This window comes from Pezoporus wallicus, unplaced genomic scaffold (genome assembly GCF_028554395.1).
Source record: "Pezoporus wallicus isolate ANWC-B61680 ecotype Strahan unplaced genomic scaffold, APGP_CSIRO_Pwel_v1 contig_2439, whole genome shotgun sequence".
In the NCBI taxonomy this organism is placed as follows: Eukaryota; Metazoa; Chordata; class Aves; order Psittaciformes; family Psittacidae; genus Pezoporus; species Pezoporus wallicus.
This window is the reverse complement of record NW_026638501.1, coordinates 1,417,148-1,561,326: the sequence shown is the minus strand read 5'-3', so window position 1 is coordinate 1,561,326 and position 144,179 is coordinate 1,417,148. Positions and strand designations below refer to the sequence as shown.

Below are 144,179 nucleotides of genomic sequence, written 5' to 3'. Positions count from 1 at the left end.
CTAGCCCATTTTTATATTTCTTATGGATCAAGAGCTGGACCTGACACCAAAATTGCTGACTCAAGATTTTTGACTACATGCATTGTTACATTACCTTGTATCCTGACTCTTATCCTCAATTTCTTGTCTACTTCTTCGCCTGTTCATACAAGTGGAGTACGTACCAGTGATGTCAAGTTTTATTGAGTGATAGATAGGTGTGGTACACTGGATACTATTTGTATTAAAGCAGCTATAAAGCTGAGAAAACTGCCTGCTTTAGACAGCTAATGATAAGATCTCATATGAAAAAATCAAAGGAGGTGATAGGTCTACGGGTCTGCAATTCTTATCCATCTCATGATTAACATATTGAGAAAAAGAACAACATGATCTCTTTGATAGAAACCCATGTTGAGACTAGGATGCCTCTTAATTCTTCTTTCAGACAGCTGTGTTCTTCCCAAAGACCCATATAATGCATAGGGTCTTCCAAACTTAGTTTAGAGCTGAGCCATGAGAGTGTAGATTGTGGATTTGCTAAAGCCCTTAGAAATACTGGCTTGATTGTGGTATTTCACAGGCAAGTCATGGGACATCTAAGAATGCATCCTCTGTCTTGGCTGCTCATCTCATGCCTCCTAAGGCTGGGAGTGAATAGGCACCTAACAGCTGAACCCTTCTGGCAGCAGGGACTCTCTTCTCACAAGCTGTCAGAGCTACAGAGCAAATAGATGTTGTGGTGCAACCTATGGGACAGGAGGACATAATTAAAACCGGTTCTGTAGTGGAGGGATTTCCTTTTCATAATAAGTATCAGAAAGTTGCTTGGTAGACACCTCTTGTGCCCACTTTATTTAACAAATTGCATGGGATGGTGTAGGAAGGCACTTTGTACTCCATGATAGTCAAGGCATTGGGCTGAGGAAACAGGCTGGCAGGGAAAGACTCTTCTTATCTCAGCAGCTCAGACATCTGTCAGTCAAAAGTAGCTTCAGATCACACAAGCTGCAAAAGTGTCCTTCACCAACAGCTCTGTCCCAAGTCAGGAAAAGACAAAGCTTATCTACAGTGGTGACTATGGGAACAAAGGCTAAAAAAATAAAATTAAAAAAAAAATATTTTCTCCTGGAGGCACATCCTTACATTTCTCATCCTAGAGGCACATCCTCCTTTTATGTGGAGCATGAATATGTTAGTACAGAGGAAGAACTCACTTCAATAGCTGGCTCTGCTGTGCAGCAAAAGGCCATGGCTGCATAGGTGTGAGCAGCCAGCCCAGAAGGGGAATTGCACATCAGCTTTGGAAGCTAATAAGGGCATGACCTTCTCACCTAAGAAAAGAAAGATTTCCCAGGGGATGTTGTTCCCTGCTGGCTGTTTTATGTTTTTCTAGTCACAGGCTGCAGTTCTGGCCCTCCTTTGCAATCAGTAGCACTTGCATTGTCACCCTGGCACCAACTGTGGGATGGAACAGGTCTGGCTGGACATGGAGCTCTGGGTGAATGATCAGGAAATACTTTGAAGGTAAAGAGGTCAAGAAAAAAAAATAGTTACTGCAAAGGGAACATAGGACTTCTAGAAGATTGGCAAAGAGAATTCTTGATGGTGGTAGGGAGGAGAGGCATGATGAACCTTGTGTGTCTGAATGCTTTATATATCTTAGAGTTTAGGCCATCGGGAGCAATGCAGGTAGGCTTTAGGACATCTGGGCAATTTTTCCACTCCTGATACAATATATTACTGTTTTGAGTTTTGAAGGTTCAAGCGCTGAACTAGCTTGTAGGATGAAGTTGGCTGGAGAAAAGTTGGTGAAACTGATGTACTCATTTTGATGTCATCACAATCCAAATACTTCCTGAAAGTGAGCTGATTTCTGTTCTGCTACTTTGAAAGGAGTGTGTGAGGAAAACCTTGAGCTTGAGACTCCTTTTTTGTTTGTTTGGGTTTTTGTTTTTTTTTTTTATATATATCATCATTTTGAAGTTATAATGCAATGTATAAATGCAGTCTAAATTATTTCATAGCACAATGTCAGATGAGTTCAAAGCAATGTTTTTTTCTCTAAGAATGTTGTTTAATTTTGCTTCTTAATGAATTCAGAATTAAAAATCTTAAAGCTGTTAATGAACCCAAATGTTCATCGTTTTTTGGAAGGTTCTTTCTAGGTAGTCTACTTTTGGCTGTGGTAGAATTGCTCTGTAACACAGACACTGTCTTCTCCTATCCTGAATCCTTTCTGGTTAGGGTGAAATCCCTTCAGGAAATAACTTTTTCCTGTGTAAACTGTGAAAAAGAAAGGAATAGTAATTGTCATCAGGTTTTCCAGGGTCTACTACAGTACTAATTCAGGCCACATTATCTTGTAGCAGGCATTAACAACGACTGTATATATAATAAGCTTGACACGTTTGAGTTCTAACAACCTGAAACTCCAGGGATTCAAGCCAAGGTCATTAAAGCAGTGGGAGAAAATGTTAGCAAGTAATTTTCAATGGCATTGACATATTTACACCTTTTGATTTGAATCACTTCCTGTTTTCCCAGTAATTTAGTCTGGATCTTCTGGCGGGCTGCGTGGATGTAAGTAGGAAGTAGTATGGTTTCCTTAGAGTCACACTGATGCTTTAGCTGTGTCTTTGCAGTACTTAGCTCCCTCTGTGTGTGTGTGTATGTACACATATATATACACATGCATATTTATATATTTGTGTGTGTATATATATATATATAGGGTAAAGCTTGTATTTTCCCATAAGCAAAGTATTGTGAAACATAAGCCCAGGTTTTAGTGCCTAAATCTCTTTAAGTGTTTTACACCCTGGATGCTAAGGCAGGTTGTGGGGCTTAAATAATTCTACTGTCTGGACATGTATATTCGTCTGTTTAGCCTAACAGGTTTTGAAGCTGCTGTCCAATTTCAGTTATATTTGGAAAAGAAGCAGAGGTGTCAAAGGGACTGCTTTCCCACGAATTTTTAAGTATCAGTGGCTCAGAGAATAGCCACAGTCAAGAAGAGCTAACCCTCTATTACACACTTGGAAAACATGCAGGAGAGAGACTTGTGAACCCGATTTACTAGTTCTGATGGCTTGTTCAAATTATTTGTTTAAACCTTAAATATACTTAATTTATACAGAGTGCAGCATGTCGGTCTGTTATACAAATGCACATTGTTCACTGAAATCTTTCCAGAAATTAATTGTGCTCCCCTTTGTTAAAAACATAACCTCAGCTCCATCTGGTGGCTCTGTAGATTAATAAGACAAAACTGCTGAACTATATCTTGTCTATAATTTTGCTTGTTGTCTAGTGAAAAAAATAAGTATAGCACCAGACATACAGACATGTGTCAACTCCCTTAAGACAGATATGATGTATGTAAGAGAAGACATCTTTTGATTCCTGTTTTTTGGGGGTTCCCATTTTCTGGCCTTTATGTCTTTAGAGATCAGGTTTTTTCCTCAATCATCACAGCTAAAAAACTATTTTAAAAATTTTTATATATATATATATATATATACACACACAGAGACATATATATATGTATAAAGTTTCCCTCAACTTCACCCATATATCTATTTAGAGGAGTAGATAAAGCTGTGTGAGGAAGACTAAATATTGTATTGCCTTCCTCATTTATAACACTCAATACATAACCCCTGAAACAAAGCTTCAAGCCAGCTCTAAACCAGAAATACTCATTGACTGTCCCATGCAGTTAATTCTTCACTAATAACATGTTTTGCTAGAAGTTCAGTACTAACTGCGAGTATATTCTTGCTTCATTGCTTTTTATCTGCTTATATTAAGAAGGTTTTTGGCATAGCTTTTCTATTATGCAAGCTGTTTTGTAGTCAGAAATTATTTTTATTCCAAGCAGGATAACAAAAAGAATTCTGAACTGAATTTTTCATCAAAAATTAGTGTTAGATCTGGCAGTTTTTGTTTTGATTTTGATCACGTTTTTAAAAAACAAAAAAAATAGGTCAAAAAAAACAACATGTCAGACAGTGGCTGACATGTTTTCATGGCTACATGTTTTCAGCAAAATAAATGATGCAAATGGATGAAGCAATTTTTTGGTGATAAAGAAAATGACTTGCAGCAGTGGATTGTAGAAGTGACCTATGCTGCCTCTCTGTCTTTGGGTGAACATGAGGGCCTGGAAGTAGGACAGTAAGAATCAGTATAGCTTTGTGTAAGGTCAGCTGAAAACTAGTTTCTTTGTTGTTTTCCTATTGTGAAATGATACAACAGCACTACTGAAACTTTAAGCTAGTTCATATCATTTAATTGCATTGTAAATTGAAAAATTTGTTTAAAAATATTAAAATTTAACAGCTTTATTTCCCTCTGTCTGCACCTGCCTTCTGAATCTGACTTACATTCTATTAAAGTTTGGATACATTCAAAAAAATGTATTTCATTAATTTTAATAATGTAGTGACACATATAATTCTTCACCCCAGTTTGGCAGTTATCAGAGATGCTGGCTTGCAGATCTTGTTTTGTGTATTGTATGTGGTCATGAACTTGGAAAACCATTGCACATAAGGTGTTGATCAGAGTAGGAAATTGTAGACTAGTGTGATGGGAGGAAAGTCAAACCATTTCTTCAGCAGATACCTGCTAAGAGAAGAAGCGAAGCTGAAGGTTTTGGTATTGAAACAGTGAACCAGGACTGGAATACATGTATTCCTTGCACCTTCTTAGTCCTTTTGGCCATGCTGTCTCTGCTTTATAGCAACACCATCAATGCTGTTAGTGCTACAAGCAGAGAGCAAACCTGAACCTACACAGAGGAAGAGAAAGGAAGACTAGGCCAAGGCATTGCAAAGTGCAACAAATACATCCAGGTGGAACAAACTTCTGAGTCAAAAGTCAGTACAAAACAAAGAAGTCTTGCAGGCAGTTTTTGTTCTTAATACATTCAGGTTTTCTATAGAGGTATCTTCACAGAAGTTTATGGTCTCCATGTGCTCCTGTCTTATGTCACACCCATTGTTAGTCATTTGGGAGTGGAAGAGTTGCATATTCTCTCCTTTTTATACTTTGCACGTTCCTATTTCTAGTATGGTGAAGAGTTTTATATAGCCACAAAGAGTTTTATATGTCTTAGTGACATTTAGCCTTCATATTCTCCTCTACTTCTGTTTCCTAATGAACAAGCTGTAGGCTGCATATTTGCATACATTAATGTTTTGTCACTTCAAACTAGAGGCAGAAGACTATTCCAGGCAGAAATACCATCTTGTTCCTGTCAGAAGGCTTAATACAGGAGAACATAAAACCCACAGCATTTAGAATCTTTTAACCAATTATTTGCACAGGGTGTTTTCATCCTTCAGCTGTTTATAACAGGTTTTAAGATCTCAAATGAGAGCAGTTTTTTGGTGCATAAAGCATGAATTTGTTAATAATTAAAGACACCCTTTATCCCTAAGCTGTGTACATTTGTGGTAGACAGAGGCTGGGGAATGACCATCCCTCTCTCCAGGACCTGGTGTCAAAATCACCAGATGTGCCCAAGGTTCCACAGTATGGCTCTGTCAGAAGGCAAATATAAAGTCAGCTGCCAAAAAAAAGAGCACACATAAATTTAGTAAATTACTTAAGACTGAGGCTAAAATAACATTACTGCTAAGCAATTTACTTTGCAAAAGAAGGAAGTGGCACCTTTTGCCTGGTAGTTGCAAACTGTATGCTCCAAATAAGGGAGATATGCTGAAGGGTTAAGCAAAGCCCGTGTGACAAAACCATATCCCTATTTCTGCCACCTGTACCCATAAATTGGATGCTGAATGCATGTTTGAATGATGGCCTCTCAAGACAGTATTTTCCCAAGAACAAACAAAATCATGTTGGGGAGCAGAGCTGTTCAGTATTTTCTATTCCACTTATGAAATACAGGTGAACATTATACATTATGAAATACAGTATGAAAGCAATCATACTTGTGTGCATCTCTGTTTGCATTCAGGTGCAATAGGGGATTACAGTATAACAGAACCAGGTATTGATCTGGGGAGCAAATACTTCTCAGGAAAGGCTGGAAGAATCCACAAAGAATCATCACAGCCTCGGGGGATCCCCTGGCTCTCCCCTATCTCTTTTGAAATTAGCAACTCCACTTCTGCTTCATTGTATAGGGATGCAATCCCTACATGTGCTTGTGTGCACCTCTTAAATATGACATTAAGGACCCTGCTTGCCTTGAAAAAGCCTTTGAGAGGGCAGCGACAGGTCGCTGCCCACCGGGCGCAGGGAGGAACAAGCAGGTCGTGTTGCTGGTGTCCCAGACTGCAGACCAATATGGTTGCCTCCAGAAAGAGAGCTTGCAGTAAGGTGACTACGGCAACTCAGACAGAGACCCCGTCCCAAACTGTGGCTGTTCAGGTCTCTGGGTGCAGGGAGTGCCAGAGCCTGCCGCTGCCGGCGGAGGGAGGACAGCATTCCACCTGCGTGAGGTGTGAGCAGGTAGAAGATCTGCTTAGCCTGGTGGCAAGACTTAAGGAGGAGGTTGAGACACTGAGGACCATCAGGGAGTGTGAAAGGGAGATCGACTGGTGGAGTAACTCCCTGGCGTGCCAGTCGGAACGGTTCCAGGGAGATACCCCCCAAAAGGGGAAGGACCCCCTGCCTTCTCACACAGAGGGGGATGGCCGGAGACAGCCCTTGCCCTGCAGCTGTTGCGCAGAGGTAGGGGACCAAAAAGACGATGAGGGTTGGAAGCGAGTTCCTGTTCGGCGTCATGGGAAACCCTCCCCCCTTCCTGCCCTGCTTCCCCAGGTGTCCCTCCGTAATATGTTCGAGGCCCTGGATCTTGAAGGAGAGGTAGGTGAGAATGTGGGGCAAGGCCAGCCTACAAGGCCACATAGGAAAAGGGGGTCGACTTTGCACCTCAAGACTGCCTCTGATAAGAAAGAAAGAAGGGTCATTGTAGTAGGCGATTCCCTTCTGAGAGGAACAGAGGGCCCGATATGCAGAGTTGACCCTCATCATAGGGAAGTGTGTAGTCTGCCTGGAGCAGGAATCAGGGATATCACCAGGGCACTCCCCAACCTGGTGCACCTGACAGACTACTACCCGCTGCTGGTCTTCCAGACAGGTGGGGAGGAAGCTGCTTCCCGCAGTCTGAGGGGGATGAAGAAAGACTACAGGGCCTTGGGGCGGATGGTGAAAGAGTCTGGGGCTCAAGTGATCTTCTCCTCACTCCTTCCATCTTCCACTGATGATGTGGGATGGAATGGGAAGATTCAGCCCATAAATGATTGGCTTCGAGACTGGTGCTGCAGGCAGGGCTTTGGATTCTTTGATAACAGCTGGTTTTATAGGGCACCAGTCTGGACAATGACAAGTGAGAAAGGTTTGTCTCAGAGAGGCAAAAGGATGCTGGGGCACGAATTAGCAGGCCTCATTTGGAGATCTTTAAACTAGATTCAAAGGGGGATGGGGTTGTTGCTGGGCTTGCCCCAGTGGGGCAGCGCTCCAGAATTGATGAAGACTGGGAGGCCTCCTATAAACCTAGGGTGAAATCGGTGTGCTCAGCTCGCTCCCTGAAATGTCTGTACACCGATGTGCGCAGCATGGGAAATAAGCAGGAGGAGTTGGAAACCTGTGTTAAGTCAGGAGATTATGATCTGGTGGCAATTACAGAGATGTGGTGGGACAGCTCACATGACTGGAATATAGTCATGGAGGGCTATGTCCTTTTCAGGAAAGACAGGCCAGCCAGGAGGGGTGGTGGGGTTGTTCTTTATGTACGGGAGCAACTACAATGCACCGAGTTCTGTCCAGGGACAGATGAAGAGCGAGTTGAGAGTCTGTGGGTGAGAATTAAGGGGCAGGCTGGCAAGGGGGATACTGTTGTGGGTGTCTGTTACAGACCACCGGATCAGGGTGAGGAAGTTGACGAGGCCTTCTACAGGCAGCTGAGAGCGGCCTCACAGTCACAGGCCGTGGTTGTCGTGGGGGATTTTAACTTCCCTGATGTTTGCTGGAAGGACCACTCGGCAACCCAGCCACAGTCCAGGAGGTTCCTCCAGTGTATGGATGATAACTTCCTCCTGCAAATGGTGGATGAGCCGACCAGGAGAGGAGCGCTGCTGGATCTCATCCTCACTAACAAGGAGGATCTGGTTGAAGCAGTAAGGGTTGAGGGCTGCCTTGGTTGCAGCGACCACGAGATGGTGGAATTCAGGATCTTGTGTGGTAGGACCAGTAGAATAGCAAGTAGAATTGCAACCCTGGACTTTAGCAGGGCAAACTTTGGCCTTTTCAAGCAATTGCTGGGGGAAATCCCATGGGCAAGGCTGCTTGAAGGTAAAGGGGCCCAAGATAGTTGGTTGGCATTCAAGGATTGCTTCTTCCGAGCTCAAGATCAGAACATCCTGACATGTAGGAAGTCAAGGAAGAGGGCTAGGAGACTTGCATGGCTAAATAGGGAATTGCTGGGTATGCTCAAGTGGAAGAGGAGAGTTTACAGGTCATGGAAGGAGGGGCTGGCCACTTGGGAGGAATATAAGGCTGCTGCTAGAGGATGTAGGAAGGCAGCTAGGAGGACTAAGGCATCCTTAGAATTAAACCTGGCAAGAAGGGTCAAGGACAGCAAAAAGAGCTTTTTCAAATACATGGCAGACAAAACTAACACCAGAGGCAATGTAGGCCCACTGATGAACGGGATGGGTGCCCTGGTGACAGAAGATACAGAGATGGCAGAGTTATTGAATGCCTTCTTTGTCTCTGCCTACTCTGCTGCAGGCAGTCCTGAAGAGCCCTGTACCCCTGAGACCTTAGATGAAGTCAGGTCGAAGGAGCGGTTTGCCTTAGTCGATGAGGAATGGGTTAGAGACCAGTTAAGCAATCTGGACATCCATAAATCCATGGGTCCAGATGGGATGCACCCGCGGGTGCTGAGGGAACTGGCGGAAGTCATTGCTAGACCACTCTCCATCATCTTTACCAAGTCTTGGGAAATGGGAGAGGTGCCTGAGGACTGGAGGAAAGCAAATGTCACTCCAGTCTTCAAAAAGGGCAAGAAGGAGGACCCGGGTAACTATAGACCGGTCAGCCTCACCTCCATCCCTGGGAAAGTGATGGAACACCTTATCCTTGGTGCCATCTTAAGGCATATCAAGGATAAGAGGGTTATGAGGGGCAGTCAACATGGCTTCACCAGGGGGAAATCATGTTTGACCAATCTCTTAGCCTTTTATGAGGAAATAACACGGTGGATGGATGATGGCAGAGCGGTGGATGTGGTCTACCTTGACTTCAGCAAAGCATTTGACACAGTCTCCCACAGCATCCTCACGGCTAAATTGAGGAAGTGTGGACTGGATGATCAGGCAGTGAGGTGGACTGCGAACTGGCTGAAGAAGAGAAGCCAGAGAGTTGTAGTCTATGAGGCTGAGTCTAGTTGGAGGCCTGTAACTAGTGGAGTGCCTCAAGGGTCAGTACTGGGACCGGTATTATTTAATATATTCATCAACGATTTAGATGAGGGAATTGAGTGTACTATCAGCAAGTTTGCTGATGACGCTAAGCTGGGAGGAGTGGCTGACACGCCAGAAGGCTGTGCTGCCATCCAGCGAGACCTGGACAGGCTGGAGAGTTGGGCAGGGAATAACTTGATGAAATATAACAAGGGAAAGTGTAGAGTCCTGCATCTGGGCAGGAACAACCCCAGGTTCCAGTATAGGTTGGGGAACGACCTGTTAGAGAGCAGTGTAGGGGAGAGGGACCTGGGGGTCCTAGTGGACGACAGGATGACCATGAGCCAACACTGTGCCCTTGTGGCTAAGAAGGCCAATGGCATCCTGGGGTGTATTAGAAGAGGGGTGGTTAGTAGGTCGAGAGAGGTCCTCCTTCCCCTCTACTCTGCCCTGGTGAGACCGCATCTGGAGTATTGTGTCCAGTTCTGGGCCCCTCAGTTCAAGAAGGACAGGGAGCTGCTGGAGAGAGTCCAGCGCAGGGCAACAAAGATGATTAAGGGAGTGGAGCATCTCCCTTATGAGGAAAGACTGAGGGAGCTGGGTCTCTATAGTTTGGAGGAGACTGAGGGGTGACCTTATAAGTGTCTATAAATTATATAAAGGGGGAGTGTCACGAGGATGGAGCCAGGCTCTACTCAGTGGCAAACAATGATAGGACAAGGGGTAATGGGTACAAACTGGAACACAAGAGGTTCCACTTAAACTTGAGAAGAAACTTCTTCTCAGTGAGGGTGACGGAACACTGGAACAGGCTGCCCAGGGAGGTTGTGGAGTCTCCTTCCCTGGAGATATTCAAAACTCGCCTGGACACATTCCTGTGTAACATTATCTAGGTGTTCCTGCTCCGGCAGGGGGATTGGACTAGATCTTTTGAGATCCCTTCCAATCTCTAGCATACTGTGATACTGTGATACTGTGACCCAGGCTGTATGTGTATGGAGGCAGGATTTACTGAGGGAGCATCTTGTGCTACCTCAAAAAAGGCACTGACTTACAAGCTTACAATCCCATGTTCCCATAAAGGCCGTGGAATGTCAAATCGTTAAGGCTAGAGTAAATCTAAAATATTTGATTTAGAAGGAAAGTGTTCTTGCTCTGCTGATCTGTAAGGGGCATGGAAAGGAGGATGACTTGACAGATAGATAAACACGTAGCATACATCTTTCAAATCCTCTTATAGCTAATCAGACACTTTTCAGTGGTAGCCTCTTTATTCTTAGGGATTTTTTTGTTATTTTGTTTGTGCAAGTAGACAAATGGGCATAAAAATCCAGAACTGCATGTTCACAGCAACACTGCCTGTCCACAGCATCACCAAGTCTGAGTCTGTTTTGTGGAGGGTGCAGTATTCTGTAGCACTCCTTTACAGCAACTCAGAGAATTATTAGCTACAGATCATGGGAGTTATGTGGCAGCAGAAGTAGTATCCACTTTCTTTTGGAGTAGTTGGCTAAAACATTTCTTTTTATCTTATTTTAACCAAAACGGGCAAAATCAAGCATAAAATTCACATATATATTCTCAAATCAATGTGTTTTTCTTAATTGGAAACTTTTACTGCGGTAACAGCTTTCGACATGCCTGAAGACAATTTTGACATGTTGCAATTTGGTCTGTGAAGTTTTAATGATTGTACGTGAGGCAACATTGATTTTCAGACTCATTTTGCTCCTTTACTGGTTTCTTAGTCACCTGTTATGGCATTTGAATCTACAGACATAAAAGGAAGTATAGCTCAATCTTACCGCAGTCATGGCATTGTCATTCCATCCGAGCTTCTCTCCTTTGATGTTAAAGCAGCTGGATACCAGGCTCCTGGCTTAAGCTCCTAAAGGTAACTGCTTAACACAGGCTGTGTGAATACCTCTTTTCTGCCCCTTGGCAACTCTTGTAAGGCTTACTTAAAATCAAGTGCTTGCTTAATTACAGCAGTTTTAGAGGAATCTTTAGTATGGGCTTGGTGGATTTCAGATTGGGAATATTTATGAATACCTTAACAGAAATATAGCGTAGTTCTATGTGGTTAGAGAGGAAGAAAAGAACAGTTGTAGTGGTAGTTTGTCTGTCTTGCTGGTGGTTCACTCTATGAATCTGCTTGATCTGCACCAGATCTGAGCAAGAAGGGTGACAGTGGGTGCAATGAAAACATTGGGAGTTCTCATTAGGGATGGCTAACTTTCCATCTGAACTGTGCATCTTCACTGAGTTCTGTTAGAAGCAAATGTCCAAGGACCTGCTCAAAATAAGTCATCACATTACAACAACTGTATTTCTCTGCTCTGTTGGGACTCCTGCACACTTCTTGGTCCATAGAAAAGTAAATTTTCAGGATCAGAGAAATACTAATTTGGGGACTGTCAGAAGGTAGACCATTTTTCGCAAAAGTGATAAATTCATGGTGCTTTGCCTAGCACTTTTTAAATTGAAATATCAGACACCATAGGTTTATAATTCGACCTTGGCTTCTGAAAATTTGGAAATGAAACTAAAGCAAGCTTTGGCTAAAGAAGATAGACCAGGCAGTCAAATTAATCTAAACTGAGCTTTTGAATAACTTGAATTTGTTCTGTGTTGGTTAAAAAGCTGAATTTTTACCATCCTCCTCTAGAACATGTTTTTATTCTTGGCAATGGTATTCATGGTATTGTCAATGATTGATCACTTTGTTTGTATGTGGTAGACCCATTCCTCTTCTCCTGATCTATCACACATACTGCTCTACCCAGAGATGCTTGCAAAGGCAAGACTTGGTGCCCAGTTACAACAGCAGAAACTCCTCCCCGGTGAGCTCTGATTAAAATCATGAAACAAAGCACTGCTTAATTTAAGGAAAGATAATACCCAAGGGTGATGTATTCCGTCACAGCTTAATTGAAATCAAATAGCATGCAAAAAGGAGAGACAGCAGACAAAAGGTTAAGTAGAGCACCTTGTCTCAAATGTTCAGCTGAGGATCAACTATTGATTGTGAAGCATAAGCCAAAAATCAAGTTTTATTGTGTGCCCTACAGTGATTTCTGTGTTCAAAATAAAATATGAACAGCAGGCACTTGTTTATTTCTGTACATTACTGAAGCATGTGAGACAAGAAAATAAAGAAGTCATGAAATATCATCAGTGTTTTCTTTTTGTTGATTACTGAGTTTCTTTAGCTGCAGGAAATACTGGGGAAAATGTATGGCTCCAACTTTTAGTTTAAAATTAATGTAGCTGTTAGGCTTTGGGATTATGAACAGCTGCTTGTCAAACAGCAATAAGAAGAAACCTTTACAAAAACCACATTATAAGTCTACCTTACCTGAATCAGGGAACTTTTACACAATAAGACAAGCTGATCGGTAAGAGTAATAATCTGCTTTAAAAGGGGAATGTAGGTGACAGTAAATAAGAACAACTGTTGAAACTGGTGGTGCAAGGCACATAATGAAGCTATTTCAAGGAGATTTGCAGTAAATAGAGCTTTTTCAATATCAAGATATTTACAAGTTCCCCTTACTTTTTGCTCCAGACTCCAAGAACAGTAATTCCCCTGTCTTAGATGGCACAGTAATATAGACAAGACTGATGAGAACTAGATTTCTGTTCTGTAACTAAATCATACCCACTTCTGCTCATAGTCCACTTCTGCTCAAAAATGTTTCCTGTGGAATTCTGTTCTCTTCCTTCAGAAGAGTTAAACAGTGGGGACAGAGGCTTTACAAATAAGACATTGGTTCATATCAGCTATCGGGATTGCCACCTCTTTTGCTCATAACTTTGTAAACTGCCATTGCAGTGCTGTTGTCTCTTCCATAGAGTGGTGCCTCACTTTGCCCCATTCAGAGTGAACTGGCCTTGCATAAGTTCTGTCTGCAGGGACTTGGGAGAAATCCTTTAAGAAAAACCCAAACAAACAAACAAACACCAATTCAAAACAAGAAAAAAACCACAAACCCCAAACATTTTTAAAAGGTTGCTTCTGATTTTATATTTCTGTTCCTAAGGTGTCTTTCATCTGATGACTAGTGTTTCACAGGCAATTAAGACCACCCTGTCTCTCACCTCTGTCTTATTTTATCTATAGCACTTTGGATGCCACAAAAAACTGGGTACTGAGCAGACACTGCAGAAAACCTTGTTGAGCTAGAAAATGGAGGGGTGCTTTGGCAATATCAGAGCTGGGTCTGGGGCCACAGCTAGCTTATGAGAAACAGAGTCTTAGGATGGCTAGCAGATGAATTCGACGAGTAGCACCACAGATAGGATCTGGGGTCCTTGAAAGTAGATCAGAACTGGGTGTCATGGTTTAAACCCAGCTGGCAACTTAAGTGCCAAACAGCTGCTTGCTCACCCACTCCTCCCCGACCCCCCTTTACCCCTCTAGACAGGCTGGGGAGGAGAATCAAAGGAATGTAAACTCCATGGGTTGAGATAAAAACAGTTAATTATTAAAGTACAATATACTACTACTTGTAACAATGATGGTAGAGGAAATAGCAAGGGGAGAGAATATAAAATTCAGAGAGGGAAGTGTAAAAATAAATAGTAGTGATGCACAATACAACTGCTCACCACCCACTGACCAGTACCCAGCCTGACCCAAGTAGTGATCTATCTCTTCCGGGTAACTCCCCTCAATTTATATACTGGGCATGACGTGCTGTGGTATGGAATACCCCTTTAGCTAGTTTGGGTCAGGTGTCCTGTCTCTGCTTTCTCTCGCCTTCCTATGCCCCTCCTCAGTGGCAGAGCATGAGACTGAAAAGTCCTTGATCAGGGTAAGAAACACTTAATAACTACTAAGACACTGGTGTGTTATCAGCGTTGTTTTCAGACTAAAGTCAAAACACAGCACTGCACCAACTACTGGGAAGAAAATTATCCCAGCCAGAGCCAGTACAATGTGAAATATAGTATCTCACAGGAGGTCTTCTGAGGATCTGGTAAGGGAGGCCAGTCAACCAGGACAAAAGCAAGTGATCATACTTCATCAAAAGGGTCATAGTCCACAAAGCCTTTTGGTTCTGGCCATTAGCTGTTTCTAATGGGAACAGTTTTGCTGAAAAAGTAACTATCCAATGTTAGCTATAAGCCTTCACAGATGTTTGTACATGCTTTCTATTTGCACTAAGGAATAACCAAAATTATAACACTGAAATCATTCATGGTAGGAAAATTGAATGAGCACCCTGTCTTTGTAAGATTGAATGAACAGATATGACCATGGCATTAACAAATACCTATCCAATTAATTGCCTTGTATGACTTTTTCAGACATCTATAACACCCACACCAGGGATGATTGTTTAAAGAGCTCTGCACTCAAAGGAACCAGATTTCTGAATTGCTTGTCACTCTTTGAGAGCTACCTATTCTCCTAGCATCATGAAGAGATATGCAGAGGGTGAGCTAACAGAGCATATTCTGACCCACTACAACAGATACTTATCTCAGCTTTCAGTAACTATATGTAAGTCTTCGAAGACGGTACTGAAATGGAAAAGGATATGAAGCCTGAGAAAATAATGGCCAAATTTGTTTAATATCCTTTACAACAGTGGTTATGTCACATAATTTTAAGCGAATCTTGATTGTTAGAGGCTGAACCTCTGTATTCAATACTGTAGATGTCTGAAGGAATCATGAAGAATTTGTCTAATTGGCATCATGCATGAAGGGTGCTGAAGCATTGGAAAGGCTAGATCTTCTGCACCAGTAATGATCTTATTGCTATAGTTACAGTTGTCTGATTTTCCTTCTCCCTGCAAGCTGACAGATCGCATTAAGAATATTTTTGAAAACCTAAAAGTCTCACCTAGGATCCAATTAGCTGAACAGCTGCTTTAAAAGCCAGCTCTGCTTATAGTCATGCCTAATCCTGCTTCATCTGTGGGTGAAGCCTTCACTGTTTGTAGAACAAAAACATCTACCCGCTCTTTAATGCCAGGTAATGCCACCCCAGGGAGCTCTTGAGCAGTTACTCTGTGGAGGCTTGGGGTATGCTGAGCCCTTAGAGGGCTATGGGGTAAAGCAGAAGTTTCTTATGTGTCTTCCTTCCTAGGAATTTAAGTATAATGTTTGTGAACCTGTTCAGATCAACAGCCTGGGTTACGTATGTACACCTGGGCAGAGACACTTTTTGGGATCAGGGTGAGTTGCCATTGACTCGTCTTGGCAAGCTTGCAATGCCTCTCCTCTCCGTCAGGTGAGAGCAGTGATTTCAGGTGCCTCTCAAATATGGGCAAATGGAGCCATCTTTCGTTCCCTGCCAGGAAGCTGTGCTTTACCTGAACTATGCAGGTGTATAATACAACAGGCTGTAGCAAGGCACCAGAGCAAAGGCACCTACCACTTTTAACTGAAAAGCCTGGACTATTCTGTAAATGAAAGAAAAAAATCCTCATTCCATGTTCCCATTGCTAACCCACTGACACTTTTAATGGCAAATCCCATTTCAACCCATTTTCTACCTCAAGTTTCTTTTTCAACTTTTTGCATTTCCAGCCCCTCTTGTCTCAAAGTAAGTAGTAAACAGGACGCCTGAGTAAGACAGGTGCCTAACAGGGGTTAAGAGGAATTTTCCCTTCCAAATTGCATTGCCTAAATTTCCTGGTCTGTATGGATGTGTGTGGTGGTTTGGGTGGTTTCAACATACTCTGTAATCCATTGGCTGGTTGTCTTCATGGAAAGTGTGAGCGTGTCATTTTGTGCTGTGCTCAGAAAATAGACTAATGGGCATTCTTGCGTATATTTTCTTCTTATTTTGCAATCTGACTTGATAAATTGAGTGGCTTCCATACAAACAAGTAGGCTAGCAGAATTCAGAGGAGGTGTTTCCCAATACCTTGCTTACTACAGTTACTGAGATGGGCAAAGGGTCTTTCGGTCAAGCACATCGTCTTTGTGTTCATCAGCTGCCTCCTTTTCCAGTCTCATTTAAGGTGAGTCTGAAATGTGTTCGATGTTTCAGGAGAAGCACCCATTTGAGTATTTTAATTGAGCTCAGGTAAGCAGAAGCAGCATCAGAATTAAAAATGTGGAAAGGGGGAAAAAACAACGGTTTGGGCCTGAGAGAAGCCTTGTTGCAAAGGGACAGAGGTTTGGTGAGAGGCAGGGCATGTTTTTTTTTCTGACAGTTTACTGCAACTCTTGGGGAGGGTGACAGTGAGCCTCTCTTTCTCTCACAGGGACAGAGCTTCCCCTCTGGGCCATAGCTCAAGCAGAGCTCTTAGGGGAAACCTTTCAGCATCTCATGGAAAATGTAGTGGACCCAGGAGCTTCTGATTTGGAGTGGAGGAGGCTCTGGCACCTCATGAGGAAAATACCTATGAGGACCCACAGCGGTATCTCCGTTTGTGGCACTTCACAGCTGTCAGCGTTCAACTTTCCATTAAAAAAAAAAAAAAAGAAACTGTTCTCAGTGAAAAATGTTCTCTTAAAGTGGTTGGGGTTTTGTTTGGGTTTTTTTTGGTGTTTTTTTTTTTTTTTTGTTTGTTTTTTTGCGGGTGCTCTCTTCTCCCCTTCGAGCTTTTGCCTACATCATTTGCACAGATAAACCCTATTATCCAACAATTTGGGAGGGATGAATTCTGTATCTGCCTGTCATGCTCCACACTAACTGCATTAGCTTCTCCTTGACCTTATGGATTAAGGGTTTGAACTGTCACCTGTAGGGATTTCATAGTGTCTGTTAATAAAAGTACACGTGTACTGAGGAGGGAGGGAACCAAGCACTCTCTTCTAGTTAGCTGAACGGCTGCTTTATATCTGTATTATCTGGGTGAAGTGACTATTTTCACCTTAAACCATGGCTTTTTTCTTCTTAGTTGTTGAGTGAATTGACTAAGATTGCATCAGGTGTGACTTAGAAGGCATTAGACCAATGAAATACAGTGACTTCTGCTGTATTATGCCATTTACAAGTTTTTTGAACAATGGATCAATAGTTATTAATGTTTTGCAATGAGAGATCAAGCTGTGCTCTTTGATATGGTTTTTAAGTTGAACCCTACTGATTTAACTGTGCATGCAGAGTATATGTCTGCAGTCGCATCTTCAATTTTAACTTATAACTGAGCTGTAGAAAATAACAACTCCATAGTGAGTAAATTGTAGAATACTTTATTTAATCTTGCCCAGCAAGCTAAAATAAACATGCATCCTTAAATGTATCAGTAATTCATGTAACATGTTAATTACTCAGTGTGCAGTCATTACATTTCCAGTACCACTCATTACTCCAACAGCTCTCAAGTGTTTCTGCAGCAACACTTGGCTTGTAGCAATAATGATACCATTTTGCAAGTTTCTGAAGATGTATTTTTTACTCTGACTTGCATTGATTGCATTTCATTTACCTTTTTGCCACTGCTATTGTTTATTACCAAGAGCTTATCAATTAACTCAGTCAAGATCCCAACAAAAACTACTCCTTCACTCACTAAAAATCAATAAGGAAACTCAATAACTCCTTCCAAAACCAAATAAAGAAGCAGCAAATTAAAGTGTTCACAGCAGATATGTGCACAGTGCTTTTGTTGAATAGTTTATCTGATGAAAAAATGCTGGGTTTTGTTAACTGTAGCTACTCACTGAATGCTTCCTGAATCTGCTAAAATTTTTTTTCTGCTTTGCCCTTTTGATTAAAATTACTGAAATAAAGGTGGCATTTTCAAAGAGAAAATATTTTACTTGTTTAAAAATCACATCTTGAGATAAAGTTTATGAAAATGTGAAAGACTGCCGTTTGTGGAAGTTAAAACTGTGCTAAACCCAAACTTCAATGTTGTGTGTGGGGATGGAAAGGGAGAATTTCAGTGCAAAGAAGCAACCTTATGCTGATCAGCTTAGATCAAAGCAGCCATTCTTTGTTTCTGCTTCCCGTGTGACTTTGTAGTTGTCATTTTGATATTGGTGGACATCCATTTCTCATGTTTAAAATGGAAGTCCATCTGGAGTATGATTTCTGGGACATGGACTGAAGCTCATTTGTTTTGTTTATGCTGAGGTTAATATAGCAGCCTTCGTAACAGAAAGCAATAAGAAATGACTATGCATTGTAGTTTGGGATGAAAAATTCAAGAGGAATATATCTGATGATGAGCTAACTAATTCTAATGCAGAAGCAGTAGGTGTTTTCAACAGAGTTAAAGCAGGACCAGCTTTCAAATGCCATTTAGATATGGCCAGTAATTTTTACTCTTTATACTACCATAGCAGATAAAGGCTACTGACTGAGCTAGGATCTGCTACATTGTGTGATGTTGTTCTGTTTGTGCACAAAGTGCAAGAAATTCCCATCCTAGAAGGTGTGCTAATGTAAGTAGATAAGACAAAAATACCAAGAGAAAGAAAATATTTTTTATTTTTGCTCAGTGGAGATAAGGGAAAAGTTAAGAGATACTTTCTGATTACCAATGGAGTTGCAAGCACAGCCCTGAGGCAGACACTAAGACCTTGGTTTCCGGTAGGATACTTTAATCTTATGATTATCCTACATGTGTACAGGAATCAGAACACAGAACATTGTGTTTCTCACATTTTTAAATAGTCCAGAGCTAGAGGCTATTTTTGCATAACAAAACTGCTTAAGGCTTGTCAACAATTAACAGTATGTGAGAAGGGAAAGCATATATTTTTTTAAAGCTGCTTCACTCTGATCAGATTAGGAAATACTGTCAAGGCAATTAAAGGAAAATGAAGAAGGATGAAACTGCTCTCAGAGTAATGGAGAAATAATTATCAGCGTGCTAGCTCATTGCATGTCATCCCTGCTGGATGCCAGAGGAGAAAGACCTATTTCCAAAATATTTTTGGGGCCCCATCCTAAATCATGTTCAGATTGTTCAGTTCCAATGCAATGTCAATGGAAACTAGAATCACCCAGCACCTCAGTGTTTGCGCTAAGCATTTTCCAGGATCAGCTCACCTGTCATTGACAAAAGCAGCTCATGTACTGGCAATGAGAACAACACAAAGGAGTTAAAAACACAACAAATGAAAAGAAAATGTGTTGAAAAATGTGGTAACTAAAGATGAGAGCATTTAACCATGATTTATTAACATAGTTGCTGCCATGTTTCCAGTGATTATTTGCTGTTTTGGAAAAATGTCTCCTTGAATGTGCTTGCACATTTGTATCTGTTTATCGTGGAAGATCACGAAACAGATCAGCAGCTAGGAGAATGCCAGCCTGCTGGAAAGTGTGTGCAGCTCCTGGGGAAAAGTTCTCTTGACATTGGTGATGAGGATGGAGGTTACTGTACTTTGAAACCTTGCCCTTCTGCTCACAAGCTAATCCTATAAAGGGGCATAGAAAATAAGAGTATGGAAGTGGCTGTCTTTGAAGGGCCCTAAATAAGACTAAATATGTTTAGTCAGTGTTGATAGGAAAAGTGTAGAGCTCAAGGGCTCATTGGGCTAGCTGTTGTACAAGCATAATTAAGAGATGGTCCCTTCCCATGGTGATCAGCATAGAGAAGGTAAAAACTGTGTAGTGAAATGACTTGTCCAGGGCCCCAGTGTCAGAGGCAAGAATGCATTTGGTGGTGAAATTTTGGTTTTACTGAAGTCAGTGGACCTTAGAATTCTATCTGCGCCTCAATCCAGTACCCAAGTCTCATACTGCCTTATACTAATGCAGATACCCAGTTAATGGCCCTGACTTCAATTTTAATGACAACTTTAGAAAGGTTTACATTTACTTTTATGGCCTTTGGTTTACAGACTCTTACAGCAGCCAAGGCCATGGCAGGAAAAGTTTAGTGAAATTCATTAAGCTGTTTTTCTCTTGCTTTGCTGCTGTTTAACAAAAGTAAATGTATTCTGAAGACCATGGCACAGCAGTCATATGCTCTGGCCCATGAGATGAGCACAGATATAGAACCATTTTGAAGGTCTCCCCTTCTTGGCCCAAAAAGATGATGGCAGCAGGAGTGCTTATGCTTTAACCCTCCTGCTATAAATGTACTTAGGCCCCTATAAGTAACAGCCAGGAGACAGGGACACACACACACAAACTTTATTAATCAACATTACTGGTGATCTGACTGGGAAGGTCTTTAGCAAGGTTTATTATTTTCCTCATCTTTGCCTTGAGCTGGTGAGATGGGTAATTAATTATAGTTTATCCGTTTGTCAGGATGATTAAAGCAGCTCGGCTGTGTAGCTTGACCTTCAGGTAACCAGAGTACTCTTTTCACTTAATGCTACCTCCTATTCCATGAGATTTGTGCGACCTTTGGCATGTAATATTTTTCTCCATGCTTGTATTCATTTAGTAGGATGATTTTTTTTTATTATTTTTTTTTTTACTGGGAAATATGTAGACTCATTCCTGTTTGAATTGGAAGAATTTCCGGAGCCCACAAGAAAATTCATATTGAAAATTGTGGGCTTTTCTTGTAGGTTAATCAACTTCTCTACACACCTACAACTCCTTTATTGAAACTAATATATAAAAATGTTCTGCCTTTTAGTACTTCATAATCTCTCTTTTACCAAGCTAAAGTTATTTCTTTTGCAATCCTGCTTCAAGAGGTTTCACTGAAAAGTGGCCTCTTGCCTATAGAGGATCCTGACAGAACCATCTTAAAAACCTAGCAGAGCGCTGGGAGAGTAGTGAGGTTTTTGTGACTGCAAGCCCCAACTGATGCTGGAAAGGGCATTCCTTCAGTTTTGCATGTCATCCTCTTTCTTAGTTTTATTGCTTCAGCGCAATAACGACTTACAGATTATCTTTGTCTTTACCATTCCTTGACTTTAAAAGTCTCTCAATTTCTTTCTCCTTCCAAATTATCTCTTTTGACTCGTCTAACTAGACAATGTCAGCAGATGCTCCAGTTTCTGTCTTTGGTAGGACTTTTGACCTAGGATCCTAAACCTAGCAAAACAGAACTGTCAGCATGATAGAGGACAGTAAACCTGAAGCTTGGCTGCCTTCCCTCTGATGCGCTCTTGAGAAGTGCCTGCTTTTTATTCCCTAGCAACTTTTTTTACAGTATCATTGTGTGTTAGTTCACTGCATTTCAAAGGAAAATGTTCTAATTTAAAATACAATAGCACCTGGTTTTGATACTGTAATTGCGTATTCATATTCATGGATTACTTCAGAAGAGTTCAATACTTGCCAAAGTAGCGAATTTGTGAGCAGAGATTCCATACATTATGAGATTGCCTTAAAATCCTGAGACTCCAGGATGTGTGCCTGTGTATTTCTCTTGGGTATTTCTTTAGCAGTTACATTTTCAAGCTTTCCACTGCCAGCTGAAGGGCAAGTCACTTATGAATAATAGAAAAGCTGAGAATTTCCTTCATGTTAGAGGGCTTCAGGAGCCACAACTTGAGCATGAAATGTCACTGGATTTGTAATGAAATCATAGAAGCTGGCAGGACTGAAAACTTACTGTCCTTTGCCTACTCCTTTAAAATTTGGACTAGTGTTCCTGGAAAACTAGATATCACTGTCCTTTAATACATTCGCCCTGTAGACTTGTGCTTCATTATTTTGCATTAAACATATGATTTGCAGCAGAGCAGACATATTTAATATTGATAAATAGATGAGTATTTAATATATACCATAGTCTTATAGATGTGCATTCACACCTTTTCTTGTTGTTTGACTGTTGCTACACATCTGCAATAAAACTGTAGTAAATACTTTGAGGAAACTTTTACATTATACTTTCAAAAACTGTTTTTCTTCAGATTGCAAACTTTTTTAATTTAAACCCAAACATATGCATTGTCCGCAGATTTCAAGAGGCAGCTGAATTAAAACCTTTTGGATGAGATTTTAATGAATGACTGTGTTCTCTCACTGAATCAGTGCAGGGACTAAATTTTTAATGACTCATTAACAAAGTTAATAGTTTTGAAAATCATTACAGTGTGATTCCATTATTTTGTTTCCTTTTGCAGTGTGACTAATGCTCCATGCATCATAGTAATGTTTTCTTTTGTTGCTTCCAGCAGAAGTTGTTTTGAGTCAGAGCTTCCTCTAGGAAATGTGTTATGAAAATGGCAATGTAGAAATATTCTGAGACATTCAGGAGTCCTTAATGGATTTAGGAAAACTACAGACCTACTCGAGGGTCAGACATCACAGCCCACATTGGTCCCTTGAGAAGCAGAATTACACCTAATATGATTTTCAAAAGTATTTTAGTGGCCTAACATCTTGATTTCAGTCTGAATTAGAGGCCAAATCTCCATAGGCGCTCTGTGTAAGCTGCCTAGCTTAGTTTTTCTTCCTTCACTGATAGAAATGTTTCAGATGTTCCTAGGTTTGCATTCATATGGCTGCTGACCAGCAGCCATTTGCCTGGCATGGGAGAGCTTTATACAATACTATATATCCTTTTCTGTCTACAGGCAGCACTTTCTACTAACTATTTTTATGCACAGACATATCTTTTATAGAAACCTTTTTGCTACAGCTGTTGCCATGAAAATTATTCTGTTGCATTCATTTCAGATTGACTACTTCTAGTGGATAAAAGAAAGTACCTAAAATTATTTGCTGCAATTTATCTCTTAGTCAAATGTCTGTAAAGTCCATTGCCCGCTGAGTGAAGAGTATTTATAATAAATGCTAGCTAACAAGCTTCTTCCTTGCTAACTGGAGCATTAAATTCATTGACAAATGTTGTCATGGGTTGGCTTGTGAGCAAATAAATGTAGTTCAGAGGTAAGGAGAAGAAATATGAGGCCACAGAAAGGGTCCTGGAGACATCTGAAAGCTTAGAGTGTAAGCCTTAGAGAAGGCTTTTATCCTGACAAAAACATTACAGGACAAAGTTTTATAAAGTGATTTACAGAAGAGACAGTATGGTTACCCAGCCCATACTGAAAAGTGTATAGGTGTTCAGAGACTCCAAAATATATTACTTTAAAACTAAAACAATGATTCCCATTGATTTGAGGTACTAAATTATATAAATACGACTAGTCTTATTTCTTGTGAAGATTGCCTCCCTTATGGGCTCATGGCCAGACTACTCAAGAAGTCTGTGGGTATCAGGAGCAGGTATTTATTATTTTGCAGACCACACCATATTTAAGCCTGCACCCAGGACACTCTGCAGCTTGGGCTGTATGTAAAATAACCATAAATAACCAGTTTCTTCTCCTGACCTTTAGATTACAAGATCTCTGGGGTCAAGAAACGTCCTAACCTGCAGCACATACCTCTGCTGAGGCCTTGACATGCTGCTATGGTGGTGGCATTATATTTGTGAAAGATGCTAAATTATCATTTCTTGTCAAAGAACTTTGTCTCTGCTTTACAATTTTCTGCTGTTCCTAACAGCCTTACTGCGGTGTTTTTTCTTGACCTATGTCATCATCTTCATATGTACCTGTGCCATCATGGGGACTGTCATCCCGGCAATCTTCATAGATGAGATTTCCTTCGTCTGCAGAAGGACCCTGCAATAGTTTCAGTCTTGCTGTTTTGCAGGGCCTAAAGCCTGCTGTCATAACAGTGAATTGGGTTACTAGCAGAAATGAATTTGAAGTTCTTTCATGGATAGGACTACAGGGAATAAAGGGTTTATGAAATGTGTAAATAGGAATTTGTAAGAAACACTACATCCACTTGCTTTTACCTACTGATAATAAAAATATATTTCTTTGGCTGCAGGCATATTATCTTGCTCGTCAGTAATACGTGATACTCTTAACCACTGTATTTAGACTTGCCATTCATTCTGTACATTTGCTTTCCTTTCAATGGAGGTACGGAGACAGTATCTTCTCAGGGTATATATGCGTGTAAAGCTCTTTTGTTCTAATGGAAGATACATGTGACTACCTTCATGCAAAAAGGAGCCAGCACCTGATGCTCCTTTATCTCTCTTCTCCCCACAAGAACAGGAGACTCCATTTATTTAACAAGGTGACTCTACTTAGAATATTTGCTTATGGACTGAGGGGAGGTAATCTTGCAGTCTGTTGCTGAGCAGGGCTCTGCGAGCCTGGTGCCATGCTTGAGATGGGCTGCAGACCTAGCTGGTCTCTGGGTACGACTTCTGGTTGCCCTGTCCAATTGCTGTGCTATCCTCAGCCACATAAGCCTCAGTGTGGTGGATAGCTGCACAGGCAGCATCTTCCACTGTTCTTTGTGCTTCTGGTTAGGCTTCAGGGGAGGGATGTGTGTGAAGGATACACAGAAACATGGAGTAATTGTTTAGAAGGCAGTTTTCAATGCATCAGGCTTGTAGCAGAGAAGTTGTGTGGACTGCATACAGAGTTGCGTGGACTGGGGTATGCAGTTTTCTCCACACCTTCCTGAGCAGGGTCTGAGCAAGCCCTACCTACCCAGGAATCACTTGCAGATCCCACAGTTTCAGTCATAACTGGGAAGGTGCCTGTGTCTCACTTACCCACTCTCACCCCTGCTCCTGATGCTCCCCAGCTCTGGATCCTTTTGACAGGGGCATCAATTTCCTCGAGTCTGTTGGTGGCATGTGTAGAACTCAGAGCTGGCCCTGTCTGTGACAGGGGCTGGGTGGTGCTTAGCACAACTGAATAGATCTTCAGGTAGTTTGATTTCAAATGAAGAATTTTACTTTTTTTTTTTATACTGGAAGTGTCCCCTGATCTTAAGGACTATAAAGGGATCCGTGGAAAAGAAATACCCATCTTGAAGGGTTAGGCAATGTTGAAGAATGTAGACAGGTAAGAGACGGAGCCCATATTTTTGGGAACCAGCCAGCAACCATCAGGCCTGATTGCTTCTGCAGGTGCACTGTAGTTTCTTAACGCAGTATTGCTGTATTATTGTAGTTGTTATACAAGTTATGCCCAACCTGTGCAAACAGTCATAAACTTTTGACTTGTGCATGCAAGTTTTGGTCAATACACTGAAAACGAGTATCAGTTGGAAGGAAGGCTATTTAGTATGTGCTGCATGTCACTGGGCATTTCAGTCAAGGGGAAATTCAGTGTGCTTTGTCTTCATAAGAAAGTGGTGAACTATGATGTGCACTAAAAAAATTTGTGCAGAGCTCTTAAAAATGGCAGTGCTTGAAAAATAAAATGGACTGTAATATAGGCACATTCAGCATTGCAGTATTTTTAAGACTAGTTATTGCTAATATATAGATTCTAATTGGTAATTCCCACTTTAAATTATCTTACATTTAATTACTGCAAATAGTTCCCTTGTTCTTTAAGCATAAATAAATTTATGTGAGCATGTGTTTAATAGCGTCTTTCATATTTTCCTTTTCACCAACACTGGAGTTTATTCTACTCAAGCTAGACACCTCCATATTTTGTGGTGATTTATTTATCTATCCTTTTTCTGAAAGTATCACAGTCAAGATAAATGGATTGGCATAAATTTGGTACTGGGGTGGTTAATGTGAAAGCCATTTCTGAACCATTAATTTGTTGTACATGGCATTTTATCTTTATTTAGGAAAAATTGCATTAATTGCAGATGCTAAGTATAGCTTAAGCAAATTTGATTTTCTTTGAAATATAATAAGCCTTGGAGAAAGGATTACCCCCAAAGGTAATGCCCTCACTTATAAATGCTCAATGTGTCAAAAATCTGTATTTTAAACCTACTCCTACTTTAGTTTGAGGTGTTTGTTTAAATAACACTGCGCTCCAGAAAAACTAATTCATGTTTTGTTTAAAAGAACAAAACTAACAAAAAAACCCAAACAAAACCAAAACTTAACACCACCGTCACTACTCAAAATGCATCTTTCTGAAATGTGTGTTGCTATTGCTATATGTTCTCAGCACCTCAGGGCACTGAATAATTTTATATTCAAATTCCCGTATAAGATTTTGTATACATCACTTCTGAGTGAAGATGTTTCATCCCCAGAGTTTTTGCTAACATTTCTTATCTAACAAATGCTGAAGGCTGTCCTTTAATGCTTTTTTCACTGATTTAAGTTACATATGTGATTTTATGGCTGTATAAAGGGGTAAAGGCTTGGCTTTGGTTTCATGCATCCTTCAATTTTACCAGCTGCAATTTCTGCTGAAAGCAGCAAAATTTCCAGCCAGTTAATGAGGGACAAATTTCAGTCCTGAGTGTGTCACTGAACAGTGGATGTCACAATGGCCAGCTATGTGCATCAAACATTGGAAAACTTTTGGGAGGGCGTGATTCTGGGTGATACAAACTGTAATACAGATGCACAGTCACTATTTGCAGTTTATCATCTGAACTTGCAGTGTAATAAAGCAGCAAAATGGTACTATCAATTACCATGAGCAGGGAAAGATGGTCAATAGTGTGATATTAATGAAATCAAGGTATAGATTTCCATTTGCAGCCACAGTACTACTGGTAGAGGAGTAACAACTGTGATGTCTCTAATGAACATTAGATCTTATGTGCTGTCTATTTAAACCCTAGTTTTGTAACCCAAATCAGTTCTTGGTAGCTATGAAGTTATCCAACAGCCCAAAGAGAAAGAGGTGACTTTAGCCCTTGATTAGATTAGAAATAGAACTTACAGAGTTGTTTGAAATAGCATGATTTATTCTGGCTTCAACCCTTAAATATTATTTTTTTCCTTCTTTATTGTACCTACAAAAAAATTTAAAACTTCAATATTTGGGGATTTATGTGCCCTGATTCTTGAAAGTGTTCATCTCCTGTCAGCAGCCAGGAGATGGGAGAAACTTGCCACATAACTGAAGACATACTGTCAAGCACAGTGCCGCAAGGACAGGCTTTTTTAAAAGCCCTGTTTTCCAGGAATCCCTATGGAGATCAACTTGTGCGTCCCAAACACTTTTGCAAATCAGATGTTGTCAGTGAGGTATCTTCTTGCAAATCTGAACTGTTGATAGTCATGTATATTAGGTTTCTGCAGAGTTTACTCATACTGACCTCCTGTGGACTTTGGCTGTTCAAAGAATGCACTGACTCCAGAAATATCTCAGTGTGTCCTACAGTCTGTCTGTCATGTGGCATCTCACGTCTTAGTAACAAATGAAATAATCCTTGAATTGAATAAAAAAGAAAAAATTGCAAAATGAGAGCTGGTGAGAAAGAAAACTGAATGCAGGGAGATAGAAACCAGCATGATAGTATTAATGGATTAATCTGTTCTATTATTCTTTGAAGTATGTGTCAACTTCTTTGCCTTTGATTTGTAGCAGATGGATCAGCATTACTTCCAGGAATAAAGTCATCGTCTTTTTGTTCTTTCTGCTTTCTTTCCTTTCCTGTTTAGGACACATAAATGATCTCTGAATTTCTTTATTTTTATTGCTCCAGTGTAAAAGCTTTTGAAAAAGCATACCTTTATCTTATATCTCTACACAGCAGCCTCTTCATTCCTGGGTAGGAAATACTGCAGGTTTGTTAGCCACACATATATAGCATTCTGAAAATACAACATTAGTTCAGATTTTGGCTCTGTTAAGGACTTCTGTGCAAATGGAGGGGGCAGCCCTTTCCTCTTTTTCTGCGTAGAAATGGCCTCATTCTCCCAGGTTTTATTTTCCTGACAAACTATAAATCTTACACAGCTAGGATTGCCTTTCTGCCTCTTTTGATGCGGTATTAGCTAATGTTTGGTGATTTGCAAGTGGTTTCCAATGGATGGGGAAAGTGTTGATATGTTTGAGACTGTGTTGCAGGAGCAGCAAGCCCGACTTTCCTTTCTCTCTGATCCTTTTGGTGTGCCAGCGAACAAGGAATGGTCACTAGGTGAAAATGAATGAGGAAAATAATGGAGATGAATAGAGAATGTGCGTGATGATGTGGGTCTATTATTTATTCCTAGATGAAAGATTTCAAACCCAAATAGATGATTCTTTTCTGACCTTCCTAGGTCAAAGCTCATAAATCTTACATGGAGCCCGTAGTTTTGGCATAGATACTGCCTCTCCTAAAAGGAGACACTGGATCCTCATTTAAGTACTTCAAATGGTGAAGAAGCCCATGTCACCCCTTAATTAGGTTGTGATGTTAATTATATTCTCTACTAAATAATAAATAATGGTAGGCAGTTCTCACCAGCATGCATTCAGCTCACCTTTCAGTCAAATAATCCCACTGTAGTGTTGCTGGTTACATGCAGAAAAACACAGTAATCAGCTATTTTCTCTACTGGTGTTTGACCAGGGACAGTAAGATAATTAGTTTCACTGAGACTGAGCTGCATTTTGTTGTTTCCATCATTCAGTAGTGATTGCTGTCTACCTTACCATATCAGTGTGAGATCTGGGGCAGGGGGTCAGTAGGTTGTGTGTGCATACCCCTTGGTTTATATTGCCTCAAAGAGTTTCTGCTTAGGATTTTCCTCAGTGTAAAAGAAGCAGAAGTTACCACAAAGCTGTATTGTTTCTGGGTGACATTTTCTTATTGGAGGGGCAATAGCGTAGATGTGAATTACTTGGAAAGAGGAAGATTGTGACAGTATGCTCAAGGGTTGTATATTAATGGAGTGAATGAGTGCACACACATGCATTTGCTGTACAAAACACAGTAGGCCTAAAGTTTATGCTTGTAAATTTATGCGTAATATACAGCAGGCTTGCCTGGGTAAGGAAATTCTGAGACTTTGTACAAGGAGCTCTTATGTGCGCTGATAGCTGGCTTTGGAGGAGCAACATCATCTCCTGGCTCACTCTCTGCAAGAAATTCCACATACTGCTTTATCTTGCATCGGAGCTGTGATACCACTGAGGCTATAAATGCAAGCATAAATAAGAAGGGTAGGTGGAGCAGCTCTGCATTCACTTGATGGTCTGTTTGCTACAATGTCTGGTATCAGGTCAGCATATGGGTAATCCTTTTCTCTTTCCACTACGTATTTGTATGTCCAAAGGCAGTCCTCATCAGAGGCCACATGATAGCCCTTCTCTGGTGAAAGATGAGTTCATTGTTGTCAGTCCCACTACATAAGCTCTGAAAGTGGAATTTCCTGGCAGTTTCTTCTAGGATCTGTGGGGACATCAGATGCCATGAATTAATGCATTCATATAGAAAAAAGACCAAATTATCAAAGGCAGCCAATGTTTTTATTTGTTTTTATATCATAACGTAACACTTAACCACAAATACAGTCTGGGGTATGGGCAGGCTCATTTAAACGTCCGTATGTGTGTCCCTTAAGGAGTCAAGTCAGCTGCATCTCAGGTAGACTCTTTGGTTCCAGCTCACATTCCAACAGTCTTCAAAACAGACTTATATGAAGTCCTGGGCCAAGAAAAATGGGAGACTTAAAAAAATTTAATTTCTAATTTGATCTGTCTTTTGGCATGTGTGGCTATAAGACATCATTTGTATTATTTTATATGCAGGCTGGTCAGAGAAATAATACATGTTTTACTGTCCTTCATGGAGCACCAGTTCAAGGTGCAGCACAAGACATGACAGCTTGGAGGGAAGGTGGGTCTCTGCAGCAGATGGGAATCAAGCTGTCATTTTGATTTCCCTATCCTGTGGCATCAACCCAAAGAGGAAAAGGGGCTGCTGCAGGCAAAGCCTGCAGAGCCAAGTGGCTGCTGAATCTTAATTCAGCAGCCCTTCTTAAAGGGCTAGAGGAGGGATCTCCTGGGACAGAGTGACACTGCATTGTACCTCCACACACTTTTTGAAGCGATTGAGTAATTCTCTGTGTGTGACTGAGGCCACTATACAATCTTGTTCATGATTTTTAACTGTAATGTAGTAGTATATTTGCACTGTATCCTAATGAAGCTATTTTAGGGCTATACTGTAAGAAGTGTGGTATAAGTTGGCTGCAGTTCTAGCATAGTAGCAGAACATAGGTGTTCACAAAACTTCTGCAAAGCAAAAAAGATAAAAATATGGAACCTTTTTAGAAATACATGGTTTGATCAGAAGATGATTAAATATGCATTTGAGAGTTTTCTTTCCCAATTTGCAAAGGCTGATGAGATCATTTCAGTGTGAATGGCTTTCAAACAGGCAACAAGATGAAAACAAAAGTCAGGTTTAGAAGAGATTTATGGTTTTAGAGGTAATTATAAGGAACGATACTAAGACAGAACACCTAACACAATGCAACTGAATTATCTCAACATACATATATTACAAATCCTGTCAAGAATAGTTAAGCTAACAAAAAATGGAAAAAATTCACATAGGATAAAAAATAGGAGGGTTCCTTAGTCATTAATCCAATTTTAAACATTAAAGACCTTATAAAATTAAGCCTAACATGAGAGGAGGACAGGAATGAGTAACCCATAAAGCATGAAAGTTGCAACATGGAATTTGAAGTCTTTGGTTTGGGGGCACAACCATGATCGTCAGAATTAACCTTTTCTACTCTTAACATAGCAGCAAACTCTTTACAATATTGTGTAAGTACTGTTATATTATTAGTGTCTTTAAAAAGTCACAACTTGTGGGTGAAAAATCAGTGTAAAATAAACCCCCTGAAAATAGTGATTAGTATTGGTAGTTATGTTTTTCTGCTGTATTTAATGCCCTTTGCTCTCCTGGAATCAGTCCATGGTAATACCATAAGCTCTCTCACCTACATCTTCTTCATAAAACATGCCTGGAGATGTGAAAACTCTTTTCTGCTATTCAGGTCAGGGCTGCATGTAGGCTAGGAGCTTGCGTCTCAGAAGGGGCAGCTGCCAGGATTGCTGAGTCAAGTTCCCAGCATCGTGAGATTGAGTCCTCTCTGCATGTTGTTTTATTTCTTCTGTAAATGAAAAGTCATGTTATTTGCCATTTCCTCCTGCATGTAGAGTACACTCAAGTAGTGCACCGTGTAGGTGCTTGGCTATAAATATTAATAGGCCAGAATACTTGACTCGGTGACCTAATATGGGCATTAACTCAACAGGTTCACTACTGATAGCGTTAAAACGTGCACTCCTTTAAAAGCTTGACCTTTTAATTGCACACCATTTTGCTGGCTAAATAATAACCTTTCAATGGGTAGAAGAGACTTGCAATGATCTAGATTTTAAAATTTCAAGTGGTGTCCTTCAGTGGCAGCTTTTCTTCTTATTCAGCTTAGCAGAACCTCACTTGCCCTAGCTGACAATGAAATCCTTTTGCCAAATGGGAGGACATGCTGGCTGGTGTGTCAAAGTGGCTAGAAGATCTGCAGACAAAAACCACTTAACATCAATGAGATACTTGGATTTATCAGAGGAGCATCACTGGGTAGCTGCAAAAAGCCTCACTTGAGTTGACAAGTTGGAAAAGGAGTTGTAAAAGATTGTGAAAGATTGGTTGGCTGTGTTATGCTTAATAATGTATATTTTGAATTTGGGAAGGTCACAATCTGATATGGGCTTCTAGTGATAGTTGCTAGAAATGTTACTGCTAAACCCTGAAAAACACACGGTGATCAACCAGATGTTGCACCTGGTCCCAACAAATACGTTGTAGCTCTCAAAATTCAACTAAACAGAGAAAATTGTCAGGCATGATCTGAAGATTTCTTGGCAAATGTTCATACTTTGAGCTAAAATGGGCATCATTTTCAAAAGGCCTCACCATCTACTAGCTCTCCCTGCTCAGATAGGAGTTGCAAAAAAAGTGGGCTCTCACTATCATAACCAGTTTGCTTACCCATGAACAAGGTAGTGGAGCCTTTTTTTTTCCAGCAGACTTCATATTCTACGTGTAAAAATAAAACCAAAGAAAAATGTGGCAAAATTAGGGTTTTTCACTGGAATACTGCAGTTTCATCAAAGCAGACATTTCATGGGAATGTTTACATTTTGATGTCGTCATCTTCAATGGGAAAGGGTGGAAGCAAATAGCTTGCCAATGTCACTTAAGTAATGTTGAGTCGCTTGTCTCAATGAGTTAAAACATTTAATTTTCATGCTATTTCATTTAATTCCATTGAGACTTCTGTATTGTAACATTCATTTTATGCTAAAAAGCTATTTTCTTGTATACTGCTCCAATGTTGATTTAAAACATCCTCTTCTTAAAAAAAAAAAAAATAGATTCAGCATTATTAAAACAGGCTTTTGGTATTCCACAGTTTTCAAGTTTCACAAGAAATCTCAACTGTTGTGCTATTTTACAATACAAATGCATTTCAAAATGTCAGAAGATCCCACTGAACAAAAGTATTTTCTTTTCAATTCTAGTTCATAAATTGTTTTTGGACTGTTACAAGTACTGACAGGATATATTATTACTTCTGCTGGGTGGTATTTCTTCATTATGTCTTCAACCTGAGTTCTGTCTAGAATTTGTTCAAGTAGTCATCATATTGGTCTTATATCACAAGCTCCTTCATTGCTTTAAAAAAAATAGAGCATAATTCATTGTACTGGTAACCATGACCTTACACTATATAAAGCAAATTGTCAGTGACTTTCCAAAAAAGACATTTTGTGCAATTTCTATTCAGGTTATGCTAGCATAGCACTTGCTGCTGCTTGGTTTTTTGTTGTTGCTTGTTTTTTGTTTTGTTTTTTTTTATATATTTTTATTTTTGTTTTTTGTTGTTGTTGTTCTTTTCCTCTCTGTTGGGCATGTTATTTCTAATCAGAAACAAAACCGCTATTCTCATTGATCAGCCGGGTGGGCTTTCCCTTTGTCTCTTATTGCTGAGGTTAGTTCCTTCCCTTGAAAAAGGGCTTGTTCTTATCATCGATCGAAATGAGTCCTTATGGTGCTTGGGGCAGATACAGTGAATGGGCTAGGTAAAAGCAAGTTTAGGCAGCATAGCCAACATCCATGGAGCTCAGTCTGGACTAACATCCAGGGCATCAGGATGTGTGCCTCTTTGAGTCTGTTCTGCAGCCTACAGTCAGCTTGAAGTCTTTACACACTATTGTCAGTAACAAAAGTAGCTTCTCTACAGTGACCTTGATAACACTTGCCCACAAAGTAAAAGGTCATTTTAATATCAGGATGACCTATTGTGACAGTGATTGTGATTTTATTGATTCTGGTCTGTAATTTATCCTACTCTGTATTGTTTGGAGTGGCATGTGGTCTTCATTCGCAGGCGGTATTTGCCCTGTCCCTGAGGACATGACTTTTAATATCAGTTTCTTCTATGGCAAAACTCTTGCCTTTGTGAATTACATTTTTTGTCTTGGATGAACCTAATCACATGTCTTTAGTTTCTCCTTATGAGGCAGGTGACCTACCTCCTGACCAGTAATAGTGTTTTTAATCTGAAAAACACTGCAACAGATGGACATGCAGTTCAGTGCTTTACATGATGTAGCTGTGCAGAAGCAACTGTATTAGGCAGATGTGCACTAAGTCAGAGTTGGTAGGCTGTAAGGACTGGTATGACTAAGGCTAGAACCATAAAAATAGAATTAATCGGTACTGCTCGCACATGACTTTGAGGGTGAGGTCTATATATTAACAGCTTCAGAAAGTTTGATATCTGTATTGCATTTTGAAATTTAGTCTTCATGCAGTATTTCTAACTGAAGATTTCTGTATTGATTTGGGTTTGTGGTAGACATGAGCATAGCCTTCCCTTCCCCCTCACTCCCCATGCTAGTGCTAAGAAGCAAACCTACATGAGGTGCGCTACAAGTGTGCTTTCTACCCTTATTCTTGCAGTCTTTGTAATCCATAAACACATTTTGACTTTGGGTAAGGTACATTTTGACAGTACCACAATTACCAAGAAAGGATGATCTGCCCTCCTGTATAATGTCTAGCTAAATACCTGAGCTGCTTTGGATAGTCCTTCACCTGTATTCCTGTTGTGAACTTATCCCTAGGACTGCATTATTGGATGGTAGGACATAGAAGAGGGAAGAAGAATGACTGCAAATGTAATTGTTATCCCTGTATAACAGGGAAATTGCAACCCTTATCTCTGCTGTCAAAAAACAGGTACCAGGGATGTTATGCTCTATATTATTGGGAAGTTGTTTTCCCATTTATTTAATGCCCTAAGAACTATTAAGACTGTAACAGTCCTCTGCATTCGAGAGGAAAACTGAAGGGAGATAACAGTGTTTTTCTTGTCTCCCCTGCTAACAAAACAAGCAAATAAAAGCTTGTATTAAGTCCACAGAATGCCATGTTCCTTACTCCTGAGGTTCTGCATAGGAGCAAACCAAGTGTGAAAAAAAGAAATAAAAACACAAACCCCCCAGAAATAGAATGATAAAATGAGCATTTCTAATGGTGGTATTAAGGGATCATTTGCTGTCACAATGACATTCCATCAGTGTGTCTGAAAAAGGTGAAGGCTTCCTTGGCCGTGCTGGTCCAGATCTTTCATGGCACATTTTCCCTTGCAGAGGGTCATGCCAGAGCTGGGGAGAGCCAGGACAAAGAAAATAAAAAGTACTATCCCCCTAATGATAATTTCCAAGGTTAAAAACCTGAGAAGTAGAATCAACAGCATGACTGTCATTTAGTGACACTGAAAATGTTTTGCTAAGTGTTCCAGTAAAGATGATACAGTAATGGTGTCACATTGTGCATTTATATGTCACAATGCTTTTTACAGTAGCTATAGACTTGCAGATACACTCCTTGATAATCCTGCAATTTTAGCATCAGGGAGTGATAGCCTCTCAGATATGAAAGCTGATGTAAGCGTCTTCTGCCTCTTTGATCTGCATGAGCTGATGCCTTGAAAATTAATGAGAATGCTATATGTGAAATCAAAATCAATCTACTGTGGATTTTTCCCTCTCTTTGCCTTTCCAGCAGAGCTGGCAGGGGGAGGGGGTGGGTGGGAGACATGCGTTATCAAATCTGAAGCATGGCAGAGTATAAAGGCTGTAATCTCATCTCAGGATTCTTATGGCTTTAATAAACTCTTCATGCTTCATTCTTGCAGTTTACTGCATCATAGGGACCCCTCTGCAAAATTGCAGCCATAAATTTTCCCTTCTGCTGGACAGATTTTACTCCCTTGCTTTGGTATATATGTCATCCTGCTTTCAACAGAGTCGACATGACAAAACTGATTAAATATTTGTATTCATATATAAAGAACTGCAATTTCTTAAATGGAGGGAAAGAAGGCAAAAGTATTATTGACTACAGTTCATGGGTACTTCTTGGTGCTTACAAACACACAAAGAAAAGCAAAATTCAACTCCTGTCAACTCTTGGAATGAAAATTCTTTGTCACTTGATCTAAGATGGGCAAAATATCTTTACTATCACTGGCATTTGGTAAAAGGTATTAGTCAATCATCCAAAAAACCATCATTGTCCTGCCATCTGCTCCCACATCTGCCTAAATCCTGATGGCACCCAAGAAACTGTCTGCCATTAGCAGTGATCCCTAAAGTCCTTTTTACTATGGGTGAGGTAAGTAGACCACGTTCTCCCCTAAGGTGTCTGTCTGACTGTGATTGCACATTATGTTTGGGGCTGGCAGCTCTAAATTGCAGTAATTGTTTGCGCACTTCTGCTGGAAGATTTTGTGTGGTGGAGCCTATTTAATCTGTATTCTTTGTCTCCAAGGCCCATGCATGGTCTCAGCTCACCCTGCTGCTAGCAGAGCTTTCTCCTGTGCTGCTTGTATGGCTCGCTGGGGCCAGCTTATGTGGTACAAGGCTGGTGGTAGCAATTGCTGTTGAAATGAGCACAGCAGTGGAGCTACCTGCCAGATGTGACATCTTTGTGTCGCTGCTGCTATCATGCAGGCTGAGCCAGTGATTTTAGCACTGCCTGCAGGGCCCATTCTAAGGAGGAGGCAAGCACTAAAGACCGTGGTTTCCTCAGCCAGGAGTGCCAGAGCAGGGATGTTTTCTCTGTTCTGCAAAGATGGGGTATCTGTGCTTGGGAGAAAAGTGTTTTCCAGCAGGGAAGGCATCCCCAGAGCTGTCAAGGGAGGGAAACTGCAGAATGCAATTACAGTCAATACTAATGGCAAATATTTCTGTGCCTATGACAGCGGTCTGGTACACTCAAGTGAGTTAGTATCAAATCAATAGTCAGAACTGTCCCACACGACATCCTTGTCTCTAAATTGGAGCAACATCAATTTGATGGATGGACCACTTGGTGGATAAAGAACTGGCTGGATGGCCACACACAAACAGTTGTGGTCAATGGCTCAATGTCCGGCTGGAGACCAGTAACGAGTGGTGTCCCTCAGGGATCGGTGTTGGGACTGGCCTTGTTCAACATCTTCATCGCTGACATGGACAGTGGGATTGAGTGCGCCCTCAGCAAGTTTGCTGATGACACCAAGCTGTGTGGTTCGGTTGATACCCTGGAGGGAAGGGATGCCATCCAGAGGGACCTTGACACACTTGTGAGGTGGGCTGATGCCAACCTCATGAAGTTTAACCATGAGAAGTGCAAGGTCCTACACCTGGGTCAGAGCAATCTCATGCACAGCTACAGGTTGGGCAGAGAAGAGGTTCAGAGCAGCCCTGCAGAGAACGACTTGGGGGTGCTGGTTGATGAGAGAATGAACATGAGCCGGCTTCAGTGCGCACTTGCAGCCCAGAAAGCCAACCGTATCCTGGGCTGCATCAAAAGGAGTGTGACCAGCAGGTCGAAGGAGGTGATCCTGCCCCTCTACTCTGCTCTCGTGAGACCTCACCTGGAGTATTGTGTGCAGTTCTGGTGTCCTCAACATAAAAAGGACATGGAACTGTTGGAACAAGTCCAGAGAAGGGCCATGAGGGTGATCAGGGGACTGGAGCACCTCCCGTATGAAGATAGGCTGAGAAAGTTGGGGCTGTTCAGCCTGGAGAAGAGAAGGCTGCGTGGAGACCTCCTAGCAGCCTTCCAGTATCTGAAGGGGGCCTATAGGGATGCTGGGGAGGGACTCTTCATTAGAGACTGTAGTGACAGGACAAGGGGTAACGGGTTAAAATTTAAACAGGGGAAATTTAGATTGGATATAAGGAGGAAATTCTTTCCTGTTAGGGTGGTGAGGCACTGGAATAGGTTGCCCAGGGAGGTTGTGAATGCTCCATCCCTGGTGGTGTTCAAGGCCAGGTTGGACGAGACCTTGGGTGATATGATTTAGTGGTAGGTGTCCCTGCCCATGGCAGTGGGGTTGGAACTAGATAATCTTAAGGTCCTTTCCAACCCTAATTATTCTATGATTCTATGATTCTATGAACTTGAAGAAAGCATCTCTAGGCAGTCCATGCGTGCATTTTGACTGTGGTCTACACTACATGGAAACTGTACTTACAGCTGGAAGTAAAGTTTGATGTGTTTGGTCTTCACTGCAAACTGTTTTGAGCAAAGTGTAATATCAGCATTGAAACGGGGTGACATTCGTAAAACCTTAGCTTTGTAACGTTTTGGCCACGAGGAAACACATTAACCCTAACCTTGCCTTTGGTGGTTTGAGGTGATCAGAGAAGTTGTTAAATGGACAAGGACATGAAGAGCTCTATCTTCCTAAAATTCTCAAGTGAGTTGTGGAAAAGGCAGAATATTTCTATTTTAAAAAAGCACTTAGCACTAAACCTTAGGATTTATAAGAGTTCTTCTTTTGTTTCAGGGGCTTGCGTTCAGATTAATCATGACGTAACATATTGAAGGCTTTTTTACTGATAATGAAAAATAAATTCAAATAACCCTGGTGCCTTGGTATAAATGTCACAAAGTTTGAAAATGCAAGTCTAGAGTATCAAAACTCAAAGGTCTTCAAATTAAGAACCGATTTTAAATTTGCAGCTATCATGCTGGTTTCAGCAGGGAGCAAGTCTAAAAGGATGCAGTGCATGAATTGAAAAAGCAGTTAAGATTTATGTGTCTGAATTACCACTGTCAAAAAAATCTTTTCCTTTTTTTAAAAAATGGCTCATATTAAGTCTGTAGATTCCTAAGGAAGGGAAGAAAAGTTACTAAGCCTTAAATATGAAGACAACCATGAGACAAACATTTCATAGTTAAGGAGGATTGTAAGATGGATGGGAAAAAGGATAGACAATCACTGGGAGTTTCTTCTGGCCTGATTTCTTGCTGTCCTACAAATCTGAGGACTGATTCTGATTATCTATACCCATGGTGGGACCACCACTGATGGGACCCAGTGGTGTGTGGCAGTGGAGGTACTGGTGCCTTGCTCTTTACATATGTACCTACTAGGAGCATTTCTACAGAGTGTTGCATCTCTGGTACATAGAATTTGCTGCTTCTTGGAATCCAGAATGCTTCCACAGCATGTACACTAACTGTATTAAAGGCCCTGAGATGTATATGCTGAAAAGACTTTGAGGATACTTTATAGTATCTCACTGATGTTTTGCCTAACAGGATGTAGCAAAAAAAGGTGATTAAAATATGGAAGGCCAGATTTTTATTCTCAATGGGTAGGAAAAAACAACCAACCAACCAAGTAAAATGAGGCTTTCCAAAATAGTTACGGGATTTAGAAAGACTGGTTTCAGGTTTCAACATTTGAAATTGTAGGAATCTTTAGAGTTTCATTCTAAGCTAATTGAATTAGAGGTTAAGATATGCATTCTTCTAGTAATCTGTACTTCCAGCCCTTTCCATCTGGATAGTACTGGTATTTCCAAGGAGACACTATGCTAAATATATGTAACCAAACTGTTCAGCACAACCTGCCACCAACATAGTTGCAGTGTTTTAGGGTAGATGTAGATTATAGCAGGAGCTTGGGCCACAAGCAGGTCAAAGAAGTATGCCTTCTACAAGACACCTTAGGGACCTCAAAGGAAGAAGCAACCACTGTAGTGTTTTTCTGCCAGTTTTAGCCAGACAAGGAGTATGCCCATTAACCTTCACATCACATTGCAAGGTCTATTTGCTCAAGACTTTCCTTGACAGAGAGAGGTTATATGCTGAGCTGATTTGACAATAAAGGCATCAATGTCAGTTCTGCATTCTTTTTATGAACTCATAAAGTTTTAAATTGAAATACATTTGTTCGGAGACTGAGATGGGTATACATCCATCAGAAAGGAAAATAAAATATCACACTATTTCTGATTCACCAGCAGCTGTACAGAGCATAAGACGCTGCTGTTTTATGTCAAGTGTGTTACTTAACCAAGTGGAATAGGGGAAACAAAAACTTTCACAGCCCTATCCTCCTCCTGTCCTGCTGTGTTGTTTGCTGCATTTCCAAGGCACTCTGTTCCTAGCCAAAACTTGCCTGAGCATTGGAAATTTTCAAAGACATTCAGGACAGTTTGTCACCCAGCAGCCATACAAAACCCTACCCATTTCAGGATCCAGATATGAGACTACCCAGTCAGATAAGATTATGTTTCTTGTAGGTTTATTCAGTCCTTGTAGTTGTACATACTGGAAGGTGAAACAGAAGAAGAGCAGGGCATCTGAACAAGGTGTAACTTGAACATCTCAAAAGCCAAAGGCAGGCTACAGGTTTGGTAGCAGTGTTTGAACTGTTCTCTGTCATTGTCATGCATTATCCCTGTCACTTGGCATTTGATAGCTTCCTGTCCATTATGCCTGCTCAACTGCCTAATCTGTTCTCATAACAAAGCTGCAAGAAACAGGTTAAGCTACATATTAATGTTTCAGTGCAACACTGCAATTTAATAACAATAAACAGAAGCTTTTATGAGGCTGTAAATGTCTCTTCCATTTATAAATATTGTACTATAACTGCAGGCTCTGGGGTTATCAGACAGTCAAACCTTTCATCAAAGCCAAATAGTTCCTAAAGTACCACTCTTAAAAACCTTTTGCAGGCATTAATGTTTCATTAGTTCTCTCAAACGAGTCTCCTTGGGAATCTGTATAGCAAGTAAAATCTAGCTCAAACCCATGGAAAAATTAACAGCATTTTTAATTCATTTGCTCAGCATTTACTCCACATGGCTTGTGGTGGTTCATAGCTGGTATTCCAAATGTACTCAATTTTAAAGGGTAGCAGTGAGATTAATTACATATATACAAATGCACACTCACTCTCCAGCCAGGTGTCTTTCTATATGTCCATTCAGCTCTCCATCTATCCCTTGCTTTTCCATGGAGAGGGGCTGTATCTACCCTGAATGCGTACGTACTGAACAGAGCATATCTCAAAGCCTGCTGAATCTTTGAGTATGCTTATACTACTATGCAGCACCCTGCAGGGATAGTTTATTTAATCTTGAAAAGTTTGCTGTTCAGTTAGTGCAATACAGCCCTGAAGTTTGGAAATCTGTCTGTAGGATATAACTCTTGCTGCTGCTAGCTCCAGATCGGTCTCGTTTTGCCCAGACTGGGGAATCTGCGTTGTGTGAGGTCAGCATGTGCACAGGCAGGCAGTCTGTATGTGCATTTCTACAGACCTGGTGCTTCCTGTCTCTGCTTGGCCAAGCCAAATTTCCAGAAGCTACAATGCAGTTGCATCCATGGCACAACAACCAAAAAAAGCACTATCCAGGTATTTAATTAATTCACAGATATTCGGATCAGCGGGGACACTGTGACTACCATAAGTACACATATTACCTAATGTACTACTCAAAACAAATTGTGCCAGCAACACACACAGCCTATGTACTCACCATATTCACTGGTCCTCGTTGGGTGTTTTTTACATCTAGCCTTGTAAAATATATATCCTCAGTTCCTGCTCACTGTTTAAATGTGAGTAATTGGCAGCCTGTTGTTACTGCACGTTGGCATAGAGCTTTATAATTGGTGTGAAAGAAATTGATTCGGCATCCCTACTGGCTTTGTTTTTTCCAGTTCGTATGTGGTCTTCCAAGCATTGTTCAGTTTTGTATAGCCTATCCAGTAGACATTTAATATAAAGTACAGCCAGAGTGCAAGCGGGAAAGATTGAACCTACATCTTTCATTTCACAAGTGACTGGTAGTTTATTCTCTGTGGGCAGGACTTTTTGGGACAGTCAAGGCCTGAACTGATCAGTAGATGTACTAGGTGAGCATTTGTGGCCTTATAAGGCCTCCTAGAAATAGAAGCAGAAGGAAATTCCTCTGTGATGTTAGGAGTTGGGATGGCAGGTACTAGAGGGAGAAGGGAGGTAGAGGAAGCCAGGAGCATGAAGGAGATACATCTCTGAGTTTCTGAAGGGCTGCAGGTGTGGAAATGGGCATGAGCTTGTGAAGTCCCATGATCTACACTGCTGCTCACATTATTTGTTTGAACAGTGTTGTAGTTCAAAGTACGGTGAACTGAGCTGTTCCTTGCTTGGTCACATCCAGCTCAGTGTGACTTTGACTCTCACAAGTCAGAGAACTTTGGATTTGAGGCTGAAAAAGCTGTTAGCATTGGGAAGAAGAGCAAGTCTGTGCTTGGCAATAAGCTTGAACATGGTTATACATGATGTCAGCATGTCTGTAGATTTCTTTGGAATGCTGGCATTCATCTCATTCATCTTGCATCTCTCTGCTATTAAACCAATTGCAAGTGTATTTATTGATAGTCACCTAAAAGCATTAGTAAACAGGGACTCAGCAACAAAATGGTCACATACCTAATGGGTCCCCCATGAAGCTTTTGTGGACTGATTAGTCTACATTATCTGTTCTTGTGGTCTAGAAACTAGCTTTGCTGGGGGAAAAAAATGGAATTAGTGGAGTGAAAAATAGCAATGGGAACAACAGAGGTGCATGGGGCAAGTGAGATTATGTGATGCCATTTTGATTAGAATTACTGATTTAGCACAGTTGACACAGGATTATGCATCCAGGAATGCACAGTATAGTTCCGCTGACTAGATGGTGTTGAATATCTCAGAAAATGGTGTCTCAGGATAGGAACTGAGCATCACAAGAGAGCAGAATATGAGTTGACAACTTCTGCAAAAACCTAGCTGTGCAAAATCATTATAACAGGCCCACAGGGATGCTTTCCTGAGCCATGTGCTTAAGGCATTTGTCCTGAAGTATCACATGGTTGTTTGCAGTGAGCAGAGGCCCAATTTGTGAATTCATTCCCCAAGTTTTCTTTCTTTCTTTTTCTCACATTTTATAAAATTGCTGTCTGTGGCAGTGACAAGGCAACATGTAAATACCTTGCAGAAGAGTTATTAATCATTAATGCAGACAGCTTGAAGGCATAAGCAAACAGCATTTGGCAGGAAAAACTTTTTAATGAGGATGGCATTAAGGAATTCAATTTAAAAACTGTGAAGGGATTCTTTGCACATGCCTCTGGCTTCTCAGCCTTCCAGTTCTTTCCCTGTCCACTAAAGATTTTTAAATAAGCTTTAAAAAGGCAATTTGGGGTTCGTTGATTTCACATGATGTCTTTGCCACAGCTTTTCAAAACCAGGAAATGCAGAAGTGACTTCAGTGTTAGGGGGAAGTGCAGCAATGATTTTTGATACTAGAAATCTTTAGAAAGGGCATCATGAAAATAATTGGCTGGAAAATGAAGCTGGCCAAAATCAGTTTATAAATAAAGTGGAAATGTTCAACAGAGAAGGAACAACTAACCCCAAGTTGGGGTGAATAATCCATCTCTTTCTGTGACATCTCTCTAAAGCAACTGCTAGTGCTCAGTCAGGAATTACGGGGTCAATGCAGAGGTTATTTGGTATTGATCTTTGGCCTGGCTTTATGTGGAGTAGTCTGTAAAATTACAATGCTCCTTGCAAATTTATTAAAATGGCTTAAAATTTATTAATTGCTCTGGAAATGCAGGTCATGGACTCTGAACTACAATAATAAAGCTTTAAGCCACTACTAATTATCTGAGAACTTTGTACAATGGGTGGTTCAATTACCCTGTGCACATATTTCCCAGCCAAAATGCAGTGAGGCCACACTAGCCATCTGTCCTTTCCTAAGTAAATGGGACTGCCATCGCTTCCCAGTTTAACACCATATTCCAACATCAACAATTAAATCTTATAAGTAAGGCATGTCTGTAAATTATTACAAGGATATTCAAATAAAATATTAATATTGGAATCAAAATATGCCAGACATGAGAAATGCAAGACATTAGAGAAAGCTATGGGGATGTGTCACTGTTCAGGGGAGCACCAGGGGGATGCTTTCTTATCTACATAGAAATTATGGCTGTGCTATTGTATCCCATAGCTCCTGATGAAGGAAGAGGTCATTGTTGTACACATTTTTTGACAGAATGAGGTCGTTGATGTTATCCCTTATTAGTTCAACAATGGCCATGACAGGTTCTTCATTGTCTTACCTTAGAAATGACAGTCTAATTTCCTATCCTGGCTGACTTTTTCTTTCTTAAAGGGAAATACACTTGCGAAACAGCAGCGGGAGCTAAGATCTGTGGATGCTGGGATTTTCTCTCTCTTCTTGTGAAAGGGTAGTGGGAATAAAAGGATTAAAAACTTGAGTTCTGCAGCAATAAGCACCCCTGTTTGTCTATAGTGATGCATGTGAAGGATGTAGTCTCTACGGCAGGAGAGCTGGTGGAAGAAATTCACAACCAAGTCAGATTTTTGCCCCTCAGAATGAGGCAGGACTGCTCGCTGCAAGGTTACACTGCAAAAAAGGTCATAGAAACAGACTGAGTTAAAAGCAGTGCCTTCTAGATAGAGGAGCGGGGCTTGGCAGCAAGGGGATGGCACAGAAGTGGCCGTCAGAAATGGATCTGCCCTCACTACCGTGCAGGGCCTCACAGGCTCGCAGTGGCTGGAGATGCTGCTTCTCCCATCTCTGCCAGAGATAATGTCCTTGCAGCAAGGCTTGCCAGTTGTTCTTATCCCATGGGAAGCAGGAGGATGGTGGCAAAACCCCAGGGGACAGCAGGCTGTGACAACTCACAGGACTGTGGTGAGGAGTACCCCACCTCCTCTGCCAAAATGCTCAGCTGGTTAAACTTGGTCTGACACAGCTGGGGCAGACCCCTGCTGAACAGACCCTGAACTGCTCCTTAAAGGAATGATTTAACGGGTTTGTCTGTGTGAGAAATTTCTTATATTTGTAAGCTATGGTTAAAACATTGCTGAGCTGAAATTGGAGCCTTATTATTTCAGAGAAGCTTAGCAATATTTCCACACAGCTTGATTCAAACTGGCACTTTTATACCAAAATGAGAGTTTAAGTTCAGGCTTTATTCATTTTCATAAATTTTAACGTCAGGTGGACACATTAGATCATCTGTTTTGCCCTCCACAGCATCTTAGCCCTGTGACCCAGTACAGAGCACAATAATGTGACTAAAGCTCCTCTTAACATTAATTTTCCATTGATGCACCACTCAGAGTAAGGGATTTGCACCCTTCACCTTGGGCATCTAACACATAAAGATTATATTTTTGCAATTCTCTTGTACACATTTAGTCTTTCAGTGCTGGAAGCACAGTTATAACCAGCTCAGTCAGTCAACATAAAAACCACTTAAACTCTCCTGGCATACACAAGGCTAGAGATGCAGGAGAAATTCAATGTCCTTGTCTTGTTTAGTAAGTCTGCAAGCTTGAAAGAGTTATTAAACATTCAGAAAGCAGAATGTGACACACTTTGAGAAAGTTAGTGGGAATTACCTTTTAAATTCCTGTTGAAGTCTCCTTGAAAAATGAGACTCGAGAAGAGAATTCTCATTTATGGTGCCTTACAGTAATTTGGATTGAATGAGAACTGGTTCTTTTCCTCTCCATTCATTTAGCCAGCAAATGGAAAATATTTTCCTTGAAAAACCTTTAGGGAGTACATGGGAATGAAGTCATTCTAACCAACCACTGCGATAAAGATGTAATATAAATGAGGTTCATTTATTTGTGGAACTTCTCTTGAATTTGACCTGAAATGCAATGAACTAGATCAGGGAGACAGTTATAGAAATAGCTAAATTATAGGGAATAAGGAGGAATGTAAAAGTTAGAGCTAGAGTTGACCTGTGTCCATACTTTGTATCATCCTTCTTCCTCCCCACCAGGTAGGGATAAATTTGGAGTTTGAATTGGATGTTGTTAATTATTCACCTAAATCAGCTCATGAGAACTAATAAAGCACTAAGACTTCATGAGGGCAAACTTCAGTCAGTTGAATGGCTGCTTTCCTGGGTGAAGTACCATGCTGCATTTCTGACACTGGTGTGCCATGTTCAGAGCATCTCAGGATTCAGTTAGTAAAACAAGGAGATTGTGAGACCCTCTGCAGTGTCTATGCTGGATGATGTCTAGCCTAGCCATCTGTGGGGCCCTTAAGGCTTTCTACGCACTCTGGACCTTCAAATGCCATCTCAGTGCAGATGCCTTGGCAGTGTACAATGTTTTCATACCACTTACAAAGCTCCTGGAAAAGCTGCTGATTCGAAAGAGGATGAAAGACCATGAAACGCCTTCTCTAGAAGCAAGTTTGTTATCCACCTTTGAGACAGAATCAGAACTTGTCTCTGCTGTGAAATGCAGAGCACTGAGATTAAGGGACTTGGGTACAGGACATGAGATGGAAATGGCATCAATCACCCAGCAGGGGCACGTAGGGATTCCCCAGAATGTAGCAAGAGATTTTTTTGAGGTGACACTGGCCAGTGTCTTCTCTCCTTCAGCAGGGCTCTGTTTGCTAGCCCAGCCACTGGCCAGGCCACACCGATCTCCCTGTAGTACCTAAGGGCTGGAGTTGTGGAAAGGAAGATATTGTTCATGCAGTGCAAATGGGAGCAGGGTGGACTCTGAGACAGCAGGTCTCATGCTGCAGGTTTTTTGAGGCATATTATAAGCAACATCATCTCTGTTTCTTTACCTGCAATAACTTCTTACTTTGAAACCCGTTAAGAGGCTAACTCAAGGAACTATAGTGATTGGTTCATGATCCAGTATCATGCACTCTGCAACGAAAATAATGATCCATCAATGGTTATTATACAATGATGTTTGTAGAAAGAAAGAAGGGGCAGTCTGAGATAGAGCAAAAAAGTAAACTGACAATCTAAAGTTATAACCACACACTAAAAGGCAAAATAATATTTTCCAAGGTTGTTATCAAGGAAAGTTAATAGAGCTTTAATGAATATTAATTTATCTCCATATAGATTGTTAACTTCTGTGCTTTTGCTGACATGGCGAGCAATCAGTATTTAAAAGTCTAGTATTTCTTTTGATTTGCTACAATTAATGTTTCATGGCATATATGTGAGTTTATAAAATAAAAATAATTAGAACTTGTCGTTCTTGTTTTTTTGTAAGGACTGAATGACAAACAGAGCCATAAAGCCATGTCACACTCAGAATCAGGATGCTGGTGTAAATACGGGCAGATGATGCTAATGACTCTGAGATATTTCTTCTTAATCTCCTCATATTTTGAATGGAAACATGGCTTTAAATGAAAATGCTTATTATTCAAATTAGATGGATGTTATTACTTAGCACATTAATCTTTTTTTTTTCCTCCAAATGTTCACTTTACAAATGTAATTATTTTTAATCATACTGGTTCCACTAAATTAGAGATTTGGTTTCCTTTTTCTACTAAATTCAAGGCCTTTGCATTTAGAAGCACATAATTTTTTTACAGATTATTTCCTGCCATTTTACTTCAAAAGCACCTAATAAAATTTCAGCAAATGTGATTAAGTAGCACAGAAATGTTGCCATGGTATTTTTCTTCCTTTCTGCATCAGAAAATAGTCGATTTCTCTGTTGCATGTTTGCAGCTTTACAAGAATGTGGGTGTGTAATTAATCTGATTCCTTAATGTGTGTATTGAAAATATATTTTCTTGCAGTTCAGTGACTGATAGTAAGCTACTGAGTATTTAACCCTGGCAGAAGATCACAACAGGGCCTGTAAGGCATTCAGATACTGCTTATAGTTTATTTTGAAGTCTCGCAAAGTACTTAGGAGGCCTTCTTGTCACCTCAAAGGCAAGCATGAATTCTATCCCATGCTTAAAAAAATAAATAAATCCCAAATCCTCAAACCTATAGGAGATTTTGAGGCCTGCTTTTCCCATGGCAGTTTGCAGTAGAAAAAGCAGCACAACATATTGTGTTATCTACTGCCATCTGGCAAAATTTCTTTGTCTGAACTTTTCACTGGCTTTATGAGGAACAACAATCAAACTCCACACTGAAGACTGTTCAGCCTCACAACAAGATCCAGTAATTTTCAGTACCGGCCCTCTGTTAGTGTATATAATTAATACAGACTTTGAGACATTAAGCAACAAATTCTGTAATTGGACGATATTTCATGTGCAGATTAGGAAGCAGCCATCTGCCACCTTCTCTGTGCATTACTGTGGTTTATTTTAGAAAGAGAAGAAAAATCCTAACATATTCCATGTTTTACAAAGACTAAAGATGTTCCCAAGAGTACCTGGCTTTGCCTTTGCTGGAAATGTAGTTCAGCTACAAGTGTAAATTCACGTTCTTTTCTGTGCACATTTTCTCCAGCAGTTTTGATAATGTGCCAAGGGATAGTACTTCTGTGAGTTTCTGGCTAACAAAAAGTATAAAAGTAAAAACAAAAAGATAAATAAAGCCACACAGCAGTCAATGTATAGCATATTATTTGTCTGGGACATGATGTTCTTTGTATTGGCATCCAATGCTCTAATCACAGTGTTGCATTCTGTGCTGCCACGCTCCATGTCTGATCTTGAATTTTACTATGGTTCCATGCATTAACTCCCCAACTGCACTTCAGTGATGCCTCCCCATCCAGTTTATATGAACTTTTTAGAAAATAAAATATCTACCTAACTTCTATTGTCCCTGACTCTGATGCTGGTTATATGACCAAGTCTGCCTCTCCACAATTTTTCTGCAAAAAGGATCATGAAGAAATGCGGATGAAGGAAAGTGATTAATTGCTGGGATTTTGTAATTTGGAATGAAGCAGAGATGTGCTGTGAGTATCTGTGTTAGTTAAAGGGACCACAGGTATTCTTAAACATGTAAAAGAGAACATCCATTCAAAAAGTATTCCATGAGAAAATACTGCTCATCTTATTGCATTAGGAATTTAATGCGCTTTGAAAAATAGTGTGAAAGTGTCCTGGGTTCAGCAGTAGCACTCATTTTTCTCCTTGGTAGCTGGTGCAGGGCTGTGTTTTGACTTTAGGCTTGGGAACAGAGCTGATGACGTTTTGGTTTGGCCAAGGACTTTGTGAGCCTCATGCTCCGTCCGGCTGCTCTTCACCGGCCTGGCCCTCGCCCTCGCCTCCGTCTTCGTGAGGCCGCGAGGAGCCGAGGGGGAGCGGCCCCGGGAGCCGGCGGCTGCTGAAGCGGCCCGGGAAAGCGGCCCCGGGGACCAAGCGGCGGCGGGAGCGGGGCCGGAGGCCGCGAGGGGACGGCTGCTGGTGGAGGAGGTCGGGGCGGTCGAGGAGAGGAAGAAGGCGGCTGCCGAGCAGCGGGAGAAGGCGGCGGAGGAGCCGAGCCCAGCCCCTTGGCGGCCGAGAGCATTCCCCGGAAGCCGCCCGCCGAGCCCCAGGAGGATGCAGGAGACCACGCAGCATTTCCCAGCAAGGCAGAGGAGGAAGAGCTGGACTCAGGAAAAGAGAAGCTGGCGGTGGGAGAGCCGGGAGGCACAGCAGCTACACCAGCCCCAGTGACAAGTACAGCAACATCAACTGAGAGTTCTGAAGGTTTTGAATGGCCTTTGGGTATCCCTGGGACCTGCCTGCTGATTGTGATGGGGATCAGCATGTTGGCACACACACAGACTGTGTTTTACCCACCACCATTTTGTCTGATCTCAAAAGTTAAGCAGAGTCAGGTTTGGGTCTTGTCTGGGGTTAGACAACAATATAGGGGGACCAAGAGATTTTCCCCAAGGCTGGACAGTCATGAGTGGCAGGGCATGTGGGACAGTATGGGCTAGTATCTAGTCCACTGGGCCCCTCCAGTGCTTTGGAAGCGTTGGAGATGGAAGGCAGCTGTATGGAGTCCCCAGCAGCAAGCTGCAGAAACTGCTGAAGGGGACAGTGAATTATTTTGAGCCTGGTGGGCCCATGGCACTTCAGGCCATCAGAGCAGAGATGCAACATAGAGATGGACTCGTGATCGAGGGGTGGACTTAGGAATGGATGCTATTGCCCAGGTGATTCATGAGTGCGAACACTGCACACAGTCTCTCCTGCTCTGAAAGACTGTTACAAGAGATGGAGCCTGGCATCATGGACCAGATGGACGCAGCAGCCTTATAGCTACTGGTCCATGCATTAAGATAAGAGTGATGGTATATTGAAAATGTGGGATCTGAGCATGACGTGAATGGTATGGAATGAGGGGTGGATAATGTCCTGGGTTCAGCAGTAGCAGTCATTTTTCTCCTTCTTGGTAGCTGGTGCAGTGCTGTGGGTTTGACTTTCAGCTCGGGAACAGAGCTGATAACACTGATGTTTTGGTTTGGCCAAGGACTTTGTGAGCCTCATGCTCTGCCAGGGAGGAGGGGAAGCTGGGAGGAAGCAGAGACAGGACACCTGACCCAAACTGACCAAAGAGGTATTCCATACCACAGCACGTCATGCCCACGACGTAACTGGGAGTTACCCAGAAGGGCTGGGACAGCGGGGTTGGAGGAGGTATGGGTCAGTGCTTGGTTGGGCTGGGGGGACGAGTTATCGGTCGGCTGGTGGTGAGGTGTTGTATTCTTTTCCCTTGTTATTTCCTTTATCATTGTTATTACTGGTGGTAGCAGTAGTGATTTGTGTTATACCTCAGTTACTAAACTGTTCTTATCTCAACCTGTGGGAGTTGCATTCTTTTCAGTTCTCCCCTCCATCCCTCCGGGAGTAGGGAGAGGGGAAGAAGGGGGGGAAGTGGCCTGACTGGGTTTAAACCGCAACAGAAAGACAGTTCACTTTCATTCATTGTACAGCAGGTTGCTGTTGTAGAGCATGGTGTTATAGCACTGATGATCTGTTGTTTCAAAGTCATTTCTGAAAACTGGCAAAACATCTATACCAGTTCTGTAAGCTGAGCAAACACCTGTTCAAAAAGAAGGATTGGGGGAAAAAGGCATTAAAAACGTTGATAGGAGAGAGGCCTATCGGTAGCTATTACTTGTAGTGGACCATATAAAACCTGTTGGATGCAAGTCTCTACCCTGCAAGAAAGTGGGAGGGAGTCTCAGAAGAATGGGTACTCTGCTTATGTCCTTCATTATGTTCTTCTGCAAGGGCCTCTTCCTGTCAAACGCAGAAGTAGGAACTCACTTTCTGGATGATTCAGTTGACCCACAAGGGCTGTGTATTTAATTCCTATGTTGCATTTTACAGGTTTTATGGCGATTATTGTCTTGGATCTCCATGTGAAGCTCAAAGGAGCTCTGTTTTACTGAGCTGTGCTTGTCTCAGTTCCATACGGTTTTGCAAAGTCCTACCTGAATTATTTCTTTTCTGCACTTCCCTTTACAGTGTCAAGCTAATTTTTCCTTTCTGCTGTATAGTAGGCATGGGGGACTCATCCCCTCCTTGAAGCTCTAAATATAAAACCCCTCAGGTGAATGACCACAGTCAGGGAAGCAGTTATTTTGCCAGTGGTATTGCACCTCACTGTAATGTTACAGACAAGGGCTCCATCAGTGGTGGAAGCTTAGCTTGGGTTCCTACGACTTTTTATGCCAGTGTTGACTTCTTGGAGGCTTACGCAGGTGACTCATCCCCATCTGTTCCTTGCGTCACAGGCTGCTAATATATCTCTCTTTATTAGCTTTTCCATCTTGGAAAGTTTTTAGGAATTTACTGTCTTTAAGATCCCTGCCTTCTTGTCAAATGCAGTGGAACTGAATGTCCTGGAAAGAATGAAGGCGTAGATGTATGCATACATACAGCATGATTACCTAGCCTTTGCTTCCTTAAGGAATCTAGGCAGAAAGTGTCCACTGCATTTTCCCCAGTCCCCATCAGTGCAAGGTGGTGAGTCTGTCTTTCTTAAAAGGCATTTCATTATGGTGCAGTTTTAAAAGAGAATGAATGATGTGAGGTCCATCTACTTGGTAGTAAATGGTCTGTGATTTTTCTTTTTTTCTTTTCTACCCCTCAGAATCCTTGACATATAACCTTTTGCTTACATAAAACTTTTTAGCTGTTCATTCATAGGTTTAACTATGCTGAAGACTATCCAGTGGAAAGAAATCTTATTATCTCTAGCTTAATATTTCATTATCTAGCACAATATGAGGATATTAGACTTGGATTGCTGGTGGTCTTTAGAGATTACAACATTTAATTTCTTATTCCCATCTTAATTTAATTTTTTTTTTTTTTTTTAAACTGGTCACTATTACCTCACATTTAAATTTTGTCTTTCAGGTTTTCAGGGTAAAAAGCTTAGGCGAGAAATATCTTATTTAGGTTTCCACTAAATTGCCCAGATTACTCTGGTGTTCATCCACTCATTTTATGTGCTAACAATATGTAGACAATAATGAACATGAATGTAGACAATAATGAACATGAAACAATTGCAATGGCCATTCACTATACATCAACATCACACATCTGACCAAAAAAAAAATCCCGTCAAGAACTTTATGATGACCTAATACACCTTTGCATATTACAAAGCCATTTATCTGTGGCAATGTCACCCAAAGTTACAAGAAAAAAATTACTGAAGTAGTTTTATGGGTCACAGTAAGGTATCTATTTGGAATGTGTTGTACACTCAAAAACACATATAAGTTTACCATAAATGAATCTTCAATCTCTGTGAATCTTTTTCTTCTCTTTTTACACATTATGAAATTGCCGTTTTTATGGACAGGCTTGATGTACAATATGGCTGAAGAACTGTATGAGTTAATTAAAGAATAGAAGGCTGTCCCTTCATCTGTATATTTCTGTTTGTGACATTAGCACCTCAGGACCACTGATTTGTACTGGGCAGACATCCAAGTAAATCATATACACTGCAGAAGGTGTGCTGTCATACTGTGCAGGAGTATGTGGTTTGGTCCAAAATCCAGAAGCTTTGTATCATCAAGGCAAGTATATCTGCTCTCCCAGGATGCCTTTACATTTTTTTGAAAGCCTCAATAACACCCAGACTGCAAAACAGAGTAGTTTCTGTAAATGGCAATCCCACCAAGAAAATGGACATGGAAAGTAGGGCAGGAGAGGCTTACTTAAATTCTGGCTGCTGCTATCACAGATAGCCATGCTGTCACAACCCAGTCAGGCATGCATCAGACTTTTTACCTTAAATCTCCTTGACGTTTGCTTTTTGTTGTTTTTTTTTTTCTATTTTTGCTTTTTCTATCCCCACTGGAAAGCTGTTCTAGGAAATCATGCCTCAAATAGCTTTTCAGCCAAAATTTATTCATGCCAATTAATGCTCATTTGTTCTCATGCCAACATTGTTCTTCAGCTTAAATTGCTCTTCTCGCTCCCTGATGCTTACCCCAATGTATTTATAGAGCTCAGTCAGATCTCTCTTGGCCTCTGCTTTGCTAAATTAAGAAAGACAAACACTCTTAGTTCAGTCTCAAGGGACAAATCTTTCGTTTCTTTGATCATCCTGCCCCCATGCCCTATTGGGTTTATATTTTTGCACAGAGCTGACAAGAACTGTCCCCTGAACTTCAGTCAAGGTCTCCCCAGGTTGTCTTATCTGTGAAATTATACTCTTCTCTCCTGGGAGGAGGGAATCAGGGTCACCAAAGTGGCCTATTTTTCATCAGCTTCCAGAAGTGAATGTTAGCACCCAAATACCCGACTCTGAACTTCACACTTGCCATGTATTTCCCAGTCTGTACCTTTCATTCCATACCACACCAGAGATAAGTAAAAGTCATATAGGCAGGGTACATCTTTAGTTTCAATATTTTTCCTTTTGAAACCTGGCTTCTCTGCATTAAATAAGAGTTTCTTCCTCTGTAACTAAGTGATGGTATTTTGCATAAGCACTTTTACTTTTCATCAAGAAAATATTATTCAGACAGCCAAAAGGAAGGCAATTGTAGCATACAATGTTCATTAGGAAAAGAACACCTAATATTTACATTTTAAAAGCATGAACTTGTTTAGCTTGCTCATCATTATCCAGTATGAACTAAAACATTTTCAGAATGTGTGCTTTCCAAAACAATTAAAAATATACTCTAATTGCTCTGATGTATAGAACATTATTTATTTTCCTACATGTTAGTCTCAGAGAAAAAGTAGCACAAAATTGCCAGGAACTATAACTCATTGCTACTTTTCCACATAACTTAGTCATATGCCTTAATTTTGAAGCCGACATCCAATAATGCAAGTTCACTTTTAGCAGCATCTTTAATAAATCATCCTGCTTCTGCACAGAAGCTGGGCCCTTTCTGTCATATTTTTTCACATAAATTATATTATATATGTAGATTTTTTTAATATCACATGGATCCTGTGTTTTCTCCTTCAGATCCTTTTGTTCTAAGAAAAGAGGAATAGTCTTTAGTTTCAGTTACAGACAGATACAATGTCTCTTTCCTGGGGGACATTGTTTTGTTGCAAACAGGCTAGAAAGCTAGAAGCAGTTAGAGAAATAAACATCGGGGATGGCAAAACACCAAGAGATTTCTAATGCCATGTGGGTTATAGGGCTTTAAAAGGTACATGTCTCTGTCATATTCCTTCCTACAACCCAATAGTATCTTCACAAATATGCTGTACAGCTATCATTCATCTCACATACTAGGCTTATAAACTCCTTCCCCTTTACAGCCTTCCTCATGTCCTCTGTTTGCTGTAATCAAAGTTAATCCATAAAAAAAGGCTCAAAAGATCAAACTGACCAAGCTCAATTAGTTCATTGATTAACTTCATAATTGAGCAAGAAGCCACAGAGCCAGACTTTTCTCATGTGAAGGGGATGGCACTCACAGTGACAAGGTAGAATCTGCTCAGTGTGCATTTCAACCCAATTGTATTTATACTGCAGCCTTTTATAGCTTAAAGCATTCATTCTTATTACCTGAGTCTTCATGCATTTTGATTTTATCTCACCCTGTTTGTAAGGCAGCTAGCCTCTCTATATCTCATCATATGTGGGCTCCAGTAAATGAGGATGCCAGCCCTGTCTCTTGGCACAAGCTGCTTAGGCCATGTAAATATAACTTAGCATGAGTGCAAACCATTTGGGAAAGAAACCTGTAGTTCCTTGTAACGCATTTCAGCATAGCAGAAGGAGGCTTTTGCATTCTAATGAATGTATACAATGATTAGAGGTGTATATCTTGCTTAACACCAGGTAAATAGGTGTAAGACCAAGTTTTCTCTCTTGCTGTGCTCTCTGAATTAGACAGATGTATGACAACTGTAGTCTGTACATGTGCTGTTGCTGTTACGCATTTTCTGCCCCAGAAATATTTTGGCTTTGGCTCTTTGGATTGTACACCGAGCCTGTCTGTTTCTGCCCAGATAGACACACCTGCTGAAGCACAGTCATGAAGCATATGCAATCTCTTTGTCACTGCATTTCTCCTCTGTTATCCTTTCTGGATGCTTTTGAAGACAAGATAATTGGTGAGGTGGGCCCTTCATGTGATGCAACACCACCGTAGCCTTGTGCTCTGCTCTGGACCAGGCTGCCCAGAGCTGTGCCCAAACCTCTTATGTGCTTCTGACCTTCTCCCTGACATAGTCTCTTTTCTATTTGTAATGTTTAGCAAGGAGGTAGTCTGGGTATAACACAGTAACACGTGTGTTTCTGTACTGAAATATCTGTATGTATAAAACACTATAGATGTTTGGAGGAGAAGACAGAGGAATACATTTTTAACGCTCTGCAAACAACTCAGATTGCTTTTCAGAAGTTTTCTCCTGCAATTGAATATTCAAAAAATGCTCTTATAATAAACATAAACCCATCTGTGATATTCACTAGCAGCTTGTTCCAGCTTTATGATGCTGGAGACAGAACTCTAATCTCAGCGGGTGCATTCTGACTGAAGAAATTGCCCTATAAAAGGTAATGGGTAATTAATATAATCGAAAATTCTTCAGCAATGGCTGGGATATAAGAATTTAGTTCACATTTCCTTTTGGGACCATGGAAATTAAGTTTTATACTTTCTGGCAAAAGGCTGATATTTCTATTCTGAGTACTTTTATCTCAAAGTGTACATGCAACAGCAAATAGTACATTTCCACAGTTTTGTACCATTCTTACTGGAATTCGATTTCTTCCTTTACTAGTTAAGGAAGGAATATCTGAAACACCCTCAAAGTCTAATGAGATGCTAATGTGCTAGAAAGAGCCCTTGAATGAGCTTAGTTTTAGTCAAAATACTGCAAGTGTGTTAATTCTGAGACCTTCAATGACAGTAAAAATACTCATTGACAAATGCTTCATTTTCTCTTAATAATACTTGCTTTAATGTTGCTGTAAATGACATCAACTTTGCTGTAATGATACAATGCTAGCAGTTAAAATCTACCATCAATGGTTATTTGTATTTTAAATTTCACATTTTCATTTGATCCCATATGCTTTTGACAACCCTGGATTGATTTAAACCCAGGTGATTACAGAACACTGAATTAAAGCTGAATGGTGGGTACATTACAGAGGTGAGGGAGCAGCTAGATTCTAGGCAGCACCTGAGCTAATGTCTCTCTTCTAATTGAGTGATAGGCAGGCAGTTTGCAGTGCCAGCAAGTATGGTTAAATCACATTGACTTTCAGTGTTAGACCAGTAGTTCTAATAGACTGGGTTCACAGTCTATGAATTGATATGAAAGACAAATACATTAAAAGCAAAGGTCATTTTTATCTTTTGCCTTTGGTAGCATACACTTAACTGCACAGAGTTTGTTTCCCCTCCAAGAAATTATTGTTCCTACAGTTTATCTCAAACGAGTTTGGTAATGAATATCTACAAAGGTTTTTCTTTCTACATCATTCTCCATAACTCATCATCCTCATACCTCATTGTACTATTTACTTCCCTTCATGCTCAGATAGGAGTAGTATTGTTTGCCTTTTTATTTTTGCTTACAGCATCCAGCGCAATGATCTTTGCTTCAGGTGATAATGTGGTAACTAATAAGCAACAACAGGTTCAACTATGAAAAACAGAAGGAGGCTACGAGCTCTCTGCAGGAATGGAGCACATGGTAGGAAATATCTAACATTGCTTCCTTTGGCAGGCAATAGAAAAAGAAATAGGTATCCTGGTGAAATTGCAGCACTATTCCCCTGCTGAGTTCACAAACTCTTTGCTAATGATAAAAGAATGGCCTTTTCACATGGCTGAATACTGTGGGCAGGGGAAGAGTTTTAGTACTGCTTTCTGTGTTAAGTGTCAGGTACTGGCGGCTGCAGAAGTCTTGGCCCATTGATTTCTTGGGGCTTGCCGTTTACTTGAGGTTAAGTATGTGCCTGTGTCTTGGCTCAGGATAGCAACCAGAAAGCTTTGAATGCTTCTGTAGTGCAGATTAGTAACAGTGCTGGTGGTACATAATAACTACCTTCAGCACAGTGGTAGCAATGACAGCACAGTAAAAACACTGCATGTTTACAGCTGAAGGTTTGTGTCTGATGATGAGGCAGGATGAAAGGAGCTGCATTTCAGGAAGGACTTCGGTGAAAGACAGCAACATCTTATGCTAAGAAATAAGAAAAGTATTTAGTCAGTAAATAGCAGTATCCTTTCAGTACTGATTGTGTCTGAGAGTCCCAACAGCTTTTTGGTAATGTCTGATCTGTGGTCTTATCTAGTATGGGGCTTCCCAACCCCATAACAGGCCACTGAGAGCCCTCTGGACCGTGCTGAACCCCACACCAAGTTAAACATGCAGGAGGAGGACATTCTCTTGAAAACCTGATCTGGTCAGGGGATCCACATGGATGTGCTTCCAATCCTGCTAGCACCCACAGGGTGGGATAAGAGAGAGATCTCTTACTCTGGGTTACAGCCATTTGATACACTGAATGTGATGGCCATGATTCACAACGCAGCACTCGCTCCCTAGGCTGCTGATTTACTAAGGTGCTTCTTTCCAGTCTTTAACTTAATGGTTTGTATTACTGGAGGGTGCATATGGAGGGAGCAACTTCTGTGTGCTTGGGCTTAACAAGCTGAGAACTCTGTATGTTTCTGCTGCAGCCAGAAGAGGCTGTATCATGCTGCTTGTTGCGGTGTTTTTAGAGAGTATAGAAACATGAGGACTGGGGAGAACAGATAGAAGGAGTCCAATGCTCAAGAGCAAGTAGGGCCAGAGACTCATGCACTTTGTACTTTAAGTTACTGGCACATTCCATGGAGCTGGCCAAAGTAATTTCTGTAATTATTTCTTGTTAGAAAATGCTCATTTGTTGACATCTGGAAATTTTGTAGGAAGACACTGAACAGCTGAATTCAGACAGAGCCCTGATTTATAATTATTTTTTAGTAGTTTTGTTTTACCCATAATAGTACTGCCTATTTGTATTAACTTGGAGAAGTCATTTTTAAATGCAACTGTCATGCTCCATATTGTAAATTGCAGTGATTTTACCCTGCTGCAAGGAATATATTCTGTTACTATGAAAACTAAGCTTTTTACTCCAACATTTTTGATATCCACAATGGTAAAATTTTGGTATGGTCATCTCATGGCTTCGCTATAGACCAGGTTCAAAATTATGTTCCACAATACATTTTGAGAGTGTAAAAAATTCATATTTCTTGGTTTAGGGAGGGTAGAATAGCAAGCAGGAGGAACACTAAAAGTCTGGACCTTCTTGCAAGCTGAAAATTCCATGGTTTGTTTCCCTCTAATACCAAGAGAGAAAAGGTTAATCTGAAAGTACACAGAAATTCACATTTACAAAATCTGGTCTCCACAACGCCATGAAATCCTTAATTTGTTTATTTCTCCCAGAAGAATATAAATCACTGTTGCATCCCCCAAATGTTTGTGAGTTTATCAAAAGGAGCATTTATTCAGCATTCATTCCAGTCTGTCATTAAATCCTCTGGATTATATGGCTGTTGTTGTCTTTTAAATTCCTGGTAAATATGATGCTGACAACCAGCTGTTCTTTTCAATGCATCATATAACCAAGCATCCTAGAGTAAATCATTAGTCCGCTTGCATTCACCTATTTTATGTCACTCAGGGAGATTACAGTGTCCATCTGCAACTGTGGGCAGCTTTTGTTTTGGAGGAAAGCACTATGGCATTATCGAGGGCAGGGGAACATGAGGGGCAGGCAGAACTTCTGGGATATTAGCTCACTCAGAGATAAGGCTTTCTTAGAGCCCAGTAGAGGGACACTTTGTTGTTTCTGGTGACTTTGGCCCTTCTTGCCCTAAGGTTGCTTTGGAGCTAAGGTGTTCAGCCCTCTGAAAACAAAGGAAAGCTCTCCCTTGCACTTGTAATTTACAGTAATTGGTTGTGAAGTGAAGCTTGGTTTGAGGGTAAAGCACTGTGAGCAACTCATTCCTAAAAAGGAGACTGGAGAGGAAGGTCCCCAGTGGGACCCTACGTCATGATTTCTAGTGTAAATATATATATTCAACATTTTCTGTAAATCAGGAATTGGAAGGAAAAAAAACCAAACCACAGTGATTTTGGATTGATTGAACTTTTTCTCTCCTTGCTTATGTTTAAATGCTTGGTATTTCAGCTGTTTGAAATGTAAGCAAGCTGATTGATTACTTGTATTCATTAGGAAAAAAAAAAAAAAAAAACAAAACAAAACCAAAACCCTAAATAAAAAAAGAATCCTAGCTGAGACACTACTTTCGAGGAACAGATGTCTTGTGTCTGTAGAGTATTTTGCAGAAACATAAAGGCATATAGTATATCCTCTGGGGATGAAGGAAATTGAGATGGAGAGAAAACATCGCAGGGAAATTCATTAGAAGCTTTAGAAGTAATATAAATACCAGCCATGATTTTTAGTGCCACAAACTTTCATTGGCTTCAAGTATCAAGTCCTACAGGGCTTGCCTGAGATTAAGGCTTGCCCTGAGTTTTCGCTTCTCCTCATCAGGACAGGAGCAGAATCCCCGTCTGCAGATATTTGTTGTGGCAGTGGATGTTTTTCATGCTTTCTCTATCAGCCTGCTTGGCTTAACCTTTTGACCATGTTTCAGCCTCTCTCTTAATGTGAGTGTTTTACTGACAATTGCAGTTAAAATGGCAGTCAGTTTAACCAGTCCTGTCTGCAGTTGCTTGTACTTCTTATGTATCATGACCTTGCTTGTGCCCTTAATTTCTGCTGGAGATGCTCATCTCCTTGCATTATAACCAATGAATCAATTTTATTTTCTCTGCTGAAGGTGTGTGCGGGAAACTAGTTAGCCCCACACTCCTTATCTCTGGTAAGAAAACTCCTACAGTTTTTCTCTCTTTGTAACAGTCTATTGATTGTGTATGTCAGCCGTACATTTGTGGGCACTGAAGGATTTGATTTTACTTCTCTTTGCTCAGTGATATCTAGAAAGTGACTGCTTGAAGGGCTACTGAGAAGTAGAGATCTTGTCAATATGTTTTATAATACGCTATTTTTATGTAATTACAACACAACCTTGTTAATAGAAGAGGCATTTTTCTTCCTTAGGTACTCTTTTTGGATGGTATATGCATCTGCATTCCAGAGGCCTCAGAACTGCAGTAAGCAACGTTGCTCCATATTGCCTGTTGTGCGTGCCTAGATTTAGTACTCTTATATAAACTGTTTGCCGGTAAATAAAAGTAGTAATGTGTCTAAGTGTTTGATGGCAATGGCTGTTGTGCTCACTTCTGTTGGTCTGGGCAGTCCTCTGCCATTGAGAGTAATTCAGATGTGTGCCATAATGAAGCACAGGCTGGGAAGGATCAGAGTTGCCTAAGGGATGAGAAAGGAACATCACTGACTTGCTCAGGGTCACAATGACTTCAGCACTTGAGGAGTGCTTATGCACTGAAAATGCTGGCCAGGGTCACCACCCTGAGCAAAGGGACTCTCAGAGGGAAAAGCAGTGGCCAAGGTGGGCTTTGGTCCATCAACACTGGAGCATGGCAGTCCATGGGGACTGTCATGACTTAACTGTCAGTGACTCCTGAACTCCCTCTATGAAGCTCATTCCCCTTGACACACTCTGACTGAGTGTTATGTCTGCCCTAAGGATTTTGTATTGCAGTTCATAAGGAAAATCTGACATCACTTCTCTGGTAGGAAAAGCTTTAATTTCCCTAAGAGAAAATAAAGACAAGTAACTATAATAACAGGGCATGCAGTAATTCCCTGTCAAATGCTTATAGTGTCTTTGGTGAGAATTATTCTGCAACTGGTATTTCCAGATCAAGTGCAAAAACGTTTCAGGTGCACCTTCCAGCAAATATTTGCATATCAAAATAGATTACCTGTTCATTTAATTTCAGATCCATAATCAAGATCAGCATTGCCTCTCTTAAATTGCACTGTCCTCTCCTGAGATAGATGTCCAAGGCACTAAGCCCCTGAGAAGATGTCAGCTCTCAGATTAGTACAGCCCTGTTTAATTTGTCTCTGTATCCTAATAAGCCCAATATCCATTTTCCTTTTACCTTCTAGGACCCTCTGAATAAGAAAACATTTCAAACATATGCAGGAGAATGTTGCAGCTTCTATTATTATAGAAGAATTAGACCTGTATTTTTGCAGAGAGGTCCCTGAATAGCTTCAGCCTGCAGGCGTTAGGAGCAAAGGAAACAAGGAGAGTCAGGTTGAAGTTAGGGCTCAGGTAGTGCCGAGTATTGCAATTCACTGCTTCAAGATTTAGCTTTATGCTCTGCAAGAGGATTAAGGTGGGATGTTTGATGAGTCTCTGAACATGGCATCATGCTTCACATGGCTCTTTGAAAAAAAAAAAAGGCAGCAAAATAATCACATATGTGTGGGCCAACAGGTTTGAGATTGGTCAACAGTGTACAAATAGATTCTTTGTCCTTATTGTTTTGAAAGCAACAGCTGGTTTTCCTGTGACACCACTGCATGCATCAAAGCTTTAATAGGTAAATAATCAAGAGTTAGAATGAAAGATGTCCAAGTCCAAAAGCAAAGCACCTTCTGCAAAGTAATGATGTAAACCAGAGGGTGGAAGAATACAGTGTTTGTATATGTGATAAGTATTCCCTGTTGGTTTAAGAATAGGTGCTTTGTTTTTCATTACATACCACACTGGAGATGTGTCATCTTTAATCCATTTCTGTCAAGCTCAGTTGTCAGAAAGAGTGAAATTGCTTTCCAAAAAGACATAGCTGCTAATCCCTAAAAACACACTGTGACCACATTCTTGTCTTTCCAGGTCTCTAATCAATGTTTCCTTCTGCAAAGTTGCCCTTGCACCTGGGAAACAGCCTCTTATTATTAATAGAAAAGATAAAAAGCACAATTTTTTTCTATTCTTGTTTTGAGGAGAGAAACACCTTTTTAGATATTTGTTTATTTTGTAACTTAGTGTCACGGTGTTTCACCAGTCAACTGAAAACTCATCAACTTTTCAGTATGAATAAGAGGAAAAGCCTGTTTGATGTAGTCTGCTTTCTTTTGAGCCTGCCCTATAGTGCTTTAAAATAGCCCCCAAATGGTGAAACTTGTAATTTTAAAACTCAAGTCTTCCTTACTGAGTTTTCAGAACAATAAATGGGATTGCTGGAAGAGCTATATTACTTTTTCACAGAATAATACTGTGTATTCAGAGGAAGCTGGCTAAAAATCAGATTTCTTTGAGAAAAGATACAAAGTTTGCTTTTTTAAATAAAGAATTCATTAGTATTATTGAATGCACTTACATTTCCTTTAACTATAAATGATTTCTTCTTACTTGGTTCTTCAGACTTCAAAGGCTTTCAAGGTTAGATAAAAGCAGGTATACATTAGAAACCTGAATATTGTGGAGGTGTTAATATGTGGTAGAGTTTTTTTAATCTAAGCGATCAGGACCCATTAGCCTCTCTTTTCCTTTGGTAAAGAGGTTTGTAGATTGACTATTACATTGCAAGAAAATTCAGTGTGGATTATTTCATTGACGCAGTGACTGATGCTCCTCAACTGGGCAACTGCTTGTCCAGTTGAGCAAGATGGGTATGGAAATGTTTTCTCAGATGCCCTCACAAGGCAGACCTGGGTGAGAGACAGTCTCTGGTGTGCTAGACGAATAAATAACTAGACACTGGGGCCATAACAGAGGCCCTGGGTAGCCTGGCTCTTGGTTCCAATACCTGCAGAAAGAGTTGTATGTTCGAATCACATATCACAGTATCACAGTATGTTAGAGATTGGAAGGGACCTCAAAAGATCTAGTCCAATCCCCCTGCCGGAGCAGGAACACCTAGATAATGTTACACAGGAATGTGTCCAGGCGAGTTTTGAATGTCTCCAGGGAAGGAGACTCCACAACCTCCCTGGGCAGCCTGTTCCAGTGTTCCGTCACCCTCACTGAGAAGAAGTTTCTTCTCAAGTTTAAATGGAACCTCTTGTGTTCCAGTTTGTACCCATAACCCCTTGTCCTATCATTGTTTGCCACTGAGTAGAGCCTGGCTTCATCCTTGTGACACTCCCCCTTTATATATTTATATACACTAATAAGGTCACCCCTCAGTCTCCTCTTCTCTAAACTATAGAGACCCAGCTCCCTCAGTCTTTCCTCATAAGGGAGATGCTCCACTCCCTTAATCATCTTTGTTGCCCTGCGCTGGACTCTCTCCAGCAGCTCCCTGTCCTTCTTGAACTGAGGGGCCCAGAACTGGACACAATATTCCAGATGGGGTCTCACCAGGGCAGAGTAGAGGGGAAGGAGAACCTCTCTCGACCTACTAACCACCCCCTTCTAATACACCCCAGGATGCCATTGGCCTTCTTGGCCACAAGGGCACAGTGTTGGCTCATGGTCATCCTGTCGTCCACCAGGACCCCCAGGTCCCTCTCCCCTACACTGCTCTCTAACAGGTCGTTCCCCAACCTATACTGGAACCTGGGGTTGTTCCTGCCCAGATGCAGGACTCTACACTTTCCCTTGTTAGATTTCATCAAGTTATTCCCTGCCCAACCTCCATATGGGTGAGGATATGCTGAGACCATTAAAATAAACATTCTTCCATGGTGCTAAACGTGTGATGTGAAAATTGCCTTGAATCGTAGATATACAGCAGCCATTACACACTCATCTATGGTAAACCAGGGTTTTCATAATAAAATATTATTCATGCAGATACTAATCTGTGTGTAGTGACAGCACAACACTTCATTTACATTTACCGATAGAACACTGCAACAGGCATACAGTGCGTTTCTCTAAAAGCTTTCATGAATGTTAATGATGGGGAATATTGCTGGAAGACAAAACTTGTGCCTAGGAAAACAGAAAAGGAAAGCTAATAAAGCATCATGTGGAAAATATTAGCTTACTGGAAAACTCTTTATAGTTTGAATTAATTTTTAGTTCAGCAGCACTTTGTAAACTATAAATAAATAGACTCTTGCTTTCCTGTACCTTCCTTCTTCTTATGGTATGCTTTAGAAATCTTCACATTCAGTGATTTTTATTATATTTAGCTATCACTGCAGGCTCTTTTTCAGAGAACTGCTTTTGTATCAGGCTGTTTTATCTCTGTTCCTAATGTGATAAAAGCCAATTTAGAATCACTTCCTTTATACATATACTAGATATTTTGTACAATATACTAGATATTTGTTACAAAATACAAGATATTTTGGTGATAATAGCATCTTTTAAAAAGGATGACCATCTGGCTTTATTCACTTCTGCTTTCAGTGTCTTTTCCAGCTCAACTTTCCCTATGGAAAGATTAAAATACTGAGATAATTTTCAGTCGTGCCTGCTGCAAAGATGTGGTAGCGGTCTTATAAGGCTCAGCCTTAAGGCCTTTTCCAAACTGGATATCCAGATATAGGCTGCCAAGTTGTGTACAGGATGATCTGCCACTTTGATTTGCTCCCACAATGCCTCCATGCACCACCAGGAAGCCTGAGCTGCTGCCTGCTCTTTTACAGGTTGGCATTTCAAGGCAAGAGCAGGCCACAGAAATGCAGAGCTTTAGAGCCTGAAGGCTTAACTTTAGGTTACTGAATTTGAAAGTCTTGGAAATACTTTGGGAAAGATGAGACTCACCCATCTGTAGTATCACAGTAGAAACCCAGTTGCAAGCTGCAAGGTGAACATGGTAGGACCTGCATGTTGGGCAGCATCTGCAGGTTTACCAGGAAGTGACTATGAGATATGCTTTGAGCCCACAGGCTGAACAATGATGCTCACACAGTCATTGTCAAGCAGGCCAGGAAGGATCCATCAGTTCATCTGAGTTATTTTTTACACAGCCTCTGTCAAAACTGTTGTCTTGTAGGCCCGATGTCCCTGTGTCTTATATTTTCAGGGTTGCCTGGGGAAGTATCGCAGTGTAGATTCCATGCATGCCATCCACATCCCACCCAGGAAGTAGGAGCTGCATTTTGCCATAAGATTTCCTCAGTGTTATATTATAACTTTGAGGGACTGGAGGGAGGTGGTCTCTGATTTACACCGTTTTCCCACACACCCATGCCAGGAACTTAACTTACCTGTTCAAATCACATGGAAATGGCCCTGAAAACAAGAGAGGGTGGAATAATACTGAAAGATGTGTGAAGGTGTGGGAAGTTGGATTTATTGCTATTTATGAAGCCACTTAACACCATTCAAAGCAGTTTTGGCTGGTCAACAACCCATTGGTGAATCTCAAAATATATGCCATGTTTATCTGAAACAGCCATCTGTAAAGTATCACTTGTTTTTACATAGTGTTTGCTCTTACCCCCTCATTTACTACAGGAACCAAAACCCTTTTCTCTCCCAGTCCATGTAATGAAAGATCAACTAATAAGCAGGAAGGTAAATGATTCCTGAAACACATCCTTTGCCTAAGCTAACTGTTGAGTAGAAACCATGATCCTAGCAACTGGAATGATTCTGGAAACACATGCCTTGAACAGACTTAAAGCTGCAGCTATTTTAATTGAGGGATTAACAGATACATAAGTAATTTTGGCAAGTTACCCTCCCACATGAACTTTTTTAAACTTGAAGATTGCTAAAACGAGACACTCAATAAACATGAAATGAAAACAGTCCCAGTCACTGAATTTAGAAAGTAGCCAACAGTCTGGACTCATACATACACTGGCTGGGGAAAAAATGAGTTTCAAAAATATTGTTGTCAGGTATAAGTGACTAAAGAATACAGAAAATAATTTTTCAAATATAGGTCTTTATTAGCAGTCTGGGTTAGAGAGCTGGGTGTTAACCGTGACTCAGGTTTTCCATTGAGAGCAATAAAAACTTCTAGGTGTTCACAGATTACAAGTTAAAAATATGGAAAGTTATTTATTTACATTACCGAGATGAAATTGAGTTACAGTGGCTAATAGGATAAGTGTTGCAAGCCAGACATGAGAAGAGTGATACGAACCCAATTTACTGAGCAAATTAACTTTGTTAGAACACTTGAGCTGGCGCAAAGATAACAGTTTTTTAAGATGAAAACTGCCTGCCTGGCTTGTGTGCTCTGGTGTCTCTCTAATTATTATAAAGTTCTTTAGGCAAGCTTTTTCACCAGCCTAAGGGAGCCAAAAGACGTTGATAAATGAGCAACAGAAATAGAACAAAATCTTGACTTAATGCCCTAACTCTCTTTATCTTAATACTCACTGAAGCAGTTCTGGTTCTTTTGCTCTATGTAACTAAAATGGTTACGTTTTGCTTCTGCGTTACACAGATGCAACTGATTTGCAAATGGAGCTAAATGGAGTTTTCAGGCCCAAAGAATCCCTTAAAAAATAATGTCCTGGAAAGCGAAGTAGCATATAGCTACTGACCACATTGAAGGGGAGCTGAAGCAGCAGTGTCCACCTGAGGCAGTTCAGATATGGACTGTAATGAAGTTGGCAGGATCCTTTTCAGTAATGAGCTGGTCTCTAGTTCACCTTGTGCCCAAGGATTTCACAGTGCTTTACACAAGTAAGGTGAATGGTGTCTGGCTGCAGTGAACAAGGGTTTTAATATGCCTGTTAGTTCAGAAGGTCTTCTGCTATTTCCAAAAGTGTTCAATGTGAGAAAGGAGGATGGACTTCAATGAAGTACCCAAGGTTATGCTGCAAATTAGTGGCAAGGTGGGAAGCACCTCACAAACAGTCCCCTCCTGGGATTGTGGGGCTGATCCATCTATCTGAAATTAAAAGAAAGCCAGACCTCTCTGATACATTTAAGCCAATCTGTATTGAGCATTTTGCTACGAGATTCAATTATAAAAAGACAAAGAAAGAAAAATCTTGTAAAGCTAGACTAAACTGTGTTAACAGCATAGTGGTCATTCTTTGATGTGGTGCTTTAGAGGAGCTGAGGCAGAACATGCTGTTCCTGTGCGGTTTAATAATAATAAGGCTGTGAAACATTTTCTGATGCAAAAATCCAAGACTTGTCACCATCTAACACTGGACCTTAAAATCACCAGACCTGAATATATGAAGACGAGCTGTATTAATTAACAGCATCTGTGCTCATTTACACCAGCTAAATGTCTAGCCTAACATTCAATATAAGCAAATTTCTTGTCCCTTCCCAATTAGTTCTATTACAGAAAATCTAATTAAATCATATCTTTTAGTAGGAACTAAGAATTCAAGAGCTACTTTTTTTTCACTTAATTAGAAGCTCTTCGTCTTGAACTCTTAATTTTCTGAAAAAGATACCCAGCGATTCTTCCTCTAATCCACTTTGGTTACTGAATGAAATGGTTTATTTACTCTTGAATTAGCTCTTGAACTGTACGCTTAGGCTCCAACTCCTGTGAAGAGCTTAGAAAATGATAGGAATCATAGCTGCTTTTCTCCGCACCTCTGGATAAAACCTCTTCAGGTACAGCCTGTGTTTCTTTTGCGCCCAGAGAGCCATCTGGATGACCATCAGGAAAGCAAAAACACCAACTACCAAAGAAAAAGATTAAAAAGAAAAAAAAGAAAAAAAGGATTACATGTCATCTTCAGTGTCTGTTTCTATGAAACCAAGAGGGTTTATGGAAAAGTCTGCAGTCTCTTCTGTGGGTAGAGACAAGTTAACTCTACCTTTGCTCTCAGCCTTGCAATTGCTGAAATACCCTAGCCTAAGGCTCAGCTTCCATATCAGCATTCACAGAGATGATGATATCCCGAACTGTTAGACACACCCTGTATCACCTGTGGCTTCATCATAAATCACAAGGCCTCCTACGGCTTTAACTATTTTTTTTCGGTTTGCTTTTGGCCATGTTTGTTTTTACCTCTGGCTCCCAACCATAGCAGGGAGCTATGCTGCAACTTCCTGTTGCATGGAGGAAAAGCTTGGCCCTGGATCAAATAAGCAGCAGATGCACGAATACATTTAACTGCCTGGCAGCAAGGTCTTGCAAGGCCTAACAACTATAGTTACCCAGGCCCCTGCTGTGGTTATCAGGAGGCAGTAAGTGATCCCTTGGGAATCTCTCCCTTAGGGCTGAGTGGCACTGAATGGGGAATGCTTTTACAGGTGCTTTTTGCAAATTCATTATCCTTTCTTCCTTAAAATAAGCTGGAGGATCAAAAACATTCATGTGACATCTGGTCAAGTTTTGTTTGGGATAATGACAGCAAGGATGAGTGTGATGCATATGTTGCTGCTCCCTTCCCTTGTAAACGCAGCCCTACAATGTCTCCAAACTTTATGCTCCAAATAGAGCATAAAGCACATAAACATTGCATCTTTTCAAACAAAATTAGAAGCTTTATTTTTGCATAATGCAGTTTAATCCACTTTTGAAATTCCCTTTTCATTTGTAAACCACATGGGGTTATTTTTTTGTAAGCAGCTTTTATACGTTTCTGGTTTGGAATGGAAAAATAATTAAAAAGTGAACGATTTGGAGAACTCAGTCCCAAGGACCATATTTGTACAGGTATTTAGGTCTCTGAGGATGCAGGAAAGTACTGAGCAGGAGGTGAAAAAGTACTACTAGGCAGGCTGCTGTTGTGAAGTGGCTGCCTGCTACAAGCAAACAGGGAACTGCTACCAGGAACGTGTGTCTTTCCTCTCTTGAAATACTATGTACATCTGTTTTCCTCTACCTGTTAGAAGTGTTTTTTCCAGGTTTACAATGAAAAGAAATTTTATTATATCAAAAATGATTAACCATAAATGAAAAACAGTGACTTTTTTTTTTCTAAATTTCAAAGTCTGCTTTCAGTGTGGAAACAGAAGAGACAATACTTCACAAAAAGCAGAGAGCTGGTTTTGATCAAAAGAAGGTGTTGCAGTAGTGTTCTCACTTTCTGCGCTTTGAAGATTTATGCAGTTATGTCAAAAGGGGGATTTGATGGCAATATTTCATATGCTATAAAATTTTGGACAAATTTTATGTTCCCAGGATTCACTTCCGCAAACAACAGCTTAGAGACTATCTTTATTCTGTTTCAAACTTACCTGGCAGGGTTTGTGTCATCACTGTGAAACTAATCCAAGACCCAACCTGTTGCAAAGAAAAAGTCACTGTTAATTTTTTACTTTCTGTAAAGCAAAAGGGCAAGTTTTCTAAAGCTCCCCCTTGAAGAAGAGTGGGATATTTTTACTGGGAACAGGCAGGGAAAAATAGCTAGAAAGGAACTCCCCAGTGTGCTGCATGGGGTGAAGAGATGGGTGGTAAATCTTTGGATCACGGGAGTCTGTAGCGGAGAGGAATATACACAACAGTCATGATATTGATGTGAGAGAAGAGAGGGGTCTGGTGGAGAAACAATTGCCAGAGTAAAAAGACTCTGACATGCTGAACATAATGATTGATGTGCAGAGGGAACTACATCAAGGTATTGCAGACCCTCTGCAGGCAAAGGCTGAAACAGTAGCTGCCTACTCTTTGCATATAATCAGAAGAAAGGCATGTACCTCATACGTATAGTTGGGACAGGAAACCAGAAAGAAGAGCCATGTGAAGGGGTTGTAGGTTGGACTTGGAATACAGGATTTACTTCCTTTAAGAAAACAAAATAGCAGAAAATTAAAAAAAGACTCAGACAAAACCAGTTTCAATAAAGAGAGGGTGACTGAGGCTTAACCACAACTGACCTATGTAACAGCCATTCCCTGGACAATGCTTCCAGAGTACAACTTGTTAGAAAAGTTTCAGTGAAATCTTTTCAGACAGCAAAAGCTAGTGAGAATACTGAGCACTTAGTGAACCATATATCAGTTTTTACACAAAAGTCTGGCATGTCCAAAGAATGCAAACTTTGTTCAGCAGAAGAAAGACATGTAGTTTAACACAGACTATCCAGCAGGTGAGGTCTAAGGGCATTCCTCTGGGTTATAAAGGATGCAGCTCTATCTTATTTAGCCTGAGTTAACAATGTGAACTTGTCTCCTTTTGCATCCTCATCCTTCATCCCAGGGTAGAACAGAAAAAAACTCCTGAGCTAACAGGATGACTCTCCACAGCCAATGATAATGTTCACACGAAATGCCACACACGCAATACTTCATTTTTATGTTCTGGCAACAATGCTGTCTTTAATACTTGTAGGCACTGGGAATGTAGATTAATTATCTGGCTCTTGCTGCTTTTAAACCAAATTAGGCTCCTTGCAAAAAGCAACATAAGCACCTGCCTAACCACTGCACATCAAAAGCTTTCCAGAATAGAAACTGACTTCTGTGTGTGAAGTTGATCATACTGTGGTGAAGTATTTTCTTGAATAGAGTGTTATAGTGGGAGATTATACTATTATTATCTGAAAATATATTTTACTTTCTAGTATATATAGTATAATTTTTATTCGCATGGTACAAAAGATACTGAAAACCCATGCTTGGAGCAGCCTTTTAAGAGCATATATATACATTGATGGCTATGTAGGTAGTTATTCGTGAGTCTTTGTGTATTTGTACATATCTCCATGTGTATCTTTGCACAAGTTGCACATATCTAAAACTCTGCAATCTAGATTAAAAAATTTTGAAACTTATTTAAAATTGAATCTTCTGTTGTCAGTCAACAGGATGCTTTAAAGAACTTACATGCTTAAACCCATATTTAAATTACAGTTGTGCCTAATTAAGACAAATTTGCTATAAGCTTTGGAACAACAGTGTTGTTAATGTTGCCTTGACACCACATTCGTTTTGAAAATGTTATACCGATGGCAAGGTACCCACTTCATCTTTCTTTATTCTGTGGATGTAGATACATAAATTACTGTATTTCAGAAGATGGATAGGTTGAGTACACTTCAGTCTTAAATAGACAAACAGGAAACAAAGACAGACCTGAATGATTTTGGTGAGCTAAAGCTACATTGATAAAGTGATTTCCAGCTTCACACATCTGCAAGACATTAAAAAAGTATTTTCAGTTGTATGCTTAAAATGCGGCAGTAACTGTACTGCAGTGCATAACCAGAATCCCCCCCGTTACAGCTTAGTCTCTGTATACACAAAATATGTACTAAATGACTTTCCCATGGGAAATGCATTCTGTGATCTTTGTCAAACACACAAGTGTCTAGTGAGCACCATAGGCACAGCCAGGTGTAAAAGCTCATGTTTCACCTTCATAGAGGTCAGCACAGGCAGGCCCTCACTGTGGTTCCCACACCCAGCACGTACAACATGTTTTGGTCTGGGAAGATCAGAGAGGCTGCCTGGAGTCTAAGGAAATTAGCAAGATACTGTCTGAATTGAACGTCATTGTTGTTACTTGGATTTAATCCACTGGTTTTGTAAAGATGTCATGAGTTGTAGTACCTAACCTCTTCCTAAACAAGCTTTCAAACTGTTCAGCATAACACCTTTGTTCTGCTGGTTATAGAGTACAATAACCAGTTCTCCAGGTAAGTTATAGAGGAAATTAAAATAGGGTGAATAAAAAGGCAGCAGTTCTCTGAAAAGCAGACTGGTCGAATGGTTAGTAGTCAGGAATTGGTAAATTAAGGCAGTGAATATTATTCTTGTTTCTGCTACTCTGTTTAATGCCATCTTCAGCCCTAACCAACCTCTCAAACTTGGTCTTTAATATTTAGATGGTTTATACTTTGGATACCATGTCTCCTCACTTGGTTATACAGTACATAATACAGGGTGATTTCAGATTAGTTTATGGCTTCAGTACTTCAATTACAACTACTGTAGAATCAAAACCAATTACTACCCATACTTAAAGTAGGAACTTGTAGGATAACTACTTTCAATTCCTGAAAAAGAAAGCCTGTTAGTACAACAATCTAATTTTATGGTTTTCATTTCCCCCTGCTTTATGAAGAATACCAAAATGCAGTTTACATTGCAGTCTCAGACTGAACTGTTTTATTCATTTCTCTGTTTGAAGACTGACTTCTCTTTTCAAACTGAAAAAGTGCAGTGTTAAAAAGTTGGGTTTTCTTAAGTCATTTTTCATTCTAAATTTAGGAAAGTTGGAAAAATTAAGAAATTAAAGTAAAAAGGAAGATTGCTAAAGCCTAGAGATGTTAAAAGTATAAAGTCATAAAATTAATAGAAAAAAAAAGATACAATTGTAATTTTTAAAGCTAATTCTGAAAGTGATCCATAACAAATTTCAGTTAAAAATAATTTAAAGGAATCTGTAACTTAATTTTATATTGAAATGTGACATTATCTGAAAGAACATTTAGACAGCACTGCTGAAGAATTTTGCCTTTTTTTGGCAGAGGGATTTGTGGGGGTTTTGTTAGGAAAGTTTAAATCAGGTCTATTAGCAAAACTGTTTTCTGCATGGAAATGTATTCATGGAGCAAACCCTGCAGTCCTTTTATGTTTTTTAATTACTAACTGGCTGTCATCTATCATAAACACCAGATGTAAAACACTAAATAGCCAGAAAAGGAAATTCTATTATAAAGTACCATATCAGAAGCTGTAATTCCAGCCATAGCAGTAGAAATAATTTTAATTTACATGCTTCCAATTATGAGCTAGGAACATGATTTTTTTATGATTACTATTATTTGAAAGAAGAGTTTTAAAGTTAAAAGCTTTTTTGTGAAACACTATAAACACTAAAATGTGCAATGCCCACACCATTGTGGAGCAAGAGAGATTCACTGTAGTTAACAGCTACTAATTTTATCATCAATTCCAAATAAAGCAAGCAAAGGATAATTCTGCAGGGATTTTTATATTCTGTTGTAACTATTCTTATGTCGTTCTTTAGAAATGTGGCTGCTAGTGCTCTATATCAAGAAGTACTGCTAAATGTACACTAATCCTTAGTATCCCAGATGTAAAATATGAGGCTATGGGAAGCCACACTAAAAAAGACATCATATTTATGATGATAGAATGTTGAAGTCTACATGCTATTCTCCCTCTTCATATTCCACATGAGAAAAACTTCCCTGCAAAGCTTAGAGTAATTTCTCTAAATATGAGACTCTTTCAGAGGGGCCTGCTGACATGCTTCAAATGACTCAGTACTGTTGTTTACAGCAGCTGCAGGTATATACACTTAAATCAGGGTATGTAATACAGACAAGCCTTTAAAGAAGGGGAACAAAATAATCTTCCAAATATTTTATTTGTATGCTTTAGAAACCTGTGAAAACAGCTTCAGATTATTTTATTTTTCATGTTGCAGGTTTAAGTTCATTGTCTGAGAACCTTCCAGAACAAGGTCTGAAAGGGAAAGGTTTTGAGTTCCCATGGTTAGGAAGTTATCAAAAGAGCTGGAGGAATTCAGACCACAGATGAGGTGCTGATGCAGATCTGAAGGGGATGACCATATTTTATAGCAAATACCCCCAACAGGATTCATCTCTTTGTTTGAAGACAACATTTTTCATAAAAGCTATAACAGGCTGTGTTTCATTGAGGCAAGGAAATTTCATTAGAAAACAAGTTTTTTTCTATGCAGAGGTTTTGACAAGGTTTTACAGGTAGCACTGAATATTCAGGCAAGTGGTTTGCTTGGTTTCAAGTAACCCCTGAGTTTAGTAAACATGCAGACACAGTAAGGTGCTCTGCACACCACTGTCTACCACTGCCACAGCCTCCTGTCTCCACAGTACAGGAATACCGCTTCCAGCTGTAGAGCCTTACTGAGTGCATGAACTTCATGAGAGTAGTTTTTTGATTGAGTATTCTTTGCTATACCTTATTAGGGCAGGAAAAGCTGAGAACTGCGTGGCGAGTTCCAGAGACACACGCTGCCAAAACCATGATCTTTATGGGTTCTGATTTACAAAAGCATTTGAATATTGCTAAGAAGTTGTTGGAATGCTTTTCTGAATAGCGTTTGCCTGAAGGAGCCTAGACACATTACTGTCCCATCTCCCTGTTATATTTCTGGAAACTGATCTGTATCTGATTTTCAGTAAGGCTGACTTGGCTAAAGACCCATGCTTGCTTGGGTAAGTTGGCACTGAGCATTTCCAAGATCAATGTGCATGGAGGATGGAAGAGAACGTATGTTCCCATGTAAGAATTTCTTAGTGGCTCTTTGTCTCACTATATGGCTATATTCATTCAAATATCAGGTTTAGTAGCCTCAGCCATCCTCTGTCACTTGTCCTTTCCCTTGGCTTAACCCACTTTAGCAGGGATTGTTTTTACTGTTTTTAATAGCTGTTGAGGTTAAGTTATTCCAGGTACACAGTACTACTACAAAGTCTGCTGAGGATGTAATTCTTCAGTATTAAAATACCTTTAAAAAGTGGCAAGTTCCAATCTATCTAAATATAAATGCAGTTAGGAGTAGTAATAATTCTGATGATGTTCTCATGGCTATCAGATAGAGTACTTCACATCAAGCTTTTACAGATAAATAGTACTAGGAGATTCCATGGCCTAGAAACCTTAACAGATTTTCACTAAATCCAGTCAAAGGAAACAAGACTGTGAGCATGAACACACACACACGTGTATATATATATATATATATACACACATATATATACATAAATGCATAGCAGCATTACTGCATTTTGCTAAATCATGAGTAACTCTGATTCTACAGTCATTAATAAAACTTTATTTTTGTACATACCAGAAAAGCAAGGGCAGAAAAAGAAACTTGTCTGTAGCCAAATGCTAGAAAATAGAATGAAATTATAAATCGCATTTTACAGTATGCACATGGTTTGATGGGTGAAATTAATCTAGAGCTGCGGGGCAGAAATACTGCTTTCCTGACAGGTTCTGAAGGAAAAAGTGGATATTAACACACACACAGTATGAAGACAATGCAAACAGTAACAGTACTTGAGAAATGACAGTGTCTCCAGTGCTGATCTCAAGGCAGTTTTCACCTAACTTTTCCTAGTGTTTGTCAGCTTCATATACCCAAAGTGCTCTTGCCAAAGCAGCTGGTGGTGGTAAACTCCTTGGAAAGGGAAGCGGGAGGGGTAAAGTAGAAGAACCAGGTCATTGGCAGAACCAGTCCAGGAATCTCAGCATTATTCATAGGCCCTTCTATCTCCATGAGCAGAGAACCCAAGATGTAACCTATCCATAACTTTTTTCTTTTTTGCTTCCAGTTGTGAGGCAGTAGAGAGGCTTTATTTTATGGCCACTGTCTGCCTCACAGTCTCACCATGCTAGAAATGTATTTAGCTTTTGGAATTTTTACCTGACCTTTGCCTGCTCTCTCCTTTTAGCAATTGTCCCCCGTCCACTGCAGTGGTGTATCATGTTCATCTCCAAAGGTTTACAGGTCTGAGGGCCATGAACTGTGTGTATGTACCTCATTTCCCTAACCAGGTCTCGGAGAGCCTTTACTTTTGAGAGCCCTTTTTCTGGCACATGACTCCTCTGAGTTGCCAAAAATCCTGCACATGCTAAAAATCCTGCATAGCATTCTGCGACTATCTCCTTGCCTTCCCTTACCTGTCCCCAAATCAGCAGTCTCTGGATATGGCTGTGGAGGTCACCTCTCCTGCACCCAAAATAAATCATACATGCTAACTGTGCCAGAGGGGTGGTGATGCTGCAGCTTTAGTCTCATGTAGCTATTATTGCCATTTTAAGGCAGTTGCGAACAATTAGAAGTACTTCTGCATGCTTTCTCTTTTGGAAAGTTATGTCCGGAACAAATGATTCCCTCCATAAAGAAGCTGCACCTTCTGATTTGATGGCCTAGACTGCTAAAAACTGTGTTTAGAGAGGTTTCAACATTGTTTGCAGCATTACTGTTAAAGCCACACCAAATTCAACTTTCAGTTAATCACTTAATTCTTAAATAGAACTTGTGTGTTATTTTGAAAGGAAAGCAAGTGCCATGTAGGATATTTTTTTTATTGAAAACAAAAATTTTAATTTAACTGAGTGTAAATAAAAATGGCAAATCAAACCTTTTGTTCCCAAGGCTCATAAATAAGATGCAGAAAAAGGCTCAGGTGTAGCAAGGAAAGTAAAGGAGCAGGAAATAAAATTTATGCCAATTATACTCAAAAGCAGCAAAATTTCAAAGAGTAAACAAGAAAAAAAAAAACATGAAGAAACAGCAGTGTAATAATGAAATCTGAGAAGGAATAAAATGATGAATGAAATCTGGAAGCAAAATCATAGGATTTTTTGTCATTATCAGCATTAATATCTGATTAACTTTTTCTGGTTTCTCACAAAAAAATAATCTTAATTTTTATTGAGAGGATGCACCTTTAACAAATAAATACCTCCTCTAAGAAAATGGAGCCAGCTCTGCTTCAATCCTACATTCTTAATACAAACATTGTGAAGATGAGCAAAATATATCGATCTTCGCATTTTCTCCACTTGGTCAATATTTCCAGTTCACAAAACTAGACAGTGATTGACCCTGACTGAACAGGAACATACATTCAGCAGCACAGCAGGAGTGCCTCATGCACAATAGTCTTCCTTCTGACAGGGAGTAAAGGCTAATCTCTGGCTAGATTAGTCATATGCTCTCATTTGAGAGCCTTCTATTGATTTTGAAGGACTTAAAGTTGCATGCAAAAAACTTTTTAAAAACCAAGGTCAGTTTTGTGTTCTACTTATACATACATGGTGGCGTATATTGTGGGTGATTGATGTAGTATGCAATCCAGGAAGTGAATCCCCAGTAAAAGGCACAGCCCTGGAATGGACAAAAGAGAGGTTTTGGGTTTTTTGTTAGACAGGGTGATAAACAAGTACAAACCATAACTTTATAAATTCTGGTAAGTGCTAAACACAGATGACTGCTGAAAAACTTTGCAGTGGCTTTTTGAGTTGCAGAATATAGATCTTTTCAAGATGCTATGAAGCCACTAAAAAAAAAGTAAAATGGCACACAGTGTAGATTTTTTGGATTGTTAAATGTATTTTATACCTTTTGTAGAAATTGACATTTGTTTTCTCCTTATTAGATTCTACTGCTAAAGGGCACATTTCTCAGAGCTGTACTATTAAAAGTCTATGGCTGGTTAACACAGCTGAACTGCTACTATACCTTAATCTCAACATTTCCAAGAAATATAGAGCTAGCCAAACAGAATGCTAAACCAGCTAAAACGAGTAAAACTGAAGAGGCCTGGTTTAACCCTGGCAAAAAAATGGCATACAGTTCCTATAAAGATATTTGAGCTACATACTGCATCTACTCCCATGGATCCAGGCCCACTTCATCTTCTTGTTAAAAAGCAGTACTCCAGCTGCCTTTGCTTGATGAATGAAGTCATGGGATTGGGAAAGCCCAGAGGTAATGTTGGTCTGGGTAGAGGGGGTCACTGCTCTCGTCCTTTGTACAAGGGCAAAACCAAAACCCACCAGCCAAAGAACTGAAAACACCCAGGAGACTGCATAAAGCCTTTCTATGTGTCTAAGCTAAGGATCCTATGCTCAATACCTTCTTGAGAAGAGCAGTGTGCTGGGACTGGATACAGCTCTATCCCGTAAGTAGGGCTGCAAGTCAGGCTTTCTCCTTTTAAACTTTTTATGCAATGCCACCAGTACACAAGGGGATAATCGTAACCCTGAGTCTTTAACTCCCACATGCATGAGTCACTTTGGAAATGGCATTCTGGTTCCAAAGCTCTTTAGCTTTCTCTAGCCGTGCATCTCATTAGCTCCTTTCTGACTGGAACTGAGTCAAGCCCCCTACCATGGCCATACATTTATCTCCTTCACTAAAATCTTAAATGTATTGCAAAGCTTTTAAAGGGAGGATCTTTACATCACACTGAATGGGATGGGAAGTGAGGTGATATAAAATTACCAAGACAGAGTATATGAAATAAAAGAAAGTAGAGCCTGTAAGTAATGACACACAGTTGAAACTGGGGAGGCTTTGGGAGACACAAGATTTTAGGCCACCTCAGTATCTTTCCTTCTGGGGCATCCATCTATAGAAGGAGAGTAATTATTATTTTTTTTCCATCTGTAATTTGGTTTTCACTTCCTAATGCAAGCCTGTCTCATGCTCTATATTTATATTGCACTGAGGAAGTAGAGTGATTTCTGTTAGCATTACTAGATGTTGCAGCAGCATATCTCACAATAAAATAGTATTCAGTCTGACAAATATCCTAGACATGACATTCAGTCCCTTGGGTGGATGAGTCAAAGTGGACATTGACATGCAGGAGCAAAAGCTGACATTGATTTCAGTTCATGTCCTTGGGGACATGGCCCTGAATTTTTTCCTATATTTGTATTTTGACTAATTCCTGGAGCTAGAAATAAATTGTTTTTTATTCTTCTGTCTTCTTCCAAGGACTGCTTTGATATGGGAATATTATCTCTTACAGGAAATGATAAACATATTGTCACCTTTATCATATTTTTCAGAGGAGTGTGCCCTCCCGAAAACTTGTGAACAAATAATGTCTCCAGAAGATGTCTGATGTAGTGTAAACAATGGCAGAAGCAGGCCAAGCTGGAAGGGAAAAAAATCAACGTAAGTGGAAACTGCTCTTCATTACTTCACGATTTAATGTCACAAAAGGAGTAAGGACTAAAATCCTAAAACCGCAGTCACACTGAATTCGTTAAGATATTGTCTTAATTGAAGCATCTGTATCCAAAGATTAATGGAATCATTTTCAATATTATAAAAAAATTTTTTTCATTTTGCAGACAAGCAACTTATTTTTACTAGCCTTGAATTGAAGAGTTTTTTGAGCTCTGAATGAGATACATATTTTTGACAAGACATTAAAACAGGACAGCTGCGTATAAAAGCAGGCATCTGCTGTGCTTTTCCAGAAGATGTCTCCCATGTTTTAAGGCCACCTTAATACTCCTGTAGAATGTATCTGACATTTAAAAACATTCTGAATACCTTCTGAATGGTTTCTTTGTCCTTTGCCAACTCGGCTAGCTGCATGGAGGTAGTTTGTATTTCATTTCCTTGTGGATGCAAAATGAGATTTTGTTGCAAAGTTAATCTATGCTGATGGCTTTTTTGTTGCTCTTTACAATGAAATGAGGTAATTGTTGTAGAAATTATTTTACTGATTCTTTTTTGAGGAAGGTTATGAAACAATAACAGGCGTTGATGATTTGTTTCCGAGAATAAGTTGCAGCTCATAGAGATTGAGTTTCAGAAACAAATGTCAAGAGTGATTCCTGGTGGCATTTTATCTTGGTTACATTTACCGTATTACCAGAGCCCGTCTCACAGTGAACCAATTATAAGATATAAATGAAAAGTGGTTTTCAGCATATGAAATCTCAAAGAGTCAAAGATTAAACAATTTCAAAGTAATTAAACCAGAGAGAATTGAACTAAGAAAATTTCAAACAATTAACGACTTATCTAAAAGTCTAGAGCAAACTTTAAGCTTTGCTGGGAATTTTAAAATTAATTTGGTTTAGGATGACAACCTCAGATGAACTCATTAAGGGGCGGCCACTGGAAGGATTCCACACATCCCTTGCCCACTTAAATAAGGTTAAGGTATTGGTAACTCTTCTGTGCCATCAGAAATTATCTTCCTGTGAATGTATGAGCAAGAAAAGGAAGTTAAGCATCTTGCACTCTGGATTTGAATTCAGCTATTCTGTGTTCTTTCCCAGTTCCATTAACTCCCTTACTGTATGTATTTCCAAGTCTCTGTTTCTCCACCTGTAAAAGGTATTATTACTCACTGTGTTTCTCTGCTGTATACCAACAACCTTGATTCTGCAATCATAGCATGGAAAAAGTGTTGTGGGAAAGCTGTACAGTTTGTTGAGGCTCCTAGTTCTCTGTGTGCCCTCCCACTTCCAGTGCTCCAACTTGTGCAGCAAACAGGCTTTTCTTTATCATGTTCCACCCCTTTGCCAGGCACTAGTCCTCCAGAATGGAGACAGTCACACTGAAGGGAATTAAGCTCCTTAAGTGTGAAAGTTCCCAGCCTGCTTGGTGCATTAACCACCATCCTGTGGAGGGGTACAGTTGGTGGTGGAAGTGCCTTGATCATCCCTGGGAGTTACTGTGAATAGTGATTGCCACTTTCTTGTCTGCAAGAGTTTTTAATCCCTCTCGTTCATCAAGTCTGCTTTGTTTTTTCCAGAGTCCTGCAGAAGGTTTGGGAATGGCAGGGGCTGTTGAAGGTCATAAGAAGCTATCTTGGCTGTCTGCCCTCTCTTCCTTGCTTTTTTGGCACATTTTTGCATGCTAGAAGACTAAGCAGGTTGTGTTTCATTGTGGTCAGCTCCTGCTGTATTATATCAGAGCTGTTTCATTTTCCTTGTTAGCATTACTGTTCCACTGATGGAAGGAAGCAAAGCTATCTGGTTTATGCTTATATATGAGCTCCTCTGATTTATTTCTGTACAACCTGTTCTCTTCACTGTTTTATACTGCTAGCTGAGCTCTTATTTTTATTTGTCACTTAAGTTTTTTATTTCTAAAAAGTCTTTCAGAGCACAAACATGTAAAGTATGGTCCAACAGAAATAGTTCATTTTGAAGAGGTTAGTTTCAAAAATCAAAGTACCAGTTCTGAATTCCTATGGTGCTTCTTTTGAGTTTCTCAGTTTTTCTTGTCCTGACTTATGCCATGTAGATCTCTCAGAATTCCTCCTTGTGCCTAGGCAAGAGCTAGAGTGGAGGTAATTATCTTCTGTGCTGAATGCTGATGCTACTTATCTTATGAATGGGAATGTGCTGTAAGGATACTAGGAGTAGGACACCTGAAGTGTTGTCCTCTCTTACCTGTTAAGTGTGACTTTGGATGACTACTGCTGTAGGTTTTATTTCACCTTATGCTGTGAGTCTAGAGTGAAGACTACTTGGGTAAAATACTACACCTTCCATTGTGACGAGGTGCAGTGACCATTGCAACTGGGATCCTGGTTTTGGTCAGGCTTTTGAGTGCTGCTAGGATAACAAATGGCTATTGATAATAACAGTCTGAAACTCCCACTGCCTCTGAGACATTGCATGCAGCCTCAGAGCCTCAGTAACATTTTCAGCCCTGGAAATGCAGTCTCCATCCCTGGCTCCTTGTCCTCCAGGAAGATATTTCACACAAGTATCACTTACTGAACCACTGGGTGCCGAAAGTTCTTCTTAGTTTCCACATGATCATAGATAGTTGAGAGGCGAATGTAAAAGAACAGATATATTAGAAGAGGCCCAGTGTTTTCTGTTAGAAAAAACTAGAAAAAGAAAATAGATGTATCAGAGTAGGAAATTGTACTAATAAAGACAAGAGAAAAAGAATACCCTTATCCACAACACGTACTTGTCCTTTGAATGTATCTAGAAAATGAAAAAGAGGTTTCTGTGCAGAACATTAACCCAGTCAGGAATACTTCCTGGAAGGTGGTCACAATCACTGTTATCTCCTCTTTGTACTTTTGGCTGTGCTATCGAATGCCTATTAGGAATCTAAATAACACTGAAAATTGTGATCCAAAAGCTGAAGACAGCTTGCTTTTCACCAGTGTTTTTTGTAATTAAGTGTTCCATCAGATAAAACCCAACCAAGCATGACAGAGGCAAGCATAGCTTTGAATCCTGGTTGCTAGCAGAGTAACCTGGAAGGGAGGGTTCATTGCTTGAAATTTGGTGGCTGGTGCAGGAGCAGGACCTGACTGCCTGGTGTATGGCCCTTTGAGCCTGTTCTTCAGTGGCTGAGTGGAACTAATCCCTGTGCAGAAGAAGAATCCTGTGGTGGGCAGACTGAACAAGTTATGCTGTAAACCAGAAAGAAATAGTTTCATCTCCACATTGTCACCCCTGCTAGCCATAGAGAGCCAAGAGGACATGTGGGGCACAGACAGAAGGTAGAGTTATAGTGCTGCCAATTAGCCACCTTCAGTTTTACATTCTGGTTTTGATTTGGTGCACCCTGTATTGCCTTTTGTCAGAGCACACTCTTAAGCTACAAACAGCTGGAAGAAGGAGAACATGGTTAGAGTGATATGAGGCCTGGATTTGATCATCTGTCCCCACTGGAATGAATCTCAGAATAAAAAGGAAATGATGTAGTCCTACATATTTACAAAGACCAGCAACTGGCGAATCATAACTCAAGTGCATAGTATTGCTTAAGGGGTAGAGAGTCATAACTAATGGGCCATTTGGCTTTAAGGTGGCTATTTGCACTGCTATGGAATTGTAATGTATAAATACCTGTGGCTTAAGGAAGCAACAGCAACTTTAGACTACCTTTCTTAAAAGCAGTAGTTGGCAGGCAATCTGAACCCCAGTAGGCTATTCTTCTAATCACTCTTCAGAAGAACTTTGAAACAGAAAGGTTTACCTGCAGAAATATTCTGCAATTAGATTTCCTTCATTTGGGACCCCAGTACCATTTTTTTCCCCTATTACAGCAGGAAACTTCTTTGACATTTCAGCCTTTCATATCAGGACTGTCTCCAAAAGTATCATTTTTAAGTGTTCTCTATCAAGGAAATGTAAAATTCTCTTTTTTTCAGCGTGACACCATGATTTCTGCGCTCCATTTAGGCTCTGCAGGATCCCAAACGTGGTGGGGGGGATGTATGGAAACATTTAATCAAGGAGTTTCTAAGAGCCCACATTATTGTGGAACGCATCACAGCCAAGGGCTTATGAGAATTTTGTCCTAATAGCAGTTGTATGGGCCTGTTCCTAACTGTGAGCCCACTGTGTTAGGCACTCTGCAATCACTGGTAAGAGACAACCTCTGCTACAAAAATGGGTAGACAATGGTGGCATAGAATACAGAGATGCAGATAGTATGGTCTGGACAGGACAGTGTAAGAGCTTTGGAGTAAACTGCTTTCTTCAGTGTAGCTTTTCCTCTCAGCCGTTATTTGCACCACAGAATACACCTGTAACTGCCAGCTTTTATCATCTGTTTGGCACGAGCATATTACAAAGCTGCCAGGAAAAGTCTGGCAGGACTTAGCACCAAATTGCAGTTACTTGTCAGTGCATCAAGTGTTCCCTCTTGCTCCCTGGCTGATTTCAGATGCTGTAGGAGAAGGAAAGCTTCAGGATTCAGTAAAAAAAAATACATTCTGTATTTAACAGCCAAAGCTACCAGCCTTGTGATAAATACCTATGACTGGAGGAGGAGGTGTTTTTGATGTAGGAACAGGGATGCAGAGCCTCCCATCACAGCAATTCAGAGAAGCAGCAGAGAGCACCAACAGCAGCTCTTGAGCTGGGATTTCTGGAAGTGAGCAGCATCAGCATGCTCAGGGTACTTTACAGGCTGGGTACCAGGTCCTGTCTTATCTCTAAGTCAGTCGCAACTGACACAAAGTGTTTATCACCCATGTGGAGGCAGGCAGCCCAGGGTCAGCTGTGAGATTTGCAAAGTACTTATTGTCTGGCAGATGACTGTCTGGCAGGACTGTGTTTTCCTTTGTCATAACTGCATCACCTGGCTGGAACATAGTTAAGATCAGTAACATTCTGGTTTACAGGATGAGATTCAGTTTGCTGTAGTGTTTTCATTTGGGTTGGGTTTTTGGGGGAATTTTTTTTTCACATTTTGGGTGAGTTTCAGTCTGTTTCCCTCTGTTGCATCTCCCATGCTGCAACCTCTGCTCTCCTTCTCCAGCTCACTGATTTTAAATTCATGAGAAATGAAAAGTGAGTTCCAGTAGGGTAGGCAGAGAAATTCTGCTAAAAATCCCAGGAGTTCAAGCAGGTGGAAGGGAAAGTACTCTTAAATTAACACAAAATTACTATCAGTTCAAACTGCTGAGAAACAAAGGCAAGCACCATTCTTTTACCATTGATTCTTAATGAATATATGCAATTAAATCTACCTAGTACCTTCATACTCATTCTATAGCTGACTAATTGCTGGGCTTGGGGAGTTATTAGATGTGTTGAGGATCAGTTCATTATATCACTTTTACAGATGCTCAAAACCCCTACAAAATTACTAAGATACTAGTTCCTGCTAATATATCTTGCAAAAATTATAAAAATATTAAAGAAAACCCTGAAAATAATAACATATTGTAGTTTATGGACAAACGAAATATCATTTTGTAAAGAAAAAAAAAGCGCTTATTTAAAACAGAGCATTTTTCTTCCGTAGAAATGCAAAAAGAATCCAGTATTTGAAAAAAATTACTTTTTCTTAACCATCTTGTGGGTCTGCCTAGATTATTTTGATGTATTTGGTACAGGCAAATGTGGTGGTCCATAGTAAAAACAAAGATCTTTTCCTGAAGGAGCTTTACATCTCTATTACAGTGTACATAGCTCAACAGAATTTAACTGCTGAGCTCATCATAAACTCTCTGAAGAAAGAAAACAGAAGATTGTCCATTTTTTTCCACATCTATACACTCGATTTTATATCTTGCGTAATGTCCAGTTCTTTTATCTTCTTTCTCTCCTCTCCAGTGTCTGGCATTATGTATGCTACATACCTGCTTTTCTTAGTGGCATAAAGTGATGTTCTTGAATCAAACCTCTCCCAGGCATGAGCTCATTACAGGGCGGTAAACTCAAGCTTCTTTAACTGTCTCAGTTATCAGGTCCTTGGGGAACTGATTCAGTAATACCTAAACTGTAAACCCCTACTACATATACAACAAAACAGACTGGTAATATGTCAAAAGAGAGCTAAGGTGGGGTCTCCGTCATTCAAGAGATGATGAGACAAATGAGAAAACAGTACAGGATAGCCAATTCGCAAACCAGCGAGGCATCTCATCTTTCATAAGCCAGACTGCACATGCTTCTACTATGTGTGTTTAAGGCCAGGTTCGTTGGGCCTTTGAGCAACCTATACTAGTGGATGGCATCCCTGTTCATGGCAGGTGATTGGAACTAGATGAGCTTTAAGGTCCTTTCCAATCCAAACCATTCTGTGATTCTATGATCTCTGTTCAGATAATCATGCCAGTAACACTTTGCTGAACTGAGTAACAATCAGGTCAGGAATTATAATTCCAGACCTTATGAGGCAGGAGGTATATTAGGGAGATATGAATGCAGCAGAGGCAAAAGGAGCTCTCTAAAATTATTTAAGGGAATGTGAGGTGACTTTTCTGGCTGACATAGTGCCTGGGACCATCCCAACAGGCCTGCTACAGGGAATGGAAAGGGTTTTGATGTGAGTTAATAGTACTGTGTGTACTGCTTGGAAAAATGCAGAAAAAGACAAAAAGAAGCTAGAAACAGAGTGGGTGGAATGGAGGGAGCCTGAAAAGAAGTCCAACAGAATCTTTATAAATGAACGGCCTGTGGATTAGCAGTCTTCACATAAGGGCATCAGCTAATTACTCTCTGTAATGTTTACGACATGCCCTTTCAGTAATACCACACAACATACCCTATCTTGTATCATATTGCCTTTTGGCATAATCTCACATTATCTCATTTATGACAAGCTGCAGAGCAGAGCTGAGGAAAGGCCATACAGTCTTTTCCATACTCATCCCCTCCTGCAGCTCTTTCCATACCATGTAGGGTCACTTTCCCAGTTCATCGGTGCCGGCTGTGATGTTTTCTATTCCACTGCCAACAGGATGTCTGGGTTCATGCAGGGGAAGCAGAGGGCATGGTATGAGGATGACACCTGCAGCCAGGACAATGGCTTGTGGTCATTGCCTGAAGCTCTCAGCACAGTGAGAGATACAAAATAGCATGAGCGTGTCCTGGGTAACTCTGGAAAAACAACTGCAGTATATAAATTATATATCAGACAGAGCTCAGTTTCTCTGATAAATGTGAGACAAAGGCACCAGTTTCAGGTCTGAGCCAGGGTCAGATTGAGACAGTAGGTACCGCATAAAGAGCAGCATTACTGATATGAGACAGGCAATTACTATGTGTGAGTGTATGCAGCACAGCTGGGATTTCTGAGAAACCCAAGAGAAACAGGGAGTTGAACACCCTCAAGTCTCCAAATCATATTCAACTTTGCCTCTAACTACCATAGACTCCCTTTACAATAACAGCCCTCAGTGCTCTTAGCTAATGATCATTAAGGAACATTATTAATTTCTGGAATAATTTCTACTTTGTATGCTTTGCTACCTCATTAAAGCCCATATAGTTACCTGGTTATGATAAAGGCGTAATTTTAGCAGCACCTCTTAAATCTTCACCTCTTTAAATTTGCAAACATCTGCAACAGCAGCAGCTCTTTTGCATCAGATAGTACAAATCTTAAGGGCTGCTTAAATATTCAGTGATTTTTGTTTCAGTTTGTCCTGGGTTTAGGAGTAGCAGTCAATTTTATTCCTTCTTGGTAGCTGGTGCAGCGCTGTGTTTTGACTTTCAGCCTGGGAACAGTGCTGATAACACCGATGTTTTTAGTTGCTGCTCAGTAATGTTTACTCTGACCAAGGACTTTGTGAGTCTCATGCTCTGCCAGGGAGGGGAGGGGAAGCCGGGAGGAAGCAGAAACAGGACACCTGACCCAAACTAGCCAAATTGGTATTCCATACCACAGCATGTCATGCCCAGGAGGTAACTTGGAGTTACCCAGAAGGACATGGGGTCTTCTGGGTCGGGCTCGTTTCGGCAGGTGGTATCGTATTCTCTTCCCTTGTCATTTTCTGTTACCAATATTATCATTGGTGGTAGCAGTAGTGATTTGTGTTATACCTTAGTTACTGGACTGTTCTTATCTTAACCCGTGGGAGTTACATTCTTTTGATTCTCCTCCCCATTCCTCCAGGAGCGGGGAAGGGGTGGGTGGTGGGAAGGAAAGAAAGAGGGAGGAAAGGGGGAGTGAGTGAACGAGCTGTCTGGCTGGGTTTAAACCACAACACAGTTCTCATGGAACTGGCTAACCCATTCTAAAAACTTAAACAGTGCAAGCAGGGGCACCTGGAACTTCCCTTTTTGTAGAGTATTTCAGGCTGCAGTTCAATATTTACTGCAAATAGCAGAGATAGGGATGGATTTGCTATAGGATTTTATAGGAAAATTCAGCTGACTCAGGCCAGATTCAGGAGGTGGGGAGTGAACAATGATGGCTGCTGTTTGTCCCTGATCCAGGCCTGTGCTCCCTCTGGGGAAAGGGAGGTGAAATCCCAGCTTCTTTCTTCTTGTGTCTTCTCCTAAGACTGAGTTGTCTGAAACCACTGGTTTGGCATCAGACCACTTCATACTCTGGTCAAGATTCTTCCCTGGGAGCACAAGCCTTTTCATGTTTCTTACCCAAAATGGAAAACTACTGTAAATTAATTAATGCTCTTCTCTTACACACACATATTATATGTTATGTATGCAAAGCACTCAAGTTCTGTTTGTAACCAAACACCAATGTGAGTTCAGATTTGCTGCCAAATCTCTACAGGGCTTTGACAGCCTTTTGAAATCCATCACACAATGTGTATCATTTTAAAATGTATATTTATCATCTGCTATGCAGATACCTAAATGAGATAGTGTTTTTTTTTGACACCTGGCAATTATTAATAACCTCAAGCAGCTCTTCCACATTGCCTTTCATCTAGAAGCCTCAAAGCAATTTGCAAAGAGGAAAATACTATTATTTTCGTGACGCACATCTGGAAACTGAAATACAGAGAAATTCAGTGACTTGTCAAGGTCAACAGACAAGCTATGCAAAGAATAACAAGGGGGTACATGGTCCTCTCAAACACTGGCTCAGTCTCTGGGTCAGTCTCCCAAACACTGGTTCACTCTTGTCTTTGTGCTCTCCTTACCCTCAGTATGGGACTGGGCAAAGATTTCCCATGCAAAATAATTTTGACAGGCTTATAGATTCTAGAGGGACTAAAACTTCTCAAATTTGTGTAGATTAAAAAATAGTCAACCTCTCTAATTACTCCAAATACAAATAGGAAAGGTTTTACACTTATAAGCACCTTACATCAAGTAGCTCTTTGTTTCTTAAGTAGCAGGAAGGGTTTAAGCATAAAGTTGTGTATAACTGAAGGAAACAGCTTTTTCTGTTTATGCTTGCTGAATTCTCTCTATCTACTTTTTGTAGTTGAATTGGTAAAAACTCGAGGGTATTACCATAAACACACATGCACAGGTTCTTCAGCCTGTACTGCATTCAACAACAACTAAAGCGTTCACCCTTCAGAATCAATTTTCCTAGTAGCTCTTTAACTCTCTTTGGCACCTGAAAAGATGACACACTGGCATGGTCCATCATGAGCTGAGACCAAGAGAAATTATTGCAACACTGTTTCCCTTCTCAGAAACAGCGTCTGAGGAATCGCAATTGCCAGCTGGGCTGTTTCACAGTTCTCTTCCCTTATCAGCTGACTTCATGCTGCCACTGGGCAGTAACAAAGAGCCAAAAGTACATGTGGCCCAAGGAAAGGCACAAACAAGTAAAACCATGGCAAGAAATCAGGCAAATGCAAACTGCTGTGTCCTGATAACTCTGAAGGTTGAAAATTATTAGAATTAATCAAATAAATAGTTAGACCCATCTTGTGTGTGTAGCTTGCCTCTGTGAAAGGTTATAATGTTTTGAAAGTTCATAGCATTTGACTGGCATCAGCTCAAGACTTGGCCAGTTGTACCAAGGTAGAGAAACACTTACCGTGTGTTCAAGCAGAAACCCTTGCCGAGTATAAGCTGTTAACTATAAAATGGAGGTACTTTGTGTTACAGTTGTAGTTGGGAAAGGTGATGTAGAGGAAACAGTGACTTCTTTTTTTCCTGGAGATCATCTTCTATGATCGAATTATCTATTGATCCAAAAGTCTTAGCAATGAAAAGCTACTTGGGGATTTTTCTCTCTCTGACGCTTTGTTGTTCTTTAGCCACGCACAGATCTACACAGAATCACACATTCTGTTTATCTGGCACTGCTGTTAAGTTTTTCATGTACCCACAATTCCCTGAAAGTGTTACTCAATTTGTAGAATCCTGTTCCACAGCTGTGTTTGAATGCAAGCTTTGATATGTAGCCACTGAGAAATACATTCAGTGACATCCTCCACTGACACATCCACAGATCCTCTGCTTTCTCTCTTACCTTGACATCAAATTCCTTCCAAAGCAATGACCATATGAGTTTTCTTACATTATCTTCTTCACACTGGTCCAGTAGTTTTCTGGGACTCCCAGCCCTCCCAATCCTTCAAATTCCTCAGATCCTGTCTTTTTTTTCTTCTATTATAATTGTCTGTACTTCTACATCCTATTGAACAGGTTACTGAAGTCTCTTTTTCCCTTCCCAAATTATGGGAAACATCTCAAGTTGTTCCCCATGGAAAGCTCAAAGCTGCCCTCAGGATAGAGAAGATGGAGAAAATCAATCTGCAGCAGTTTGGCTGCCTCTTTTTCAAACCCATCAATACTCATTAATTGCTTCATATCACACTCATCCCTCTGACTTCATGGGATTGTTCCACATGTGCAGGACCAGCTGAGTGAGCTCTGCCAGCCACAGTCAGAGCAAATTTGTTCCTTCCCTATTCACCACTCATTCACCCCCACAGGACAGAAGAAAAATGGTACTTGTACACCAGTAAGATGGGAGGGGAGAACTATATTGACCCAAACTTCCCCCAAGAGAAGGGCTGCACCTAATTATTCAATACAGCATGCACTTGCCCACTGTGTACGCCTGCTACACATAACTGCAAAGCTTCAAACACAGATCTCTTGGCTTGTTCATTTTCCACAATGTCTAACTTGGTATATGAACGGAACCTACAAGGATGCCAGAGAGGGACTCTCCATCAGGGAAAATAGCGATAGGACAAGGGGCAATGGGTTTATACTGAAACAGGGGAAGTTTGAGTTAGATATAAGGAGGAAGTTCTTTACTGTAAGGGTGGTGAGGCACTGGAATGGGTTGCCCAAGGAAGCTGTGAATGCTCCATCCCTGGTGGTGTTCAAGGCCAGGTTGGACAGAGCCTTGAGTGACATGGTTTAGTGTGAGGTGTCCCTGCCCATGGCAGGGGGGTTGGAACTTGATGATCTTAAAGTCCTTTCCAACCCAAACCATTCTATGATTCTACGATAATTTTGCTTTGCCATCCAGAAGGGAGCAGACTAATTAGTGAAAGCATGGATTTTCAGATTTCAAAGATGTTCTTGGGTTTAAATAAATATTAGTCTCTACATTTCTAAATCGAGCAGAAGCTTTGAAATGGAGCAGTTCTGCTGCCAGCCTGAGTATTTTAAGGCTCTCAGGAGTCAAAAGTGTTTAAGCAATCTCTAATTTTAAACCATAGTCACAAAAAATATTTACTGAAGTACTGTTTCAGAATTAATCTTATGAAATTCACAGACTTGGCGATAAAATATATTTTTCACAGTTTTCATGTTGTTGTCTTGGTTCTATTTCGATCCTTCTGGTAGCCTTCCCAGGTAGCAAGTAGACAACAGAAACTGATAAGTCAGAAATTGCAATCACTGCTCAAATGAGGAAAGCTTTAGTAGAAGTCTGAATTTGATCAGGAAGAATTTTTTTCTTTGGACTACAGCAGCAGTATGCATTATTAGCAGTAAAATGCCAGCCATGTTTTCAAAAAGTCACAGGCTAGGTTGCAATATGTGAAAAGAAGATGTCTCTGTCAAACATGCTTAGGCCCAAAATTGAACAGAGATTAAAGGTAAAACCCATGACTCCAGTGGTGGGAAATTCAAACACTCCTAGCGGTACAATCTTTACAAAAGGTATATAGAAATTTATCTATAAGCTCAGCTTTCATTAGTATATCTGCAGCATCATTCACTAGACCTCAACTATCCAGTCCAGGTAGGGTAAAGTAATGGGTAAGTCTTGTGCAAAAAGTAAATTACGTGTTTCCAGTAATACTTGTTTTATAAAAGAGAAGGCAGAGTAGAGAGAAAGTTCTAACAAAATCCATGATACTAAGCAAACGATTCTGTTTTGTCCCTGAATTGCTTTTTGGAAATGAGCCATGAGGGTGTCTTTTCTTCTAAAAGAGCCAGGTGAGGTTAGATTTCTATCCACATTACCCCAGGAAAGGGCCTTATTCTCAAGAGATTGACAAGTAATTGCTCCAGTAGAGGAAAACTATAAATCTCTCACCCTAGTTTCTCCTCCTCTCCTCGAGCAACCCAGCCTCTAGAGCTGAAATCTTGTCAATCTCAGAGGCCTTAGTGTTCTTGTTCTCAAGTGTGATCTCCAGTGAGGTGACAAAGCCCTATAGGACCCACCTCTATGCTTAGTTTTCTCCTAGACAGATTGTGCCTAATGTATCAACCTCTGGAGCACTGACGTTTTGCCATGTCTTTCTATGTGCCTATTTTTGGAGTTCAGGTCTGAATGTGGGCCTTTGTGCCTCAGCTATCATTTTGCTGATGAGATAAGAATATTTTTATTCTGTGCCTCACTTATTTAAATGTCAACCCTTTCATTCAGAAGAATCCCTCACCATGTGCATAAATCTGATAAAGCATCAAGGGAAATGGAAAAGTGGGAGCTCTAAGCGCAGTAAAAATGAGAGTAAAACTATATGTCCTGTGTACAAATGCATTCTTAATTGCTATTGTTAGAGTACAATGTTCTGTGAACTTTATTGCTATAGACTAGCTATCATAAAAATCTCTTGACTTTTTAAATGGTGTGGCTAGGAAGAAGATTTCTGCCACTGAGAATGGAGACAATTTTGAATACAGAACAGAATGGTATAAGATGAATATTCAGAAACTCATGAAGTCAACTTTCTGTACACGCAGATCAAGTCATAAAAAAATGACTAGGCATCCTAGTCATAACTGCACTATTTGTAATGGGATATTAAGCTTTAGTTATGTTATTGTCTTAGGCTACATAAGCCACAAGGAAAGGAGAGAATAAATAAAGTTCTTGCAGATTGCTTAATTGTAGAAAACAGGAGGCTGTACTACTTACAGTTTTGCTTTGCAAGGAAATTCCATGGTTGAAAGGTGGTGAGATGGGCTGGGGGGCGGGGGGAACAAGGCTACAGCTAGCATTAATCAATATGGGAATCACTGGGGTAAAATCTCAGCCTTGGTAAGCTCACAGACCTCTACTGAAATGAGTAGGTCACAGGGTGAACAGCTCTAACTGCACTGAAATAAACTGCTTGTCACTACCTGGGGATTTGGATCCTGTCGTTAGAACCATGAAGGATATATATAGGTCATGGACTTGTTCACAGGGCTAAAACTTGCCAAGTTTGTGCTGCTAAGGGCTATCTACTTCCCAGCACATGAGCTTGAGGAGGTAAGATGGATAAATGACCTTACAGTGATGATTCAGAAGCTGACTTTTGCCAAAGTCAAGGGCAGTGCTAGCAGTAACATCCACCTTGAGTGTACCGTTTAACAGAAAAGGAGCTGTAAAAAGGAGCATGGCCATTCTAAGCATCTTATAGTTATGTTTCCTACCTCATAGTGACCTACTGGAGAGAAGAACCGGTAATATCATTTGTAAACTGCTTAAAGACCTGACACTCACAAGCTCCACCCCTACAGACACAGCTAAGGAAGGGCAGCGGGCTTGTTGTACCCCCATGTGCGCAGGGTGGGACCTGTGGGCTGTCTGAGGGAAGAATCTAATCATTTGTCCTACAGCTATGATGCCAGTTAGCAGAAACTCACTTGCAAGGAACTAAAGGAATCACAAACAATTAATGGTTTGTTTTCCATTTCTATGTATGGCTTTAATGGCTTACAGAACCTGAAGTTCTGTCTTATTCATGTTTCTCACTGCAGAAATTGGGAATCTGATTACCCAATACACAGATGTGGGCTGTGTGTTACTCCAACTAATACAGTACGTGCAAACTGCAGCAAAACCTAGGTGAGACTAGTAGTGAGACTACTTTCAGCTCCATCCCTTATGCCTGTTGCAGAATGTTGGAAAGGTTTCTTTGTCTCCCATTCCTTTACTGTCCTTTCAAACTCTTCAGCTGTTGGGCTGTGAAAGAATTGAATCTTTCATTTCCTTCTTGCACAGATGAGCCTGTAAGGTTAGAGTTCCCCACAACCTTATTTGAGCGGAACATGTTGCCTCTCTCCCACCAGCCTGACCTCCCAACACCTGCTTAACAGTAAAATAACTGAAGTCAAACTGAGAGCAGAACTAAAACAGGCAGGCATGGCTGCCCATAGCAAATGATATTGTTTTACACAGAGATTCAAAATTCCTGTGACTCCTAAGCCTGGCTGGGCATCTTCTGCCTGGAATCCTTGACCTCACCACTCTCTCAAAACTGTTCTTCAGGTGATCAAAGAGTAAGACATTCCCATTCAATAATTTTCCTGCATTAGTAACAGGGTTACCAGAAATACATTTTTTGTTTTTAATGTATTTCCACTTCAAAGCTGAGGAGCCTTGCACCACATTAATGCATTTGGCTACAGGTCCTGCACAGGCATATAAACCCTAGATACGCTAAAATTGGTTTTAATGTATTCATTTTTTTTCCCCTCCAGCAATATTGTTATGTCCACCTTCTAATATTTAATTGGATGTCAGAGTTAGCACACTGATAACTTGGCTCACTGTCCATTTAATTCTGGTTTGACTGCTGATAAAGTAATTGCACCATTTGACACACGGAAGGGCAGGCAGAGGAAGCTGGAGTAATTTGATGCTAAAACACACTATGCATTAAGACGTATCATGTTGATTGCTACAAATACATACTTACTGTGGTCCAACCAACCTGCTGACCCAGGTCTGTAAAATACAGTGTAATGATGGAGGAAACAGCAAGGCTTTGAATGCTAATAGAATCCTTCAAATAGGGCCCATCTGTAATGACGAAAAGGAAAAAGAAGATGGAAGGAGCAACAGGCATTCTTTCAGACGCTGAACATAACACATAGGCTGCCTTGTAATGGTCAAGGTGTAGGCCCAGCTTGTATTCTGGTTTATTTTGGTGACTTGGTACTTATTCTCCAGGTTAGCAATCTGTAACATTTCTGTTGGAGTTATTCTGCTCTCATTTTAACAAAAACATTAGGCTGACATGATGTTGGGCAGCAATGCATAGCAGTTGTTATGGTGCTATCTCTATTAATCTAGACCATTAGAAACATGCCATGGAATCACACAGACAATTTCTTAGAGCACTTTTTGTTCTGTCTTGCAAGACTAATGGGAAAGTCAGTGGTATGCAGTGTCTCTCTCACTCGTATCTTTTCCTGAAGCATTTACATTCTCAAGCTATTTTACGATAGGTGGCACCATCATGATGAGTACAATTTCTTGGGCAAAGGCCCACAATCCACAATACCTTTTGTAAGCAGCCTGACCTCAGCAGATCAGATGTACAAATCTGAGCATTACATTGCTTTTCACAGTATTCTCAGGCATCTGCTTCCAGTTCTGATGGATCCAGAATGTGCACAGAGACATAAAATGGCAAATTTTTTAATAGAGCCAGTAAGCTGGATATTGGGAAACCCCAACAGCCACTTTATGCATTGTGTCTTCCTTTCAACATATGTTTAATGGCTGTTTAAGTCAGTGAGGGTGCTAACTTCCACCAGGTGCTGAGTCGCCATTTTCTACAGCTCTGCAATGCTGCATCCACAGAACAAATGTCACACAGCCCATAGCAGCTTCATCTCCCACTGTCACGTCCACCAAGAACTGGTGTACTGACAACGCCAATTGCATCTTCTGATGAGGCTGTGAGGAAGTATTGAAAGGGATAATGCAGTGAGTGAGGGAAGTGAGTAAATGGTTTTCAAACTGCCTTGTCTTCATTATTTGATCGTATACTGTATCCTGAAGCATTTTAACTCAGTGGTTATGAAAACCATTAAATTCCATTATTAATGAGAAAATAAGTTAATCATTGATATCAATTAATGAAAAAGTGCCAACAGTTCACCTAATAACACATATAGAGAAAGCAATATTGTTAAGAGGAGAACTTGCCAGAGGATTAGTAATGCATTAGGTAGCTGTATTCAACCATATGAATACTTACTGCGTTCTAGTTGCAGGCCAACACGAGAAGGGTACCACTGGGGACCTGTTAAAATCACAAAGCATGGCGGTTAATTTCATGGTAGGGGATCTAAATTTCTCTTTCTATTAGTATTCTTTTCAGGTGATTGCTACAAATGTAAGGTTAAAACAAATCCTCTCTTTCAGTCTCAGCTATACAAGGAGAATACAAGAGAGCTAGGAGAAGCGCACAATACACATACAGAACCAGAAATCTTCTCTCCCCACAGGAGTTTTGGAAGGGCCAATCTCTATGCTGAATGCTCCGTTAGCGCACACACACACAAATGGGTGTGTGTGCGCACCACTGGGAAGTATAAAGAGGACCCTATTTATTAGTGTATTTGCCAAAACTCCCTAATAAATGCATCAGTTGCACTGTCACCACCCCCAGCCATTTCTACTGCATTTTCTTTATTTCCTTTGATACACCTTAGGACAGTCAATAGCCTGTAAAAGATTTGCTTTGTCTTTTCAATTCAAAGCCCAGGTGAAACTGGTCAAATACAGCCACAGTTTTCTTTAGACCTGCTTTACAATTGTTACTATTCCTGTATATCAGTATTCCTGTACCTTAAACAAATGGAAAAAAGTTCTTCACAATGACTGTGATCAGACATGGGAACATTTGCCCAAGAAGCTGTGGGATCTGCTTCCCTGGAAATAGGCTTCAGCTGGAGAAGACCTTGTGCAATCTTACAGGTCTTGAAAGTTGGCCCAGCTCTGACCAGGAACCTGGACCAGATGAACTCCAGATGTTGCTTCTACCTTAACTGTATTTTGGATGATGAGGAGAGATTGTTGACCCCACCAGCTGCCAGCTGAAGGGGAAAGGGAGCTTACAGGAGTAGGGAGGAAAGGGAGTTAGGAGGAAAGGGAGTATACAATGTGCACTGTACCACTGTGCAGTGTCACTCAGCACACGCTCATTTCAGAATCATTTGGTCTGAGTTTTGTAGGTAGGCAGGAACAGGCATTAGATGAACCCATGAACCAGGGCTAATGGCAAGAGGCAAGATATCCATCAAGTAAGTCACAAACATTATTTTTTCAAGGTATTACAACAATCCATGGCTATTAAAGATAACAAAAGGAAGATAGAGAAAGAGCAGCTGTCTGACTTGTCAAGGAAGATATGATTTGCTCCAGGACAGCAGATATCAATAGTTATTTGGGAGCCTGAAATGCAATGTACTTGCGTTAAATTGGAATCTTCTCCTCAGCTCTCCCCTCCCCATATTACAGTATGTTTCAATAAAAGCCAATTTACCTGATCCTGTGGCAATGTGCTTTTAGGTATGGCTCATAATCTTCACAAGGGCAAACAGAGGTTGTGCGATTCAGCACGTCATCACACATTTCCAGTCCTTCAGCCTCAGTACACCAATATGTTCAAGCATACTCAAAGATTCAGACAGATGGAACTGTGCCTTTGCCGCTGCTTGTCTGCAGTGACCTTATTATCACACCACTGTGTCTCTCTGGTTTCCAGACTGTCCTTTGTGTGTTGCATGTATTTTGCTGGAGGCACCTGAAATTAGCTGTTTGGATATTCCTTCCCAGCTTTTACTATTGGTGGGGGACCACTAGCTAACATCAAGTGGAAATGATATGCAAATGCAGTAGGGGACAAAGTCCAAACACATCTCTTTTTGTACATATCATAGGTTTAGTATGAACATGAAAGTTTCCCACTTTCAGTCTTTATGGCAGCAGACTTTAGCAAGGCTCTTCCTAAGCCTTAACTGTCTGGGTTTCTACAAAAACCAATGTTGCTTTCTGGACAGAAGTGTGACCACACTTTACTTCTCGAATCTCGGAGAGTCATCAGCCTGATGAGACTCATTTCATAGAGAGGAAACCCCACACATTCCTAAACATCAAAGATTTGCCTGCTCACCACTTGATTTCAGTCAGCCAAGGGGACTGTGGCCTCACCTGTCAGCATTTTTCTGCCTTTTTCCTGTGACTGTTTCCCATGGGGATCCTCCAGAGCTTTCACTAGGACAGCTCTGGATTTCTGTTTGGCAATGTGGGAAGCCATTCTGATCCAGCCTGGCTCTGTCAAACACACATTCATGTTATTCCTATAGAAAAAGAGCTCTCCTTCCTTTTACTAGTGAAAAGAAGCCAAGCAACTAATTATCACCTGTATTAATTCTTGCTACTGTCTGTCAAAATAAGGGGTTGATGGCTCTCTTGGATACCTAGAGGCATCATTTGGCAGATTAGTTTAACCTGCCATCAGCAGGAGTATAGAAGTGCATGTGGAGAGTGCATGCTCTCACTACAGATAGAGACACAGATGCAGTTGCATGCAGCACTCCAAAGCTCCTCTGCACTCCCACACCTGGCAAAGCTCCCCTCATTTCCAGTCTGGAAGGTCTCTCTGGAAGGTTTCTCTTTTGCAGATGTTTTTTTTTTTTTTTTAGTATGGTTTACTTTCCAGTTTATTCTTATTAACACATTCCATTGGTGCCTCCTGCAGAGATTAATGTCAGTCCAAGAGCATGGCTGAGTTTATCTTGTTGTATCTAAGATCAGACATGTATTATTAGTTACTGACATTGTGATAGTGCATCAGAGCTCAGTCACATGGTGTTGAGTAGATCACATCCCTGTATAGTCCTTGTGATCAGCAGAGCTGTTCAGTTCCCTTAAGCAGGGCTATAGTTTTGGCTATGTATTTCACACTTGGAAGAAGTTGCAAAAATAACATTTCAGCCCATTTATATCACCGACCAGTTTTCACTTGAAAAAGCAGATACAGACTTGACCATAAAACAATGGTTCAAACTTCATGGCTTAGACAACAGCTCTATTTAGCCAATATTATATTCTCTGATGTTTAGACAATATTGTGGGTCCTCCCTCGCATTTCTTAGATTTCTGAATTTGTGTAGAACAGCTTCAGTTCCTTTCTTTGCTGTGCGTTCGGACAGCTATTGAAATGTCATCCTGGTTTTCCGTCTCCTATTTGATTATTTCTACCTTCCTGACTTACCCTTCTCCTGATGTTTGTCTTGGTCTTTTAATACGGTCACCCCTCAACTTCATGCACTTAGGCACCTGAAAGCTTTGCCCATTCCTCACAAACTCCTTGATTTTCAACTTGAAAATCCACAAACTCCTTAACATCAACATCATTCTTCTTCACTTAGCAGCCTGATTTAGCGAAAGATGTCCCTGCCCATGGCAGGAGGGGCAGACTAGATGATCTTTGAACATTCATTCCAAATCAAACTGTTCTACAATTCTATGATTCGTACTGTTATGGTTCAGATAATGTTTATTCCATGTATACAGGCTTCATTTAGTCTAGTAGTGTAAGCAATTCATGATAAGTCTTAAACCTTTTACCTTATTTCATCTTCTCTGTCAGAAATCTGTTCCAAGTTTGAGGAAAAACTCCGTGCTTTTACTTAAAAACTGTTAAAACATTTTAATACTAATCCCTTTAAAGCATCATCATTTTTTCAACATAGAAGAGTATTTTCTTGGAAAATAACTCAATGTTCACTTTTAATAATTTCTTTTAAAAAATGGACATAAGGAAAAATATTTAATTTTGGATGGGTCATTTTTTGTACTTGTGACTATTTAAAACAAAAATTAAAACATAAGCAAACTGACAGGATATATAAAAACTGATAGCCGCCTTTAATTTGACCATACACAAGTATGAAATCACCTGTCAATACTGGATATAAAAAAGAGATGCAGTGCTATTAAATAACCATACAAATGCTTGCTACAACGACTATACCAGTACCATGCCCAGCTGCCAACACCTCTATAGAAAGATACACAGAAAACCAAGTTCTACTGGTCCCACTGCTCACACAGTTTGTTTTTTCACTGCATTTATACTAGAATTTCAGTAAATGAATAGGATGTCAATCACAGGACCTGAGGACAGTTTTAAAAGCCCATATGCAGTTTTAAAAGTGTCCAAAGGGACTTTTATCCGCATGAAATTCAAACTGAGCTTCATGTGTGTTCCACTACTTAAATATCACAAGAGGTTTTGAAAATTTAACAACTAAGGAATCTAAGTAGGAGATATTTTCCAATGGTTATGAAATTGAAGGGGTCAGTCTAATTTTTGTCAAGATTCAGAAAGAGCCTTTGATAAAAATTCTTAGTGCGTTGCCTGTTCTGTGGTAAATTACACAAATGCACATTTGTCAGAAAGTATTTATGATGTTCCATGAACCTGTATGACAGCAAAGGTATAACATGATGAAGACCTCTCCTACTGGGTAATTCAGTGTGTTCCTTAGAACGTGGCTATTCTTCTGGGGAGTAAGGAGTGTAAGAAATGCAAAACAGAGTTGAGAGACACAATTTGGAGATAATTAGCAGACTGACATTCCGTGATCATCTAATTTTGTTATCAGTTAAGTTGTTTGCTTCCCATTGTATTTCAGCACCCATGTATCTGCAATGACAAACAACCTTAAATAATTACAAGTAAAACTCACTGTGATATGAATAGGATGATATGAACAACAAAATAACTATAATCAAACAGCAGCAGCAAGTTTAAATTTGTTTTCAAGTTTAAATTTTAAACTTTTCTTATTTTTTAGTTTTTAGTTTTAAAGTTTAGATTTGCAGAAATATGGACAATTCTGGGGACCACTGCAGTACCAGTATCCCTTATATGATCACAAAGTGTTACACATTAGCTGAGAAACATAACCGCATTTGGTCGTGTGAACTGAGCATGGCTGAAATGCACTCCCTCACTTTAATCAGACGCTAATTTTTACATCTGTGTAGCTATAAGAAGAGGTTGTTAGGAAAGATTCACGTACCACTATATGTGGGGATGGTGTCTTTAGACAGGAAAGCTTCTGAGAAAATGGGAATAGAGATATTGCCATGCTTACAATTATAACCTGTTCTGGACTGAGGTTTGCATACCGTTTGCTGTACTGAGCTGACAGCAGGAAAAGTGGGATGCTGAAATGACTTGAAGCTGTTGCTTTCTGCTTTTATTTGAAGAAAAGGTTGTGAGATTTATTGTGCTGTCATGCCACTTGAGTGATTCCTGAGCACGATGGTAGTAAGCAAAACACACCTAAGAACCACAGTAAAACTAAGGTGGGCCATAAGACCAAGAAAGAAAGTATCTGAAGCTATTACTTACTATTTTTGCCTTCACTGTAATAAATGACAGCCACTGACTACTGCAATCTAAACGGCTGGCTCACTTTAAGACTTGCAGCACCAAGCCCGGGGCAAGCAAGGTCCTGCTCAGAAGGCCCTTTTTGGCCACACACCTAAAGATGTTTTGTTGTTTTGACCCACAAATCACCCAGCACAATCACCTGGGTCTTTTTTTTCAGGGCTAGTGCTGAGACACCAGCTCTAGCCAGGCCTCCTCCAGCTACCAGACAGCTGTACTGGCCTGGCACCATACTGAGCTCCTGAGCCCAGATGTGCTTGCAGGGCCACCAAGTGTATGCTGCTTCTAGCTCTCACTAAGTCTTTAGGGGACAGGATTGGCCTTGGGAAGTGTCATGGTTTAAACCCGGCTGGCAACTAAGTACCATGCAGCCTCTCTCTCACTTCCCTCCACTTCCCCCCCCCTTTTCCCGGAGAGATAGGGGGAGGATAAGAATTTGGAAGAATGTAAAACCCACAGGTTGAGATGAGAACAGTTTAACAATTTGAAATTAAGTAAAATATAGTGATAATAGAAATAATATCAACAATAACTATACTTATAATAGGGAACAATAAGTACAGATAAATGAGAATTCAGAAAACCCAAGTGACGCACAATACAGTTGCTCTCCACCCACTGACTGATACCCAGCCTGACCTGAGCAGTGATCTGTCCCTTCTGGGTAACTCCCCCCAGTTTATATACTGGGCATGACATGCTGTGGTATGGAATACCCCTTTGGATAGTTTGGGTCAGGTGTCCTGTCTCTGCTTCCTCCTGGCTTCTTGTGCCCCTCGTCACTGGCAGAGCATGAGGGATTGAAATGTGCTTGATCAGAGTAACCGCTACTTAGCAACAACTAAAACGTTGGTGTGTTATCAGCATTGTTCTCATAATAAAGCAAAAAAACAGCACTCCACCAGCTACCGGGAAGAAAAATATCCCAGCTAAAACCAGGACAGGCAGGTATTTGCTGGATCCAGCATCATTTAGCTAGGCTGTTGGTGTTTTTTTGTAGAAGAACCTATAATGTGGTATATCAGAATATTTAAAGAGCTGTAGCAAAGTCTTGAACTAGATCCATGTTTTTATCAGAAGGCAGTGAAAGGAGCAGATCCAGTCTTCAGTAAAATCTCATCAGGGTACTGAAAAGGATGATGACTTTAATGGCTCCATACCCAGGGACAAATCCCTCTTCTTTGTCAGCTTTTTTTTCTCTGAGTATTTTCTCTGATTTGTCTAATTTGTAAGGTTTCCAGGGAAGATCTCAGATGAGTCAAATTCATCTGATTGCATTTTCATTGGAAAAAACTTCTATAGATGCCTGAACAACCTCAGGAACAGAACACTACTTCCCCTCCCCCCCACGCCAGCCTTTTTTTTTATCACGAAAAAGGAAACATCCCAGACTTCAGCTATATTTCGATTGGGCAATAATGGAAAAGTTTCTTGAGAGTCAGCAGTTTTTCCTAATGAAGATCAATTTTTATTGGTGGTAAACAGAATATTATTTGTCATTTAGAGGTCAATTTATGTCACTAGCAGATTAAGCTTTCAATTTTCCTTCTGAAAGAGCTTGACACTGAAAGCAACTGTGGAAACTCAGACAGGCAAAAAGCATCAGAAACTAAAAGCAAGCAAGAATACAACATTTAGATCTGTATTTTATTTTTTTCTATATTGTTTATCCTTCTACTTAAAAAAAAAAAACAGAGAGAAAAAGAAAAATCCAGCCGTGTGCATTTCAATTTTCTGTGTAGCCTGCTGCAGAAAGTATAATTAATTTTGATCTTTCTATGTGGATTTGCATTTAAATGAATGTGCGTGGGCATGGGAAGGGAAAGGGAATGAGGCTCACCTTTCATTTCATTAATAATAACCACAGAGCAGAATACAGAAAAACAAGTAAACAGATACTCTGACAAGCCTTGAGCTTGAGGCATCATTCCCATAAGGGACTGTCTTTAATCAGTGCTAGAAGGTGAGAAGGCGCTGAGGGCATCAGGCGCTGAGGGCATCAGGCGCTGCAGGGCACAGCAGCTGGCCTGACTCCCTGCAGCCTGGGCTTTGTGCTGCCTTTGCTGCCTTTGCGACGCACAGAGTAGTGCATTGTCACTGTGGGGAGTGGGGTGGTGGGTGGCGGGCAGGTTGGTCAGTGAAGCTGGACTCTCTGTAATGGGTTGGGGATTCTTTTGACCAGGGATTCCCAGGGAGGACTGTGTCCTGTGATCCATGCTCTAAAATAGCACAGAGTCTGCTTTGTATTTGCAGACAGTTGTGCTCAGGCTCTGAAATGCCAACCCCAATTAAGAGAGAGGTGTGTAATTTATGCCAAACCAGGATCTATATTCTGGAAGTTATCTTTGTCTTTGATTCTCCTGCCTCTACAAGTTTGGAAAGGATAACAAAGATAATTGTTGAGGGGGCTGTGAGAACTCAAGGAGGATTCTTTCCTAAATACAAACTCTGTCAGTGAAGCCTTCATACAAAGAATGAGCAGAACATGAGAAACTGCATGATAAGGAGCATACATTTGCCAAACTAAATATGTATTCCAGGGACTAAAAATATCCTTCCTTCTCTTATCTGCCTTTCCATATTCTATCATGGGATTTTTAAAAATGCAGTTTAATGTTTGGTAGTTTATTAAATCAGTTGCTCTCTATCCTGAATCTTTACATGTTCAAATACCTTTACTGGTGTGGCAGTAGCTAACTCAACCAACAGATTCAAAGACAGCAAATTAGAACATTTAAACACAAGTATCTGACTATCCTTGTGGTCTCAGAAAACACAAGTAATAAGATATAAAGGTCTGTTTTAAAAATGTTGTTTCTTTCAAAACTTTAGTTCATGTTCACCCTGTGCCAGGTTCGGAGAGAACAAACAGTGCTGTGCCTTGCAGTGTTATAGATAAGGCAGTGTTTCAGAGCACTGATAACACAGGTCATTGCCTCCTCACTTCAGAAATCAGTATCCCTACTCCAGTTTGGATACTAGCTCAGCACAGGTGCTGAGCACATTTAGGTAGCAGCATGAGGGGCAGAGAAGAGAATTGGCAAGGCTGCTGTTATACCCTGCACTGCCTGCAGGCTTGGGGCTCTGCTGATTCTAGCATCAGAAAGTACCCGGCGCTCCAACAATCAGAGCTGACATAGCAAAAATGGCTCAAAAGCTCGTTTGTGCCTCCACCACAGGTGTACTGGGCAGAGGAGAGTCCTACCCCAGGCTCTAGCTGTGTTTCATTAAAAGAGTTAATAAAACATGCTAATGAAGCATGATTTTCTTTCAGTATTTGACTGTCCAGGGGATAGCACTCTCTCTAGCCCCTAATCTAATCAGGATACATTCCCTCACTAACCCCAACAGCAGTGTGGATTTTCTATCTAATGGCCATACCAATGCCATCAGCAGTTAGCTGAACTCATTTGAACTGACGTGATTTCTTCCTTAGTGCAAATTAACTTCTTATAGATTCATTGGTAAATTTACCACATTGAAAATTAATCTCCACTAATACCAGGGCTAAACTGTAGTTTCTCCACAGGCAGTGAAGAAAAGGTAGCACAGATCTGCCCTCCTTTGGCAGCAGATAAAACAGTAGCATGAAAGCCAGAAGCTCAGTCATGTTTCCGTGTCCTTCCTAGGAGAAATTATTTGGGGTGGTTTAATTCTCTATCCCACCACATTACTTAGGTTGAGCAAAGGCTTCAGGGCCTCAGAAAAACTGCCACAGGGTTTGGGAAACTGCTTTTCCCATGCCAGCTCTGCATGGACAAATAATTTTCCTTAAATAAACAGCAAATGTGTTTGATTCTAGGTCACCTCCTGTGCCTGCCATGGATGATGCTCTAGCCCACATGGAGAGCAGAGGACACACCATCCAAAGCTCTCCCAGTAGGAGATGAACCCAGGCAGGCTGTCTGCACTTCAACCACAAGGCAGCCATGTAGAAAGAAGTGTAACATGCTTAAAATTGTTTTTCCACACTTACACAGTCATGATCACTGTGGAACTTGATCATGGCAATAGTGCTAGGTGAGTATGTTCATTCTCATACCTGAGGGATGAGATTTCATCCCATTATATACAGCAAACACTTAATGGCCTTTGAACACCTCTACTACTTTTCCTCTGTAAATGTTATAGCCACAACTCATCTAGACTGTTTGTGAACAAAAACTTGTGCTCTAATGGCAGAATATAAAAAAATACTACTTTCCCTTTAGTATGTACTTAAACCAGAGCAATATGCATTGTTCAAAGCAAATAAACCACTGGCATAACCTTCTCTTTGTTCTACTTCAGTGCCAAAAATTTGGTAAAAGTTTTTGGAGCCAGCCTACTTATTTGCAAGCAGAATTGCCTGAAAGTTTTCAGAAATATTTTTGACGCTGTGGAAATAGGGCTTCTGTTTCAGAATTCAGAATTGTTTATGGAGAATGTATATTTTAAGCACAGGAAAAAAAAAAAACCCTAGTATTGTGTTTCATGACTGACATATTGGTTCTTTTTCAGCCTCTGATTTTTCATGTACAGTTATCTTTTTACATTTTCTTTCTAACTACATTTATGGAATAATTTAGATTATAAACTTTCTTTACTTAGAAGCTTTTGTAACTTCTGGTTGCCAGGATATGGAAGTTCCATTTGCCTGCCTAAAGAAAATCGAGTCTTGTTAGGCATGGATACTAGGCATGACTTAGCTTTCTGAACTGGAAATCTTGATTGGAAAACATTGCACCTCCTATATTCATTTTGACAGGAAATCAAAAGTATGAGCCATATTACCCCCCAAAACAAGTCTGAATATAAACGTTCATTGAAAGAGAATATTGTCTAGATTGCAGCCTTAAACCTGCATCCAACATATATCATCGCAAAAGCAATAATAAAAGAGATGAAGGAAAAGTTAAGACTTTCCAAGGTGTATGCTAAATAATTAAACAGTTTATCTATAACCAAAATGGAGCAAAGTATATACAGAAACAGCCACCTTTCCCCTGGGCTTCAATGCCTGCACCTTTATCTGGTAAATCTTGTTCAGATCACACAGGAAATGTGTCTATACATTGCCACATTCAAAGCCTGCCTTATATAAAGGCATCTAGCAAGTAGTGAATCCAGTGTGCTTGTTTAGACTTACTCGATTTGAAATTGAAGTTTTATGACACATCTTCAAAACCTCAGTGTTTTGTTTTGTTGTTTCATTTTTAAGAGATCAAACATGTTTCTTCAACCAAGGCGCTGCCACGCAGTCATCTCAGTATAAATTAAGACAGTTCTTGGCAACGGCCAAACTAAGTAATGTGTTGGCAGCCTTCTACATGGCAATGCAGCAACCACTGCTCTTACCTAATGGGTACAGGCGTTATCTCCAGGAAAAACTAGCTTGTTCTCCTAAACATGAGCAAATTCCAGAGAAGTCCCTATCCTCTCTTAGCTAGATACTGCTAAGCTTTCTACACTTTCAGGGACCCCATCTATTTGTATATGTTTGCTTATTTTCAAGCATTCAAAAAAGAGATCAAAATAATGAGAAAAGGAAGGTAGTAGGTGAAACACTGGGTACCTTCTATTTCCAGAGTCTTTTGAGGGATCAAGCGATAGCTGTGTCCCTCTTTCCCCAGAGAGGACATGAGGTGTTTTGGTCCTTCATTGAAAACTTTGAGACTCATTGGTGGGCATAGGAATTAGTTTCAATTTAATGTCAGTTGGTGGAGCATGCTTGGGGGACTGGAAATAACCAAGCTGGAATATAGAGGTAGATGCACTAAAGTACCTAACATCCATCCATTAGCAGCAATGAGCCAGGCAGTGGGCAAGAGGAGCCCACATTTTACATGAGCACAGTTTGTGAATGAGCTGCAGATCCAGTATAATTCACATATCAATTATTTCTATGGTGAATCATTCCAGCAAATATGTTCAATATCACTGCAATTTGGAGACAATTTAGAAAGAGGTGGAACTCCCCTCTACTACATTATTTTTATTGTGGATCATTTGTTCAGCTTCTTGTCTTTGATGCATTGCTTTTATTAACTTGAAGCAGTGGCAAATATCAAGTTTCGCGTGAAAGATTTCTAATTTTGATTGTTCCTAGAGTTTATTCCCTCCCCCATGCCAAAACAAAAAAATAAACAGGCTACAAATACGAGAGAGAACCCACATGAAAACAAATGCAAAACAAGTCATCATCACAGGGTGACATCCTTCACATTCAGGTTTCAACAGCTTCCCTTGCTTTTGTTCTGCTTACCTGATCCTACCCCCAGATACTTTTTATGTCATACCTCCTGTTGGCCCTGTGGAAGCTGGGGCTTCAGAAGCACAGCCAGTGAAGCCATGAGGCAGAGAAGAACTAGTAGAAAGTCTGAACTTAGCAGCTAATGCTGCCGCCTCTTCTCTAACCTAGAAGAGGTGACACCATGGACCTTGTCATTTTTTTCTCTCCCAGAGCTTTCCAAGAAGGAGGTAAGCTCCTCTCATTCTGGCATGGGAGATTCTCTTCCTTTCTGTTATCTACAGCCTGTTTGCTTTCTTTCACAAGAAGTTCCTAGGACATTTAATGCAGACCCAATTCATGCAGTTCCTCATAGGAGAAATCGCTTGATTCTCCTGTAAAACCATCTGCCCAACTTTGGTGTCCAAAAGCACAGGGATTCCTATGAAAATCCTGATACAGATGCAGAGCACATTTAAAGGCCTGAAATGATCTTGACCCTGCCATAATCAACAGGCATAAGTCTTTTTAATGGACATGAGATTCTTTTCACATTCATGAAGACCTGCTGGGGCTTTTAGTGTCTTGGGTTCCTTGAATGAACATTAAACCCACACGAGTCTGATGGTGAGCACTAAGTTACTGTTGGAAGTCTAACTGTCCTTCAGACAAAAAAATGTAATACCCACATTTAAACGGATGTAGAAGCTGTTTAAAAAAAAAACTACATTAGCATCTTATATTAATAGTTCAGTACGCTTTAATTCTTCATTTTACATGAGACTAGATATTCTCTAGGGCCTGGATTACCTCTACAGGGCCTTGCACTACCCTTCTCTCAATTGAGCCATAGGCACTAATACAAAACCCATTCTAAATAATAATAGGCAATTCTGGTAAACAAATTTTGTTGTTTCTCATTTAGATCTGTCAATTAAATCTACTGCAAAAGCAAGAAAAGCAAAGAATCTAGCTATGAAATTTCCTTTTCTTAATGAGGCATTTAAATAGCATCTCACATTTGTTCTCTGATTGTTTACATAGGATGTCATTTGTGATGCACTGTTAGAGCCCTGTAAATCTCAGCTGGGAACAATATCCCAGAGAGCGGAGAGGGCCAGCTCAGCTTCAAGCTACATCTCAATAGATTTGCTGCCTTTTCTTTTATTATGTTGCACATCTGAAATGTTATCTGTAATCCTGCTAATGAAATGCAATAACATCAGATGAAGCAGCTGCCAAAATAAGAGAAATAATGTTCCTTTCCATTAAAGTTTTTGAGTTGATCTTCACTTTTTCCATTGCTGATTTAAAAATTTATGTTTTTTCTGAAGGTCATCTTATTTCTGTGAACATTTAATGGATAGCCTGACTTTTATGTTTTAGACACCCTTCTCCCTCTGGTTCAATAGGTCATTTGGCATATATTTAAGTCATTCTTTGTCCCCAATGTTTCTTATGGGATCACAGCCAAAGCAGACAAAAGATCCCAAGGTGGATGAAAGGCAGACTAATTATTCTTATTTTATAGATGAGAAAATGAAGCTCAAAAGGGAGCAAGTGTCTAGCACACAACTCACCCCAGTCAATATCATGACTTCGACTGGGTTTCAATCAAGTCTCAAAGACCTAAATCTTAAAAATCACACTCATTTCCATGTAAATCAGGAGGCTTCAAAAATCTCAGTTGGTCTTCTGGCTTTTATTGTTATCTTTAGAAGACCAAAATGTTTTAAAAATCTGACCCTAAAAGACTTGCTTAAGGTACTACGTTACTAAGTGCACTGCTTCTAAACCACCCAGGTAAGCCAAACTACTAAATTCACTACATAAGGAGAATGTTCTTTGTAACCACATATGCATTTCAGAAAGCAAAACTCCCGGGATATGTTTAACATCTCTTTCTCCAAGACCTATAATGAGATTCAAGTGCTCAGCAAAGTGAATGCAGGTGCTTAGTCTGGTGCCTGCTCTCATTATTAAGTCCAGTTATGCTGGGAGAAAGAAGTCAGACATCAGCACACAGCTAGAAATGTCTAAATGCAACTTCTGGGCTTTGGCAGTGTCAACAAGAGACATATGCGTCAGGGTTTGAATGGGAGGGTTATGATCACAATTCAGGATGCAAAATAGTGTGTGAAGTGCATGGCACCTTTTGGAGGGCTTCCCAATGACTACACAACCGTGATTTCAGCTGGAGCATTCCATGCATTGTCTGTCCCTTTTGAAAACTGGCCAGAATTGGTTTTCTGTAATTCCAACACAGAAGGGGATGGAGGGGGTTGGATGGTAAGAGAGAGAGATTTTGGAGTCTAAGGTAAATTTTTAGTCACTTTGAAGATTAAAATCATGATGCTAACTCAGTTTGTCTTTTTTTCTTTTAAACTGTGTTAAGTCAATGAAGCCATTCCCATTTCCTGACTGGCTGTTACAAAGTAAGTGAAAGTATTCCCAGCTTTCACAGGTGTGCTTCAATTATTTTGACAGCTAAGCCATAAATTCAAGGTACACAAATCTGTACCAGCAGACTCTTCTATTTTCTATGGAGAGATTTACAGAGGTATGCCACAAACAAGCTGAGAGGAGGTCATCCTCCTGATACTTCCTCCTGTACAGATCAGAAATGAAGCCTGCTGGACAAGCTGGCCTCTTGGCTAAAGCAGCATGCCAGGGCAAGAATTTAGGTCTCTGTTCTGACACGCACACACTGCAGAGGCAGGAAGCAATTTACTCATGGATTAGATCTCTGATCGTGAGCTGGGGAAGAAGACAGTAGCAACTAATTTGAGGCTCATGGCAGGAGCTACTGTATACTTTTGTGCTTAGCCTTGCAAAACAAAAAGTAGTATTTTAAGTATATGCAGGCCTCACTGTGGCAGTAACAAGAAATTCAAGGAGCATCTAATAAATTGAGCTGTGTTGACAGATATAGAGAAGCAAAAGAAGTTTAGGATTGTGTCATTGGGGGGGGACTGAAATTCTTTGTAAACTAGTCTTCTACCACTATCTGCTGTGTGACTAAGGCAAAGGAAAAATAAATTATAAGATGAAATAAATATCATCGTGTTTCCTCCTAATCTAGTCTTTGTCATTTACAAAGTCAAGACAGATGAAAAAGCCATTTACGCAGATGAAAATGCTGTACTTCTTACTGCCCATTTGCAATATCTGCCCATCCCTCTCTAGTGACTTGCCTTCACTGTTAATTTCCAATTGAGTTGTTATGAATGCAGAAAGGGGAAAATTTATTGAAAACAAAAGTTGGATGTGACTGCCAACCCAGTGTGCTCTGCAAATCTGCACTGGGGACATAATGCTGGGCCTATGAGCTCCGCAGTCAGACAGCCTGCACAGCTGGGTATTGCGGGTCCCTTTGAATATTCATCCATATATGGATTTGAGTTGTTACTCTGGGCTAGCATGCACTACTTAGGATAAAAATGGAGAGGAATGAGTTTAAGATTTGTTAAAAGCCGTAGACTTTGTAGCTGCCTTTCTGCCGGGGGACTGCACTCAGTTCAAGGCAACTCATGGCAGGATCAGACTGAGAGGCCTTTTTCAAAAGTTTTGGCTTTTTCAAACCCTGATCTCCTAATATAAGGCAGAAGAAAGATCCCTCTGCAAGGCTTTATGCCCTAGATATAACTTATTTGGGTCTCTTCAGTTTGTGAGACACATGAAGGGCTCCTAGTTGATTGACAGGCCAAGACTGCAGTCAGCTTGGGAGAGCCATAAATAGCATAATTCAGCTTCTTTGAGTCCACAGCAGGTGTATTCATCAGACACACGAGTCTCTCCAGGCATCAAAATTGACAGATTTCATTAACTTTCTTCAACTTGAGAATCCAGCTGTAATAGACAGTGTGGAGAAATCAGGGGAACGGCACGCTCTCAGCAAGGCTGTGTTATCAGACAGTCCTGATTATATAGAGCCAGTAGGCAGGGCACTAGCTTAGCAGTCACCATTCTCCCTGGTACTGCTCTTAATGACTAATCCCTTCAGCATCCTTTCTCAACTCTCTGAGCCTTGAAGTTTAACATCGCAGCCAGCATCTAGAAGGGAATTATGTGATGCAGTACAAACAGTCATCCTTTCCAGCAACCACTCTGCATCCAGCTCTTATGTTTTTGCATAGGCCTGGCAAAATATGGAGTTTTTCTTACACCCTTGCTCTTGGAATAATGCTGCTAGCTCAGATGTCATCAAAACCAGGAAAGTTGCAGATTCAGAGCATGAAAACCCTTAGCAGATTTTTGGAAAGAAGAAAAAGAACCTCCTCCACTAAAGGTTTAGCTTTTGTACCTCATGTGCCTTAAGCTCCTCTCACAAGGCTTGCCTAGTATTTTCTTAGCAGTAAAAGATTCTTCTTGCTCTTCACTTGTCCGGCATGACTTCTGCTTATCAGTATTTTGAAGATCTGCTTCAGAGTTCTGGGCAAAGAGGAACCTCTTGATTTCAAAATGCTACTCTCCTTCCAGCTGCTCAGTGCTGCCTGAGCTGAGCTCTACTGACAGGCAACCAGGCAAAGAAGCAAGCTGGAGGCAGTAATGGGTCATTTTGAAAATGGAAGGCAGAAGATTATGCACAGGCCTTCTATGCAGCTGGAAAAGAACTGTGTGATATGGTACTTCTACTTACATTTGTCGTCTGAGATGGTAAGGTATCTCTTTACATTAAGCAATAAAGATCTTATTCAAGGCACTTGGAAGTCAGTGGGAGTGTTTGATAGACTCAGTGATATGGTGTGCTGGATGGGCCTGCACAGGAGACTCTGATCTTGCTTTTGTGCAGGGAGTCAGACAGGGTATGCTGTGACCAAGAGGTCTGCAGGGTAATGACATCTAAGGGGCTGCCTGTTCTCCTATGGTTTCTGGGGAACATGCAGGACGAGAGCAGTAGGTAAAACCTGGCAGATTACTGCATCCTAACACACTGGCCTACAAGCCTGTTAAGGAAGAGCCTAAAGGAGAGATTGGTTCCCACCATGAAGAAGGAATTTCACTGTCTTTCTCCTCATCTTCTCTCTAGAGGAAAGCAACAGGAGATATCTCAGTGGTTTTCCAGGGAATGTAGCTCTTTGGATTGCTACAGAAATACCTGTAAGAAGCAGTTGTTAAGATGGTATAGCACTAAAGTTTCATAGAGTCCAGAAATTATGGTGTTTATTCTTCAGTGTCATCTACTGACAATTTCTTACTGATTTACTTTCATAGACATTTCTTATTTTAAATGTCCCAAATAACATCTGTTAGCTTAGTTGGAGGGGCCTGCAATTTTGGAGCTGAAGTTTTAGGAGTTGGTTTTTTTACTGGGACAGCGGGCAGCTTGAGCACTTCAGCACCTCATTCCTCTTGGCAGATCAGGATACTCTGCATGTGTTTTCAGTTCTCTCTTCAACTTCTCTATTTCCTTCTATGTGTTGCAAGTCTTCCTCCCATCTGCTCTTCCTCCTTTGCCTGCTCCTTCCATCTAGGTGGCAATTTCTGGTCTCCCTAAGCTCACTTTTCTGACTTCAAAGTGTTGTGCTACGTCCTTGTGCAGGTTGCATCCATGAGTTTGTTATGGCATAGATGAGATATTATTCCCCTCTCTTTTCTGTTCTTCCTCTTCTTTCAAGGGCTTTTTCAGCACCTTTTTTGCTATAACTTTGAAAATATTTAATGATCTCTGGCTTCACTATACTACCTGTTCTAAAGGTATTTTATTTTTGTTATTTGATACTTGAATTAGCATTATTATTACAGTTTTTCATTTCTATCAGTAAGATTTCCTCCCCAGTAGTACAATGCATTTTGCAAAGATAGAAATAAATTAAAGGTGAAGAGTTATTGCCAAGGACAAGAGCTGGCAAAATTTAGCCTACAAGATAAAGAAAATGCCAGGTACTTAACTCATTATAAGCAACTGAAAAAACATGGGACAAGAGCCTTGCTTCTTATACACTTAGTTTTTGGCTTGGTTTCACCTCTGCCAACTATCCAAAAGAATGAGGAAAATAGTAGCAAAGTCACCCAGTGTACAGCACCGACCTGATTGAGGCTTCTTTGACCATACCTTAGATAATACAGTGTAATGGCCAGTAAAACCCAGACACTCAGCTGCCACTCAATCTCTGGCAGAAAATATCAAGCAGCAGAAGTATAGACATTTGTCCAGAATGTACTTATATTGTGGAACTCTTTCCCAGAGGATCTTGCTGAGGTCAAAATTGTAAGTAGGCTTGAAAAGGATTAGGTAGATTCATGGTGGGCAGGTATGATGGTTGCTATTAAGAACGACAGTCTGGATTTAACATCTGTTACAAAAAATCCCTGTAGAGCCAAGGACTGGAAAGCTGCAACAGGGAAACTGCTGTTCTGTGTGGACCCCATTGGTGCTGCTGGTCCCTGAAAGGGGCAGTGGATACAGTGACCAGGGTTTGATTCAAAACCGCTTAAAAAGAGAAAGCCTTTCAATTCCCATGGAAATGGCAGCTTATCTTAGATGGTTATTCTTCACAAAGCTCATGGATTCCCCAGGTCTCAAGGGATAAAACTGGGATTTCCCTCCAGAAATCAGTGCCACAGAAAACACAGGGTTAGGTTTTGCTGGGGTTGTTTCAGTAGAGACAGTTTTGGTCAAGGAAAAGCTGAGGAGTATTTCTGTATTTGTTCCTGGACTTCTGAGTTCATATTCTGCTTTTCATACAAACACAGATCTAAACTAATGTTTGACTGACTTAAACACTACTTGGCAGTAACATATTGTGTTGCCACTTGCATTTTCTTTTTAATTTTTTATTTTAATGATTAGCATCCTCCTGTGCAGTAATTCATAATTCAGGTTTTTTTCTCCTTTCTTGAGTCAGGCAGTGAAAATGGATCAGTGACAGAAATGATGCTTGCAAAATGGCTGCACAGGGGTTCCTCTCACTGAAGGGCTGACAAGATACCAGCTGAGCAGAAAGCTTAATTGCATCCATGATCAAAGGAGAATGTATGAAGATGGGGAGACTGTAAAAGGGTGTGCATAGCAGTGTGTTTCAGCAAGAGGTTATAGAGGAACATGTGAGTCTGGCACACACAAAATGACAGAAATGAATGCACAAGCTAATACAAAATAACATGTTAACCAAAGGCATCCACAGATCAACTTCAGCTCCTTATCAGCTCTTGCCTAAAACAACTGTATTCTATTAGCTGTCATCCTCCAAACTACATGAAAAGAAAAAAGCGAAGGCTTGCTCTTTGCAAGTGGGAAAGAAGGAGGAGGAGGGGAAACCTCATGAGACAACAACTTCCAGGCTGAACTGGAAAAGAGAGATCAAAGCAATGAGCTGGAATGGGAAGAAAGGACACAGGACACTGATACAGTGTACTCTGGTAATGTGAGGAATTGACATAAAAATAATTGAGAACTGAAAATGTATTGGAGGCATATGCCAGTCCTTCCATGTGCTGTAAAACCTTGCACTGTCAAGAGTTTCAGTTCGCAATTTGTACCATGCTTTGTTGTATTGCTTCCTTTATACTCAGCTTCACGTATCGCACTGGGAGTAAGATATCTCTAAATATGAAAACAGGAGCCATTAAAATGTCTTATACAACAGACTTGCACCATTTTAGCCCAAATCCATTAAAAACCTCATTACAGTTAAATTGGGATAAACCTCTGTGCCAGTGATCTTCAGCTGATTTAAGCTGCATCAATACAAATCCAGTTTCAATTGATTCAAGAGAGTCTATTCAGAAATGCTCTGCATTTCATAAACTGATGGAAGGACACACTCTTACTGAAATATTAAAACTTATGCACTCAGTCTTTTCATATTTAGCTGGGGGGGGGTAACTTTTACCATTTTGCATTTAACAAGCTCTTGCAGGGAGTGAAAACAAGTAGTTTTAGAGCAGTTAGGTCAACAGCCTTTTGCTTCATCAACTGAACCTTTGTGCAATCACAAAAGCCTCCAGCTTTAGTGTTTTATTAAATTCTAAGGACAGAGGAGAAGCATAATATTTTTTCTACTTCTCTACTCTGAACTCCAGAGTATTAGTGTCTGACTAAGCACCTTCCTTTTTTTTTTTTTTTTTAATAAAAGGCATCTAGCCTTTAGTTGAATACACCCTTTTTGTAAAAATAATGAAAGCCCATCATCTAAGATGATTACTCCAACAGTAAACTGTCCTCTCTTGGAAACAAATATCTCATTACCTCATTCCTAACTTGAGTTTCTCTGGCCTTCACTTCCAACCCTCAATTCTTTTTGCACTTTTTCTGCTCAGCTAAATACCCCTGCAATTTCAAGAAGCCCACTTCAGGGCAACAGGCCTTGCATAGACCTGTACATCTCAAATGTGGGTGACACTCAAGTTTTTCAATCCTCATCACAAGTAACACCTTACTTCCCACAAGCAGAAGTGGGAGAAGCATTTCACAGTCTAGGAGCAAGAGTGCAACACTTAGGATCTCTGCACATTCAGATACAGCAGAATTTTAGCATTTCAGATCTCAGTTGCATACATGTATACGTCTTGTAGAGTTCAGGTACATTTGGCCCCACTCCTCAAAATCCTGACCAGCAATTCAGTGGACAAAGGCAAATGGCACCAAACTTTGGCACTTGGCTGCTTTCATTGTTCTTCCTCCCATCTTTCCAACAACCTCCCTCCAGTAAGAGCTGGAGGGGTGTAACTAGGAAGAGGCAAAAGGGAAGCCTCCAGCAAAACTGCTCTGTTCTCTGGCAGGAAGAAAAGAGGGATTTTTTTAAGTGTGATTGCTCTAATCTCTTCTCATGTACAAGGTCCATGTTTGCAGTCTATATGTGCAGAAATTATCTCTCCCTTTCTATTTTCTCGCCACCTCATGGATGCAAAACCCAAGAAAAGTGGTACTAGAAGAAAGGGAGACTGCCCTGACCATTAAGGAACTGGACATGGCTGAGTCAGTTGAGAAGTCTGTCAGAGTGCCTGCACAATCCCAGAGAAATCATTTAATCACTCTGTGCTTGGGTTTCCCACTACAGTATTTTTTTAGTAAACACAGGGTTTGTCTGTGGCCAGCTTGAAGCAGCCTCATGTTATCAACGCTTATCAAATATAACACTGGGAGGGCAAATGTAGTTGTGGTCTTGAACTGACACTGTGTAATGTTAAAAAGAAGATAGAAATGTATAGCTCCTAATGGGCTGGCAGTTATAAATCATGCATTCCTCTCCTTCCAGCCTCTCACATCTGTGATAGCTACAGTAGAACCTTAGTCCAAACAGTGCTCTTACACAGCACTAGAGCTGTCAGGCCAGGCTCATCTTTCTTGCAAGACTTAATGAAAAATAAATTTGACAATTTCTCCAAGCTGAAAGGCTTCTAGCTATGCCTCCAGCCTGCTGCTGTAGTACTTACACACTTTGTGGAATTTGTGTTTCACATCAAGAAGGGTAGATGATGGAGGTACCTGGAAAAAAAAACAAAACACAACAAAATACATGCAAATTAATTTGTCTGTCTTCTCCACTCCAGGATCCCTTCTTCGCACCTCTAATGAAAAGATGATTCAATTTGTCTGCAACTTCCTTAGGCAATAATGAAGCAAATCAGCAAATTTGCTCTCACATGTTGCTATGTTATTAAAAATTGTCCACCTCTGCTTGTCTAATAAAAGGGTTGAGGGAAAGCTGATGGCCCTGCTTGAGGCAATAACTGTCCCCAAGATCAAACCAGAGGGAAAACTTGAAGGGTTATCTTTAAAGTTAGATTTGAACATACTGGTACATGTCACTTGGAGACATGAAAGAGTTTTCCTGAGGGGCCAGTAGCAAAGGTGGCAGGTTCTGTATTTTCTGCCTAAAATAAATTTGCTTCTGTATGCCGTTATTCATGTTCACTGAAGCAATTCAGGTGTCACAGTGTTAGATGGTAGTCTGGAGGCCTTTTAGGCTCTATTTTATTATGTGTATTGATTTCTTAATACACTTTGTAGAAAGTATCTGAGAACAGTTACAATTTACTAGAGCAAAAGACTAAGAAGTACCTTCATTTACAAAGAAAGGCAATGGAACATTTCAGGAAGTAGCATGTTGAGCTTGAGATTGAGGTGGCAAGAGTTAAGGATCTGGTCTTAACAAGACTATCCTTTGCTGTTGACACTGATTTAATATTCTGTATTCTTCATTTAAGCACAGAGACTGAGAAATAAGTAGAACTGTGGTTCAGGTATGGGGATCTGTTTTGGCTCTAGCAAGAGACCTCACTGCTCCAGTCAGACAACAGAAGGCAGAAAACCACCTTCCTTGGAGACTTTAGGCACCTGCACAGGCTAATACCAGTATGAAGTGGTGGTGACATACAGCAAAATCTTGAGGAGCAGCAGAATTTCTTTGGGTTGAGGTAGAGAAACAGCCATAACACCATTTTCCCTGGCTGGGTCACTCCGTCTCCAAATTCCCCCAGGTGAACCAGAATGTGTCTGTAGCCTGACATTGCCTTGCTTCATTGGTAGTTACAGAAGAACCCAGTGGTTCTGCTCTGCAGAAGCTTGTCTGTTTCTTCCCACCTAAAGATTTCTACGGTGTTTGCTGGGCAATCTAATTCCTGTTTCATTGCATTAGTTAGAACTTGTACAGTTAAGCACTAATTGACTTACTGAGCCTTGCTTGGATCTTGGCACCATCTTTAGCCTGTAGCCCCACTTCTTCCAAATGTGATTGGTGATATCTATCTATCTATCTATTGTATTTATTAGTGATATTAAGCTATTATACTTATTAGCGATATTAGTGGATTGTGACAATAAACATGCAAAAAAAAGTACAGAAAAAATTGGAAATTCTGCTAGTAGTGATCAGTCAGCATGTTAACATAGGTGGTTCAGCTTATGAGACTGAGTTAAGAGAAATACTGATGTAAGAAAATAAAATTGCTGACTCCAAATCAACAAATTAACATAGAAAGAAAAGTTTTGCTCTTCTATAATTTGCTAACCCACACAATTATACAATATACATGCTATTAGTGCTTAGCAGTAAGCCAACTTATTTCTAGTAACAACATGAACAGGCAGAGAGCTCAATACAGATTTCAATGACTAAAAGCTGTAAAATTATATCTGTGCTAAATGGTATGCAAAGTTCAGATTTCTCCTAGCTTTTTCTTTGGGTTTGGAATACTTTCTTTTCCACAGTTACAGAGGTTTTTGGAATTGGAAAAGTCCTTATTTGCAGAAACTGCTATAGATTAATCTCCACTTAAACACTGACTTGTGTCTCTGATGCAGCTGCTAAGCAATACCAACTCCACACAAATCAAAGGCTGGGGTCCTTGGAGCCAAGAATGTACCCTTTCCCCATTCCCAACAGCACCAAGATCTGTGTTGCACCCAAACAATGTTGAACAGTACGGGGTCAGGAAAGGGACATTGCCCTTGGAGTGCCTGATGCCAGCTGGGTCTCGTCTCTTCCTACCTACAGGGAATAATGGAAGAAGCTAAGAAAACATTTTATCTCTATTCACTGTACTTAAGCCATTCCATGCAACATCCAGTAGAACAGCACATCTCCAATAGTCTATGTGTGTCTTTTCTTCTGATGTGTACAACTGCTGTGGATTTGAATGTGGGAGATAGAGGCGGGTTCTGTTTTCGAAACCTCTAAAAATATCTGAAATTGCACCTTGTAATCTCACACCCATGAGATCTGGAGCCTAGAATCCTCAGATATGGATGCAAGTGCTGTTATCTGGAAATGAGTATACAGCACACAAAACTCCAGACTAAGACGTGTCATGTGTCCTAGTGCAGGGCAGGTATGCAGGTTTTCAAAGCTGCAGCTCAAGGACAGGGATAGTCTTTTCCAATGTGACGGAGAGTGATACGGCTTTCTAAATACAGCATAAGCCATGTTACTGCAAGACCTGCATCCCTTACAAGAGATCTCACCATGATGGGCTATGGGAAAGTTTGAAGCCAGGGCCAACCAATGATCTGGAGAACTGATCATCTGATTAAGTCAAGGGAAGTTGCAAGACTTTAACTTAGCATGCTCACAGAAGAGTGCTAGCTCAAAACAACCTATGGTCTCCATCTCCTGTACTTTTGAGTATGTGTCATCTTTAGCTGTCAAAAAATTAGTCTAAGCTTGGGTTTCAGGTCTGACTATAGAACCATTCATATGCCTTAGGTCTTTAAAAATTACAAAGTGCCTGCCAGGATCTGTGTTTACATCCTGCTGCAGCAGAGAAACCAGTCAGAGTATCCACGTGGTGAGATGTGAACCACCACACACCCTACCTCCAAAGCTGGTTTCTGAACCATGTAGCTGCAGCTGTGGGGGACTGTGCCCTGTACAACACGTATGAGAGAGGCAGAGATTATTAGCAGGAGCCCTGCTGTGCCTGAGTACATCCAAGCTGCTTTAGGCTAGAGCAGGCCTAAGTGCTGCCAGCTAAGGCCCAGGCAGAGCATGTACTTGGTTGGTTCGTCGTAGTCTGGCAGCTCTGCATGGCACCACACTGTACAGGCTGCATGTGCAGGAAGGTCTGGAGCACACATCCAGCCAGGAGGGCAGGAAGACATTTGTTTTATGGACCAGCTGGATTAGAGAAGGACCTTTCCACTTGAGACAAACTACATAGATCGCAAGTTGAAAAATAACACAAATACTTTCCTCTTCAATAGGCAATGACATAGAGGAATCGCAGCGTCCTTTCCCAGGCAGAATAAATGAGTCTATAGCCACAAAAGAATGGAATACATTTTTTTATGATCTTGATAATTCTGTATCCTTTTTCAAAGGCCTCATAAAACAACCAGTGAAGTTAGTTTCTAATCTTGATCAATGTGAAGATGGATGCTGAGACATCAGCTTACTACTAAGAGTGTCCTCTTTGTAGAGCATTAATTATCTTTTGTTCTTTTCATTGTACATCAATACTAGCTAGAAAATTGTACAGACTGGAACAGCATCTGCTCTTATTACCCTTTGTGCTAACTGCATAAAAAACCCGGGAACATTTCTCTGTAATTATTAGACTTACTCTTCTTTTATTCATTTGAATTATTTCTGAAAGTGTTATAACCTTCTTTTTCCTCTATTTCAGCACTTTTCAAATACAAAAAGGGAAAACAGAGTGAAAGTCCATCCTTAGCTATTTAAAACAAGATTGATTTCTTTGTAAAAACACCTCTTACTTGGCACGTGTTCTGTGTCTGATGGTCAAGCCAGTTTTTCCTCCAATTTAACACCAGATTTTAAATATAGTTAACTTTCTAGTATGTTGTTGTCATGTGTAAGGTTCAAGAGTGATTTTTCTTCACAAAAAAATTGTTATGAAGAAATGCAGACTTTACAGGTGTGGGTTGCATTCATGACACTTTTCATTCAAAAAAGAATTATTTAAAAATCTCAAATCCTATTTTTCCTGTATCTTCATAGCAAAATACTTTTACTTTTCCATTCAAGGCAGCTTTTCATTTTTTAGGAGTTCAAGAATGAAAGGACCTTTCTGGGTCATCCATACCAGTTCCATCCTTCCTTTATGCAGCAATGCACAAAGCATCACATTTCTTTCTAAGATTTAAAATACTGTATTAATAACTTAGGCCATCACTCAAGGAAGAGCACTAAGTGAAAGATAAGGGAACTTAATACTGCCTTTTGTGAGTAAAAGTGAATCTGATAGTTATCTACTCCACACCTCTTTCACATTTATAAGTCAAGGAATTATAAGAAATCTGATGATCTGTGTGTAATTACATCACATAGTTCTTGCACTCAGTATTTATTTTAGGGGTTAGAGGTTAGCAGAATATCAATAAGAATTTGAATAATAGAATTTTAGCAAATAAGTGATCTTTCACTCAATATTTCCCTTTGAATATTTTTTCTCTATGTGACATACCAGTACCACTGCACTGCTGAGCCATCTGCTTCCCAACAGGCACTCATTTTCCATAATTGAAGAAATTCAGAAATTCTGCCACTCCAGCTGCTCATTAACCAAATGAAGATTACCCATCTTCAGCCAGAGTAAATTTGTTCAAAAGGGTGACATCAGCTTATTGCAGCTGAGGATCTGACCCCAATTCAGGTAACCAGCTAATGGAAAAGCCAGGTAATTTCCAAATTCAGCAGTCAGCAAATACTTCATCATTGCTGGTTTTGTGCCTTGTCCTTGTTTTAGGATCATGCCGTATTATTACAAATCAGCAGCATTTCACAGAAAGTAAATCAGGAAAACATTCTAATTCATGTTTTATGAATTTGGCTTCTAGATCAGACTATTTTTTCTTATAATTAATTTTCAAAGACAGTATTAAAAATTGGATGTCGTTTTACTGTAAACTCCCTCAGTATGTCCCACACTGCTCTCTTGTTGGCTTGGCAAACCAGTATGGTGGTCATGTCCAAAGAGATATATACAAGTGAGCTCACCGTGGAAATGACATAGAAGTAGCTACATGCAGACAAGTGATGTCAGCCACTACATGAAGGCATTATATAGAATTTAATATTTTATTCAGTAGACTGCAGTGAACTGCCAAACAGCTAGGTCTGATCTCAAGCCAGTCTTCACAGAGACTGGAGATATTCAGAACTATGGATTTAGCTCATCAGTTCCACTTTATGGGAGTAGAGGGATGTGTCGCTTAGCAGTCTCCTAGGTTAATACGTGGTCACATGAACCTTGGTATATGAGATAATCCAACTGACTAATCTTTCCAGTGGTTATGGGTCAAATTATCTAAGAATACACATAACCATATGCTTGCTGGCTGTAGTCATGTCAGTTATCACTAACCAAGTTTGTCTCTAAAGCTTCTGTGTTGTTTTTGTACTGCTAGCTGGGTATTCATATATTAAAAAAAAAAAAAATCCTTCCCTTTGCAAGAAATTTTCTGAAAAGGTGCCAGACACCAGAAGGAGCTTTTTCTACCTCTGCTAAAGATGAGAGTGGGAGCAAAAAAATGCAAACCATTAGCAGACAGAAGGCGTGCAGGCCATCCTTCAAATTTACAGAATTCATCACATTCACCTCTTTCTGAACATATCTGACTAGAATTGGTACATCTCCATGCCTTCTGACCTTTTCTTAAAGGGAACTGAGTAAGGTTGTTGTATTCACCTTAGCATTTTAACAGCAGAACCAGTCACTGTCACACCACTTCTCTACAGGGAAATTAATTGTTCTGGCAAAACTCTGGATGTATAGTTTAATATTGGCTTCAAATTTTAAAAATGAATTAGAAAATGTTGTTTTTTTGTTTTGGTTTGGGTTTTTTTTTCTTAATCTTTCTTCAGGAACACACTGAAAATTCATTTCATTGTGTTATTTTCATTTCTTTTTATTTCTCACCAGTATGGAACTTTCATTACTTTTGCATTATTTTATGGCACATCAATCATGATAGTGTAAAATAATACAACACATGGCTCTCATGGCATGAAAAATAACTCAATAGGAAATAATATTCAAATAAATGCACTATTAAATTTTAAAAGAAATTGTACTTGAAATATTTATTATGTCATAACTGATTGAAATATTCCAAAATTAATTTGCAATACAATCTTTCCCAGATTCTACCTCATTGAAAAATCAAGACACTTTTTTCACTGTAATTTGCAAAGGAAACAATATTTGGGATGTACACTTTAAAAAAAAAGAACACCACATTTGACCAGTTCCTCTCAGGAAGAGGTTTAGGGTTTTGTTTGGATTTTGATTACCAGTTCTAGCAAAGATTAAGTATGTAGATTAGCTGTGAAATCTCTCTGAATTTGTCTTCTTTTTTCTGTCAAATGCCTGTAGAGTTTCATGTTTGCTTTTTTATTCATACACAGACTGGTAACATTTAAAATCAAGCAGTTCACCTAAGAAACATAGCTAATACTTAGCACAGGATGGTCACAAACTATTTAGGAGATTGTATGAAAATAAAAAGCAAGAGTGAAATAAACTCAAAATAAAATTCAGAGGAAAACATGTATTGGCAAAACAAGTGGTTCTATGAGCAGCAGGGCTATTAAAGCTTTACTTTCTACTAATAAAGGACCTCAAAGCCTTTTCCAGCCATCCCATAACCATTCCTGTGTCCCATGGTGTTTTCACAGGGCAAGAAACTGGACCTGTATTGCTGCTATGCACTTACTGACAGCCTGGTCAGAGGGTGCAGAAGTGACTCCTGGCATACAGCGGTGGTGAAAGCTACACTGCGCCTGTGCTCCCTGCTTTAAAACTATGCAACACAGCTGCCATTAAACAAGCAGGAACCTTCTTGCAGATGTATTTATATTTGGCCAGTAGGTCCAAAGTTATGTTGCAAGAACAGACAGGGAAAGATGGAAAGACAGCAAGTCCTCTGGTCCGTGAGGGGAAACAGGAAGCTGAGAATCAGAAAGGAATGGGAAACGAAGGTGATCTATGAGAACAATTAGACATCATCAGGTCAGTTAGAAATCTAAGTACTTTTCACAGTATCAAATGCAATGAAGACTTACTTGCTGTACTTCTGGTACAGATTTCCTGACTGTCACAATTTGTTCTCTTGTAACACAAGATCTGTATGTATTAAATAAGGAAAGCTTGCATTTTAAGGTTTAATTGTTTAAACATAGGCAGATATGTTGTAATGATAGCACTTATATATACTGCTAAACATTTACAGGCCCATTACTACATGGCTCAGGTATTTCATGTACAATCATAAGTCTGATTTCAGAAATAACCTGAAGTATGTTCTGATGGACCAGTAAATCATTGGCAGGAGTATTTTAATGCTACAATAATGCCTATATGAAATGCCATTATACACCTGAATTTCCATCATGGGTTGTGCTAACTCTTAGACTAATAAAACACCTACAGCTCCCTGCGGTCTTTTATTGCTCCAGTACATTCACAATTTGCAATAATCGGTGAATTATCTTTGATGTAATAAATTAGGCAAATGTGCAGCTGGGGTAAAATGTCATAACTTTGTTGGAAAAGAGGGCATTTTCACATTGGGTGGAAATCTGTCTCTATAGATACACATTTGGCAATATTCACTACTCTGGTAGCATAGCTGATTTTACCATTGGCCAGAAAGGCTTATGTTCATGAAGAACTGGAGCACAACTGGTGTCTCAAAAATGCATTTTCTTGTTTTCACTGAACTTTGAATTAAGGGGGGTTTTTGTTTGGTTTTTTTTTTTTTGTTTGGTTTGGGTTTTTTTTTGAATCATTTATTATATCTGTTTCCATCTTCCCCCAGGATTAGACTTTTCTATCTAAAATGAAAGATGTATAAAACCTGTCATTTAAAGGCACTTCTAAGCTTTGGAAATCAGTATCAGCTGAAGCATTAGTCTTCTGTAATACCTTCTAATTCTTCAAATCACCCCTTACGAATGTTAAATGCCCTAAAGTTAAAATTTTGTCCTCTCCTCAGTCTCTCTCTTCTAGATAAATCAAAGGCTATTTTTCAGGTATTCCATTTAAAAAGCTGTATTGAAACAAGAATGGTGACAGCGAAGGTGAAGCAGAATTGAGTATGTCTAGTTGCTTCTCTTTATCTGAAACAATCTGTAGCTATATTGACATTAAAATGATGTAAATTTGCGGCAGAACAGGAAGAAACGAGTGTAATGCATTGCTTCAACAAAATTTGAATCTGTTTACCTATTTTATCATGTGTAACTAACAACTAAGGAAGAAAATACTACTGTCATCACCTCCAGCACTCAGGGGTAGCATAAGATTCAATTCTTAAGTGCAAGAAAATGCATAGACTTTATAACATGTAATGAATTTCCTTGCAGTGTGTCCCAGCAGGAACCAGATCCCTATTGTGCTGGATGCTGTGAAAACATACAGTAAAAGACACAAACCAAGAAAAGAAAGTAAAAAAGAGGGCATCCACAGCAATAAGCCTACATCCAGCTAGTTTTATGTCTGTGTTCCTTTACTCGTACTGCTGTGGGAACTCCTAGTCTGTGGGACTCAGCATCAGCATGTAGTCTTACCAGGGAAGCCTTCTCCTTTGACACAGCTGGTTATTCAGTCCCTCTGGGCATCTTTGGCATCAGAGGCAGGACATCTCTAATAGTAGATTGCTTGAATGAGAAAGATGATGATCTTAAAAATGAAATGCAATGAAATGAGGTCACTGTGGAAGTGCACAGGTTCTGCTCATTCTTCCCAAGAAGAATACAGAGTCCTGTGAAGTGACATATTACAATTGAAAGATTTAGGAAAAAAAAACAAAAAAGCAACAAAACAAGACATCAAAACGGGAAAAAACAAAAACAAAAAACAAGGCAAAGAAAATACTAATTTATTTCTTGGGAAAGGACTTCTTTAATAGACTACCCTAGAATGAAGCAAATGAGGAGTCTGATGTTAAAAGGCAATTTCCTGGTACTGCAAAGAGGTCCTTTGCAGAGTTACATTACCTATTTTAATGATTGCATTTGCTCACCTAAAATGAATGTGATATGTCTAACCTCTTAGTTATGATGTGAGAAGTTATTTTTATTTGCTAGAGATAGCTATGCAAAAGAGAGCTGGTGATGACTGTTCTTCTTAGCTGCTCACTTTCTGTGACAGAGCTGCAACCCACAGGCAAGAGTAATAGATTTCTGGTACTGGAGATATCAATTCTATATGATTTTGCTGTCATTCCAGAGTAAAAACACTGTATTATGAAGCCATAGTGAACAGATACAAGGACACTTGTTTTAGGTGCTTTACAAACAAAAATGCTTGTGAACTCTTTCAGAAACAGATAAGCCTTTCAGAGTAACCACAATGAGCTCTAATTCATCTTTGGCAAAAGATGCAGTAATACATATACTGTATTAATATTTAACTGCAAGAAGAGTTGTATATGCAAGTGACTGAATTGATGTAAAGACTTGTGTTATGCTGGGTGTGACAAAAAATGTGTAACAAAAGCACAGGCCATATGCAAGGGTCCTTTAATTTAAGAAAAATAACAATGTTCACATGCATTTCATTGTAGGCATTGCACAGCATATCTACACTCATAAACATATAGTTTAATGTTCCTACAGTATATCATTAGCCACAAATACTCAACTAGCAGTAACTGGGTTTTCCAAAAAGATTTCAGTGGGAAAGGGCACTGGGTACATGAGAGCTGTTTTAAGGAACAGTTGGAAGTTACTTCCTATCACATTTGCAGAACACCAATTAAAAAAAGCTTTTTCCTGCACACCTTAGGAAGCAAGCTCTCTTCTGTAGGTCTTAAGAAGTGTTCTGGAAAGGAGAGCCACTGCGTAGTAGCCAAAACCTGAGCTTGCACTTCTGCTTATAGCTTAACTTGCAAAATTGCATAGCATGAAACTACTGAGCTCTAAGACTTTTGATGGGAAAAAGCTTTCCCTCCTGTTTTTTCCCAAAGGAGATTTATTCTGTAAAATCTATGTTGTGTAATACTTTCTGCCTTAAAAGCAACTCATGTAAAATTAATAGCATTGCACTATTTTTTGTGGAAAAATACTTTTTTACTACAATTTGAAGAAAAAACAAAAACATTATACAATGAATGCCATAACAGAAAGAGTTATGAGTTGCCTTAACAGCATTTATAAATCAAATCATAGCACATCAGTAATTTTAAAACTAACCTACATCAGGCTTTTTTGGAATAATGCACAAGTAAACCAGATTTTGAGTAACTATGTATTTTTCATCAGTTGTGGCCGATGATGAAAAATGTGGATTATTTGTTAAAAAATACAAAAAGGTATTATTTTCTTTCGTTTTTAAGACAATAAATTTTGTATGTTATGTTGTTTTCTGTAGACTTTTGGAAGTAATACAGAAGTCAGAATCCTTAGACATTTTGTGTCTCTCTTCAACTGAAAATATTTTAACGAGAAATCACTAATTGCATGCCCTACCCTCTTTACAGACAGACAGGGATTTCATCCACAGAAATTAATAAATTGTGAGGAAAAATGGCACTAGTGATCATCTAGGTTCACCTGCTGTTTTACACTGGCCAAAGAAGAGATGTATTCCTTGCTGAATACTTCTTTCCTACCTTGAGCAAGAAATCTGTATGATTCATGTTTCCACTACAGAACAGTACTGATGTGTATGTTGAAGAAACTGAAGATTCACCCAGAAGATGCCCAACTGTTACTTACCACCCCTTGACTGTCAAAATATGGGCCAAATTTCTTGGCTAAATTTGTGTAATTGTGGCCTTCAGCCTCCAGCTCCTGTAAGCTCTGTGCAAGCTTGGGTAAAGACCTCTCCGTTCTGAGAAATCCTCTCCTGGGCTGTAGAAGGATCTCAGGTCAGGCTCTCATGGCTCTGTGTATGGCTGAGCCCTGCTGTGTGTGAGCACACACATCTGCCTTCCTGGGCAGGAAGGAAGGAAGACCCTGCACTCTCTCATTCAAATTGGCCCACATACCCAGACTCTTGCCCTCTCATGGACAGTGCACAAAGCACTCCTCAAAGCGTAAATGCCTTTTGTCTGCCTGCTGCCATCAGATCAGAGTGTGGATAGTTCTGTTCACTTGAGTACAGTCCCAGTGTGCGTCCTCTGGGCATGTATATACTGCTTTTAAGGACAAATATATGGGCTTGTAGCAGAGGTTTAAATTAGCTTTCCCTACTAACTCCATTTTGGTGCCTTTTTTCAGCTGTCAAATGTAGCCCCCTTTTGTCTGCAAATCACTGGTGCCTCCTGTCCTGGCAGAAGCAGCCTGGGGACATTTTGTAGAGTAACTGGAAAAACATTTTGAGACATGTTTGTGCTTCCTCCCTTCTCTCCCCGTCCCCAAAATTTGAAGCCTCTTTTCCATGACATCTCACCTCAGAACTGATTTCTGTACTGAGAACAAATGCGGGGGGAAAGATCTCACACTGCTATTATTTAGAGCACCATAGAATGGTTTGGGTTGGAAGGGACCTTAAATATCATCTAGTTCCAACCCTCCTGCCATGGCAGGGACACCTTACACTAGACCAGATTGCTCAAAGCCCCGTCCAACCTGACCTTGAGCACTGCCAGGGATGGGGCAGCCACAGTTTCATTTTTCTTTAAAATTCTTTAAGTAACTCACTGGAAAAACTCATATGCACCAAACTGCTAGCATAATGTCATATCCATAACAGAAAAAGTCCCCAGAGTAGGTTGACAACATTAAATAAAAGCAATTATAGTCCTATAAATAATCTTATGTTCAAAGCATGCATGTGTAAAATGAACTGCCAGTGTTGCTGACTCTTCTGAATTTACTTCAAGTTTTACAAGATTAAGTATTTTTCTTCAGGACCCTGCTCCTGGGGAAGGGGGGATGACTATGGGACAAAATGTCTGGGGTTTTCCTCTTCTACTACTTTCTTTGAATAATTTTTTACTTCCTTTCCTGACAGTGGAAAAGCCCACAGTACAATGTGAATGTATCTTACAGGTTTAAAAAATTGGCAATACGTATATATTCTGTTCCTTTAAGCCTATCTTAAAGATGGGCAGCATCTTATAGTAACCACTCAGTTCACTTAATGCGACTGATCCTTCCCCAAAGTATAAGATGGATAAGAATGCCAAAGGAAATAATGTTATTTTCATTTTACAGATGAAGAATTAATTCACAGTCACTTATGCTGGATTCAAAGCCTATAGATGTCAATTGATTGCTTGAGATCAAACAGCCAAACACCCCTCTTTAAATCCCTGGCACCGCACTGAGCACAAAATATCTTTTCTTTCTAAATACCAAAACTAGTTAGATATATCATCATTTTGCAGATTTTACAAAGCTTCCACTAATCTGAATAGGATTACTATGCATATGCAAGGGTGTCATAGAAACTAACCCTCTGGAAGCAGTAACTGGTATTTAATGACATAGCATTAACCATCTGGTCACTCTGAGTTTCTATTAGGTGGAGAAAGAAGTCTTCTCTCTGCTGTTACAATGTTGTCTGCCCCTTTAGATTTATTAATGTATATGTATAAATGTATTTGGTAAATCATAATAGTCTGAACTACTAATAAAATACGATAAAAGTATAAATACATACATTTTAAAATCTATGGTTCCTAGTCTCTTCTATTCTAAATCCTGACAAGTAATAAGTACATGCAACCCTCATAATTATCTTACAAACAGAAAACAGGCCTTAGAAGTGCCATGTTAGGTCTACATCAGTGTTATACTTAATTAAGCAGAAGATTATGCAAAATCCAGTAAAATGTTCTCGTTCGCTCTAATAACAAACTGAAGTGAAGTTCACCAATACTAACAAGTGATCATGTAAGTACAGAACTTCTGTACTTTCAGGGTTGTTTTAGGAAGGGCTTATCACAGCAAATTAAGGGATTTATACAACCAGGTGAATGTGCATTCAGAATCCAAACTTTTTAAGCAGTCTTGGAAATCTCAGTCTTGTACCATACTTGCACCAATCCCTTAGTGCTGTGAAGGTAAAATATAAGAAGGTCCGTGCTGCTGGCCATAAACCTGCAAATTAAACACAGATTCCTGAGCAGAGACTTTCAGTTTACAGTTGTTATTGCTCTTCTGTGTGTATTTTATCTCTATATAGAGTACTTCACAGTCACCACTTGTAACTCTCTTTCCACCACTTCAGGGGCAGAATCCATGGTTTTGAGAGGGTGCAGAAAATGTTCAGGTCCATCAAAATTCAGAATAAAGATTAAAATGCAGGTCTACTATTGTCCCAGCAGACTACAGTTCTTCCATGCATCATGGAAGGATTCCTGAAATGTGGCTCTTTGCCTAATTCTATTTCTTTTAATATATTTCTTTTAATGACACTATAGGAAAGCTTGAGTTAAGAAGCAGTCTATGGGGTTTTTTGAAATCATACTCAGTATAGTATTTAGATAACTAATTTTTAATGACTGAGTAAATGCACTCAATAAATTAAATAAGGCAAAAACTATCATTAGGACTGGTACTAATAGTCATCATATTTGTTTGACTATTTTGTGCATGTTTCCCTTTTGGCTAGGTTAAAAAAATTCTCAAAAACTGTTTTGCACCATTAAGAATGAACAAATGAGACATTTACCTTTAGGCATACAAATAGCAAAACCACTCTTTAAACAATCAAGAACACTAGGAATCTGGTAGTATTTCACCCAGCATATTTCAAAGGCATTAAATTCAACATTTGAAGCCAACTTATCTACTGTTTCCAGCTGTTGCCAGTGAGGATAAGGGAATTTTTTATTTTTTATTTTTTTTTTTCCTAGCAAAACAGTAAGTCTCAAAACTCTATTATGTTACTGAAAATTTGTGTAGTCCAAATAGATTAGGAATCATATTTTCATGGCACGCGAGAGCTCAGCTCTTCTGCTGAGGGACAACGAATCACGAAAACCATGATGAAAATATTTATGAAGCATTTTCTCAACTGCTCTTTACTGTGTTGTAAACTTCCTTCCCCCCCAGTCCTCTCATCCTACTTACACAATTAGACTGTAGTTTAGATTTTTTTCAAATTCACAATTTTTTTTAAAAAAGCCTCTTTAACACTTTGATTCAAAATAAAATCTCTTAATATTGCCAGGTTTCTGCCCAATCTGATAGGTAGAGCACAGTAGAATGCATCTAGATACTAACAAGAAACCACAACATTGCAGAGATGCTAAACTTTACAAATGTATCAAAACTCATTATCCATTCTGAAGTAGACATTCACGTATCATGTTCCGAAATGAAAAGTCATCTAAGTGTCAAGAGACAGCCTAAGAGCATAGCTTGAGTCCACATAGCAGCCAGGAGGTCTCAAGGAAACCTGTTTTGGATTATTTGTAAAAATCCTGGAGAAAAACAGCCAAGGACTGTGACTAATGAGAAGTTTTTAGTATCTCCCAGAGAAAATATTGAAAGTATTTCTGTTACAGAATATGAGCAGAGCAGAGTGAAAACTGAGTCCCTGAACTGGCACCATGTGAACCAAGCACATTCCCACTATGCTGGAATAATATACTCACCTTGTCCACAATGCAGATCTGCTTCTTGCTTTGCACATCAAGAATTTCCACTTCAAAGTAAGTGATTTTTGAATGTTTGAGCACTTGTGGTGGTTTGAGATTGCCAGAGGAAAGCGCAAGTTGAGAGAAGTTGAAAAAAGAGCGTGTGCCATTGTGGGACATGGATGGAGCTCCTCCATGAGCTGCAGGATCCCCCTTGTGTTCTGGAGTGCAGAGTTTCTGCCCCCTGTGCATGGTGTGACCCAGCAGCAGTGATCGTCATATCAACAAGGGACACTTCCAGGGGGAAAATGTTTCCTCCCTGCATCAGTTAAATACAGTCACAGACTGATGAGACACAAAAGGTCAAGTGGTGTTCCATTTTAAGAGCACTATCTTATTTAGCAGGAGTGAAAACAATGGCTCTGTAATCCATGTCTTTATTTAACCTACTATTGCGATGTGCTGCATTGCCGCCGCTTTTTTTTTAGTTTCTTTTTCATTTAAACCACCATTTGAAACAATACATCTAGAGATTCCCCATTAAAAGTCAGATCCTGAAATTCCAGAGCCCCAAAGGAATCACAAATGAATGCAGCAAATTCCACTGTTATCTACTGAGACAGATGTTTAAAGGTGCCCACATATACATATATGTGTATGTGTATATATGTATTTTTTATGTGTGTATGTGTGTGTATGTATGTGCCCTTAGTAAGTATCTACAAAATTATATTTAATCTATTCTAAAAATATTTATTAACAAAATACCAGGAGTTCTTTAGCACAATTTAGCAGTTGCTTGCCAATAGAGAGAGGATCTCATACCTGCTTGGTTTTAGTACTATGGACTCTCTGCTATTTAATAGGGTAGAGCTTTCCTTGCAGCTGTTCCAGGGAAACCCAACTGAAGCAAAAGAAATTATAACCATAACAGCACTAATTCAGGGCTTGGGTAATTTGACTGTTTCCTTATTCTTTCCTCACAATTCATTTTCACAATGCAAAAGTCTGCGGCAAAACAAAAGTAGCCTTAATGGTAAAATAAGGATTACTTAAAAAAAAAAAAAAAATTCTCTAAAAGTGCTTCTGCAAACCTTGTTTATATTTCATTTTTCCTTGTATTGTTTTTTAATAGGATTTAATACAACTAGCAACACCTTTCCATCCTGAGATTCTGGGCTACTTAGGGTTACAGTGCTAGAAGGGCACCACAGATTTCTGAAGACAGGTTTTTCCACTGGAGACACAGAATAAGTTCTGAATACATTTCTATGTGGGAAGCTACAATCACTATTATAAAAATCACATAGGTTTGTTACGCTAAAGAATAAATGTTCTATAAGATAAAAATGACCACACGACTAATATGCACTCTGGATGGCAGGGTAGGAACAGAACAGGTCTCTTTTCTTTGGTTGTGTTATAACTTACATAAAAATTTAGTGGTCACCACATCTTGTCTAGTGACACACAGAATAGAATCATAGAAACCATATGAGATAATGGCCCTCCTCTGGACTTGTTCCAACAGTTCCATGTCTTTTTTATGTTGAGGACACCAGGACTGTACACAATACTCCAGGTGAGGTCTCGTGAGAGCAGAGCATAACAAACTTCTCTGTAGCTAAGATCTGAGAGAAAAATTCCAGTTACTTGTTGATGCAGTCATGCAGCCTGTGAATGCCTTCACTGGCTTTGTGACTGGAAAGCCCTGACTGTGGGAATGCAGATGCCTAACAATACTGGTCAACTAATACAAATTAGGATTAAATTTTGGCTATACTGAAATGAGTTATTGTTTTACCATTGATACAAAACATGTCAGCATCTAAAGAAAAAAAGAGTTACAACTGAAGAAGATTATCTTGTGATTAAAGACATATACCTGTCTCAGAGTTTAGAAGAAAAGTGTTCAAGGAATCCTTGGTGGAGTCAATATAGCAAGCAGAAATTTTGATATAAGCTAGACAGAACACAGAGAGTGACAAATTATTGGCTAATCGTAAGGGGCTTTCTAAAAAAAGGAAGGTAAAGACCGTATAAAACACAGGTCCTAAATTCCAGCTGTGAGGTACACTTGTTTGAACAGACTATTGTAAGGAAACTGTATAAACTGCTGTAAAAGAGGTGAGACAAACAGATATAAATCCCCTTTTAGCCATAAAATATATTAATCACTGAGCTGTAATAGCAGATATTAATACATTTCTAAAGTTATTTCAATTCAAAAGCAATAAAGAATAATATCGATCATCATGGCTACTTTCTGTGTATATGAGGAAGTCATGTTGCAGTCATTACAGTGGGTGTATTTATAACGCTACTTAAAATTATAACATCTGAGCTGCTGCTTCTGAAGAAAAGCTTTTGATTTACTGCAGACATTGAAATGATCAAAATTTTATTACTGACCAATGAACACTTGAATATCTAAACCAATTCCAGGAAAATGATTACAAAAAATATATTTTTATTCTTTCAATCTAATATAATTACAAACAATTTCAATATTTTGATAAACAGAAGTCTTTACAGAGCCAAATACTTTGCTGACATAAACTAGTAGGACTTCCTTGAAGGTGACTGGCCCTTTCCTCACTGTGTTAAGTTATGGCTCTACAGCAAACGTATTGCTTGAATATAAGGTGTGTGAAAGCTACACCACCAAAATAAGCAGAGAGAGAGTTACCACTGATAAACTAAGCTCTGCAAGGAAGATGCATAAAAGCAGTGGAGATTTTACCATTATTATGACAAGGGCTGCACTTCTCTGAAATGTCATCAATGGGTTTGGATCTTCTAGCTCAATGTGAAGTGATTCAGCCCATTCTATGTAGAAGTCCACATAGAAGAGGTAGATCAATTACTGCACAAAAGGCACATCTTCCCTTTCAATGCAGTTATATGTACCTCATCTCAGTCCCTGACACTGGTGATGGGAAATTTGAGCACATGGGGACAAGCAGTCAGTCCTATGGTGAGATTCACTGAACCACATCACATGGGTATGAGCTGCTGTTCCTGCAACTGTGGCAGGGCTAGTAGCCAGCAGTCAGAGTCCCTGACCTCAGCTTCATTCTGGGACTCTGAAAGGGGTCAAAGAGCCCTCAGAAAGAATTAAATCATCTCTGATAGCTTCAACTCACACTGAATTTCCTGCCATATGTGGAGCCAGTATTTCTGTGGGGCCACGAGGATGGGCATAACTCTTCTCAAACTGTGGCTCTAGCTCCTCTCCTCACTTGGCACTTGGCTGACAACAGCCAATTTAGGGACAGGCAGGCATTTTTTTAAGCCATCCTTCTGAAAGGCACTTTTTCCAGGAGGGAGGGAATGCCTGACCCTAAATCATGCAGCAGGGCCATAATTTCTGGTTAACTGAACTGATGATATTTTCACAACAAAAGTAACACATGTAGTAGAATTTCTGCTTTCTTCTGTTACAGCATCTTGGGATGACCATCACGACAAAACAGGTAAAAAAGTACTGGGCAGGAACTAAGACTCAGCAGTTTCTGCTTATGACACTAATTTCCTGTGAGTTATTAGGGAACTGCTGGTTTTCTTGCTTTTCCCTTCTCATTCCACGTCTTCTCTGTGTGAGGCACTTTTGCACTGTACATTTTGTAGATAGCCTGGTGCAAAGGGATTTCACAAGATCTGAGCTGGGACCTTAAGGCGCTTCTTCAGTTTCTTTTCATCTTTGGCCGCATTTTGTACTTCTTCTTCCCCAGAGAACTGGTCACCTCCTTTCAGTCTGCAGAATGTCAACTGTTATGTCAGCAGCAGAGGGTCATCTCTGTTAGTCCAGACACTTGTCAGCAGCCCCTCACGCATCGCTTTTTTATCCCACACACTTCAAATGCTTGGTGGACGCTTGGTTATTCATTTCCCACCAGCTTTGTGATGCCAAAGAACTAAATATTTTCCCAAGACACAAGACACCAGAGCCCAAAGTAGGTAGGGCTTGGTACTGCAGGCCGTGCAGCCTAAAGCAAAGCAGATTCCCAAAGTCAACCATACTCACTTCACTGTCCCCTGTTTGGAGATTCTGCAGTTCATTTTTCTGAAGAAGGAGACGCAGGGCCAAAATGCTCAGTTGTGTTCAAACAGCAGTGAGATAGACCACCTTGCTAAAGAAGGTCTGAACAAATAGGTTCACATGATGCATACCATGCCCTATGGCCTCACCACCCTTGTTTAGTAGCTGGGCAGCCCATACGCCTAATAGGGTGCTTGATTTGGTCAGTGCTGCTCCACCTCTCCCCATTCCAGCCTTAAGCTTTGTATTTTCAGAGCCTGGCAAGGGTGTAGCTATGCTTTCAGCCTCTTTTTACTGATCTGTCCAAGGAAGGATTTAAGAACCTGATACAATGTACTCACTCGGAGAAAAGCTACCAATAATGTGTTTGTCTGGCTCCTGGCTTCATCTGGCTGAGAGTTCAGGGCTAGGTTTATCAGATTATTTTGGGAGGTAATGCTTTTAAATATTTGGTTGTTATCCATACCATATTAGCAACAACTAGAATGCATTTCTGAAGCACAGTAGAAATTTAAGCATGTGAGCCTGGCTGTTAACTTGAAGAACAAAGATCTAAGACTGCAGTGTATAGTATGTGAAAGTTGACACCATTATTCCAAAATACTGCTTATAAAGACTACATGGTAAAAAAAAAAAACATTCATGAACCTTTGGAATTTCTTTGCCTGCACATGCCTACCTTAGCAGCCTCAAAATCAGTTTAAGGCATTTTATCTACATGTGCATATACACAAAAAGGTCACTAAGAAGCTCTGCAGTGTTGCTACTAAAAACACTTTGGTGGTTTAATTTTTCTGTCTTGAAGATAAATCTCTTAACAAATTAGTAATGGACAGGATAGGAAGGCACAGAGTGCACTGACTCTATAACACAATTCTAAAGCTATTTTAAATAATGCTGAATTCAGAGCTAGACCAGAGATCTCTAGTGCTCACCATGTTCCTGCAGAAGTTTTTAATGCTGACTATCACAGCAATAGAGTTTTGCCAGCTGTTTAAAATCTCACTTTAGTAGCCTCGCTTTATTCTTCAGGCTTTGAAAATTGAAAATGTTGACTTTAAACTTTGGTGTGGGTGGTGCCAATTAGAAGGAAATTCATAGTGCAAATCAGATGCAAAACCAGGACTTATTTTATCCCCCACAGATATCCATGAGACATGTGAGAGAACTAAGCCAAGCCAAGAGACAGGAACAGTAATTCTATGTGCACAAAGTATGAAGTGAAACCTCCACCCCCAGCTCCTGCTGCACGCAAACACACACCTACTTCTCTACCAAAATAAGTACAGCATGATACAGGGCTCGAATCTGATGACAGTCAGGATATATTGTAAAAGACAGCTGTTGGACTGCAGCATAGAAGTCTAAGGTGATGAATAAAGATACACAAATGAATCTTTGTAGGTGACCTGCTAAATGAATCTTTTAATGTTATTGACAATAAATAGCATATTTACAGATGCGAAGCTGAGAATTTTCAGTTCATTTAAATTACATCAGTGCAAATTGTGCTATTCCTGATGTTATTAAATCTCATTACTTCAGGCATGTGATGGTCTTTTCCTCTAAATATGTGGCACTTGGAAGTGACTGTGAAATGCTATGTGAAATGTCTTTTTATTTTTAGCTTACATATTTTGTTATTCTTTTTACTTAGGTAAATCTGTAGTCCTTAGAAACATCTGTCTGAAACCTTGATCTCAAAAGGTCCAGAAAAAAATTATACATTTTTTAATTTTTTTCCAAAACAACATTTATGATTTTTAAGCCAGTCTTAGCATTTTACATTCAGACAGGGAGATCGCATATAAGTCCTTATACAGACAGTACCCTCTGTACCCCGTTGTTTCTTTGAGGCAAAGATTAGAAAGCAGTATTATGAAACAGACAAATATCAGCCAAACTTCTCCAAAACTACTTTTAAGGAAAATTCCACTGGCCTTTAGCTGCAGAATTTTCCCTGCAACATTACACTCACCCTTTAGCAACTCCTTAAGCTGTCTATGTCTTTCAATGGCAACAAGTGTTTCCATACATTGGCCTTAATATGGTGTGACATCTCCCCTTACTGCATCATCAATTCTGCTTAATAAAATGGCACCTCAATTAACAAAGGTCAGAAGCTTGCTTCCAAATGTTTGGCTTCATTTCAGCATTTTACAACAGGCTTTGTGCACTCTAATGTGCCATTGCTTACCTGAAAAAGCCACAGTGTTGAGCTCCCTGTCAATCTCAAAACACATACTCTTGCCCAGCAGCAAAGAGCAACAAGGCAGCATCTGGGTGGATTAGAGTTCTCAAAGCATGAGCAGACAAAAAAGTTTATATGTATTTCATTGTGCCTTTATGTTATCATGGCACCTCCCAGTGTAAAGAGAGAGGACCGAGTGAATTAATGAAGGACAGGTGCTGTTTGTTGCAGCAGTGTAAGCTTACATTATGTTCTCACTTAATTTCAACTAAGCATATGTATTACTGACATCATTTTTTAAATCCCCCTCCAAGAACAAATTACTACCAGATAATGGATTGTAATTTCACGAGGTAGGATCGAGTAACCACATTACTGGAAGCTGATCAGCCACCAAGTAAGGATGATGAAAAGAAATACAGTAAGGCAAAACCATTTTTCACAAACAGCAGCAGTACAGAACTGGCAAATCCATACTCTTACAGCTAAGATTAAACGTGTCTTTCTTCTGTGCAAAACTGTTTTGTGCAAGATGGAGTTGGAGTCACTTGGAATAGTTGCAGGATAACAAAATCTTCTGATAATTTCTGATCAGTAAGAGGGAAGAACAACATTGACTAGGACACCTACAAATTCCTGGAGGAGTTATTTCAACATAAAAATATTCAAAAGGCTTTGTTTGCGAATGCAGAATGTATAAAAATGAAAGCTTAGTAACTGCCACAAAAAACTAATTGTGGTCTTTCAGATAGTTCTGTCCAGTGATGTGTTTAAAGGTTTACAATGACAGAAAGAAACCTAACTCCTGATTTACAATCCCCTTTTTGCCTGAAGTTCTTGGGGTGATTGGTCTTTTATTACTTTTGAAATGCCTCATACAAGACGCTGAATTGTTTTCAGTCTTTTTCATTTGAGGTCTTCATTAGCTAGGTTTCTGAAACATCTGTCAACATAACCTCTTTATTTCACAAACTTTCAAGTTCTCAGAAAAGTTACCATTTATTATGACGTTTTTAATATTCAGACTCAGCCTGAAAATTATTCCTGAGCTAAGCGAAAAATGATCAGTCTTTTTTTACATTCGCTTTGTGACTAAAAAATATTCCTGTGACTTTTTTTTTTAATAGAATGATTTTGAGAAAGAACAAAATTCCTGAAAACCTAGAATTAGCCGAGTGAACAAAACAGGATTTTATTTATTTCATTAGAGCTGTTGTTCAGAGCCGTTTTTTTCAAGCTCAAAATACTGGGAAAAATGTTCCCATGCAGAAAATTAGAAAACAAAAGCAAGCACGCTCATCAGATTGAAATAGTCTTTTTCTTTCTTTTTCTAATTCTTTCTCTTGTTTAGACTCTTCTGCCTACATAGCTAAATCTTCTGCCCTCTGACTGCTTCCATTCTCAGTAATGACCCCAATGAAAAAGTGATCCTACCCCAATTTGGGTATTGTGCTGGGCTACTTAATGCTTTCTTTTTCATGCTTTGGCCATTATTTCTGACAATACTGCATGAGAGACCAAGTTCTCTTCTCCTGTTGTTTAAAACAGTACAGGAAATCTATCATATTGAAGGCAGTACAAGAAACCCATTCTTTATTTATACTTTAGAAGCAGACAGAAGTCTCACCCGAGATCAGACCATTTTTGTACTGGGTACTGAGGCTTGCTCCGGCATGGGAAGCAATGCTCAGCCAGGCAGTTCTGCGTGAAAATGTCACTGACTTACTACTTCCAATTTAGCAGGACCACACGCTCAAGATTACCACCGCATCAAACCTGCCCATCCTCACAGCACCTGGAGCCACCACATACCCTGAAATAAAACCTCCCTTTCATCAGGAAATCCATCCAGGTTGGAGAACAGTGACAGATTCACGGCAAGTAGTTTCTCCATGTGGGGAGCCCACCCATGCCATGCTGAATCATGACAGCTGGCTACTTCACAGCATAATTGTGCAACCCTACCCTTTCACTCATGCCTAAACATGATTAGGCTCCAGAAACCAAGCATTTTCTTCTTGGAGAGCACCTAGCAGATCAGACTCTTGAGTCCATGCATAACTTCAGAAGAAAATATCCAGGTAAGAACTCCATGGTGAGACACCCGCGTCTCCTAAACAGGTACAGGGTAGCTCAACACTGGACTCTGAATACATCCCCAGGACCTGCTTGCCTCAGAGCAGCCTGCTGTAGCACTTGCAGTCCTTTTAGGATCTGGCCTGGGCTTTCATGCTCTGTGTCACACGTTTGTACTCTGAGGAGAAAGCAGAATTGTCACATAGGGAAGTGCGCTGCCCACAGATATAAAACAGATGAATTTCAGTACAGCATCATGGCATCTTGCCTCACAAAGAGGATGGAGCTCCAGGCCCCCCGTCACTTCCATTGTTAACCACCAAAAAGAAGTGCAGACACAAGTGTGCATTTCATCTATGTAACGGCATTATACCACACAGGAACATGGGACAAGTTGAGAAGAAACTCTTTTTTTTTAAACTTGTGCTCCAAGGAAAAATAGTACTGTTAGCTCCAGAAATAGTTTTGTGGCTTCTTCTGAAATACTTGTATTCCTAGTGAAGAAAGCATTTTCCATGTGCGATGCTGGCACATCCCAATTTACTCATGTTTTGTTTTATAAAACCAACATTGGCACAGAAGCATTTTAATGTAAAAAATGTCCTTCTATACAGCACATTTGGCAGGGAAGAGTGCAAGTACTAATTTGTGTGAAGTTTGCACTGCATGGACTTCCCTTGTCTTATAGCAAATCAGAAAGGAGAGAGGCTTGCTGCTAACATTAGCTAGCATGTGGCAACTCAGCAATAAGTAGTTTGGCTCTGAGGACAAGCAAAGCCACAGCAGACCGTTGCCATAGTAGACTCTAAAACCAGGAACCAATATGTAAGCTCAAGCTGCCAGAAGACAGCACTTGTTGCTTGACACATCAGGACAGCAGCAAGTCACTCAACACCTCTTGAGTCTGAGTTCCAGTTTAATGGCTCCTAGTCAGGAATGACTGTGACCAGCTTGCAAACAGTGTCGGAACAACCACCATGTGGTTACATCCAGCTGTCAGAATTATCTTTGCCTAAAAAAAAAAAAGCTGATGCTGTTCATAGGCTGACAACTGTCTCTGTAAAGCATTCCTGCGAGTTCCACAGCCGTCCTAGGGGCAAGGTCGTACAGATAGACGTGACAAGGAGAGCCCTGACATTTAACAGTCTAGGAAGCAAAGAGGATTACAGGTAAGATACCAGCATGCTTCACGAGGACTTTGGTTGCAGAAAGCAACTCAGATCCACAGGCAGCTTCAAAAAATGCTGCAGAAAGTCCCTGTTGTAGAAAGTATATTTCTACCCAAATGTAGAAAGTACTCTAAAAAGCTGAATGTGCTACACATTTATAAGAGTGAAATTAAGGAAGATTCAGCAACATGTCTGCAGTCTTCCAGGGCTGGAATTTACCGGTGGAAGGGGAAAATCCACAGTTGCCTAGCAGGACTTAATGTAGTTATTAAGTTATGATTTAATGCAGTTATTAAGTTATAACTTTGCAGTTATTAAGTTATAACTTAATGCAGTTATAACACAGGTTTACCTGTGTTATCTTATGGCAGGGGGCTGGAGTATGTCTGCATTCAAAAGGACCCATCCCCATCAGCCAGCTTGCTAGATACCCTGTACAGCCTTAAGTACTTGGTCCTGTGTCCCATGTGAAAAGCGATGAGGTATAGCTTTGCTTTTCCTTTCCTGGCCATCAGCTATTTTTCAATATGTCCATCACCTCAAGCTGTCAGACATTTGGCAATCCACACACTGCTGCAGATGTACATAGACATAATCCTTGTGTACTGCTTGATCGTGCTGACTGGGAGGTGTGAGTTGACCAGGGTTACTCGCTGGGCATTCATGACAGCCACAGTCACCTTCTCAGACTCTGTCTCTCTCTCCAGACAGCTGTGGTCATCACTGCCATACAAAAGACCCTGCTCCAACTGCTTTCTGCTGCTACTTTCCACTGAAAGCAAGCCACGTACGAGCACCACAGATGCTGTATCTGAGTCCATCCAGTTCAGCAGTCTTTTTGCCAGAGCTCTTGGCATTACGACAGCCCCAAGAGGAACTGGCTGAGCCTGCAAGTTTTTTGCAGATAAAGAACATGCTTTGCAGTAGCTGCTGTTAATACGCAGGCACTGGGAGCTTCATTCTGTTCTCAAAAAAAAAAAAAAAAAAGCAGATTTTGCATGCAAAAGCACAACAACCAAGAATAGACCTAAAGAAACTGTCTGCTGTGTTTTTTCTGTGTAGGTTTAGCACCCCGCTCCAACGTGAACTGTTGGTGTGCGCAGATTTAGTAACAAAAAAAAACCCATGAAGGGCATATTGCAAAGCCTCAGGCTTCTAGTGCACATTTGAATTCACAACTTTTCCCCGAATTCATAGCATTTAGAGCAAAGCAGACAGGCCACTGGTGTCAGCTTGTTGTAGGCTACACACATGACTACTATGTAAAGGAAAACACAAACCACCTCTGTCTTTCAGAGCACTCCCTTCACAGACTAACACCCAGTTAAACTGAAATACTTGATTCTTCACCCAAAATACGAAATCAGTTTTAACTAATAGGGCCAAAAACTAGAGAAGTTTCTCTTGAAGTTTCTCCCAGAACACATTTCTGTTTTCCTATAGCTGTAGCACTTAAGGGTAAAAAAGAATGTCAAAATAGGCACATAGGAACCTTCTATCCTTCTTTTGCACGGCTTACCAGAAGGTAAAAGTGAAATAATTTCTGCTTCTTTTGCTTTTATCATCTTTGTTATTATATGCTAACTCCTGCAGCACACCTTTTTAAAACACTGCTAAACAAAGTGAGAGGTTCTGTTAAGAACTGAAGAGGTCACAGGATTGCTACACGCACAGCCCAGCAGGTTCCCTGTTGTAGCTGACGTGTAGGCTGGACTCAATGCCAATGGCATGCTGTGCAGACCTATGAACCTGTCAGATCAGGAGACAGGCTGAGTTCCTCAGGTCTGTGCCTTAAGTTAGCACCGCTGAGATGGTGATAAAGAAGTAGTCAGAAAACTTCACCAGCAAAATCCTTAAAGGTTGTTTTAATAATGTTCTGTGTGCTGCTAAAGGGCAAGTTCTGAGCCAAAAGTTAATGTTCTTTAATGTTTTAATGTTCTACTTGATGTTCTTTAGACTCAGAGGGACAAGCATTTCAGTATCAGTAGTTTCTTATTTACTTTTCCAGGTCTCCCTTGCAAAATGCAACCCAAAAAGGCAAAATCTTCAGCAGCAGCAGGCGCCTCCTGCTCAATAGCTCTGTCAGCTTTGTCTCGAAGCTGAAGTACAGTTTACATCTCTCCCTCCTGAAATCCAACAACTGATGGAAACAATACCAGACAACATGAAAGTGCCAGTGAAGCATATGTAAGTACTTAAAAACAATGGAACAAGCAGAAAGTCATTAGTAAGCCCACTGAAATCCACAAATTAAATTTTATATCTCTCCCTAGAGGAAAACGGGGGATTGAACATAGCAAACTATTCCAAAGGAAAGGACCATCTGGGCAGAATTCTGAAAATCACAGCAAGTGCATTAGCACGGACTGGGCATTTGGCCAGGTGGAGCTTACAAGAAAATGAAGGCCTCAGGGGGCTCTGTGGACAGTGACCTGGAGGCTTTGTTCAGAAACAACACAAAATGACATGAAACTTGTTGAGCAGCCAGAAGAAACTTGGTTTTGGTTAAATAACACAAGTATGTTTGTGTCCTTTAATAATGAAAGTATCTGAAGCACATAAAAATATTTTGAAACCTAAAAACAATAGTAACTTTTTATGGGATAAAAGGTTTCGAGAGATTCCAGTTTAGTCACTGTCTCATTCAGATTATACATTCAGGTTATTTTAGCCTAGAAATGAATAAGGTAGTTATTCATACCATCCAGCACAGGAAACTGCCTTTTGTACCTTTCCTATATACATGGTGAATGCACTGAAAGTAAATCAAGGCACCTAAATCAGTCCTGGGAAAAAAAACCAAAACCATTCCCTTTTCTGTGAAGTTGCATGCCTAAGGTTGGGCTTTCTGAATATTCTTCTAGATGTGCACCATCAGAAACTCACAAGAAATGAAAGCTCTGCTTTCTGATCCACTTTAGTCACTGCACGGCCTAAATTTTGGGATTAGCTGACTTCTCAGAAAAGGTAGGCAGGAATTCAGTCAAGCTGTAGATAATCAGAAACCACACCTTAGAGCTCAGCTATAAAAAGCCTTCCAGTAGAACAAGACTTCCACTAGACTTAAGACAAGTTACTATCCTATCTTTAGAGTACTACATGTTCACATCTCTTACCAGAGAATGAAGGACAAGCCCACCATTCCAATATTAACAATTTCAGATAAGCTTTTTATTATTAAAACATCTGTATAAATCTGTCAACTCCAGCACGTTTGTTTTCACTCCTTAGTCAGTAACCAAGATCAAGATCTGGCCTTTCATTTTCAGCACACAATCCAATCAACGACATATAAAATAAAAGCCTGTTTTAAGAGCTGGTTTTACAAGATGGATATATATCATTTTGTTTGCAGAGTAAGTGGCTAGGCTAGGTTTAATTCATGTTTATTAATGTCCATGAAACTTGCTGTATGAGAGAACAAATACAATTATCTTTACTATGGGAGTAAATGTACAATTAAATCCTAGCTTTCCCTCTTTAAAGTAACATACTTCAAAATAAGTATAGATTTTGGCAGTGTTGCACTGCCACACAGCACGTTTAATGGGGTTACTCCTCAGCTCTTTGTAGCTGAACTGAACTGAGCCAAAATAAGATAAGCTAACTAGTTTGTAAGCATTCCTAGTCCATTAAAGTGGAAGTCTCTACCAAAGGAAAACACTTTACAGTTTCAATATAAAAAGTATGTCATCTTATCAAAAAGACAATCATTCTGTCTTTTACAAAGCAATTAGAGCAGAAAGCAATCACAGAAAGGAATTAAGAGGGATCTGTGGTCAGATCTCCCATCATGATCACTCAGACCAGATGGATTCATACAACCTCAGCTCTCTCCCTTTGCCTTGTCAAATCCTGGGCAGCAACAGCTTTGGCACAGTTTCACTGAAAGAGTGCAAATGACACTGCATTTAATAAGCAAGTTTTTAATTTACCTATTACAAAAAAATGACATTCTAGGAAGATAATGCAAAGCCATTTTAGTAACAAAAGAGAGTATTCTCTCTGGTCTGAATAAACTACCCCAATATTACACAGCCCACCTGAAATCAGAAGGGAAGATTTTTGGTTTCAGAAAAGAAATCAGAACTCTTTATATGGAAAACTATGTCACTGGAACAGCATTTGCTGCAAAACGGAGCTTTAATAGTCAATAAAGAGAGAAAAAGGCAGTGCTTGCTACATCATAGCTAGCAGGTTTTCAAATCATGGAATTCATCTGTCACACTCTACTTAGCATGTCTGTAGCACTTCACCCAGTAAAGCCACCCTCAGATAGTTATTTTAATAGTGAACAGGTAAATGAATAGTGTAAAGGGTAATAGAATGGTGAGGGAAAAAAGACCATTTAGTCAAGCCTTTTTTTTTTTTTTCTCTCATTTTCTGACACTGAAGAACAAGGATTCCTCTTTAATTTGTTTTAAATGTGGAGGAATGTAAAAAAAAAAAAGGGGGGGGATGTATATTTAACAAGGTAATTTGCTTAATATAAGAGAAATCTTCAAGCTTAGTTGAGGGGCAGATCTCTGGTGATGCTTGCACTCCTCAAGGATAAATAGACACCGAGAACTTTACTGCACAGATAAATGCACATAAAGCAACCTGTGGTCCAAACTTAGAGTGATTGAGACTGCACCCCCAAAATTCAAAGCCTTTACAGTCTTTGTTCTCCACAGCACCTGGTAAACCATGGTCTTTGGTCAGGTAGTTCTCAAGGTTTAAGCTGCAAAGTCTGCATCTCTCTTGAGCAGGCTGGCTGTGCCCATGATGCCTCCTGAGTGGGCTGTACAGAGCAGTGATAGATACACTACAGTCCTCTGAGTCTCAGCAGCAGAGGCAGCAGTGGAACATGCAAACTGCCAAGGGCCTCAAGCAATTCTCCAAATGTGCATCCATGCATTCCCATGTTCTCCAAGTGCTTATACCAGGAAACA

The 144,179-nt window shown here is 40.1% G+C and overlaps 1 protein-coding gene across 2 annotated transcripts; it reads right to left on the bottom strand.

Annotated features, from left to right (window-relative positions):
- Window positions 1–66,529: 66,529 nt before the first annotated feature.
- On the bottom strand, window positions 66,530–130,092 carry TECRL (trans-2,3-enoyl-CoA reductase like). 2 transcript variants are annotated; one of them, XM_057411058.1, is made up of 12 exons: window positions 129,786–130,092; window positions 115,205–115,256; window positions 94,405–94,449; window positions 93,115–93,218; window positions 80,600–80,715; window positions 77,900–78,005; window positions 76,154–76,226; window positions 74,175–74,218; window positions 70,445–70,502; window positions 69,068–69,153; window positions 68,609–68,654; window positions 66,530–67,101 (listed from the first exon to the last, which is right to left on the bottom strand). In XM_057411058.1, exons 1-12 carry the CDS (start codon window positions 130,017–130,019, stop codon window positions 66,974–66,976), a joined length of 1,092 nt encoding a protein of 363 aa, XP_057267041.1. In that variant the 5' UTR covers window positions 130,020–130,092; the 3' UTR covers window positions 66,530–66,973. The 2 variants fall into 2 exon arrangements, with proteins under 2 accessions (XP_057267041.1, XP_057267042.1); XM_057411059.1 differs by having other exon boundaries at window positions 93,130–93,218.
- Between the last annotated feature and the right edge of the window lie 14,087 nt (window positions 130,093–144,179).

Coding starts and splice junctions, on each gene's coding strand:
- TECRL (XM_057411058.1), bottom strand. CDS start 130,019: ATGCACAGGGGGCAGAAACTCTGCACTCCAGAACACAAGGGGGATCCT. Junction 93,219..94,404: donor TGGCCTGCAACTAGAACGCA/GTAAGTATTCAT, acceptor TCGTCATTACAG/ATGGGCCCTATTTGAAGGAT. Junction 67,102..68,608: donor GATGACACAAACCCTGCCAG/GTAAGTTTGAAA, acceptor TTTCTTTGGTAG/TTGGTGTTTTTGCTTTCCTG.